The following is a 122,529-nucleotide window of genomic DNA, read 5'->3' as shown; positions in this document are numbered from 1 at the left end:
CCCTAACATGCCGAAAACACCATCATTACCACATACATGTACTCTGTCCTCTTGAAGAATCTGTTCTTTAAATATTTTTTGACCTAAAAATAAAATAAAATCTAGCATTAGCCCCACCGTATGACAGGAATATTTCAGGACAGTTTCAGGTGCTTGAAACAGTGAGTTTGACCCACTTCAGTGTTCAGATGTGTGGATGTAAATGTAATCTGTCTCTTTCTGCACAGCATCTTTCACTCTTTTCTGCTTCTTGCACTCTCCAGCTTATCTTCCATCTCTTTGGCTCCTCTCACTATGAAGTCCAACACCTGGCAGAAATACTTGCATCCACTAGGAGGAGCTTTAACTGGCCTCTGCAAAGTTTTCCTGCATCATAAATGAGTCCAGAGACTGTAGAATTTGACTACAAAGTGCACATAGGTCACAGGAATTAATAATGAAAACATTACTGGATGTATAAGTATATAAATTTGCAAGTGACCAAATGGTACAATAGGCATAATTGAACGTGTAGTTAAAGTTATTGATTAATCAGATGGATTTTCAATTGTGACCTTTTTGGGTACACATAGCTTTAGGTTTTTCTATGTTTGATTACGTTATCTTAAACATTAAAGCAGTAGACATATATATATATATCATTTCCAAAGGGTAAGATGATGTCCTTCTCTGTCCAAACTGTCAGTCAGCACGTCTCATTTCAACAGTCTGAGTTTTCACTGACCCCTCAGAATGCTGAAACCACTTCATCAGACGTCTGACATCACCGTGTGTCTTGAGGCCTCCTGTGAGCGTAAAGGCGCATAGAGCCGGAGCGAATAGAACGGTCTCCAAATACTAACGAACCAAAGGGAGCAGCCTGTGAGTGCGGTAAGAATATATATATTAATAAAATTCTTCTTTTTTTTTTTTTTTTTACACAGTACTGGTACACCGGGTCACTCTCCACGGTTCGCAACGCACCTGGTCCGCGGATTGGTTGATGAAAAAAAGCTGTATGTGGTCAGCTGGAGAGCGCATGTTTAATCAACACTAGTTGAGTGCAGCCATAGTCATGGCTAGCAGAGGAACTTGAAAAACCTTCTGCGTCATTTAAGTCGAACGTATTGGAGCATTTTGGCTTCCCTGTAAAATACAGTGATGGAAGAAAGGTGGTGGACAAAACTCTAACGGTGTGTAGGTACTGTGGTACGAGAAAGCCGTATGAGAGAGGAAATGCATCGAGCATGGCCACCCATATGAAGCGACATCACCTGGATGTGTGACAGGAGCCAAGGCGAAGGCTGCTCTACAACCGCTGATCACTGCGGCATTTAAACGGCCCTTTGCTGCAGAATCCGACCGGGCTAAAGCTGTTACAGAAGCTGTTTGTTGTGTGTTTATAGCTGCAGACATGAGGCCATATTCCGTGGTGCAAAACACGGGGTTTAAACATGCTGAACGTGCTTGAGCCACGCTAGGAGATCCCATACCGCGACACTTCAGTGAGAATCTCTCTCTTTTTTTTTCTTTTTTTTTTGCTGATCCGAAAATTGTTCCGACCTCGAAACGATCCGAACCGTGAGTTTTTTGGTCCGTTGCACCCCTCCCTAAAAGTAGTTTCAGACACTGTATATTTCATGATTAATATGTAGAAAATACATTTGGGTACAACCATTATTAAAATAAGAAGGCACACGTATATTATTGATCTGAAGTACTTTATTCAGACACATTGTTCACATCCTGAGCTGATATGTGTCTGAGATGCTACCTCTCCATTAAATAAGGTGGAGTTCTGTGGCTTCCACATGCAAGTCAACATAAAGAGCTGTTATTGCAGGTTTTCTTATGTTAATGCCTCCAGTTTGTCGGGCATTAACTAGGAGGGCAGATAATCTATCCACGGGATCTCCACTGGCACCCTTGATTGTCTTTAGGCCTCCCGTGGGGCGACAAGAAGGAATCTAATCAGTCCCACTCAAAATAAATACTGTTAATTGAAATCAGGGCAACTCGTTATTAGTAATTTAGCCGTGGAGATAGTTGAGATAGTTGTTAATCTAGTAAGAATCCTAACGCTGTGCACTCCAGTGAAGTGGACTGTATGAATGGAGCCGGAATGGAGAGGTGATGTTTAATCAGATTACTGCTGGGAGAGAGGGAGGACAGGGGGTGGTTTGGTCGGAGGGGGTGTTATAGAGGCAATCTGAGGGGGTAGGTAGAGGCAACAGAGATGCTGACACACACACGTCGCCTGCAGACACACACACACACACACACGTTGCAGAGAGAGAGAAACGCAGATAGACAGTGCAGACAGGCAGCTCGCTGCGTCGAAAAGTTTTGGGTTTAAAACTTTTCTCTGGAAAGTGCAACTAGTCGGTGCAGCTTTCTCCCCCATATCAGGCTCTCATTCAACTCAAACCAAGAGGAAAACGCATCCAGATCAACCCTGACTTTCTATTTTTGGCTCCAGGTGCTGACGCGGCGTGGTTGGACCTGTTGGCTCAATCTGGCAACTTTTGGAACTATTGCGCGCACAAATCCCGCGGAAGGCAGTGCAAAAGAGGAGGAAAACCGTGGAGAATTGAGCCTGGCCGGCAGTGAGAGGATGATGTGACCCTGTGTAAACTTCCACTGACCACCTTCTTCTCTCCCTCAAACACACGTGAAGCGGCGGCGCTGCGTCCAGGAGGCTCAAGTCAACATGACTCTGCCCGGCGGTTTGTCGGATACTTGTCAGCTCATTTTACGTGACCGCACGGAGCCGGAGCTGTGGAAATAGGACTTTTTTTCCCATGCTTTCTGGGGAATAGTTGTTGCAGCACGTTGTGGTGAAGCAGAACCCGGGCAACCCTGCGCAGTTTGGAGAGAGAGAGGGAGCGAGGGGAGCTACGATGCGGGGCACTCTGGGCGCATTCATTCAGTCCTGTCTCCTGCTGCTGGTCCGAGCAGACCAGTGGCGGCTCAAGGACTCGGCCAACTGCGAGTTAAATAGGAAAGTAAGTTATCAAGAGAGTGATTTTAGTGATGAAGTTTGCATACAAATGTAAAGTCAACTGTGCGTTTTATCTGGACATTTGCGTATTTTACTCATCCATGAAGTTTGGTGTCAGTGAAGGAGCCTTGAAATGGCATTTAACTTATTTTTGTCTACATGACATCCTGTTTAACTTCCTACATTAGGGGCAAAATAGTTGGAGCAACTTCTCAGTGCACTTGTCTCACTTTTTGACCTGCTTTTGCATGTGTAAAATCAACTCGATTTCTTCTATACTATCCCGAATGCTGCACTCCCTAAAATCTGGAAATCATTAAAAAATAAGACTCAAAACCCAAATGTATTAAATTTATAGTCATACTTTAATTAATAATGGCATACTAAGTGAATCTATCAACGCTGATTATTATTTTTGTGTAATTTTCAGCACTTGTTTTGTGTATTGACATTGTCTAACATGTCTGTCCTTACATTCTGTGCATCCACATTTGTATGCAAGAAAAAAAGCCTTCACATTCAGGCTTATTCTGTCCATTTCTAATGTATTTAACAAAATGCATCCAAGCACTTGTACAGAAAACCATAAACCTTCTGAATTTCCCCTTAAAATCCCCCTTTTAACAGAAATAAACACGTGAAAGTATAGATTTCTGGTTTTGTTAGACTGTTTTGTGCCTGCACTGATTGCCTTTCAGTCTCTCTTTGGTTAGTTTTGTTTTAACTCGTGTTCCTCGCAGACCGCTCGAGGTCAGATGGAGCAGCAGCAGGAAGGCAGCGGCGCGTAGTCTGACAATCACTGACATGTGTATTGTTTGTTTGGCACTTGGGCTCTAAGTGGCCTGTTAATAAGTCATTATCAGTCTGTTAGCAGTGTGTCTAATAAACAGCCTCCCACAGACAAAGAGGGGGTTGGTGTCAGACAGCAATAGTTGTAATGTAAAGTTAATGATGTGAAACAACTGTAAATTCACCCCTCTGACTCTCTGACATGAGTTTTGTTTCTGACTTGCTGAAATGCTTAGTTAAGACATTTAAATAGAGAAAATAGCAAGTATTTTGATATTTAAGAATCACAAGCTGGTTCTAGCTGCTGAATTTTAAGAATACTGCTTTTCTTTGTTTTTATTGTCATAAACTGAATATCTTTTGCCGAAAACAGACTGAAGATGTCACTTTAGGCCTTGTAAAGTTTCCGACATCTACAAAGCCTTTAATTGACGCCCTTCTAACATCATCTTCATCCTTTCCTCCAGCAAACGGACCTAAACTCCTTCCTGTGGACGATCAAACGCGATCCTCCCTCATATTTCTACGGTACGATCCACGTTCCCTACACTCGTGTTTGGGACTTCATCCCTGAAAACTCCAAGCAGGCCTTCCAGGAGAGCAACATCGTCTACTTCGAGCTGGATCTGACGGACCCTTACACCATCTCAGCCCTCACCAGCTGCCAGCTGCTTCCTCAAGGTGAGAACCTGCAGGACGTCCTCCCCAGAGACATTTACAGGAGACTCAAAAGACACCTGGAGTACGTGAAGCTCATGATGCCCTCCTGGATGACCCCCGATCAGAGGGGGAAGGGACTCTACGCCGACTACCTCTTCAACGCCATCGCCGGGAACTGGGAGAGGAAGCGACCGGTGTGGGTGATGCTGATGGTGAACTCGCTGACCGAGGCAGATATTAAGACTCGAGGGGTGCCGGTGCTGGACCTGTATCTGGCCCAGGAGGCAGAGAGGATGAGGAAGAGGACGGGGGCTGTGGAGAAAGTGGAGGAACAATGCCATCCGCTCAACGGGCTGAACTTCTCCCAGGTGAGTTTTACTAATCGGAGCTCAGGTTGCAGATTTGCCTGTTTGTCCGTCACTTCATCTCAGCAGACTTTGTGTTTCTGCGTGACCCGGACACCTAGAATGTTGTCATGAAATGCGAAATCTAGAATTATGGCTGTGTCAGTGTCTGGCATTCAGATCTCAGTAGAATTTCCTTGCAATCTGCAGCAGAAGGTCCCAACTTTCTCACACGAGTGAAATCATCTGTTTGGACACTGCGGCATTTTGATAATGTCAGATAAAATGGACATCACTTCCTCTAGAGTCGATAAGGGTTTGACTTTTTCTTGATCAGAAATGACAGATGCAACATTTATTGAAAGCTTGATTGGCTTTTATCTGTCATTATTTCTAATAATAGTCATGTGGGTTAGGTTAGATTTTCTGTTTAGTTTTTTGGTGGTTGGTATGATGAAAGTTTGTTTTTTGCTGATCTTTAGGTTAGATTGAGTGAAGTTTAACCTATTATATTGTGCAACCACACTTCAATGATGATGGCAAATGAATCATATGTAAGTATTGGTTGAGTTTTGTGCATGATTCAGGATAACAAAGATACAAAAAGTTTGAAATAGAGAGAGAAATTAAAATTTTCAGGGGAGCTCATGTTGCATTTCATAGCATTTGTAGCCATTGTTGTCTATGTAAGTCCATGTATTGTTGAGATAAACAACAGCGGATACATTTGAAGTGTTGCATCAGGAAACCCCACTGTTTTATTGCTTTATATTGACAGGCATCAGCTGTCTGTTGTGTTGTTGCATTCAGTCTCAGGTTGACTTCCAAAGCTGGACAAGTTTTAGCGATATGTGAAGAATCTAAATTATTGGATGAGCTGTTCTATGTGTTTGCTGGGGGAACAAATGATTTGTCAAACTCCCGCAGAAACTAGAGCTACTTTCTACATCTGCTTTATAATTGTACGTTTTAATGCCAAAGCAGTGGAAGGTTTCCAAAGTGAACTGAGATTTTTTGACAGTGATAGATGCAGTTGGGTAACTTTAGCTAATATAAATCTAAGAAAGGTAAAAGAAGTAAATCTTAGCTAATGTTGGTGGAGATTTTTCCTAAAACTCGATTCCAGTTCATTCAGCAGTCTATCAAGATTCTTCACATTCAACTTTTCACAAGAGGTTGTTTCAAATACTGCACTGACAAAGTACATCATATTCCACGACTGTTACAAGAAGAGCAACTTAACATTTAAATAACAAACATGTTTTATAGCTGGAAACCATAAAAATCTATTGTTTTAGGAGGTTGGCTTTGTTTTGTGAGGAAAAAAGTGGTTTAATGAATGAATGCAGAAGCATGTAATTACACTCAGTGAAGACAGAGAGTGGAGCGCTGGCTTAGTGTTTATCACAGCAGGTAATTGTACGGTTTGTATCTCCACACAGCAGAGACAAGTTGATGGTGACAGGCTGAGTTGGATTCTGTGTTTCCCGTTACGATGTAGATGCATCGCAGCAAAGCAGTTTCCTGAACCCGAGGCTGTCATTGAAATTCACACAGAAAGGTTGCTTATGTTTGAACATGTGACGTGTAGCAGCAGCTTCTCATGAGCTTCCACAGGTTTTAGTCAGGTTTTTACATCTGGGGAAAAAAGAGCACAGCAGTGGTTCCAGAGTGGTGCTGAGTTTAACATGAATCCATATTGGGAGAAATTAAGACACGCACTGCTTTAAATGAATTTGATGGGTTCTAAATGACACCTTTGAACACCTTTGTCACTTTAGTTGGTTGGAACTTGTAACATTTCCATATTTCTTTCAACAATTGCATGCAATTACCTTAATGGAAACACACCCATAAGATCAGTACGATGTAGGATGTTCTCAGGTATTATGAGCAACGGAACAACTTTTATATATTGCCATGTCTACATTCATTACTGTTATGTCTGAACTAAAGAAGGCTAATTAAACTAGAAATATTTTGTATTTCTAGGCCAGAGAAAGGCTTTAGATGCATTGCTGTATCCGTAATTAACCTCCAGACCAGTACATCCAGGTTATATTCAATTCAATTTTATTTATATAGTGCCAATTACAGTTGAAATTGTTCCAAGATGCTTTACAGAACCATAAGACTAAATTCCCAGAGCAGCTTTAAGGTGACGGTGGCAAGAAAAAACTCCCTTTTAACGGGAAGAAACCTTGAGCAGAACCCAGCTCTTTATGTGGGGGACCCATCTGCTGCTGGTCAGCTGGTTGAGAGGGACAGAAGAGGTGGACGGGGTGGGGGACGAGGAAAAGTGTAACACACACTGATATATATGCATGATCAGAGTAAAATAGATGATACATACAAAGTACAAACCAGCACTGAAACTGATTCATAAGTTCACTGTTATGGTGTGCGGCTCTGGCATTAACTATAATGTAGCTGGTAGTAAGATACAAACAATGTGTAGATGAAAATATCAAGTGTCTTGAGGGTGATGGAGAGTAGACTGGTGGAAATGGGCAGCTGGAAGCAGTGGGGTGGAGGAAGGTCAGCATCTGCATCCTACAGTAGACATGATGGAGACTTAAAGGCGCTTTTCTACTAGCACCTGCTCGCCTCAGTTTAGGTAGTTTTCCATTACAATTGAGTACCACTTCATCTTGGGTGGAGTCACAAAACACTCACCGTCGTCAAACATGGTCGCCAATAATGCAGCGGTGGAGTCGAGGCCACTCTCCCTCCTGTTTCTTGCCGGTCGGTGCCCGTAAATGGCGTCCATCTGGCTAAACCACTTCCAACACCTCTGGTTTGACCCACTCCGACCGTTGTGGTCCTTGATGGACCGATTGTCACTTTTGAGGTTTTTCAGCTTGTCGTGACACTGCTTCATTGTCCTGCTGTATCCGTGGGCGGCCATCTGCTCGGACACCTCCTGATAAACTTTCTCATTGCGAGTCACATCGTCCAGCTCCCTCTGTGTTCTTTGGTCCACCACCAACGACACGAAAGTCTCGACATCTTCATTCACCCACAGTACAGGTTTCACGTGTCGTCACTCCCTGTCCAATCGGTGGCCTGCACTCTGTAGACGTTACAATATCGGCTCAGCTCACTTGGAACCCCAGCCGAGTAGGTGCTAAAACGGTACCAGGTACTACGTCCTAATAGAAAACTTCACAAGCTGAGCAGAGTCGAGCTGAGTAGATGCTAGTGAAAAGCGCCACAAGCCAGTTGGTGGGACAGAAACCACAGATCAGAAGCATCAAGCTCTCGGACCAGGGACACTCGGAGTGAGGACGCAGGGAGAAACGGAGTGAAAGCAATGCCATAATGGTATATATAGTAAATGCATAGGTAGTTAGAGAAGGGCTCAGTGCATGGAGGGAGGTCCCCCAGCAGCCTAGGCCTATAGCAGCAGAACTACTTCTGCACTATGACTGCTTCCTTAGTCCGAATGGTTCATCCACGTTGTGCTCCAGATGTCAAATGACGTGCCGCTGCATGATGCACTTGGTAGGTTTAGCCTCAAAACTCTTTATTTTTTTCAGTAAACTCTAATCTGTCCTGCTGTCGAGGCCTCACCTCTCCTTAAATACGATACGTCAGCTCAAGACACTAAGATGTGTAAAACAAATGACAAAGACCAGAGGTATGAATTCAGTTTTTTTTCCCAACAGGGGCCTCTTTCCCCCTTTTTCCCACCGCTCAGTCAAGTGGAGAAAGGTGTGGTGTTAATAATCAGCTGTGCAAACATTCAGCCGCTCGCTTCCCTATGTCCTTTGTTATTAAAGAAAAATGGATCTTAATGACTCAAGTCTGAAATCGCCAGAAAAAAAGAAACCTTGTTCCTCAGACTAGTGCACTTTAGTCCCCCTGTCTGCCTGCCTGCCTGTCTGTCTGTCTGCCCCTCGCTGACCCTTTCAGCATTACAAACACGGCTCAAAGGCAGCAGTCACTATGAAATCATGTTGCATATTATAGAGGAATTTCTGCTAATGCTGCTTGGGAGCTAAAGGGATTACACTTGACCACTTACCCTAACACCCAGAAGCTTAAAGTGTTGTTATTCTAAAGCAGGCCTTGTCGGCCCTTCAGACTGTAAGTCTCTTCATAAAGTCACCTAACAGCACTTTTATTAGCATTCTATAGAGGGAGAATGGGGGACGTCCACAATCCCGGAGTGTATATATAATCAGTCAGATGTAAAATCACTGATGACTTTTGTCATTTGTTTGCACAGCCAGTTAAATAGAAATCATGCTCCCATGGCAGTGTTTATGTCCTGATAAACACATGGAGTGTGAGTAATAGTTAACAATTAGTTTGAGAGCAGATTTTTTTATCTCCGCTCAGTGGAGATGATTATATTAGCTTGTGCTTTTCTCAGATGTAAGAATTTCTTATTTTAATCATTTTGAGTATTTTTGGATGACTTGTTTCTGACGCGCATCCTCTTGTGGTTGTGCAGAAGCAAAGGAAGATGTGTTGTTACACTGCTCAGGTTTCTCTTGTGGCGGACTGCTGGATGTGCTTCGACTGTAATGCCCGAGGCTGCAGCCTGCATGACGTTTCTTTGGCTTCCTTCAAGTATGACCGGCCTCTTTCTAAAGCTTTAACCCAGCAGTTTATTAACCGAAAGAGACTATTAGAGAAGGAGCGCGGGTGGCTGAAATTGGGTTTGTCAACAGATCTGTGAGGAGAATAAACCTCCAGTCATCACAGCTTTCATTGAATTAAGTCCACAAAGCCTCCAGAAGGCCCAACAATGAATTCTGGTGTCCTGAAAACAACCCCTATCCTGACACCGCACCAAAACAGCACACAACTTGGCACTCCATAACTTCCACACTCAGTTTCAATCTAATCAACAGCAGCTCGACAGACGCCTTCGCCCTGCTGGCTTAAAGCAGCCCGCTTAATATTGCAGGAAAGCTTTTTGTGTGTGTGTGTGTTGTTTTTTTTTCACAGTTTTGCCGTGTAGTTGAAAAGGGCAATTCCATTTAAAGTCTTTTAGCTCAACTCAACTGTAAGATGTCCAGATAGAGCGCGATGAGTGAAATACGCGCTTGGTGGAACAATGCTGCCGCCTCAGCTGCAATTCTCGACTGAAAGAGATGTTTAATCAGGCTACGATTGGAGGAGCACATTTATGGTTGGTAATAGTCTCTGTAATGTTTTTGCTGGCCATTTGCATCTGGCGTGAAAACAGATCTTAAAGTTAAATGAAAATAGATCTGAAGTAATGAAAAGTTCTCTCTGCCGTCATACTCGTCCTGCACACAGCTCGGATTTTAAACAGAGCACAAATTGATTTTTCGAGGATTTGTTGCCACTGTTGATACAGACAATCTCCTCTGCAGTGAAACATCTACTGCTGATGCTGCTGATTGGATGAATGCTCCAGTAGCTGGGCCCAATCTTTGTTTCTAATGTCCGCATTGAAAAATCATGGCGGCTCCTCTGGAAATGTGGTGAAATTTTGTCCTGGGAAAGTTTGTTTTTTGGGATTTCTGTGAAGGTTATGAATAATACCTTTGTCTTCTGTGTTGGCCAGGACATGTTTAATCTCAGCAAGGCTTTTTTAGTTGTTAGAATCTGTTGAATCGTCCAACTTCCAGCTGACTGTAGTTGCAGGGTCAGTATATAATTGTGGGACTTTTTGTAACACAGTTGACATTTTTGCTGTTTTCAGGTCTAAACCCAACTATAACCAAACACCACATGGCATTTTCACAGAAAGATTCTTCTAATTATTATATACACAACTGAGTAAAATTGAAAGTTATTTATAAAGATATTGTAGTAAACCTGTTGACATGCCATAAAAAAATCCACACTTGACTCACACACTACTTTATATTAAATAACTCAGAAAGCCTTGGAGTCTTCCAGTCTTTTCTTCAGGAGGAAATGACATCATGTGGAGCAGGAATTAACACACTTCATTGAGGTGTTTTTATAACGGGGAACTTAGTTGAAAGTGATTTCTGGGACACAGATACAACTTATTTTCCATATAAAATTTGATCTATTGGCAAAAAAGCAATATCTGTCATGATTATCTCAACTTAATAAAAAGAACACAATCAAAACAATTTCAGATTATATATTTTATTATTGATTAGCTAATTAGAAGGTTGTTGTTTATTAAATTGGGATGATTATTTAGTTGACATTTAAGTGATATCTAGTCATTTTTTTTATTTAAAAAATGAGACGCAGAATGTCAAATGAGACACAAAATGACAAAACAGAGACAGAAAATGACAAGAACAATATACAAAGTGACAAAACGATACACAAAATGACAAAAACGGGACACGGAATGACAAAACCGATACACAAAACCCGGAGCAGGTCGTGCGATCTGGAATTAACACACTTATTAAGACAGTTATTCATTTGACATCTTAGTGATATCCAATCATTTTTTTTTATTACGTGATTGTTTCCATAATAAATAATTATGACATTTGTAAAGACATGATCATACTGAACATAAAAACATTAGGTTTTTTTTAAACTTTTATTAAAAATGTGTGCAAGATATATCCCATGGACTTCAAAAATCCCTCAAATATATATATTGACCCTGCAGATGGTTTCTAGTTGTTTCTCAGCAAACTGGTTCAAAGTATGAGTCAAATCCATCTGAGGCTGACTTGTGCATATTTGCTCTAAACGGCTCCATTCCTCGGAGAGGGTGGAGGTATAATAATCATTTGAATGTGGATATAATAATGCACATTGTTGAACAATCTCACATCAAAACTCTCATATTGTTGCAATATGAGTTTGGAGAGCTTTGAGCGAGATCAGATGTGTATATCTGCACCACTGCATGGAGTGGCTGTATTTGTCAGATTTGGAAATATTGTTGGACGCAGCCTTGACCTACAAGCAATTCCTCAATGCCTGTGATGACGGATCTCAGATGTCTTTCTTTTGTCTTTGTCACCGTCCCCAAATTAGTCTTCAACACTGTTTTCCCATCTGACAGAACATCAGGTCTGGACATTGTCTGGGGTTGCCCTTGTACCATCAGGTCAGACGAGTTCTCACCACTGGAAATACTTTCGTTGTCGAGGTTTGGCGTCTGCATAGAGCATGCAGGAGACAGGACGTGATGCAAAAAGGATGTTGGTTCTTACTTTGGTCGTAACCAACCTAGTCTGTCTGATAGTTTCACTTAGACGTTTTTGCTGGTGTCTTTCTGCGAAATACCCTTTCTTCTTCCCCCTCTATTTTTTTCCACTGGTTTTCCACATGATAGAAGCATCATCAACGTTCCCATTCGCTCCCTGTGAATTCCCTGGACAATGACCTGCTCTAATTCACATCGGAGTTCATTTCACAATATTAATCAGGCTCTGTCCTATGGAGCTGGCACAGTAATGTCCAACTGAGTGGGATATTTTCACATTCAGCTCCTCCCAGTAATGTCTGAGTCGGTTCAAAGTTGCAGTGTGTGTTTGAAAGCAGCTCGGTATTAGTAAAGCACCACAGAATATTGGTTCTTACCTTTGTGTGACTATATTTCCCAACACATGCATCACTTAATGCATTTAAAAATGTGGCTGGGTTTTTCTTCCAAGTGATGTGTCCATTTTTGCCTGTCAATATAAATTAAGCCCATTTAGCTCATTATTTTCAAACCACAATGAATTATACTTTCTTTTGTCAGATCTCTAATCTGGCTAAGCATGACTGCTCTTATTCTTGCACGGTGCCCCTGGTCTTTTGAAGAGCGGGCTCAGCCTTGCCCATTACACTAAGTGAGCTTGTTGAAGACAACAATAGCCGCATGAAGGCCGGCTTTCTGTGTCGCTGTTGTTGGAAACCCACGGGACATTCCACACCTCAGTGGAGCAGACCTGCTAATGAAAGTGTTGTTTCTTTCCTCCCATCACTGGGGGTAATGGTGCATGGAGAGGTGATGAATGCAGGTCTCAGTGTACGTCTATGAGAACAGAGAAGGAATGTTTGAAGCCCATTTGGTTCATTCATGAGCAGAAGAACAAGGAGAGCTGAGATGCAGACTGAGATCAGTAGAGGGGCCATTAGGGAAAGAAGGCGTGACTCCATCTCCGTTAGAGGTATCATGACGCTACCTCTGTTTGACAACCTCCAAACCTGCAGCTGTGGTGTTTTCCTTCGACTTGGACTGACAGACTGCAGGATCTCACCAAGTGAAATCTAATGAAATCCAAATAAAAGCCACATTGATGACAGCAGAGAAATGCAAGTTTGTCAGAGTGGAAATACAGTTTTCTTTTGTTTTGATGGAACATTTCACTTCTTGCTACACTTTCACTTATCCCATCTCTTCCAACTCTTTTGTGTATCTTTTTCTTCGCCTGGCGAGAAACGTAAGCTATCTGTGAGGAATTCCCCTAACCAAAACCAAACCTAACTTTTACCTTATGTGAGGATGAACATGGAAATGTTAACCTCAGTATCATATCTTCTTGGCTGTCTTTAATTTAGACTCCATCTGTTGCATCCGTTGCTCCCTGTGTCCTCCTCCTTACATAACGCCTACTAGAATTTACTATTTAAAGGTTCAGTTCCAGCGTTTTTAAGACAGCTCCTCAACCTGTGGGTCAAGAAATATTTTCTGCACTCAAGGAGTAAGGTCTGTTCTCAATTACAGCAAAAACGACCGAGTTCTCTTGGTAAAAGCATGTAAACTTTAGCATAAAATAAACCCAAGTACAGTTTGTTCTTGAATCAGCAAATTTGTGGGAAAATGTCTCCTAGCATCATTCAGATCTGGGAGGTCACACAGGAGCAGGCGGCTCACTCCGGATCACAACTCATTGGACGGAACAGACGCTGTCACAAAGCGTGAGCATCTCAGGACTCCCACACCCTGCACTGTCCTGATCGTAATGACCGCTAAGTGTGCTGGTTATGTAAATTCTATTTAAAGTGGAAAATGCACACAGCAGACAGTACAATGGCCATCCTTATTTTCCAGCCCAGCATGGGCAGCGCTTTGGGCAAGCTGCCACTGATTTCCAGAGTTTGCCCACAAAGGAAAATCTTTCTCAATCCCCTGTGTAATGAGATTAGATGGCAAAATGAGAATGATGATGAGGGTGTGTGTGTGTGAGTGAGTATGCTTGTCTACATGAAGAAAAAAAATTAAAACATGCTAAGCGGCTTAGCTTAGTGCAAATGCTGAAAACAGCTTGGGTGGCTTTGTTCTGAGGTAACAGAATTAGCACCAGCAGCACCTCTAAAGCTCTCTAATTAACCTGTTATAGCTTGTTTAATTAATCTGTACAATTATTAGCATGAAGTGTGAAAAGGGCAACTTCTGGTTATAGTAGGGTTGATACGCCAGTGACTATAAAGGCATAACCAGGTTGCAAAAAGATGAAAAGGAACATGAAAGTGACAAAAACTGCACTTCCTCTGATGGCCACTTGGGATGAGTCAATCCCAATAGACCCCCATGTTAAAATGCCAGACTTAACAGCAAAAATAAACATATTTACAGCCTGGTACAAAAACATTTTGGCTCTATAGCTAACTGCTATATTCAGTGAAGCTGTATGAAGGGTTATATTTTATGTGACTCATCTGTTTCAATTATATTAAGTTTTAAAGTTCAAGTGAAGCATAATTAGGGGAGAGACCACTTTGACTGCTAAGATGGCGACGATCAAAACCATCTTCTTCAGGTTCACTTTCTTCAGGTAACTTAAAGGTGAAATAATGGAAGATTGATGCATCCTTATGTACAGTGTATGTACACAAACCCTTGTAAAGCCACATACTGTCATTCACATGCATTGAAAACCCAGCTATAATTAGTAATTGCTGTGTTTGTGAACAATAGATGTGCTATTTGGATGATTTTGTTCCCACTGCACACAACAAGGCAATTGTTTTAGGTTTGCAGCACAAATCTCTCTTAGCAAGAATGCTAATTTGCATATTTTCCAACATGTTCAACTGCTCCTTTAAGAAAAAATGGGCATAGGAAAATAGTTTTGGTCTCTCTCTAAACATGGCTGTGTGGGGGAGAGAACATATGCTTGCATAATACATCTGTATATGCTGTGTATTTATGTATGTGAACTGTTTTCAGTGCACATATGTGGAATGCTCAATTCACATGTATCATGCGTAACATGCTTTTCTATTCAACAATGACAATATTGGGGTCAATATATAATTGAGGAACTTTTGAAGTCCATGGGATATATCTTGCATACATTTTTATTAAAAGTAAAAAAAAAAGTAATGTTTTTTTATGTTCATTATGATCATGTCTTTACAAATTCCATAATTATTTATTATAAAAACAATCACTTATCAAAAATGACTGGATATCACTAAAATGTCAACTAAATAACATCCCAATTTAATAACAACCACCTTCTAATTAGCTAAACAATAATAAAATGAGATTATTCTAAAATGGTTTTAATTGTATTCTTTTTATTAAAGCTGCTGTCCGGAGTTTGAATCGCAGCGTCTCCCAAAACACTGTTGGTCCCTCCCTCTGATTTCGCCCCTTTATTTGTGCACGCGCACAGTACATGAGAGAAGTGCCCGGAGTGCTGCAGCATCTCGCCTGTTTTGCTGTTTTCCCCTCTTCTACATTTAGTACATTTAGTAAATAATAAAGGAATTACGTTAGAATGCTGTATTGAGTCTAACTTGTCCTAATACCAAAATAACATGAATCTGCTAGGACGAACTAGTAAAGTTTCAATATGTGATTACACTCGTGTATCCCTCTCGATGACGTTGTTTATCAAACTTAGTGTATTTACGCGTGTATATGTGTTAGATTGTTTATTTATTTCTATCTAGAGTTCAGAATTGCATGACTCCTCTGACGAAGAGTATGTCCCAGACGCCCCAACATCTTCCTCCAGAGGTCGGGCATCTAAACGAAGCCGTCAGGCGGGCTATGGAGGCCGTGGTCGGGGAGCGAGGCGAGCACCCCGAGCCAAAAAACGTCCTGCAGTCTCTTGGCCTGACAAGCCGTGGGATTGGTAACTTTTCTGGAAGTTGCTGAGCCCTGATGCTCTCTCCTCCACAAGCAAAACAAATGTGCGCGCGGTTGCGTAGTGCGTAGCTCGCCCACCTCTGCATGGGCTTGCTTGCTGTGCGCGTAACCGTTGATTGACAGCATGACAAAGCTGAAGCTCGAACTTGATTGGTCGGCAGCGACCGGCGCTTTTTGGAATAACATGGGGGTCTATGAGAGGAAGGCGGAGCTCAGGAATAAATTTTCATATCGCGTTATACTAACTTTATATTATAGTATCGAACTAGACGAACACATTTAAGCTTTGTTAAAAAATGATACATAAATTGAAAACAAACGGAAACTCCGGACAGCAGCTTTAAGTTCAGATAATCATTACAGATATTTCTTTTTTGGCAATATGTCAAAGTTTATATGGAAAAAAACAAATTGTATCTGTGTCCGAGAAATCTCTTTCTACTAAGTTCTCCATTACAAAAACACCTCTCCAGGAAGTGTGTTAATTCCAGATCACATGACCTGCTCCACATGATGTCATTTCCTCCTGAAGAAAAGACTGGAAGACTCCAAGGCTTTCTGAGTTATTTAATATTAAGTAGTGTGTGAGTCAAGTGTCAACAGGTTTACTACAGTATCTTTAACTGTAACGTTCAATTTCAATTTTACTCAGTTGTTCATATATAATATTTAAAAGAATCTTTGTGTAAAAATGCCATGTGGTGTTTGGTTATCGGCAGCCATTCTGATTTTAGGCCTGAAAGCAGCAAAAATGTCAACTATGTTGCAAAAAGTCCCACGATTATATATTGACCCATTACACAGCAGTAGACAGGAAGCAAATCTGATTAGGTCTCATTTGTCCCACTGTAAAAAAGCGCCGTCCACTGTCCTTTGATTCGACGCAGAAAGGCCTGCAAAGGTGAAATGTATATGTACACTCACATGGTCACACAGCCAGAAAAATGACAAGAACAGCAGTACATCTTAACCTGTAGTTAAATTTATTAAGCTCATTAAGGTTTTCTTTAAGTGGAAGCTGAAAGCTCTGCCAAATAATTGTCTTGGCTTTAAGAGTATTCATTTGTTATCCGGACAGATGATGAATCATGTGGACGTTTTTAAACGACTGATGGAACCGCTATGCCAAGGAAACGTCATCATATGAGCTATTAACGGGAAACATGCAGAGTGCTGTGCATTAAGTTCAATGAGATATTTTATTATGAAATATAGTTCATGCTCTCATAGTTGTCCTGTGACATAAAATCTCTGAGTTGCTCATGTCTTGCAGTGCAGCTGCATATTTAGTCTCATTTATATTGTAGCAAATGAATTGCATTCTTGAGTTTTTGATCTGAAAATAGTTTCCAAAATTATTTATTATTCTGCTTCACTCAACTTTCCATATTTAACTACAGCATTGGGCGTGTTTTCCAGTGTGTATATGCTCATAGAATTACATATATGTGGTTATTATTGTTTGTGTGTGTAAGTGTTTCCATGCACATGTACATTTCTGAACTTGTTTAAAGAGTTCATGTCGGGGTATGAATGTGTAGGCGTGTGTTTATGTGCATATACAGCGTTAAGGTTGAGTTTCCAACGTGTCCTCACAGCTACCTTTCAGTCCACCGGTTTCATGTCACACTGAGGTGCTTGATTTCCTCCACACTGTTGACCAAACAGTCCCATATTAGATGTCTGGCATTTCCTCTGACATTATCTGTCCATCTGTCTGGATACATGACACCGGAGACAAACATGAGGAGCTCCTGTCACTTTCGAAACCTCCCCCTTTTTTCCCCAAAAGCCGTATAGACATAAAATCTGTCAATGAGTCACTGAACAAAGGCACGAGGTAATCAGACTGCAAACAGCACAAATTGGAATGACTTTGGATTGATTGTTATCACTTTTAGAGCAAAAAATTAAATGAGGAGCCATTTTTAGTCTCAAACCAGGTGAGGGGAATGCAAAGCTTTTTCTTTATGAATTGCTGCATTCATTTAAATCCACACAGATGAGAGGTGCACGAGTCCATCCCATGAATTTCTGGTTTTAAAATGATGCTGTTAACCTCTTCACTGATTGTATATTCAAGTGTCCATGATAAAACCAGCCTCTGTTGGTCCCAGCATTTCTGAATAAATTACGTTTTCTTGTAACTCCAAATTATTACGGAGATTCTGTTGTACTTTTTTTTGCCAAAAACTTTATGTATGATCATTAGAAAATCTTGTCATGTTGAGAAAGAATCATTTTACCAATGAGATTTCCATCCCTATGCAAATCCAGCCATTTCCATTGTTTTGTTTTTTAAGTATATTTGATGGAAAGTGGATCGGATGCAGCTCGATGGTGCCAACCGTGTGCCAAGAAAAAGAGCTTAGATCTCTGAAAGTCTATACAGCAACACACTCGCATGGTGTAGAGGTTGACTTCTGGAGACTGCCGCAGGCTTTTCCTGGTTGTGTAACACAAGTATCTGCAGCTCAAATGGGGATTTAATAGCTTGTCTCTCTGACTTAACAGCAGGTCATGAGCGTTTGTGTGCTGCTCGGGAGCCCCATGTTACCAACATGCTGCAGTCACACACACGTTGGATAACTCAGAATGGAACACGTCTGACTTTTGTCGTTTGTCTCATGTTTTTGTCGTTTTGTGTTTCCTTTGTGTCTTGCTTCTGCTTTTTGTCTTTGTCATTTTGTGTCTTGCTTTATTTGTTGTTTTGTGCATCGTTTTTGTCATTTTGTGCTTTTTTTAATCTCGCTTGTGTTGAATACTTTTTGTCATTTTGTTTCTCGCTTTTGTCATTTTTTGTCTCATTTGTGTCATTTATGTAATTTTTGTCTCATTTTTGTCGTTTGCCCATTTTTTTGTCGCTTTGTAACTTTTTTGTCGATTTTTTTTTTTCATCTCTATTTTGTTTTTGTGTCGTTTGTCTAATTTTTTTGTCATTTTTTCTCGGGTTTAAGGAGCAGCTAAGATAGAAAAGAATAAACCTAAAAAAGCAAGCTAATTATCATAGAGGACTGGATCTAACAGCAAGTCACAATCTGCATTTTTCTTCACCTCAGGCAGATGATTTGCCACAAAAAGTCAGAGTTTATCAGCTAGAGTTGAATTATTTGTTGCATAGTAGATATCTTTAGGATGAGGATTTTATTTTGCTCTTAAAATCCGATCCATTTACTAAAGTCAGGGCATTTTTCGGTCAAGTTTATTGTTTTTCATGGCAGGACTTTTGCCGTTTCACGGTCTCACAGCAGGGTATTTGTAATAATAGCTCAGTAACTACTTAAACCTCATCTGGTAATGTGAATTTCTGGCATATCAAAGGTGTGCTATGTTGACGGTGATACAAAAATGTTGGTAGGTCTGACCGAGTAAGATTTCCATTGACACTTTAATGGAAAAGTGACCAGGGTGCTCATTCAGACATAAAGCAAACACATTTGTATGGTTTCAGATGAAATGGAGACGTGTAAGAGGGGCTGTTGTGTTGCTTGTTATTTATTGCTTGTTATATTTTGTCAGTTTTGCCTTTATAGAGGCTTGTTCAGGAACCTAAAGTCAGTAAAATATCATCTTTGCAATTCAGTTAATTCATGCTCCTACACCTCATGTTTGCCTTGATTAAACAAATTTTAGTTTTGATCCCACAGAAAACATTTTCACTGTAAGATCAGCGCCGATTTTCTTCAAACATGCTTCTGTCATGACGTTCACAGTCAATCCTTTGCGCTGCTGCACCATCTGTGAATTGTTTTAATGTGCGTATCAAACACTCAGTCCGTTAAAACAGAGTATTTCTGATTAAATGCAACTTGCAGCATTGCATCAGTTGGCCAGCGAGTCCGAAGTAACACTCAAGTTAAACACAGTTCATTAGGATGAATTAATCACTGCCTTGATCTACTCCCAGGATTAATGTGTAATAAGTCAAATGAGACAAGTAAAAATAACTCTGAATGTAATTACAGATGAAATAACAGATATCTGTGCCGCTGCTTATTTTAGCAGGCAGTTTTCCATCCGCCGTTCCAACATCTGATTATGAAGCCTTGCTGAGGATAAACAACGCATGTAAAAACACTCAAAAAATGTGTTTGTGATTCTAGTATCTTGCAGTGTGCCGTCAGCTTCATTTAAATAAGAAAAGCTCAGCATCTACAAATGCACTAAACGCTCCCATAAATAAAGCTCATGTAAGGTCTACGCAAGAGCCCTGAGAGTCATTACCATGCTAATTTTAATTTGTTTGCCGCCCATCATTCCCTCTATTGTCGTGTAACTACATATTTTTGCAGGCTGAGTGAGGTCAAGGCCCCAGGGTCTTTTTTTTTTTTTTTTTTTACTATGCCAGTACTGAATTAGCATGTGACTGATTAAAAAATAAGGAATGCCATACATTATTTTTGAGGTTATTCATTCTTATATATTAGAAATATACAACCTAAAATAGCGATGACATTGTGTAGCCAAAAATGTCAGAAGTAGTTTATTATGAGCTCTGTACTCTTTCTGTTTTGGGTTAAAAATGTCTTATATTACATCAGAACACTGCAGATTTCAGTTAAGCCTTCATTCCAACAAAAAAAACCCTCCCCATTGTTTTAACATGTCATTACCCAGAGAACACAACTCAAACTGTTTTCATGTAAGGTTCAAACTTCACTTTTTGCCATAAATTATACAGAATTGATACTTTTTTTAAAGCCTAGAACTTGAAAACATTATTTTTTGGGTTTTCAAAATTCCTTCCTAATGAAACCGATTAAACAACATTAGCATTTAGTTGAATAATAACTGTCACTAGTTGTCTTCACACATGCAGCACTGTTACCGTTGGCCCTTAGTTTGAAACTTTTACCATGAAAGGGATCTGAGGTGATATTGTTGGGATACTGTGTCAGCTGCGTTGCCACAAAATTTCCATGCTGTCATGTTATGTGAGATAAGCGTTACAGACATCCGCAGCTTTGGGACACTTTGATTTAACACTCATACTTTCCTGTAATAGTGGATGCGGCTGTAATAGTTTCACTTTGGGATTGGTTACATGGTCTTTTTCATGTGTGATTGGAAACCCAGTGGTTGCATGCTATCATGAATGTGATCGCTCTGAGATAAGAAATGAAGAATGATCCTGTTTACATGCAGCTACACAACAGCTTACTGCGTCTGTTAACGGGGTACAACCACATAAGTTTGTGTTTAATACCTAAAATTCTACACCTGAGGGCTGAATTTCTGTTTTGCTGCATGTAAAGGTATTTAAGTTTGTGTTCTACCGAGCAAAGAGCATCACAAAATCCTAAAAATGCCAAAAAAGTGAAACTTTTTAAAGTTTGGTTTTCAAATGAACATTAACCTTTCGCTGTTTGACATGACATCTCATAAATTGCTCCTGGTGTACTTATGCCTTCTGTGCACTGGCGAGGTTTGTGGCTGGTCTGGATTCAGTCCAGCTACTACTACTACCGCCGCCCAGAGAAAATGAGCCAAACCTGGCTGGACTTCAGCCGAGCAATGCAAGGCCAAAGCTATCCACAAGCTGCAACACAGAGGATTAATAGTTTCTGCTTCTTGTGTCACCTGGAGCTTCCCGAAAGGTTTTTGCGTAGCAGCCACCTTATCGTTTCTGAATAAAATGTCTTTATTTGTAATTGCTACAATGAGACATGATTAATCTTTCTCCTATTTGCTTTTTGGCTTTAATCAAAAGAAATGAAGTATTTACCCACGAACTGAAGGAGCTAAAGGTGATTTCCTACTGATTATGTGCAGTAGATGCTGATAAAATAGAACTTTTTTAGTATAAACCCATAAAGAGTTGACCTACGGTCAGGACCTCATAGGTCTTGAGCTAACATGGCCATAAATCCACTTGTGTCTTTCTGGCTCCAGTCCACATTTTTGTGGTTTCAGTGGAATTTCACAGGTGAGCACCACACAGGAGGGTTTTGTGAGATTTTGCTGTTCTCCAGAGATGTTTTGACCTGACTTAGACTCAGACAGCAAATGTCTTGACGCTGTTGCATATCTTCGCACATCGTGGGAGTATAACGAATAGCTGCCTTAAACATCAAGAAGAATTTCTTCCAGCTGGGTGATGGTTTTCTACCCACCCTGCAAAGTTGCTCTCTGACATTCAAGTCACTGCTCACATGTTACTTGCTCAGTTGTTTTCCTTGTCAATAGAACGACGGGTTGAATCAACAGAAAATGCTCTAAAGATAGTGGTGTTTACAGTCATTTTGAGACGGTGTACACCAATCAAGCATGACATGAAAACCTGCCTAATATTCTGTATCCTCGTGTTGCCAAAATATCTCTAACCAGTTGGGCCATGGCCACAGGACTTCTGGGGATTTCTTACATCCAAATGTTGGCACCAGATCTATTGGATCTTGTGGGTTGTTGGGTACGACCTCCGTGAACCAGACATGTCCTGTGGGTGCTGGATTGGATTGGGAATCGGGGAGTTTGGAGGACAGAACGACACCTTAGGCTCTTAGTCATGCTCCTGAAGCTGTTCCTTAGCAGTTTCTGTGGTGTTGCCGGACATCTCTTGCTGAGGAAAGCTGTTGGCATCAGTTGTGTTGGTCTGTGATAGTCTTCTGGAGCCAGATCTCTACAGCGCCGGACAAAGATCTGGCTGCACCTCATTATTCTGCTATAGGAGTATAGGGGTTTGTTATTCAAGAAATGAATCACTATTGTCTTGGGTGGTGCTAAGCCCAGAATGCAGTGATGATGCCCCTGCAAAATAGTGTCAAATATTGTTTGGCAGCAGACAAGTGACAGGCGAACACTGCCATTAAACTGAAAGAACAAGCAGGCTGGTCTTATTGCTCAATCCAACTCTTTAGCTGGTAGGTTGCTAGGTTGCAGGTTGGCCTTCTTGTTTCCCAGAGTGAAGTTTATTTTGAAAACCGCTGACAGTGGAAGAGGATTAGATTGCCACCTGAAACAGCAGGCTCCTACTTGCCATCTACATTCTGTCTGTCAAACCAGGTCTACAAGTACGTCGAGGTGTGTGGTACATGGCAAATTAAAATCCACAACCCAAGGTTTGCCAGAAAACCATTGGGTTGGAACAAGATGATCAACGATGTCCACTTCACCATCCTGTGGTTTTAATGTTGTGACTGATTGCTGTCTGCAGTCAGCCTGCATTCAACTGAAGCTTAACGCCACAATTCTGCTGAAAAATCCGTTAATTCCAGGGGAACTGCCTCAAAGAAGGATTTATCCCTTTCAGTCCCTTGGACTGTCAGTGTGAATATTCTTTGCAGAGGTCAGCGTTTTTAAACTTTGACTCCATGGACTAATAGAAAGCCAAATTGACAATGCTGACCTACAAGATGACAGACGGAAATTCCAGAGTAAAGGCTAAAAAAACAATTTTAGTTGTTCAAATCACTTTATGGCTAACAAGCTACATTTCCCCCTTCAATAACCCCTTAATAAATGAAAACACATACAGAAAATGAACAAACCTTGGCTGATTATTGAGTTAAATATTTTGCCAGCAGCTTACCATGAATTCTTGACTTGACACATTGAACCCTAGTCAATCATGAACTGAATGATGTGCAAATGGTAATCAATGCTAGGCAGGAGCAGAGACAGACATCCAGCATCAGGAATGATAACAACTGTGGTGCCTGAGGCAGCAGTATAACAAAGATATTGTCAAACTATGCAGGAGAGGGCAGAAAACATCCACTATTAGGCTGCCTCTGAATCATTTTAAGCTCCAGTGAAATTTCAATATTCAAATAGAAAGGAAAATGTTTTGATCTAATTTTCACCTTTGACGGCAGTTGATTTAATTGGGGGGGGTTTAGTGACACGACGTCTGCACACTTTCCCTTTATGTATGCAAAAAAGCAGCAAAAACAGTATTGCCAACTCTAACAGCCTGCATTTGTAGTTTCTAGATAAGATCTTCACAGGGGAACACTCCTTTTGATTAATAGTTGTTGCTACTTGGATGACTGACAGATATTGGTCTGAACACAACTAGAAATGTGATGGTCTGCTGCTCCGACTTGTTCTGAATCCATAAAGGAGAAAAAGGGAGAAATGTTGTATAAACCTGTGGTGTGTGGTTGTTTTTTCGTGTGTGGTGGATTTCTGCCTGCATGTCAGACCATCTCTTGGCCACTTTATGTACGTTTAAATGACTTTTATCTGTGAAGGAATGAGGAGAGTAGCAAATATTGTTTTGAACATCTAAAAGAATCGTGATCTTTTACATTAATTTACATTGTATATGTGAATATATTTAACTGTAATGGGTGAATACTAGGGTTGCAGGTTTTAAACAATTTACTTAGTTGGCCATATTTGTAATAAATAATTGATCAATCATGTTGTCTTGCTTATTATTAGTACGTTTGCTCAGGTTGGGAGTCATTAACTACCACAGAAGTCTCTGTCATGGTGTCCTTGCTAGCTAAACCCTGAAAATGATCTCTGCTTGCCAATTTTAAACTCCCTGTAGTTTGAATGACCATGTACTCAGATCACTACATCGCTAAACAAACTGTAGCTGTCGTCTTCTATACATTAAACGGGTCAATATATAATTGTTGGACTTTTTTGTAACACAGTTGACAGGTATCATAGTTGACATTTTTGCTGTTTTCAGACCTAAAATCAACATGGCCGCCTATAACCAAACACCAAATGGCATTTTTACAGAAAGATTCTTCTAAATATTACACAAACAAGTGAGTAAAACGGCAATAGTCTCCACCTGATGGCGCAACCTGGTACTACAGCTAATTTACAATACTTACAATACTCTGCTGTGTCTTAGTGGTTAATAGATTTGCAGTTGGTTAAATTATTACTGATAAATAACTGATTAATCATTAACATGCCAAGTGAATATAGATTTTAAAGGTGGACACTCTTGCTGGATTCAAATATCAGGCTAAAACAGATTTGACTCCCGATTATTTGATAATTTGATGAAATGCGCTGAATGTCTCAAATCAAAATAAAAATTACGGCTCGAGAATCAGCATTTGCAGTGAAAGAAATGATAATGATGAATCAGTGCTAGTATACTATACATGTTCCTCAACTGCATTTGCATCTGTGTTTGTCTAAGCCGAGGCAAATACACAACAACCCTGACAGAACAGTATGCAAACTATTATATGCACGCACATGTTTAAGCTCTAGTGCGAGCATCCACACACGACAGACTCAACAAATGCAGTAAACAGTATATCAGATTCCCCCCACCAACCAGAGTCACTCACACTTTATAGAGGAAGGTTTTCAGGGTTGCTTTCATCTGAACCCTGTTTGTGTTTTTGGGGGGTTTGTCTGTCTGTGATACCTGAGATCATAAAACCTGTGAGAACTTTACAGCGACACCAATGTTTAGCCTTTCCTCCTCTGAGCTCATTTCACCACCTAGTTTGTCTCCCTCTCTTTTTCTGGCAGTTCTCTTCTTTACTGAGGTTTTTACAACTTTGGCGTTACTTTCATAGGTTTGGACACTCTGCTGGATAGGATAAACTTTTAGCCAGCGTGTCTCCAGGGATGACATTTGTTTTGTCTGGAAAACAAAGACTTTAAAGTTCAATGTATCTAGTACAGAAACATGCCTGATAAGTGAACTGACAATAAATGTATTTGCTGCTTCTCTTACCTCGCTGTGAACTGGATATTTTTGCAGGACAAAACAAGCACACTGCAAGTGTAATGGTCTCTTGTGAAGTTGTGATGTGCTTTTATTTCTGCACTACTTTAACAGTTTACGGACCAGGTAGTCTTTTGTTGTCTATAAGTTTCAGCCTGGCAAATCCTCCGAAGCGCTGCTGACGAGGCAACATTCTGAAAACCTGTTTTCCTGAATACCTTAGCCTTTTATCGGGCAGGTGATCATATTTGGTATCTTCCGCACACATTACATACGGCGTTGCTCCCATCTCTCAGTGAGAAGCGTGTGGTTTCCATCCAGCCAATCGGCAAAGATCACCCGAAATTACAGAGCACTACATTGTGGCATTTGACCAATCAGCAGAGGCCTTGAACGTATCAAACTTTCTCTTTTCTCTGAAGTTGCAAAAAGACAGAGTTGCGGCTCCTTTTCCATATTTGCAGTCGAAACGTCAAAACTAATCATGGTTAGTTTACAGAACTCACATTTTACAGTTGAGTAGTTGTGCTAAGTGATGATGTATACATTTCTTGGAATGTTTTTTTCATTGAATTTGAATTTCAACATGGAAATTTTTTTTTTTTTTTTTTAAATGTCACTAAAGTAAAAAAGTCTCATGCTTTCCAATAACACTAGGGTGGTATTTTGAATTTTAAGTGTTCCAGTGAGCGCTCTTACTTTTTCTTGTATCTCTCTTTGGCTGTTTCTCTTCCCACTCAGTTTCTTCCCCTGAACCAAAATCGGTCAAAAATCTTTTTTTTTCTGTCGTTTGTGTGGCTTTGACGGCTGTTATTCTGTTCATGACAGGACGCTGTTTATGCACGCAGCATCCACAGTGAATGCAGAGGGACACTTCTCTGAACTGCTTGTTGACGGTTTATCAGTCGGTGGTAGTGAAGCCAGGCAAACGTCGGCACAAAACCGCCTCATTTTCCATCTGTCCACCTTTACCTCTTTATCACTTTCTTTTCTTTTCCTTCCTTCCAGGCACGAGTCTCTCTTTCTTCCCGGTGTTTGTCTTGCAGAACTCTTTCACCCTCTGTTTATCTCTTCCAGTCCCTTTGACGGTCTCCTTTACTCATCAGCCAGTAAACAGATCTATTTCTCAGATGGTTTGGATGCTCGCTCCTATTTTCCATTACATTGACTCATTCTGTGATGAGGTGCAGCGTGTGTGCCGGTGATGGCGTTAAAGGTCGAGGCTTTGAATCAGCGTTTTTGTTTAGAAGAAGGGAATTGATGCAAGCTGACTCAGAGTGTTTACATCCATATTAATATGAACAGGCGTGCTGGTGTGTGTGTGTGCGTGGCGTCCTCAGTTTAATTTGCCGGCGGTGCTTTGGTTCTGAGTCCAGAGCAGTAGTTTAAGGGACCTGACGATGGTTGTAAATATGTGGGTTTTTGACTCCAGCTGTGTCTTTTTGTCTGTCTGTCTGACTTCTGCACAGTCAAAAGTTGTAGATTTATTTTGGCCGATGCTATCTGCTGGTTTAGTGTTCAAAACTGAGAACAAAATGATGCTCATCTTCTTCTCTGCGGCTGGAGATTTGGTGTCTGATGAAAGACTGCGCTCCTTTCTGGATCGATGGATTCCGAAAGGATCGATGAAATCTAATTAAAGTGACGTCTTTATTCATGAAATCTTTCCGAATCAAACTAAAAATGATCAGTTTTCAGACCGTGGAGCTCCAAAACACGAACTATTTAGCCAAACTCGTCCTGCCATTGTCGCTTCACCACACAGTTAATCCAATGGGTTTTACATGTTTGCATAGAAATAAGTCGTCTGTACCTTTTGGGAGAGAAAGTGGGAATACAAGTTAAAGAAAAAAGTCTGGTTGAGGAACATTTTGGAAAGAAGAGTAAAACATTTTGGTGAATAAAGCTTAAAAATGGCAAAAAAAAATAGTCATAATAATTCAAGAACAATAACACTTTATTGTAAAATTGATTTTTGGACGCTGCAATGGGAATAAAAGTACTTTTATGTGTTTTGAACGTACACATGTACTGGAAAGAGCCAAGTGTATGGATGCCATACTGTATGTATGTATATGAAATTACCAACTTTACTGAATATTACAACTTTAACAAAATATTAACCCCTTTTTTTTTTTCTCAAAAACCTATTTTTTAACAACACAATTCTTTAAATCTCTGTTTATAGCTCACATTGGCTCCAATACTTTGGAAATGCCGTGCTGTAATTTGTAATCCTTTACGTGAAAGAATGACCAAGTGTTGTCCTCTCTTTTGGACATTGCGTCTTTTTCAAACAATTTCTAAAATGTGTTAGTGTAGGAAATCCACTATTAAGTCTTAAAGAGAGGTCGTAATCGCTTCCTGTCTTTCCATATGACATGTTCCGTTGCACATTTTAAAGCATCGCATCAGGAAAAGTTATTGGAAGCAGCACATTTTTTTAAAACCTCACCGGTTTCATGTAAAAGTTTTTATGTTTCTTTGAGGTAGTTTTTGTGCCTAAAGGATGATGAAAAAGAGTTTCTAAAAAAATTGTTTCTGACATATTGAACATTCAGTTTTGTGTGTTTGCTTCGGTTTTGTTTCTGGCTCCATATTTTGTGACTTTCAAAAATCGCTCCAGATTTGCTTGTGCTTTACATGTGCTTATGCTTTGTGCTGTCCTTTTATTTGGAACCTGCTTTTGTTTTATTTCCCGAGACTTACAGTTAGCGGAATGTGTTTTTGCGAATCTTCGGAAGTGTGAAGGAGATGAAAAGGAAAACTGAGAGAATTAGGTTAATATGGTTGTTGATATTGTGACAGACATCTCCTGTACGTGCTCTACTAAAGACACGCAATGAACGCTGAGCACCAGTTTCCAGGTGGTGATGATTCTCTGGAGCCGTCAGTGGTCGCAACATGGCAACATTTTTTTAATTTTTCTCGCGTGCATGCAGGAAATCTTGATCTAATTTACTCTTTTCTCTCCCTGTTTGCGTGATAACACACACAGCGTGAATTCTCAGATGGTCAGTGTGTGTCCACGCTAAGTGCTCGCAGCTGCATGGGTTTGAATCCCGGCATGAAACAACTTGGCAGTGTTGTTCTTGACTCGTGCTGTCCTGAATTAACAGTGTTCTCTCAGTCGACGGACGCCAACTCGTTGAGATTGATGGCTGTTTTCTTTGCGGCTTGCTGTGTTTTCAGGATCCTCGTGTTGTTTCTCGGCGGGCTGATGGACTATCTGGGCCTGTTTTCTGTGTTCATGAATGAATGTGAGCATGAGGGCAACATAAAGGGAAGGAAGAGACGTGAACAGTGGATTTTGGTGCTTTTCAACTTAAAAACTCTCCGGTTCGGTTGCTGTCAGAACACGTGATGACAGCTGCCACTGTATGTGTGGGGGGGAAATATATGGGCCAGTACATAACTGAGGAACTGTTGAAGTCCATGGGATATATCTTACATGCATTTTTTTTTAAAGTAAAAAAATAAAAAGTTTTTCAGTTTCTTTATGATCATGTCTTTACAAATTCCATCATTTTGTAGCCATTTTCAGTCTGTTTGTGATCATTTTAGATATTTTTGTGGTCATTTTGTGTGTCTCTTGTCATTTTGTCCTTGTATGACTATCTCTCTCACTGAGTCATTTTGTTTTTCTGCGGTCATTTTGAGTATTTTTTTTTTGTCATGTTGTGCGTTTTTGCGGTCATATTGTCTGTTTGTGGTTGTTTTCTGTGTCTTTGTGCACATTTTGTGCATTTTTTTGATCATTTTCAGACTGTTTTGTGGTGATTTTGTGGATTTTTGTGGTCATTTTGTGGATTTTTGTAGCAATTTTCTATCTGTTTTAATTTTAGGCATTTTGTGGTTGTTTTTTGTATCTCTCTGGTCTGGTTTGCAATTTTTTTGTAGTTATTTTGTGTGTCTCTCATCTTTTTGTATCTTTATATGATAATTATGTGTCTCATTGAGTCATTTAGTGTTTTTCTGAGGTCTTTTTGATCTTTTTTGGGGTCATTTTGTGTTTCTTTGGCAGTTTGTGTCTTTCTGTGGTCATTTTTGGTCATTATCAGTCTGTTTGTGATCGTTTTGTCTCTTTTTATGATAATTTCATGTCTCATTGAATCATTTTGTGTTTCTGTGGTTATCTGTGTTATTTTCTAACACAAAATAACTAAGTTACCCGTTACAAAACATCTCTCAAGGAAGTGTGTTAATTCCAGATCACATGACCTGTTCCACATGATGTCATTTCCTCCTGAAGAAAAGACTGGAAGACTCCAAGGCTTTCTGACTTATTTATTATAAAGTAGTCAACAGGTTTACTACAACATCCTTATAAATAAACAATTTCAGTTTTACTTAATTGTAGATATAATATTTAGAGGAATCTTTCTGTGAAAAGATTCTGGTGTTTGATTTTAGGCCCGAAAACAGCAAAAATGTCAACTATGCCACAAAAGTTCCACAATTATATATTGACCCATATGTTTTGAACACTTCTTGAAAACTGAGGAAAAACTATTTGACAGGGAAAAAAAAAGCCCCCCACCCCATTTTAAAAAAAAAAAAGAAAGCAGATAAGATTAAAGAAATGAGGGGAAATGTCAATCAAATATATGACCGTCATATGACTGATCTCAGCTGTCAGTTGTCAGAAAAGACAAAAGAAATCCATTTTTACTTGCCGATATCCGTGATGAGTTGTTGGCATCCAATTAAGTGTCTAATCAGTGAGTCTGTCTGGCTGACAGTTTGTCTCCTGATAGATATGTGCAGATGTCGTTTTATTACCAGCGTGCTGTACAGCTTGTTCAGGGTGTCGTGAAGAGTGGGGGGTTTGAGGTTGACATTTCAATCACCACAATCCCCAATACGCACACACACACACACCACACACACACAGAAACCTCCAGCCATTTGGTTTGAGGCTGATTCCCTGTGACAGCCTAAATATTTGGCTGCGTCCGGGCACCAAGGTAAATGCACCCCGCAAGAATGTTTTTACAAGGCGAGAGAGTGAGAGAGAGAGAGTGAAGGGGTAGAGGGAGAGAGGTAGGTTTTGGACGGAGATAAAGAAAGAGAGAAACACAGAGAACACACCGACAGAAAGGGAAAAAGAAGAAGCGTATTCACAGTTTCATATAAATGCGGTTTGTGCGTCGGCCACCGCTGCAACAAGTGTTCATTTTCACTGTAAGACGGATGTACCCTCCAAATGACAGAAAATGAATCAGGAACAGGTCAAATAAACAATAAGCCTTTTGAATGCAGTCCATATGAAAGACACTAGACATCAGAGTGCACACTAGAATGAACACAGAATACAGAACAAACACAAATAAAGTGACTAATCTGACTCAGTATGAGGATTTAATAGTGACATTGCACGTGGGTTGTGCAGATCTTCTGACCTTGGCCTTTTAAAATAACACTTATCAAGTCAGAAGACACATACAGGGGGTCCTCAGTTTACGACGTCCTCGACCTACAGCGTTTCATCGTTACATTGGAGCTGGTTACATGGAACTAGTTGGTGAACGAAGCAGACAAATACTTCATCACGCTGCGCTATAAGACAGCTTTGTTTACATTTTTCGGTTGTATGCCACCTTGGATTGTGCTACATTTGCTCACTTTTTGTGCTTCATTATGGCTCCCAAGCATAAGTCAGACTCTTCTGATGGTTTGAAGAAAAGGAAAGCCATCTCCATGGACAATAAAATGCTCAAAACATGACGTTTCCAAAGAACTCATAGATATCGAGATGCACGTAACGGCTTTGTTTAATTTTCTGGAGTTCCGGCTTATGGTGAAAATCAAATTATGCTGATCCGTAGGAATGAAACTCTGATGTAAGCCGAGGACCCCCGTAGGGGCTCATACTTTCATCTGACAAGCGTTATTTTCTGTTTTGCAAATTCATCATTTTGGACTGTGTATGAAGCAAAACATGCACTTTGAACAGTGGGGTCGAATGCATGTTGCTAGATATTATATTTATGGCATAATTCCAAAAATACTGAATGGAAGTAATCAATAGTAGTCATCAGTGCTATTATAGAATTTAGAATGTGTCCATTTCCAGTAGAAACTCATGCACATTTTGAGGAGAAAAAAAGTTTGTTTGCGTTCACAGACCTCAGCTGTCAGGCTGAGTTCCTCATGTCAACATCCATTGATTGAACTGTCCCAGATCAAAAGGAATAGGATATATCAATTATTTCCGAGGATGGATTTTCCTTTCAAAAAGAGGGGGGGAAGCAATTTTTGGTCATCATTATTTTCAAAGCTCAGCCTCGGGAGATTTCCCTGCGCGGCTTGGCGTCTTTCTCCTCTTTTTTAAAAAACTTCTTTCTCTTGTTTGAAATCTTGGCCCCGTATTTCCGTTCTATTGTATCATATTGGAAAATTAATAAACCTATCCTCAAAGGTTGGCTTTGAGCTGGGCAGAGGCTGCAGTAATCCACGGTGATGAAGCATTTAAACACGTGCTCACGTAAACACGGGCAGATGCATGTACATACAAACACACCGAGCAGAGAGCTAATCTTGTACAGGTGTACACACACTTCCACCGGACTAACACACACACACACACGCGCGGACATAGTCACAGCGAGGAGGTCATTAGTGACCCGAGGAATGCAGGGGTCATATCTTAAAAGACCTGGCTGATAGAGGGGATGTATAGGATCAAAGCAGAGAGGGATGGAAGGAGAAGGAGGGAGAGAATATACAGGATCAAAGGGGAGAAATGAAATGATGGGAGGATGAATGAGAGTGAGAGTGGAGGTGTAGGCAACTGGGGAGGAAGGTAAGAGAAAATGGGGGAGTTGAAAGAAAGGAATAGAAGGGGGAAAAAAGAGAGAGACGAGGGGGAAGGGGAGAAACAATACAGATAAGTGAAAGGGACAGGTGTGTGTATCTGTGTTTAAATGGTAGGTTTTCAGCCAGAAAGGGAAAGCTTGTGCAGTGGTGAAAGATTTATGCATGTGCCGTGTGTGTGTGCCATGTGTGTGTAGTGCCAATGAATGAATAAAGTCAGTTTTGGCAACCATATTAGCTACACTGTAAAAAAAACCTGTTACAATTACGGTAAAATTACGGCAGCTGTTGTTGCCAGAACGCTACTGTACAATTACAGTAAAACATTTTCTTCATTTAAATTAAAGAAATGTGTTGATTCTGTTGTTTTTACATTTAAAAATGTTTGTTTTACTTGAAAATGTACTTGAAATACCATATAAAATATTTGTATTTATTATAAACATCAGAGCATTTTTCAATTTTCAGCACAACAGTTAGTGTATGTAACATTTAAGATGCGTATTTTTAACTGTAATTTATGCTGTATATGCAAAAATTCTGCTTGTAGCTGTCAGAAATATTAAAGCGTATGTCCGTTATTGACACAAAATGTACTTTTGTGTTATTAACGGACATATGCCTTAATATTTATCAATTTGACCGGTACAAACTGTATTTTTACATGAAATAAATGCAAAAATGTTCCTTGTTCTAATTATCACAGCATGTTTCCATTATCAGGCCAACAATACATACATTTAACTGTAAAAAAAAACTGTATTCTTAACAAGAAATAAATGCAAAAAATTACAGTATTGAATGGTATAATAACTGCAAGAGTAATACATGTATTTTTTTAAGAGAAGCCACAGTTAAATTTGTTAGCTACCAATCTGGTCATCAATTTTTGTTGACTGAGTCTAATTTTTGTTGCACTGTAGGCCTCAGAAGTGGCTCTGAAAAAGTCTGTAGTCTTCTTCTTGTTGTACAGTTGTAGTGAATTCCATCGTTGATCCAGAGTCATGGCCAAACAAGCAGCTGTCAAAACGACTACAGACACTTCTCTAACCACTATTTTATCATACTCCATACCTTAACTTTTGGTGCGTATGATCACTATGGACATAGCAAATGACTTCTGCTTTATAGTATCATCTCAAAGCTTCTTAAGAAGTGCCATGTTAACTGTTTATTGGACCAAATCTAATAGTGTAATGTCGGCAAATGCCCATACTAGTAGCCATAAAAGGTAGAAGAAGAGTAGGATGAAGAAATGAAAGCACCGGATACTGTGGTTTCAGTTTAAGGTGACAAACTGAGCCAGTAAAAGAAATTTGCAGTTTTATTCATTTGCACTCTTTTTTTGGGTCCCTTCCCAGCAGCCAAGGATCAGCTGAGTACCTGCAATTTGTATGAAAATGTCTTCCTTCTCTGTCCGTAAGATAAATTCAACAAAGACGTTACTTCCTGCAGTTCAAAGCAATTGCCATTGAATTTCTGTGTGCTCGTGTGTAAATGTCTGACTACCTGAGGACTCTATCAGGTCTGAGATTCGCTGCTCTGTAGAATCCTGGCAGTGCTGCATCTCCTCCTGAAGGCTCTTGTTTTAGGGCTGACTGCTCCGACTAGCATTTCACTGATAGCATCACTCATGAGTAACTCAGAGTTCATATCTCTGCCTGTTCCTGTCTGCATCTGTCTCCGTCTGTGCTCTCCTCCTCTGAGATTTCATTGATAGCATCAGCACCAAATCTTTTTCTCTCTACCTCTCATTGGTTTTCTTACTGATTTCTGCTAGGAATCATATTCTGCTCTTGTCTCTGTCTCATATTCCTCTCTGTGACAGAAACAGGGGTAGAAAGACGGAGAGCTGCATTACTCTGATAGCATCACGGAGTCAGGAGGAAACAGAACAGCACTTGGAAGTCTTCATTTGTACTTGGGAGCTTTCCAAGACTCGTTGAATTGGCTGCGAGCGCCGTACGTGCACGTGTGTGTCTGAGCTCACGGTTTGTCAACAGTATGGATGAACTGCTTGTTACAACACATGCTTTCCTAATGACACAGAGACACACAATCGGTCAGGAAACAAGGAAAAACGTACAAAGAGCGAGAGAGCCGCGCACACATGCTTCTGTTTACTGTCTTATTAAAACTGACTTGGGAATTAAGTCGCTGAAACACTTTCTAAATCCACTGCCAGCGCTTCCAGTCAGTATAGCTTCAAGTATCCACTGGCTTTACCATACAAGGAGTTTATCTTTGTGTTTACATGTTGTTCACGTTACACCAGATTCACACTGTGACAGGACGAGTATACATTTATATACAGACGGAATGTCTTACTGTCATTGCTGCTGAGATTATATATCTTGAGTTATCTTGTGTCCTTACTTGTTAGGATTAAGGGGATTATGACAGCAAAGCAGACTGTGTTTGAACGCTGCTGCCTCACCGCCCTGCTGTTGAAAGAGGTGTTTCTCTCACATGAGGTCTGCCAAGGAGAGAACCACAGTACATGTGATATTTGTCATTCCCTTGAGATAAGACTGATGAATATGATCCTGAAGTTGGGTATCAAACTGTCCAAGGCACTATTAGCCTATCTTATGATCACTTCTGTCCACACGTGATGATAATGTAAACTATTTAACAAAAAAATAAAGTAAAAAATGTCCCGATAGCTGTGATGAAGATCAGGACTCGACCTCAGGATGACAGTGATGTAACAAATGATTTCACTACAGTTTATGAACGGTGCTGTTTCCATGTCTGGGATAACTTAGATTTATAATTAATGAACTTACTGCAGCTATAAGAAGTGTGTAAATGCACTCAAATGGATCCTGCTGCTGCTTGATGCTACTTTTATTTAATAAACTCAGAGGAAACACTCCAACCAGCAACTGGAAGCAACAGACAACATCATTCATGATTTGAATGCCATTAGGCTGAGCTGCTTGTCTCTACTTCCACTGCGATAAATTTATATTTGTATTGCCTGATGTGTAATTTTAGAGCAAAGTGAATGAGAAGAGTGCTTGGTGATTTTGATGCATATGCTGGGTTTATTGTCATTGTTATGACATGGGCTGCAGAGTGACTTTGTGGTTAGCACTTTCACCTTGCAGTTAGAATCCCCGCCTTCCTGGGATCTTTCTGCATGGAGTTTGCATGTTCTCTCTGTGCATGCATTGGTTTCTCCTGGTTCTCCAGCTTCCTCCCACAGACCAGAAACATGCAGAGGTTAACTGGGGATTCTAAATTGTCCATAGGTGTGAGTGTGACTGTCTGTCTGTAAATGTCTGGGATAGACTCCAGCCCCCTATGACCCTCATGAGGATTAAGCGGTGTATAGAGGATGGATGGATGGATGATTTGTGGATCAATGTTGGTGCAGAAGTGTGGACAAAGTCTTTTCCAAATCACTTCACACAGCTTGAAGTCCCTGTTAATGTGACTGAGTGCCATGTTAACAATGATATGGAAATATTACGAGATGTGACCTGGTAACATTGCAGATGCAGCTTTTTTTTCTAAAAGTAATTTTTCATTCACACAGGAAGCTAATCTGTCCAGTTGCTGTCAGGTAAACGGAAAGGAGTGCAAGTCTAGAAAGGAGCTCAAATTACTCCTGTGTTGTACCTGTGATTCATTTAGAGCACCTGCACCATAGGACAAGGTAACACGTGACTTATTATATGGATCAGTTACAGGAGAGTCACACTATAGAGACTGTACATACAGATGGACGAATCCTCTGTAATGCCACCTACAGGTTTCCTTCAGAGTGGTTTTGAACCTTAGTATGGTGGCTTTGATTCACTTCTTCCAACTCCTGGACCATGTACTGGCTTCTGATCACACTCACCTGTCATTTTAATAACTTCAAGCCCTAATGCAGCTTAAAGTTATATTGAAATTCAGTCAACGTACACTTGTCTGCAAACATGTTTATTTCTGCTGTAAAGTTGGACATTTCAACATGGGGGTCTATGGGGAGTGACTTGCTTTTGGGGGCAGCCTCATGTGGATGTTTGAAGAACTGCAGCTTTTGCCGTTAAGCAGAGCTTTATTTACATGTTACAGCAGCTAGATACAAGTGATGATTAAGTGTAGGCTGCGTTTTCCAGCCTCAAAGTTTGCTGCTTGGATCACATTGCATGATATCGACTACTTTATGACATGAATGCGGTAGCGAAAGATGCCCTTTAACTTCTATTGATGCCACTTCTGGTGCATATTCTTTATCCAGTTGATTTAAATCTGCCTTGTGATGATTTCTGACCCTTGGAAATGAATATTTGTCATGATATTGCAACATTTCTCCAGCGATACTCTAAGAATCTAGCTTGTCACTGTTCTCAACTGAGTCGACTCACTGCGGAGCGCAAGCAGTAAGAGTTTTTTTTTTTTTTCCTGACTGAGCTGCTGAACACTCCACATCTCCACATGTGGGAATCTGACTGTGATGATGTTTGCTCTAGATGTGCTCACCCACCCCACTTCATCTCAACAAGAGGGGCCATTTCCATGACAAAGGACAATTATTGACTTTCATTGGCTCTGCTTGCTTTGATATCAGCGAGGGGTGTGTGTGTGTGTGTGTGTGTGTGTGTGTGTGTGTGTGTGTGTGTGTGTGTGTGTGTGTGTGTGTGTGTGTGTGTGTGTGTGTGTGTGTGTGTGTGTGTGTGTGTGTGTGTGTGTGTGTGTGCAGGAGGGGGGCGGGTTAGGGGACAGCAGTGGAGGCGAAGAAGAAGAAGAAGCAGGGGGAACCTGATGAAAGGAACCGAGTGGGAAAATGCACCCGCTGACCCACAGTGCATTAACAGAAGAGGAGGATCACAGCGGAGAGAAATAAATCATTTGCTAATGTTTTCTTTCATTCAGCTCTCCTCTTTGCTTCGTCCTTTGCATCCTACCTCATGTTCTTGTTCCCTTCCTGGCTGTATCTTTCCCCTTTTTTTGTGTGTTTTTTCACTCCTTCTTTTTATCTGCCTATATATGACTGATCTACGCCCCCTCCTCCCCTCACTCCCACCTCATCCCCCATCCTCCTCCTCCCTTCGCTACCATAATTTAAGGGGCTGAAAGGCATGGCGAGCGGAGAAAGAGAAGAAGAGGGAGCTGAGAAAAAGGGGAGACCCTGCAGATGAGGGCCTTTTCCCTTCACGGACGTGGCACAGATGTGAGGGGTGTTTTTTGTGAAATGAGTCGGGGAGGGGTGGCGATAGGCTAATTTGCGTGGTATAAAGACGGGGCCCTTTTCATATGCAGAGCGCCACTTTGATGCGCGGCCGATGAAAGCTGGAGGGAGCGCCGAGGAGCGGAGAAGAGAGGCTGACGGAGGGGTTCTTTGTCCCCTGACAAGAAGGCATCTGCTCCACGCTGCCCTCCTCTCCTCCTCTCTGCTGCTATACCGCCGCTCCCACAATGGGACAGCCGAGAGGGAAAAGTGTCATCAGAGCACCTTAGAAAACAGGACATGAAAAAAGGAAGAAAAAAAAAAACAGCCGCTTGGGGTTGGTCTGTTGGCGTAGGGGTATGCATATCAATACAGACTGACACCAGATCTGAGACATGCACACTGAATTGCAAAAACATGCAGACATACTATAGACGCATTTCCATAGCTCCACAGCTGACAAAACACATCTTCACATTGACTGATTGTCCCTTTTGAGAAACAAATAAACCATACAAACTTTCCTCTTTCATGGGAATCCAGATCAATGGCCTGCAGGGTGAAAGGTGTGCATGTGTGGCGGTGAGATCAGAGAAAGCGCACTGAGGTGAGCGCCGCTGCTTTCTCTACTCTGTCACAGTCTCGTTGTGCGCACACTGTACCGCATTCAGAGTGTCTATGTGTATCTGTGTGTGCACGCATGCATATGTGTGAGCACGCGGTGCTGATCATAGGCGGCCGGCTCACCAGGGCTCCCTCGCCAAACACTGGCCGATTTCACGCTCGCACAATAGCCGAATCTCTGCAGCAAAGGCGGAGAGGGTGTTGGCAGGGAAAACAGTTCCCTTTGCTTTAGTAGTTAATTCAGTAAATCTTACACATTGATTCACTTAACTACCTACTCCGGCTTTGGATCACATCCGCGTTTTACTTGCATAAAAAGTTTAATGATGTACAGTGTTTTGATTCCTCAAATCTCTACAGTGAAGGTGGAGGAGTTACTAAAACTCAAAGACGTAGAATTCAGGAAATAAGTTCTCAGATTTTGTTCACTTATTTGGGGCCTAAAACTAAATTCGGTGGAATGTGTTTGCTGAATTTTGAGAATATCAAATCTTTTCAGCCCTGGTTTAGTGAATAAAAATAAATGCTTTACCTTGAAGGCCATATTTAGGGTTCAGTGTCTGTAGAGGTGACACTCTATGGGTCAGGAGGCTTGGTGGGGATGCAGACAGAGTGGTTTCCAGCAGAGCATAGTGATTATTATAAGACTTTACTATAAATCAAAATTTGGCAAGGTTATATAAAATTACCAGCTTAACTGTACATATATACTTCCAACTGTACACTCCAGTATGCAACTGAACACATTGCCAAAACACAAACGGTGAAAAATCGTGCACCCTTCACCCTGTAGTTGTCCATCAGCACCCCCAGCCATGGCTTGACGCTCTTCATGACATCCTGAATGAGGTACTTCTCCATTTCTGATCTGTTGTGGAATATCAGGTTGTCCACATGGATGAATCGTCGCACTGCCGAATGGGTCACAAACGGGGCGAAGTACTCATGGTCTTCAAATCACCTAAAGCATGTTTGTGTGTTGACTGGAGGGGAATATATCAACAACTTCTAAATGGATTGCTAGAAAGTCACAGACACTCCATTCATGGTTTCCAGAGGATGACTCATACAAGGTTTTTTTCAGTACTCCTGCTTTAGCCAGGCCAAACCTTGATGACGTATTTCAGCTGCAGCCTCCCAGCAGGAGTTCGCCACAGTGAGCTGCACGGCGGTGGTTCTGCAAGGTAGCAGGTCCAACCACAGCTAGCCCACGACGGTCTCCTCCTTCAACACCTGAACTGCACTGAAAAGTAGAGCAAACTCTGTGTTGGTGAACTCTCTGTGTTGACTCTTCTAGCTTCTACCTGAATGTGTGTGGTTTGACTTTAGTTTCACTGCTGTGTTCCTCTTTGTACACTCAGATACCACTTTTACTAAACTGTTTACTCGTCATCTCCTGATTTTATCAGAGCTGAATTTAGTAGCTGCTGATTTCAGCTAAACCTTTTAGACTGTTGTTGTTTCACAATAAAAGCTTTCCAATGGCATAACTGCAAGATCCAATCTCAGAAATGGAAATGGAGGCAACAATCCTCCTTTGAGTAGTTTCAAACATTACTATTATTCATAAGCATCAAATATATGACTAAATCACCTTATCACATGTCTGTTTTATGGCTTTAATGCATATTCAAGAGCAATTTTGTGGTCTAATTATACTGAGTCAGTCCAACTATGATGTTTCAGAGTTTTGAGAACCTTGTGGTCGTACATCAGGCTAAGAAATAATTGGTCACTGACTGGTTGTCGTTCTCTCCTAGGTGATCTTTGCCCTGAACCAGACATTGTTACAGCAGGAGTCTCTGAGGGCAGGAAGCCTACAGGTTCCATACACCACCGAAGACCTCATCAGGCACTACAACTGTGGAGATCTCAACTCCATCATCTTCAATCATGACACCTCACAGGTTAATACCTCTTAGAGTCTTGTCTTGTCTTATCTTTATCTTCATCTCATCTCTGCAGTTATGTAACTAGTCATTCGGTCTAATAAGAGTCTTTTTGACCCCCTAACCTTATGTTTGTCACACTGACATGACCCCTCGACCTTTTACCTTCACCCCTGACCTTCTGAACACCCTCACCCTCCCCTTCTCCCACATCCTCCTCTTCTCCCTTGTCTACCAATGTCTCTGTACTGTTGCCGAGTTAGTTCTTCTGTTCTTCCATCAACATCTTTGCCTTGTCTTTTCCAAGCAATTTCAGTAAACCTCCGTCAGTCCAAATCGTGTTTTCGCTGTTCTTTTGGCTACATTTTGTCAGTTGTGTGGTGGGAAGTGTAATGTGGAAATTAAAATGATTCGGTGTTTTCATTTACACAATCTGAATCAAAGTCTTTGAAATGACACAAATCAAGAACTCTCCTTTTCTTTTTCACCCCTGCAACTACAGGTCCCCAACTTCAATAATGTGACGCTGCCACCCAACGAGCAGGTGACGGCCCAGGAAATAGACAGCTACTTCCGACAGGAGCTCATCTACAAGAGAAATGAGAGGATGGGCAAGAGGGTCAAGGCGCTGCTGGAGGAACACCCCGAAAAGAGCTTCTTCTTTGCCTTTGGAGCAGGTTGGTGTTCGATCATTAACGTAGCGTCACGTTTTTCTAGCATTTCAGATCAAAATGTCAGACAACTTCATCAAAGTACTCAACAAGATTACTTTTGGCCATACAACAAAATGACTTACATTCCTGTCTTTTTTTGAAAAACACTTGTGCAAAGAAGGTAGAAGCCGTCTTAGGTGTGAGCAGCTTCACAAACAATGAGAAACCAAAGACGACTTAGGAAAGACGGGACAGAAATCCCAACTGATCGGGAAACTCAGCGGTTAGTCTTCTTATTCTGGTGTTGCTAACCAGCTGATCTATGGCTTCACTCATCCACAGCTGGTGGTCTTTATCAGCTCTCAGAGCAAATACTTGGAGTTGCTCAATAAAAAGATCATTTTATCAATGCAGGACTGACCAGAAATAGACTTGTGGCCTATTTGAGTCACTCAGAAATGTCAGTGTGATGCTTTGAATTCCTCTGTAACTATGCAGTAACCTCATAAGAATCACACAGCTGATAAGAGACCTGCCTTAAAACAGGGAGGATGAAAACAAAAGATAACACCAAGATGTATCTGTGTTTGTGTGTTTACTGTGTATTGCAGTATATTTATGCGTCTCAGTTGGGCAGCCTTTGTCCTAATGGTTTCATTTGGCCTCTTGTTGTTCAATCAAAGCATTAGTCACGCCTAATAAAGGAGACAAGGCTATTTTATGATCATTTACTCGGGCTGGTTTTCGGTTGAGATGATTCCTTCTCACACAGGAGACTGCTACATTTATCTAACATCATGGATTTAACATGGCGTGTTTCGTACACTCATACAAAGCCAAAGAAATCAAGTATAGCTGGTGTTTGCGTGAGTGTAGAAGGGTAAAGCCTGTGTAGGATTCTTATTCAAGAGAACCTGTCAGTTATCTATCGAAAAAACGCCCGTTTACACATGCCTTCATTGTAGCAGTGTCCACATTACCATCTAATTAAAATGTACCACAGCTAAATGCTTGAGTTAAAATGCCCATTTTGCATGTTATGAAGTAAAATGGACTTTTAAGTTGAGTCACTGAAACTATCAGAAGTTCAGCAAAGTTTACGACGTGTTTCAAGTGAAGCACGGATAACAAAACAATCAGTTTCACCAAAGGCTGACTTTGAAAAGACAGAGTTTAGCGGCATCCGTTTCTTCTGTCAGATGTTCCTAATAATGACATCGGCAGAGAGAACCAGATTGTTCGTCGGTCCAAGTAGAAGCTTTGACCAGAGAGAGAGAAACTTTTGCAGTCTGTTGGTCTCCAAGCTGGCAGGAAACAGCTGAGGAAAAGCAGACACACATACACACACACACACACACACACACACACACACACACACACACTAAAGCCCTAACAAGGAGTACATTTCACGGCGCGTCCCTGAGGAGATGACTTTACAAGCGCTTGGTCTCTGAAGGTGTGTGTGTCTTTGTGTGTGTGTGTGTGTGTGTGTGTGTGTGATGGTGAGTGAAAGTGATACCACCAATCAGCCCAGGAGCAACTAGTCTTAGACATACGGAGGGCAGGTAGGGTCGACGTGTACAAGGAAGGGGATCACACATGCACACAAAAGACACACACACACATGTATGCACGCATAAATGCACACAAAAGACACACACATATATGGACGCACACACGGCCAGACGTCGTACTCAAAACCGATGTGGGTAAAATGTGTCCTTAATTATCCCTGGAGGGGTCAGAGGACACACATACACACACACACACACACACACACACACACACACACACACACACACACACACACACACACACACACACACGCTAACTCACTACAATGGAGCCCATTATGTCAGCACGCTCAGCTCTCCTGCTACCATCAGCTGTGAGTCCAGTCTTATCAGCGATCATCTCATGTTCTCATTGTCTGTTATTGTTCTGCATTTTCAAACTAATAATTCACTAAAATGTAATTGTTGCCGCAGCCTTAATCGGGGGAGAAATACCTGTGGTTTTTTTTTACCCTTAAATCATAAAGCCGCACGCTTTAGATAATCCACAATCACCTGAAAGTCATCCGGTCTATGAACTAAACTGGATTCAGAGGAATTAGAGTCGCTGGTTGTGAAATCGCGGTGACATATTTAACATATTTCTCTGCCCTAAGTAATGATCCCATTAGGTCGCAGGCCTGTGCAGATTCCTGACCGATGCTATGTGGAAAAATTGTTGAGGGTTTTCATTTTTTTTTGCCTTCGGTAAGGTTTATTGCCACAACAAGTTAACAAAACAGTTTGTACAGAATAATTTATTCCCTTTCAAATTGAATGGTTGGACACCCGACTGCGCTTGGCCAAAGGAGGCTGAAGATATAACAAAAGATACGTTTGTTGAAGCCTAACCCATGCTTTTATGTCAGTATTGAAGGCAGTAAACAAGGTAAATGTTGTAAATGTCTATGCCACAATGACTATGATGCTCTTAAGCAAAAAAACACTCATCAATCTATGATGTCATATGAGGCAGAAATGGATCAATATATAACTGAGGGACTTTTGAAGTCCATGGGATATATCTTGCATACATTTTTATTTTTTAAAAAAAGCATGTTTTTTATGTTAATTATAAACATGTCCTTACAAAATCCATAATTATTTATTATAGAAACAATCCCTTATTGAGAAAAAAATAACTGGATATCACTAAAATGTCAACTACTTTACAAAAAGTCCTGCAATTATATATTGACCTATCCAGAATGACATGAAAATGATCCATAATTACAGAAAATTAGTCCAGAATAATATGAAATTTGTTCGAAACGAATCAAAACTTGTCCAAAATGACTCAAATTGTCTGGGTCAGTATATAATTGAGGGACTTTTGAATACCATGGGATATATCTTGCATACATTTTTATTAAAATATAAAAAACTCATGTTTTTATGTTCATTATGATCACGTCTTTACAAATCCCATAATCATTTATTATCAACACAATCATTTATTAATAAAAAAAATGACTGGATATCACTAAAATGTTAACTAAATAAACATCCAAATTGAACAACCACCTTCTAATGAGCTAAACAACAATAAAATGATCTGATTCAGAAATAGTTTGGATTGTGTTCTTTTTATTAAGTTGACATAATCATGACAGATATTTCGTTTTTGGCAATATATAAACTTTTATATGGAAAACAACAAATTGTATCTGTGTCTGAGACATCACAAGTCCCGCAATTTTATATATATTGACCTAAAAGATCTAAAATCATCATTTAAATTTGCTGAATATGACAGTAATATGGTATAGTCATGCAAAAGCAACTGAAAAATGGATAAATGTGCCGTTTTCATTGTCATCTGTGTCTATGGGGAGAAATATTAGCGATTTTTTTTTTTTTCTGGGGGGGGGTGGAGAAGTTGGAAATTGTTTATGGAGAAAGCATTAACGGTCAACAACCGCACGCTGCCAAACCAGAGCTAACATTTTCTAACCCCTAAATAATTTCTCATGTGTTTATAGCAAACACACACACACACACACACAACTTTATACCAAGCAAGACAGATTTTGCCCCAAACCATGTGCCAGTTGTCAAGATGAATTTACACCTTGATACCAGAGCGAGTGGAAGAGGATTAGCACGTTACAGGATGTGAGTACACAGGCTGAATAGAAGATGTCGCAGTGCAAATTAAATCAAGCGAGTAAACATTTGGTTTGATACCTGAGACTGTGGAAGTATGTTTTCATCAACAAAGAAGCAGATAGCTAGATGACAAATGGGATGAAAGAAAAAAAACATGAAACTGAACTCAATTTGGTCCTAATATTAGCAAGAAGCTCATTTCTTTTGCCAGCGAGTGACATGTCCAACAAGAGATTTAGCAGAAATCAAGAATATCTTCTAAACACAGGACTTGTTCCTGCCACTGAATATGCTTTGGCTGAACTTCTTAAACCTGGGTGGAGACAACATCCTGCCAAACTGAACTTGAACAGAGCTCTGGGGATTGAGTTTCAGTCAGACATGTCTGTGAAAGAATGGCTGACTGAGAAATTGTTCAATTACTTGTCATAATAATAAGAGGGCAGTGAGTCATTTGTAAAATAGTAAAATCTCTGGCATCACAATAAGAAAATAGAAAATGTTAGGAGATCCTTCTGCAAGGCTGGAACAATAACACCGGAGGAACCGCTCGAGACGTCTTTCGGCGAAATCGTGGATTCAATTAGTCAGAAAAACAGGAAAATGTGAACTCCTTTTGAACATTTCGATTCTCTGGTTGGGTCCAGACTCAACAGAATGCAGCCTGGGACCAATTTTTTTGCCCTTGCTGTTGGAGGAACTTCGTTTTTTCAGCGGTCTGGTCAGAATACTGGTCAGGACGGCAACAGTCAAACAAACAGTCGTGGTCACTGGTCAGAACTTCAGCCCCGCAGGAACACACACATGTTTCTCTGTTTCATTCTGCACACTTGTTCAGTCATTCTTCACATTTTGTCGTCTTGAGGTCTCTTTTTTTTCTTTAATTCATCATATTGTCTTGAGAAAACTGCATTTTCAGGATAAACAGAAAGACTGGGAGATGCTTGTAGCAACGTTACATTCACGACCACCCGGTAGATCAGGGGTGTCCAACATGAGGCCCGTGGGCCAAAAGTGGTCCTCCAGAGGGTCCAATCCGGCCCTCAAAGTGTAAAAATTTCAGAGAAAACATTAACTGCAATTTATAAATTTATAAACTACAAATTTAAAATAATTTCTAGATCATGACAAATTGTTTTGATCCTACAGTAAAATACTAGATTGTTCATTGTTTTTTTTGTCTAATTGTGTATCATTTTTCTAATATTTTGTCTTGTTTTTGTAATTTTTTGTCTGACTTATTTGTCTCATGTTTTGTCATTTTCTCATTTTTGTCATTTTCTGTTTCCTTTGTTTCTTGCTTGTGTTTTTTGTCTCATTTTTGTTATTTTGTCTTTTGCTTTATTCATTGTTTTGTGTATCGTTTTTGTCATTTTGTTTCATGCGTTTGTCATTTTTGTCTTGTTTGTCCATTTTTTGTCATTTTATAACTTTTTTGTCTATTTTTGTGTCTTTCGTTGTGTTTTGTGTTTTCACATTTTTGTCATTTTGTTTTTAGCTTTTGTCATTTTTTGTCTCATTTTTGTAATATTTTGTTTTAATATTTTTGTGAACAATTTTCAGTCTGTTCATGATGTTTTCTTTTACTGGTCCGGCCCATTTGAGATCAAACTGGGATGAATCTGGCCGCTGCATGAAAATGAGTTTGACACCCCTGCAGTAGATGGAGGATAATTTGTAGAAAGAAAAACTTTGCATGCATCTGCAGCTCAAACTTTATCACGTCGTGTTTCTTTTTGGCACTAAATAAAGCAAAAACAGATTTATTTTGGTAACAGAAATACTACACTCAATCTTTACTGACATCTGCATCCAAAGAATTGTCAATAAAAAGGTTTTGCTTGTTGTTTTTTTGGGCAGCTTGACTCTAAACTTTGCTTACTGGCCGGAGGAGTATTTTTGACAGATAACATTTGCCAGTTCTTACACTCTGTCAGGAGGCATTTGAATCTCAGCAGGCTCAGATAGAACATAAAGCAGTCGAGTCGTATCCATCATACTGGAAATATGACGGTTTTTCCACTTTTCCTGCGCGTAACTAAACCGCTGTCCCCGTTTTTGGGTATTAGGGTATTGTCATGCCTCGCTGTGCTTTGCAGTACTGTAAGTAAATACCTCCTAGAAATTTGTCTTTTCCCCTCCATGTGTTTGTCTGAACTACCACACCCATCACTCACCATAAATGATGATGTTGAAAAAGCGCCATATGTTCAGACAGGCATATGGAAGCGGTTATTGCTGCGCTCCATAGGTACAGTAACCCAATCCATGTATACAATCTGAACCCTTGTTCCCTTTATAATCTCTGCCATACCCTGGCACTCTTGACTTGAATAAAATGATGTGTTTACATATCGCTGAAGGCTGAGGGCTCCGTTTTCTGCCGGCTCTTAAAACTTTTTTTTTCTTTCCCTTACCAGACTGAACTTGAATGCGTCCATGTTTCGGGGTCTCGGCCCGAAGCTGCTTAGCACACCATGATTCTCCCTCAAACTCCGCTCCAAAACCACAAATTTAAATATTTGCGGCAGTGTAATTGCCAGTGTGGTTGACAGGCTCTAACGGTTACTGTACTTTGAAATGTTTGACTCTTTTCACAGACAATTAAGGTTTGCCTTTGGATCTCTTCGCTATTTAGCTTGGTAGGACCCTCGCTGAAGTGAATACCCCTCGGTTAGTGAGCTGTTTAGTGCGGTGGGTAGCCTGTAATAAATGGATGTCTTGGCCCGTGAGCTGCGGCTCATGACAGAGGTTGACATGAACTCATAACTCACACTGAGCACCTTGACATGTCAGTGTGTGGGTAGCTGTTGGTACTGGAGCGGGGAAATGGTCACTTAATGCACAGTGCTGTGATATGAGCACAGAATACTGGCAGCCTTGATAATGGTACAGAAGGAGCATTACTTAATGGAAATTTGCTGCTTTTTATTTGTTTCAAATCCGAAAATAAGAGCATAGAAGTGAAACAAAACTCAACAGCAGCAGTTTTTCGTGTCTTCTGCATCTTGCCGTGCATCTCTGGGAACCTCAGGAACCACAAAAATGAGCGTTTATCCGTATTCTGCTCTGAATGTATTTTCTGCTGCCATAGATTAAAAAAAACAAATGCAATAAATGGGAGGAATTAGTGACCACTGTGAAATATGCAGAAAGATACAAAACAAACCCATTTAGCTTTCAAACTGTGCCTAATTTCTGCAAACTTTCAAAGCCACAGACCTTTAATTTGACTTTAGTGGACATCTAAAAGTTTCCAAAGACACCAAATATGCATGAAAGTGTCTGAAATAAAGCACAAAGCATAATCTTCATGTTTTACATTGGACTGAACAGTGCAGCTTTGAAGACTAGAGTCCTGGACTTGAATATTTCCCTCAGTATAAACATTGTGTGGCTGTAATGAGGAGTTGGAACAAACTAATGCGGAATATACATTAAATGATACAGCTGGAATTTTAACCATATTTAGGAAACAGTTAAGACAATTTATATATCTCATATAATTGTATATAAACGCAGCTTTAACTTCCCCCGTGTGTGTAACATATAAAGCTCAGAGCTGACTGACTGGACGTTCAGATTCGGTTATAAATCTTTAAACCTTCCACCTACCTGCTGGTCCAACACTACATCACTGCAGCGCCTTTTTTCCTCCCCCTTCTTCCCCAGATGGTGTGAAAGTCAAAAATGTGGTGCTTTTTCACAGCACCTCACACTCATAAACAGCCAGTTTACAACTGTTTGGGGTAGTCGCTGACACGAGTACACTCATGTCGTCCAGCACCATTAAAATCCAGAGCAGACCTACCACACAGCGGGCAGGAGAGCGGGCCGGCAGGGGCGACCCGTCTGCCAGGGCTGGATTAAAGCCCAGATTGCAGTTTGAATGACACCTTTATGCTACAAGTTTTATTAAAAAAAGATTTCTTAGTTCTTAATAGTGCAGCTTTTAAGACTTTTTTTTCTGCTGGAATAGAGAACATGCTGCTGCTCTTATTACTCCATCAAGGAATTGCGGAGTTCAACGATCGATGCATGTTTGTCCGTCCGTCTCTCTGTCTGTCTGTTAGCAACTTTATTCAAAAACAGACTAACAGATTTGGATGAAATTTTCAAGGAAGGTCAGAAATAACACAAGTACAAAGTGAATAGATGTGGACAGTGATGCAGCTTGTAGTCTGGATCCATGGATTTGTTAAAGATTTCTGTATCATTGTGAGATAACGGCACGGCGTCACTGTAAAGGCGCGTGTCCACTAGATCCGGCAGTTTCATTCATTATCTATGTGAAACGCACCGCGTTGCATGCTGGTCTGGTTCTGGTGAGTTTCTAGCTGTGATCCGGTGCGTCTCTCCGGAGCTCATTTTCATAAAGCAGACTCAGCTTCTACTTTATGCAAATTATATACTGCATGCCAAGGTTCACAAAACTTTCATCAAACATCTAAACTAGTCGTTGGTGAGCTATAACCAGGACAGATTCAGCTACTGCACAGGTTATTTCTCACCTCAAATGCTTTCAGAAATACTTTTGGCTGAACTGTTTTTGTAATAAAAGAGGAAGTTTGCGTCTGAGCCGCCATGTTAGTCCGGCTTGAAATCCAAGAGCAGACAGCTCCCGAGTCGATACAGTTGTCCAGTCAGAGGCAGAATAGTTGGAGAAGAAGGTCGGCAGGAGTTGAACACCTGCTACTGGCCTCAAGTACACGCTCACCAAGCGGTTGATTTTCAGATGTGGCGTGTTTACATGTGGGGAGAAACCAGGGACGGCTGGTATAAATGGGCTAACAGGGCTAAGCCCTCCCAAGCTAACACAAAAAAGATGAGAAAATTATTTTTCAAATAACTTACAACAGATTGCTTTAAGTTTTGGTGAAAACAAAGGTAGCAACAGCACCAATCAGTCAAAAGAAAAACATAGTATATCTCTAAATGGGTTTATTTTTTACAGCCCCAGCAGATACGGTCCGCTTTCATTCATTTCGTTCTTGTAAGTGATTGACAGGTGTCATGTCCCGCCCCTGTGATTTACTGATCATTTGGGCTAACTTCGGTCAGCCCACAGGCCTTTGACGCAGCGAGAAAAGGTTAAGCTATGGCGGGCGTTAGCATGAACGAGGTGGATTATTTGCTTTCATGTCCATTTTCCTCAATGTCTTTGGAGGAAAACTTGGAAGTTAAGAGACTGGGATCACATCAGCTGTCGATGTGAGCTTCTTTTCAAATAAGGTAGGCCCATGGTGGCCTGTTAAAGGACTGTGACACCTTGTTTTTGCTGAGGTTATCTGTTGAACTGAAGGCGTGTTTTGCACTACATGTCGCCAAACAGTTGTAAAAAGACAGCTGCAGCAGGCTATCTGTGGGCAGTCCTTGCAGTTGGAACCCATTTTGTAGTGGTGTGTGTGAATGAGAGTGTTGATGTAGAGCACTAAAAAACTATAGTGTACCTGTAATTGATGTAACTGTGTGTATCATAGGTGATGTTGCTTTTGCAGCCGTGTTAACCATTTAATCGGTATTATGCATTTGTTAGCCCACCCAACAAATTTCACCACCAGCCGCCAATGGGAAAAACACATCTAGTGGAAACATAGCATTACTATGACTGCAAATGAGCGCTACGTCAGCTACCTGCTGACAATCACATGACTGTGATCCGACTACAAATCTTCAGTTCCAGGTGTTAATCCTGCATATTGGAGAGTGTTAGTTGTGTGTTTTTGTGGCACATTTTGGTGCATTATTTCACCAAATTACCTGCAAAATTCTTCTGAAACCGTTCTGGACTTAACTGGACTTATCAATGGTAAATGATAGAAGGAACAAGTGATTTAATTGTGGAGGCGTTTCTGAGTCCCATCAATTCCTGCCATTCACTACATATTTAGGTCATGTGATTCAGTACCGGTACATAACGTACACATGCATAACACACGCCTGTGCCCAGCACACGGTCATTTTGTTTGTGGGTACATCTATATTAAAGAGAGAGATTACAAACTGGTGATTTTAAAAAAGGGATCTTTGAGGATGTGTGATGAGAGAGTAGAGCGTTTCTCTGGGTACTAAAGCCAATAATACAAAATAACTACAAAACAAGACAATATTGACCAAAACATGACTGTTTCTAGAGAGAAAAGAAGTGGATGTTTGAGAGAGGAATGTCTGTAATCATAATTAGTATGTTTACAATCCTAAATACAACCCAGATAAACTTGAAAAACATGTTGTTTTTTTTCTGGTAGGATGGAGCATCTGCAATATATCCTCCTTCTTAAAGGATGATAAAAGGAAGATAAACCTGTCAGCCCCTCCGGATAACTAAACGCCTGTTAAGCTGCCGAGTGAAAAGCGCCTAAATATATACATTTTGTTGCGCTCGTCCGCTCAAAGGCCTCCCTACATGAAAGACATATTTCATACAGGCCACACTTCTCTCTCAGTTGCAGCAGCTTGTCACAACAGCTTGCTGTGATTTATTGAAAGAGTTGAACTCCTTACCCCTGACCCCATTCAAACCCAGCAGTATTTCCTTATCCACCTGGAACAGGCTCTTTACGTGCCTGCTCCAGGGCTGTTTTCATTTGGACCAGTAATATCTCGCTCCTCTATGAAAGGGAAAGGAAAATTATATCTTTTAGCGAGCGAGCAGCAGTGCATCTATTGATGATTTTGAGTGGGAATTGTTGTGAAGGACCTGTCCCTTCTCATTTTGGAGGCTAAAACATAAAGGAGAGCAACACGCCGCCCGGAGGGGATGAAGATATGAGGAGACAGAGGAAAACATGACTTGTGTGATTTGCGGCTTCCACTCTTTCTCTCTCTGTGGAGTTATTGAATACTTTTTTGTTTGGCTGGAGCAGGGAGTTTCCTGGTTCGCTGTATGAATGAGCCTGTGTTGCTCCGTCACACAAGCAGAGAAGAGTTGGGGATTTCATGGAGTGTTGGTTTTTACGTGTTTTTTTTTTTAGGTTGCTAGACTCCAATTAGCTTCATATTTATACATCCAGAGCTTCTATTTAGCATTATGTTTAGACTGTTAGAAGTTTCTGAGCTTATGTACATTAACAGATATGGATGTTTATGGACCATATACACTGCCCGGCCAAAAAAGTAGTCAGACTGCCTTTAGCTTTGAGTACTCATTCGCTGTGGCATCTTCTCAGTAAGCTTATGCAACATCACAGCATTTATTTCTGTCCAGAGATATATTCATTTTTTCACCAAGATCTTATATTGATGATGGGAGAGTTGGACGGCTGCACAAAGTCTTCTCCAGAACATCCCAAAGATTCTCAACGGTGCTGAGGTCTGGATTCTGTGGAGGACAATCCATCTCATGCTCCCTGATCCACTCATTCTCAGTGTGAGCCCCATGAATCCTGGCATCGTCGTCTTGGAACATGTCCATGCCCTCAGGGATGAAAAACTCCACTGATGTAAAGACCTGGGGCCTCATTTATAAAGCTTGCGTACGCACAAAACAGGGCTAGAAAGTGGCGTATGCCACTTTCTACGCAAAGGTTGTGATTTATAAAAACAAACTTGGCGTGAGAATGTGCGCACCGGTGCGCCAACCTTGATTCTTGATGCTTTCTTACGCACAAAACAGGGCGTAAATCACAAACTTTGCGTAGAAAGTGGCGTACGCTGTGGACGTTGTGATTTCTAAAACAAACTTGGCGTGAGAATGTGCGCACCGGTGCGCCAACTTTGATGCTTGCTTAAGCACATTTTGGAGACAGAGGGAACGGCAGTGCCGGAGGGTGAAGTGGCGAATTGAAACCAGATTGATCTCAAACCTTTATTGTTATCACATATTAGACTTGTAGAGCCGGATAATCATAAACCCTCATTGTTGTAGATATTCATATAGTGCGCCATTCGGCCAACGACTGTATTTGCAGAACTATGTTCATATATCAACAGGGGCGGATTGAACGTTATTTCATTCGGTCGTTTGACCGAAGGGCCGGTATCTGGGGCCGGTGCGGTGATCTTTATTAAATAATTTTGTTTACTGATCACCCGGCACCTGTATGGCTCATCCATCTGTAGGGGTGGTCTCCGACCCAGTGGCCCGAGTTCGATTCCTGTCCGCGGCACTTTTATGCATGTCTTCCCCAGACTCTTCTCCCCATTTCCTGTCACTCTTCACTGCAACTATCACAGTAAAAAGGCAAAAAAAAAGTAAAGAATTTTGTTTGTTTATCCATATGCGGCCGAATGGGATGAGCGTCCAACCATTAATCAGCCCTGTACAGGCACACATGCTTCACACCACAACCCCCGAGTGAAGATGAATTTGTCTATGTGAACCGAAAAAATGTACATTCAATCAGTTTACAAATTATTTGTACATCGGACGTGATCATAACAAATTTAGTGGCAGGGTGGCCTGGGTCAACACATGATTCATTCATCCTGACGCACAGCAGTGAAGACTGCCGGCCGGCGCTGCGTGAAATGCCGTGGATCAGCAGCTTATTTATATACAGATACATTCATGAGTTACTTTGCATTGACCATTCATGGTAAAATGTGGGTGTGTTGTGGGCGGAATGTGAGGTGGATCCACCTGTGCAATCTTCCAGCTGGTGTGTGATTTATCAAGAAATTGCATGCAGCTGTGCTTACGCACAGTTTTATAAATCAGGGGTGAAGGGCATACGCCCTTTTCGTATTTTCGGCGTACGCAAACTTTAGTATGGATCCTACGCAATGTTTTATAAATGAGGCCCCTGGTCATTCAGTATATTCAGGTATCAGCTGACCTCATTCTTTGGGAACATAAAGTTGTTGAACCTGACCAACCCCAGATCATAACCCTAACCCCCACAGGCTGGTAGGCACTAGACATGATGAGTTCATCACTTCATCTGCCTCTCTTCTTACCCTGATGCCCCCATCACTGTGGAACAGGGTAAATCTGGACTCGTCAGACCACATGACCGACCACATTGGACGGTTCTTAACCTGACTTTAGTAGTTTCAGAAATCTCCTTAGTTGTTTTCTTTGCTTGATGCAGGCCAATAATTTGACCCTTCTAAGACACAGTAACATCCTTTCCATGACCACAGGATATGTCTTCCAATACGGTGAAATGAGAAAAATGAGAAGCTCCTCACTGCATCAGCTAGGGTTAAAGAAGTTGTTGCAGATGAAACATTCATCACTGCAGTAATTATCCAATGGAAGACTGTTACCCATTTGCTCAGTTAAATCCAGATGGTGACTAGATTTTGGCCAGGCAGTATGAGAAGAAAAGCATTTATTTTTTCCAATGCAGATAACATTCAGTGAAGGCTAAATCCAGTCTAGACATTGTTAATGTGATAAATGACTATTCTAGCTGGAAACTTTTAATAAAATATCTCCATAGGGGTACAGAGGAACATTTCCAGCAACCATCACTCCTGTGTTCTAATGCTACATTGTGTTAGCTAATGCTGTTGAAAGGCTCGTTGATGATTAGAAAACCCTTGAGCAGTTATCTTAGAACATGGATAAAAGTGTGAGTTTTCATGGAACACATGAAATTGCCTGGGTGACCCCAAACTTTTGAACGATAGTGTACATTTTTATAGTGTCTTGTGAATGTTACTAGTCAGCAAGATCATTTGCAGACAACACGGTCACTACTAGCAAGCAAAAAAGGCTTGTTTTTATGTTAATGTCAGGCTAAACTGAAAGGGAATTTTTATTTTTAGTCATCCACACATAGCTAATACATTTATCTGTAGGTGTTTTTATATTTGTGAACACGTTTTAAGAGTTTTGCCCTCAAATTTAAATGGTAAGAATATAAAGGAAACAGAAAGCTTTGTAAAATTGTGTGTTGCCATTCCTGTATTATCAGTGCAGCCATATCAAAACAGTCTTCTGAATTCAACACAAAAGGGTTTTAAATTAACTCGCGCTGAAATTACTGCTGCGGCTTCGTAACTCCTGTTTGACATCGCAAAAGGGTCTGGAGCGAAAGAGAGATTGCAATCAGAAAAAAAACAATTTTCTGTTTTTGTTGAGGCTGTTTCAGATGTTTTAGTTGCTGCAGATTTAAAAACTGGCCATGTTTCACTGTGATGCCGAAGTATTTGCAGGAAAAGGCACGAGGCCTAGAAAATAAGCCCTGAGTCCTCTGAGCAGCCCGGTCTGACTAACCGGGTAGTGAAGTTTAGAGAAGAGAGAGACTGGACATGAAGCAGCGTAAACAGATGGGTAATAGACAGAGAGAGATAAAAATGATGTTATAGTAACAACATCTGGCAGCAAAATGAGTTGACAGTGCAGTACAGAGCGACAGCATGACAGCCAAAAACAAAGCCTGTGAGGTTTTACAGAAGTCGATCTGCTCTTAGTTCTAATTCAGACCTAATTCACTGATGATGTGCAGGCCTCGCTGGACAACTACAAGATCTCTCGCAGATAACTCAAACTAAATGGGCACAAAATTGTACTCTAAGCCACATGGTTTAGATAGAAGCACTGTGAGAAAACATCTAAAGGAAAAACTGTTGTGGAATGCTTTCTAAAAAGTTCGAGGGCGTCTGACTGCCCTTCGGTATCCTTCTTCTGGACTGAGGCAGTTGAAAGGCTCAGCAGAGGCTCGCAGCGGGATCCACAGCTCGCAGAGGTCCGTTTGTTTTTTCATAGAGGAAGTGGTTTTGAGGCCAGAGCATGCAAACTGCAGAAATACATTCTGGAAGATATGGATGAAAATAAAAATAGAGTCAGAACCTGAGGAATGGTGGCGACTGAATTTGAAGAAAGATCGTGTTTAGACTTTCAGTGGTTTATTTTTGATCTAAAGTGTAATCTGACTGGTCGGGCCATTTCAAAGACAATCTCCATTTCTGATTACAGTTAATATTTGTCTCAGCTTTCAGGTTTTTGGTCCTCGGTCTTTAGAATAATGGTAATCCAACGCTGAAAAAAGTGTTTGGTCTGTAACTGTCTGATGTTTGTTACAGATTATATGAAGGGTTTGGAAGCAGAGTGGTCTGACCCACTTTCTATAGTTTTCAAGAAAAATGGGTTCAAAGTTTTGTTTTTTCAAGAATGGTCTAACATTCCACTGTAACGCTGTATTTGGGTTGTGGGTTAGACAACTTTACTACTAAAATCCAGACCATAAAATATTAAGAAAAGAAAGAAATGATATAAAATTCAGTTTGGGGTTTTGGGGGTTGGGTGGATTAGACCACTCTGCTTCTAAGCCCCTCATTTTATGTCTGTTCTCATATCCAGGTGTAAAACTGTATTATTTGAACTTAAATAGATGATACTATCCAATAGACTCAAGCAAACAAAAGAAAAAAATGTGAATTACAGATGTTTGTCAGATTACTTTATCGTTATTCATGGTGGACATTTAAACTAAATATTAGCTATATTATTTGGACTTAAAAATAATCCAATAAATCTTTCTGTAGTCATCTTAAAACCACTCAAATGTGTCTTTAAAACCACTTGCAGGGTTCGGACACCCAGATTGGTTAAACAGATTCATGACATGAGTTTGCACAGCATTGAAGAACTAAGAGCAGCACCTGTGTTTCTTTTAGGAATCCCCACAATGATACATCTGCTATGTGACAATAGTACATTTATGTGCTGTGACCAAATTGCAGAAGAAAAATTATCCTCCTTTCCTCGTGTTTATTTCCTCACAGTGCATACAGTCAACATTTATATAACGTTTGCATGTTAAAAATGTCAAGTATGTTCACTGGAACATGCAGAGAAAAGAAGGTACAGATTGTGGATCAGTGATAGATGCTGCATGATCACAGTTCATGCATGATCCTCACAGTTTGGTACGCCGATGAAGCGCAGATTAAATGCAATGTTTAACCTCCATAGGGTGGAATTTTTCCTGCTGCTCTTAAAGTAATGAAAAGAGCATGTGAGTACAGTCCTCCACCCTAGTTGTTCTAGTAGTTTATGCATAATCTTGCTTACAGAAAAACAGACAGATGTACAAACAACACTGACAATGTAGCGACGCCCTGTTGAGGAATAATTGCCAAAATTGCTTCAAAGTTGCAGTGACAAAATACAATGCAAAAAAACTGCAAGTCATGCAAGAATGTAGCATGTTTTATACAGCTGTAGCAGGTGAATTTCCCTGTAATGGTCAAGCAAATTTTGACGCAAAAAAAAAAAGAAATATCAAATACTTACACAGAGAAGAAGCTGGAAATAAACTCACTTGTTTGCCAAGTGCTAAGAGACTTTGAGGGAGATGAAACAAACAAAAATGTGGCTGTTTACAAAAGAAGAATAGAGGGAAGTCTTCAGGAGTTCTTTTTAAGTTGTAATTATTCTTTCATGTCATGTTTGATGCTGGCCACGAGTGAAGACGATGAAAGAAGCAGAAACGGCTGATCAGTCATGTGAGTTAGATGTTTTCTGTGCCATAGTTTAAATAAAAAAGCTGATTCCATTCCCTGTCATGTACATTAACTATTTTTAAAACCACTTTAAGTTTTGCAAAATTAGGATTTCTTTTGCTGTTTAATGTGGTAATTGAAAATGTGCATAAAAAGACACAGTGGAAACATGGCTAGTTCCAGTCATGGCAGTTTTTTTCTTTGTGATCTGTTGCACCTGTGTTAAACTGGACGTAAGTGCTGGAAAGTAATTAAGTCCATTTGCTCATGTGGTATACGTAAGTGCAGTCTTCAGAGGCTTTACTTAACGTCTACTAAATTCCAGAGTGAAGGCGGACAGGTAGAGGAGCACAGTGCCACCTTACACCTCCTAAACTGCTTCTAAAATCTGCTTTGACTCTCGTTTACAGTAATATTCTCTGGGACTGTGGCGGGGACATTCAGAGCTGGCAGCGCTCTGGTTTACTGTGTCAGAACTGCTCACTTTTACAGAATTTTCTATCTTTGATCACATTTTTTTCCCTCTTTTTTTTTCTAATTCGACCACAGTGAACGAGCTGGTGTGTCTTCAAGTGCCATAATTTCTTGGCAGCGAAGAGCAAAAGTGAGGACTGAGTGCGGAGACTATTGCAGCCTGACAGATGTAATCCCTAACACGGCTCCAAAGTGCCGTGTGCCACCACAAATTTTCAGTGAGGGTTTATTTAAAAAACAACCTCACACCACAGACCTCTTATGCGCCCTGTTTTTCATTTCTTCTCAGCAGAAATTCAAAGCTGGAGCTGCTCAGCATGATCTCGAGGAACCTCTTGCAGACACTTGAGCGGCTCTCGCGGTAATTATAAACATAAAATGAAGTGCAGAGCAAGACAAAGTGCTTCGAATGCGAGCACGCCGAATGATCCGTCTCTTTCAGCTGCAGCGATTATATATTTTACATGTAATTTTATTCATTAAGGCTCTCTGGAAGCTAAACAAACCACCTCCTGCTGCATTCCACCAAATACCAAGCGTAATAAATTTCACTTAAATGCCTTTAAAAGGGCACATCCCTCTTAAATATTTGTCTGGGGCAGCGACATCGATACTTTGAGGGAATAACTTGGTGAAATGTCCTGATGTTAAAATTACAGATGAGGTGGAAGTGACGGAAACCACGGCTCACATTTCCACTGCGAACATGCAGAATTTCTGTCTTTTCGATCTAATGTCTTCAGAATTTACATTTCCCACACTCTGTTTTCCTAGTTTGGCTTCAGATAAAGAGATTCCTGCGAGCCAAACTGAGTCACCGCTTCAACCAGCCTCATCTCCGCTTCTATTCCATAGCAGACTTCACGTCAGGTCAAAATACAGTCTGCGTAGTGTCTCTTCTAAAACCGAAGGCCTTACAGGATGCTCTAATCCTCAACTATGACTGTCTGGCATCTGTTGCCTTTTCGCCTTTTGTCTCTTCTTGTTTCAAATTCAGCGTTTGACATCAGCACCTTCTCGTTCTGCTCTTCTGTCTCCGCTTCTGTCCTGAATTGTCCTTCTTTCTGTCTGCGTCTTTTGTCTCGTCGGTTGTTGTTTGCAGCTCCCTCAACAGCCCGCGTCTGTTTAGAAAATGGTGATCGGTATCAATTTTACAATAAAGTAGTGACCTATTGAATTCAGTCTCCTCGTGAACCGGGCGTCTCACTATGCCTGAGAGGAACAGAATGAAAAATGTTTTGGTGTCGGTGGAGATGTTAGCATTCTTTGGCCAGACTAAAGAAAGCTTCATGGCTCAGAACGAGGGAGAATACGTGCGATCGGTTCTGTTTTTGTGTGATCAGACCCGCTTGTCTTTTACATTCTCACAGCTTTATACTATCACTGGCATCTTACTTTCAAAACTACATACATCCTGAGGGAATTCAAACAAAGAAAGACCCAGTTGTTGGTAAAAGTTGGTAAGTTTATCTCAGTGGTTTCACTCTTAAACCTGGTCTCCTCAGTCTTATGCACATGGAATGGGCTAAATCAAGTGTAGTTTTGTTTTTTTCCCCCCCAAGAGATCAAACCGATTTGAGCTCAAATTTGATATTCTGCACATTTAGACTACTTTGCTCCAATCTCAGTGTGAGATTTTCTTTTCTTCTCTGGACCAAAGCTCCATTTGTGGGCTTGTATACAGACTCATTTAACCAAACAGATCTTGGGTTTGGCTACCGACTTGCTCCCCTATGCTATTATATTACGAGTATCCTTATCCTGCAGGGGGTTTGGATCAAAATCACAACATATATTTGCAACATCTCACTAAATTGATTCCAGGCGAAAATGTTCACTTTTGAAAGGATTTTTTTCCCCGTGGTCCATCCAGTGGTAAAGAATCTTGGTGCCTGTGAGGATACATATTATGTTAAGATTAAGAGCTCCTCAACACCACAAGTTGGCTGCGTTACATGAGTTATGAAAGTTTCACTTAAGTAAAACACGTTATAAATAAAACTGCTGCTGTGCAGTAATCAAATTGTGGTTAAGATTTCTTTATAGTAAACTCATTTACTTCTTGTCGCCTCTAATAGCCACAATGAAGGTGTGACTGTGGAGCAGCCAGTGTGTTTCTATTGGCCAGTTTGAGTCAGGCTGCAGTCAGTATATAGGACAATATACAACTGCATTACTCTATGTATCATAGTTGACATTTTTGCTGTTTTAGGCCTAAAATCAACATGGCCGCCTATAACCAAACGCCACGTGGCATTTTTACAGAAAGATTCTTCTAAATATTATAAATAGAACTGAGTGAAATTGAAAGTTATTTACTACTTTATATTAAATAAGTCAGAAAGCCTTGGAGTCTTCCAGTCTTTTCTCCGGGAGGAAATGACATCATGTGGAGCAGGTCATGTGATCTGGAATTAACACACTTCCTGGAGAGGTGTTTTTGTAACGGGGAACTTAGTTGGAAGTGATTTAATTTGTTATTTTTCATATAGAATTTGTTATATTGCCAAAAAAGAAATATCTTTCATGATTATCTCAACTTAATAAAAAGAACACAATGAAGAAATTTTTAATCAGCTAATTTTATTATTGTTTAGCTAATTTGACGGTGGAGTTTGCATGTTCTCCCTGTGCATGCGTGGGTTTTCTCCGGGTGCTCCGGCTTCCTCCCACAGTCCAAAAACATGCTGAGGTTAATTGGTTACTCTAAATTGTCCGTAGGTGTGAATGTGAGTGTGATTGTGTGTCTGTATATGTAGCCCTGTGACAGACTGGTGACCTGTCCAGGGTGTCCCCTGCCTTCGCTCGAGTCAGCTGGGATAGACTCCAGCACCCCCCATGACCCTAGTGAGGATAAAGCGGTGTATAGAGAATGGATGGATGGATAATTAGAAGGTGGTTGTTATTAAATTGGTACGGTTATTTAGTTGACATTTTAGTGATATCCAGGCATTTTTTGTTAATGTGATTGTGATTGTTTCCGTAATGAATAATGATGGAATTTTTCAAGACATGATCATAATGAACATAAAAATATTTTTTTTTCACTTTTAATAAAAATGTATGCAAGATATATCCCATGGACTTCAAAAATCCCTCATTATTTTAGCTAATTAGAAGGTGGTTGTTATTAAATTCAGACGGTTATTTAGTTGACATTTTAGTGATATCCAGTTATTTGTTATTAATAAGTGATTGTTTCTATAATAAGTAATTATGGAATTTGTAAAGACATGATCATAATGAGCATAAAATAAACATAATGGACTTCAAAAGTCCCTCAATTATATATTGACCCATGTAATGATGTTGCCAAGGAGTGTTTGTGTCGATGTTCATGTCTTTGGATGAATCCTACTGACTTTTATTTCCTCTGATGAAACCAGCAGGTTGGCAATTTTGATTTTGTTGAAATATTTCCATACACTGACGATGGATTGTCCCAAAAATTGTTCATCCTACATCGAGTTAGCAGACTTTTCATTTACACTTTTTTAGGTTTGACTATGGAATCCATGGCATTTAAATTATGTCATTTAGTGACATTATCAAGCTAAAATGATTTTTTCTTTATCCGTCAACCTCAGCTGTGCTTTGTGTTTCCTACAGAATGATAGAATGCTAACATGCTAAGCTAAGATGGTAAACTTGATTAGCTAAACATCAGAATGTTTTGTCACTGTACGCTGAAATGCATCTCATTCAAAGCAATATTGCCAGCTGTCCTGCTCTGTTGTCCAAGTTTTAGCGGCTTTTGTCATTTAGTTGTTTTTTATAAAGCGACCTAGCAAACAAATATAGCAACTTAGAGCTCGCTGCTGAAGCCAGTATCTAAGAGTGGATGTTTTCTCATGAGGTTTTCTGGACCACAAGTGTGGAGAAGAGCAGACGCATGTTCAGTATTATCAGTCAGGAAGAAAAATGAACAAACTGTGATTGCCAATTTGGAGACCTAACAACAATAATGTTTTACCAGGAAAATCCATTACCCTTTTTTTTTTTAAGTTCAGAGTGATTTGCGGCAAATATTTCTGTGACTAGTCTCACAAGCGAGTTGAGTCTAGATCCTTTCTATACATACAAAAGCATACATGCACCATAAAAACGACAGAAATTTAGATTACAATAAGCGCTAATAATAGTCAGCTGGTGTTAAGTAACTTTAACCATTCATTATTAGTATCTTGTATCTATGGAAATAGTTTTTTCACAGATATGCAAATTAGCGCATAATGTGATCCTGCATACTTTTTTCCAGACTTTGAGCAGCCTTCAGCTCCTGGGAAAAAAGTTGGCAGCACTGTTGAGTTGTGGCTCACAGAAGTGCTTGCATGTGCCCTGTGCAGTCATAGTCTGGTATCCATAAAATAAAAAATATTAACCGTGAAGCCACCTTTGAAATCAGCGAAACAAGCAGTAATACAGTGTCTTCAGTTGTGTACTACACACACTTATTATCTATGATGCTGGTAGAACCTATTACCAGTCCTGTGTAATCATTTGAAGCTAGCTTTACAGTATTCAATCATATTGTTTCTGCTTTGAGGTAATTCCCAAGCGTGTCCTGCTCTTTTCAAACAAATTGCAGTCGACTGATAATAGATGAGGATTAAATTTGAAACAGGGAGGAATTGTTTGTCCATCAAGGACACACTGTCAAACTCTATGACTAAACCAGGGATGAGAGAAAGTGCAACGTAAGCAGAGGCTGTATTTCCAGACACTCGATATGTGTGTTAATATAGAGCTGGCATTGTTTGAAAAACACCAGGATGGCTGTGTGATTTTATGCCAGCGGATAACCAGTCATTTTCCTGTTATGTGTCTTTGACGCGACTGTCACTTTTATGGATGGCTGAGTCTCCTTGACAGCTGAAGACACTGAGGTTTTACTCGACTGTTAGCAGCTCGGTGAGCCAACACGGAGATTTTCCAGTAAACTCTTTGGCTGGTTAGTACTTCCGATGTCCTAGAAATGTCAGATCACGAAATTCACTCTATTATTCAGCTTTGACAATAGCTCGAGCATCTAAACTCCCTCTTTTTCTTGCACCCTCTATATCTCAATGTGCTATGATCTATGCGCAACTCATGCCCCTAAAACCGCTGTAGTGTCAGATATCCGCGCAAGAATAGAGACACTTAAGAAACGGCCAGATGTAAGGTATGTTCAAGCCAAAAGATTGTGGCTTTCTGACAGGAACGGAAACAAACAAAAACACTGGAAGTCAAACGCTCAAGGAGACACCGGACACTTTGTTGTCATCGCCTTCAATAGTAAAAGCCTTCATTCGGCACTCGCTGGTGGTGATTATGGGCTGCCAGGTCCAGCTGACTAGCAGGGAACATGTGTACATAAACAGCAAGAAAAGGCAGCATGGGGCAGAACGGCCTCAGCGCTGCCTATAGCGTTTGTTTATCCAACGTGCTGTAATGTTATGAGAACTGCCGCTCGGGCCCTGGTTACAAGTTGTAATGTAAATATTGATGTGTATGGAAAAGGAACACTATTTAAGGCTTACCATATGTTCTAATAATTTGAGCCGCTGATTGTGGAGGCTGGATGTCTTTTTAAGGAGGAGCACCGCCGTGGTTCCTCTGACTGAATGCAGGTGTGTTTTTTTTTCTTGTTTCTTTGTTCGAGTGACTGTTTCAGGAAAAAAAAAGTGTGTATTTCATGTTTAGTACTAGTGACTTTTATTAAAAATGTATGGAAGATATACCCCATGGACTTCAAAAGTCCCTCAGTTATGTATTGATGATGCAAGAAAAAGAAAAAAAAGCTGCATCCTTTGGCTTGACAGAGGAGAATTAATAAAAGATTCATTATTTATTATATCAAACGTGCTTTTATGTCATTTATAAGGTACACGCCACAACTACAAATGTATATCCATTAAATTCCCTTCTTTATTATATATAATTATAACAAAAACACTGTCCTTGAAAAATATCCAGTCAACTAAAAAACAATTCTGTTTATCATATGGTGTCATAATACTAACTTAAAGCATTTGATTTCTTCAGGGAAATGAAGACATGGTTGAATTTTCTACAAAAACCAGCAGTAATTTGAGCAATATGTCACATACATCATTTGTCCATATCCTCTATATTTACATAAAGAAATGTTTCCTGATTCGATGCCCATATTTGACACAAAGCGACTTGGGTAGATTCAGATTAAGGAAGTGGTTTGGGTTAAATACACACGTGGACGAAATTGTTGGTACCCCTCAGTTAAAGAAGGAAAAACCCACAATTCTCACTGAAATCACTTGAAACTCACAAAAGTAACAATAAATAAAAATTTATTGAAAATTAAATAATCAAAAACAGCCATTACTTTTGAATTGTTGATTAACATAATTATTTAAAAAAACAAACTAATGAAACAGGCCTGGACAAAAATGATGGTACCTCTATAAAAGATTGAAAACTATTTGACCAGAGTGACATGATTAACTCAGGTGTGTCATTTAATTGACATCACAGGTGTTTCCAAACTCATAATCAGTCAGTCTGCCTATTTAAAGGGAGACAAGTAGTCACCCTGCTGTTTGGTGAAAAGGTGTGTACCACACTGAACATGGACAACAGAAAGCGAAGGAGAGAATTGTCCCAGGACATCCGAAAAAAAATGATAGACAAACATCTTAAAGGTAAAGGCTATAAGACCATCTCTAAACAGCTTGAAGTTCCTGTGACAACAGTGGCTCATATTATTCAGAAGTTCAAGACCCACGGGACAGTAGCCAACCTCCCTGGACGTGGCCGCAAGAGGAAAATTGATGACAAATTGAAGAGACGGATCGTTCGAATTATATCCAAAGAGCCCAGAGCAACCTCCAAAGAAATTAAAGGTGAACTCCAAGGCCAAGGTACATCCGTGTCAGATCGCACCATTCGTCGTTGTTTGAGCCAAAGTGGACTTCATGGGAGACGACCAAGGAGGACACCACTGCTGAAAAAAACTCATAAAAAAGCCAGACTGGAATTTGCAAAAATGCATGTTGACAAGCCACAAAGCTTCTGGGAGAATGTCCTTTGGACAGATGAGACCAAACTGGAGCTTTTTGGTAAGGCACATCAACTCTATGTTCATAGACTCAAAAACCAAGCATACGAAGAAAAGAACACTGTCCCTACGGTGAAACATGGAGGAGGCTCAGTAATGTTTTGGGGCTGCTTTGCTGCATCTGGCACAGGGTGTCTTGAAAGTGTGCAAGGTACGATGAAATCTGAAGACTATCAAGGCATTCTGGAGAGAAATGTGCTGCCTAGTGTCAGAAAGCTTGGTCTCAGTCGCAGGTCATGGGTCTTCCAACAGGACAACGATCCAAAACACACAGCCAAAAACACCCAAGAATGGCTGAGAGAAAAGCGTTGGACTATTCTAAAGTGGCCTTCTATGAGCCCAGATCTGAATCCCATTGAACATATGTGGAAGGAGCTGAAACATGCCATTTGGAGAAGACACCCATCAAACCTGAGACAACTGGAGCTGTTTGCTCATGAGGAGTGGGCCAAAATACCTGTTGACAGCTGCAGAACGCTCATTGACAAATACAGAAATCGTTTAATTGCAGTGATTGCCTCAAAAGGTTGTGCAACAAAATATTAAGTTATGGGTACCATCATTTTTGTCCAGCCCTATTTCATTAGTTTGTTTTTTTAAATAATTATGTTAATCAACAATTCAAAAGTGATGGCTGATTTTGATTATTTAATTTTCAATAAATTTTTATTTATTGTTACTTTTGTGAGTTTCAAGTGATTTCAGTGAGAATTGTGGGTTTTTCCTTCTTTAACTGAGGGGTACCAACAATTTTGTCCACGTGTGTAGGTACCTAAAAACAGAAACAGGGAAGGCAGTCCTCCATGTCAAAGTCTATGGTCTTGTTGACCCATCCATCCACCCTGACCTCCACCTTTGTCAAGCTGTAACTTCCCACTTTTTGTCTAACAACTAAAGCTAGCAAAGCAGTTTGTCATTTGATGGTATACATATTTTGTTTTCACTGGCTAATCCTGCCATTCTTCATGTGTCTTGAATTGAAGCATTTTACAGGGGATTTAACCAAAAACAGTAAATTTCTTCTTTAAAATCAATCTTTTGTTATGAGGTTCAGCAACACACCTGACAGTCCTGGGCACACCTTTACCTTCTCACTCCAACTTCTTTGCGGTGATCCACTTTCTGGACTTGGCAAACCTAATCCAGATAGCAACTTTGGCCAAGCAAACAACTAGTCAATCAACTGGACTCAGGGTTGTACACAGCAGGTTTCAACAGGATGCTTTTTTAAAGTGACATTATGCTGTTCCGTATTTTCTGTCCTACATCCTGCACATAATGTTACAGTGTTCATTGTAAACATGGCCAAAGTTTCAGATAATTATGTAAATGAATGTAAAAAATACGTCAATCCCTGCGAGCCAAAAGCTCCAGCTTGGTCTCCAACATCTCAGATTGTAGCGTTTCGAATTCCAGCGTCTTGTTTCCAACATCTTTTTCTACTTTTCTATTTTCCTGACACTGCCATGTGTTCCACAAAATCCAGCTACAAAGTACACATTCTCCCAAAACTGTCAAAGTGACGAGTATTAAAAGCATTATTGGGCTCCAGCGTACGAATAACTGATAGTGATTAAAAACGATGCTGAAGAGTTTTGCATGGTGATAGCAGAGACATTTTGTTTATGTTACCATTTCAGCACACATATGCCTACTAACATCAGAGTATATCAAACTTTTTTTTAAAATGTTGCATCTGATTTGAAGAGTTTATCCTCTGTTGTGCCACATAATAATGGATACTAATGGATTTAGACAACTACTGGGCACTGCAAAGAGACAGAAAAGCATAGTTTGTTTTCAGTAGTGGCTCAACTGACGGCTGTGTAGAGATAAATTAATATTTTTTTAACTTAATATGTCCCCTTTAACCAAAGCTTCTTGTGTTGCATTTCATTCTTTGTTGTGGACTGTCACATCACAGAAAAATGAATAACACATATTGAAAAAGAACGTTTTTATAACCATGACATGAGCTAATCTGTGACCCTCCAGCTCAGTGGCTCATTCATGTCTGAATGTCGCTGCGTGTATGGAGTTAGCCGTGAATGAGAGCTTTCAGGTCTGTCCCAGGTCTTTATCTTTACCATCTCCTCTCTCTCAGTGCCACTAAAAAGACATACAGTGAACATATTGTGCTTTGGCTTACATATTTTGGCCCATTTCTTAGATTTAAAATGTATGAAATTGCCTTAAATAAATAATCAGTGGAAATACATGTCAGATGTCACACATGTTACTCCAGAAGTGTGCTTCTAAAACCATGGGCTGGGCCGCAACATGGTCTCTTTCTAGTGGGAGCCTATAAATAAATAGGACTGCTGCTGCTCATGGAGGAAACCTAAGGCAACACTCAAGTGACAGATTTGGGGCCTTAGGGCAAAAAACTGTTGCAACCGCTTGATAAAAATGATTACAATTCATGGCACAAAGTAGGAAAATTTAAAACTTTTAAACAACATTTTCCTTTCTTTATAGGACACAAAGATCTGTTTTATTTTGATTTGCCTGGAGACAATCAAGAAGAAGAAAAACTAAGTGTTCAGCGATGCCGTGCGAGGAAAACATCTGCTAAACCAGCATGGCACAAGCTGAGTTAATACAGGACAGAGGGATGCCGTAATGCTCATGCCAGCTCCACATTTGCAGTTTTACAACCATCCTGTGTGTTTTCTTTGTAGTAAAATGATTGGAGTAGTAAATATGGATGCAGTGTTGATGGGTAAAGGTCCCGGTGATCTAAAAATGTCCCCTCTGACCTACAACTTAACATCAAAGTATAAGGTTCCAGGGGTTCATCGGAGTTTTCTAATCATTAAACGTTCTCAGTGTTTTGTTTCCTCATCTTAGATTTTGGCTGCACTGATGGAGCTTGGAAATACATCAAAACTCCATCAGGTCTCTCCAGTGTTTGACAAATAGGATCTCAGCCTGTTTACATTCAAATATCTCACAATACACTGTAAAAAATGTTTGTACACTTTACGGTGAAAAGCTGTCAAACCATGACGGTAAAAATCTGTAAACTTTAAAACGACTTGATGCAGTTTATTTAACACCGAATCACCATGGATATGTTAATCAAGAGAAAAGTGTGTTGTTTTTTTTTAGATTTTAGATTTTACAAAAAATACATTTCCTGAAAAAATGCTGGAATATGTGGAACGATACTATAAGTTTTGCATTTATTTATCGAAAAGAATACAGTTTTTCCAAGTTTAACGTACATCGTTGTACTGGTAATGGAAACATGCTGCAATATTTATAATAAATAACATTTCTACATTTATTACATGTAAAAAATACAGTTTTGACAGTCTGGTCAAATTGATGTACTTTGGTGTTAATAATGGACATTATGACAGTTTTAACCGCAATTTTTGCTAAAAAATACATTTATTTAATGTAACTGTTGTGCTGATAATGGAAAAATGCTGTAGTATTTACAATAAGTTACACAAACTTCATTTTCTATTGTATTTTGATATAAATTTTCTTATTTTAAAGTTTAAAACTTTTTTACAGTAAAATATGAAAAGAAGCACGTTTTTTAACACTAAAATCAACAATATCAATATATTTCTTTACCATAAATGAAGAAAATGTTTTACAGTAATTTTACGGTGGTGACCATAGCTGCCAGAATTTTACCGTAAAAACAATTTTTTTTGTGCCATGATTACTACAGTTGTAGAAGAAGGTTCATCCCTCTTAAACCTGGAGGACAATGAGAGAAAATGAAGTAAAATGCTATTGTTATATTATAATTAATGTGAGTTATTAAAGCTATGCAGAAGTTCGTGTCAGTTGCCAAAGGCTACATCATACATGAGGCCTAATTTCAGAAAAAAAGCTTCTCCAACATCATTTTTCTGCTCTTACTTTCTACCTCTTTCCGGAACATCAATTATTTTTAATCAAAAAATGTAATGTAATGCTTGAACTTTAGGCTCAAAATTTCATCAAGCAGACGAAGGAAAACAAAAGTTCCTCTAAAGAAAGAGTACATTTGAGATATATACATACCTAACATAGATGCATACTGTAAGACTAGCACCATTTATATGGTTTTCTGTTTTATTACTTGAGGATACACCAAGGTGGAAAGTATATGAAGAGAAACAAAAACTGCTTTAAGCTAGAATTTGCATTTTTATATCACAGCTTTAGCCTTAAACGTTTATTATTTTAAGCACAGATGTGTCACTTTTCAGCTCATATTTAATTTTTTTGTGAAGTTTTTGAGGTGTGCCATGGGGTTTTCAAAAAAGAACTAGTTTTTAGTCCCAAGAATTTAATGCACTGCTTTTTTCACCTCTTCAAACACACACTTGGTCCCCACACAAAACACTCTGGCCTTTGGGGACGTGTCAGAATTGATGGCTTACCTCCTTAGCATTTGTGTGCGTATATGTATTTGTGTGTGTGTGTCCCTTTGAAGTTTTGAAGTCCGCCCACCTCTCTGTGGCCCGACATTGTGCTGAACAGCTCCATTTGTCCCACCTTAATCCCCTGATGTAAACCTGCATAAATCACCCCGAGTTGTTTCTAAACGTGAGCAAACTGGGAAAACTCTGACTGGGTCTCCCATGTTTCGTTCTGGTTTCCAACTCTTTTGGGGCTTCTGGATATTTTGCTGAACAACCTGTATCGGTAATGACGACTGCTTAGAGTATAAGTATTAGTCTTTTGCAAGTCAAGTATGGCTGTTCTGTCATAGGTATGGGCAAAAAGAGTGTTTTTTATTTATTTAAACTCACCAGAAACAGAACATCTGACCTCCAGCCTCAGAATGACAGCTTCAGAGGGCCGTGAAAGACACTTTAAAGGTCCACCGAACTTGATTGTTGCAACCAAGCCGACAAAATTCACCACCAAAAGATACTAAACCCTGTCACTAACTGATGCAGATTCTGCACTTTTCCCTCCGCAGACCTCGTCCCTGTTCCCGTTGCATATTGTGACATTGTTCGGACCAACTCTGGAGTCACGGGGCAGCATCACGGCACCCTCAGTGCATGCAGGCTAACCTCTCTCTATCGGTGGCTCTGGGCCAGATTAAAGTGCCGGGGCTCATTGTTTACACAGCTCTGTGGTGCCACGGCTGAGCAGCCCCAAACAATGGGCCCCTGCTCCCCTTTGTCGGAGTGAGAGGAAGAATGGAGACCTCTTGACATGGCAACCTGAAGCCTCAATGCCCCCACTTCACCTAGCTGAGAGGGTCACAGCGAGAAACTGGAGGAAAGAAGGGGAGCGGAGGGGAAGTTGGAGATAAGGAAGGAGGAGAGTGGAGGGATGGAAATGCAAGAGGAAGAAAGAAGGGGTGGATAGAGATGAAAAGAAATTTTAAAAGATGTAAAGAAGTGGAAAAAAAACACTCTAGATGTGTGGAGGATGCAGCGAAAGTGAGAAGAACATCTGATGACAAGAAAAGGAGCATGAACTCATAAATTTGTAATTTTTCCCAGTCTTCTGTGTGTTTTCTGGCACATTTCCACCCTTCAGCCATTGCTTTTAAAGTAAATTAGCATTATTTCTTTTTAATTTTATTTAATTTAATCGCTTCTTGTGCAGTTCTTCAAGAAAAAGTCCCAAACAGTCAAAATAAACTTATAAATGTGCCACTATTATTCACACGATGACCTCCAGTCTTGTCTTCAGTGTGTGCAAAGAAGGGGAGGAGAGGGGAAGTTAGAGATGAGGAAGGAGGGATGAAAATGAAAGTGCAAGAAAGGAGGTAGAATATAAGGAGGTGCATAGAAACATAAAGAAATGGGAAAAAATACTCTCAAAGCTTGGATGATGCAGACAAAGTGATGACAAGAAAAGGAATATTAACTCAAAATTTCATACTTTTTCCCGGTCTTCTACATGTTCTCTGACACATTTCCACCCTTCAGCATTTGCTATTAAAGTAAATTAGCATTATTTCCAACTATTTCTTCATAATTTCATCTTTCAGACATCTGTATCTTCACTCTTCTTGTGCAGTTCTCCAAGAAAAAGTCCCAAACAGTCAAAATATACTTAAAAATCCACCACTAGAATTCGTACAATGACCTCCAGTCGTGTCTTCAGGGTGTGCATTTCCAATATAACAGAAAAAAATGATGTGAACATTGTGAAACGATGCCCCCCTGCCCGGGTTCTGCATGTGTGTTTGTCATTGTAAGCTGTTGCTACATCGCATTCCCGCTTAGTCTCATAGGACCTGATTATACTTTTTCCTGTAATCTTCTGAAAAGAGCGCAGTTTAGGGGGATATTAAATGTCTTGTTTCCATTAGCGTGCAAAAGTGAGAGTCATCGCTTTTCTCTTTTTTTCTTTTTCTTCCTTTTTTCCTCCTTCTCGCTCGCAGGTCACTTTCTTGGCAACAATACGGTCATTGATGTGCTCCGTCGCCAGGGATACGAGGTGGAGCACACCCCTGCTGGGCAGCCCATAAACAGGTAAATTCAGCGCTAAAAGCCCCTTAAACACACAAACACACTCCGTCCGGTGACATGTTTAATGGCATATGCGAGAAACACAAGCAGAGAAAATCATTGCAATTTCTCCTCAAAACGGTGTTCTTTTTTCCTCAGAATTTCACATTCAAGCAACATGTTCATTTAAGGCTTCAGACCTGCAGAACTTGGCAAAAATATTATCTTCTTGTACAATGAGTGCAGTGCCACATGACCACCTTGTCAGTTAGAGGCGATAAGCATTTGCAGAAATGAGGATCCTGTATTTTCTTTGGGGTGTTTGCATGTTTTTTTAGGCTTTAGTGCCCGTAAATCTGACAAATTCCCCATCGGCCACCTATGAAGTGGTGTTGAAAAGGCCAACTTAAGCGGGGCTCATACCTCCTGCTGTGAAGCATGTAGTGCAGTCTAGCATGGCACGCTGCGGGTGGCTATCTCGGTTTAAGATCTGTGCTCTTGTTCCTGTGTGAGAGTGAATGAAGGAGCAAATCTACTTTCACACACAAAAACCCTGAGTTTGATGCAGGATTATGAACCTGCGTCTGACTCATTCTACCTGAAGCTGTGACTGTATGTCCATTCACAATGCTGTTTATATCGCTAAGCCCTTCTTACAGGTGAGTTTCTTCTGTTTATGAGCATTATGAGTTCATGCCAAGTTACTGTTGGAACAGAAACAGACTCAGAAATAGTTTCTACGCAAATGCCATTTATGCACTAAACTCAGGACACATTAAACAATTCCAGTGTTTAACGGGTTTTATTGGATGGTTTTACGATTGTTTTTGTATTGATGGTCTACATGTTTTGTTTTTGCTCGTTTTTTATGCCATTTATTTGATTTATTATGCACTTTAAGGCCCGCACTTTCAATTTTGTTGTTCTCATACAATGGTAATAAAGACATTCTGATTCTGATCACTCCACCAAGGAACACGGCAAAGTTATGCGACGATACGTTTGTCCGTCCGTCTGTTATTCCGTCTGTGCCCAACATTGCTCAAAAACAGACCAACGCATTTGGATGAAATTTTCAGGAAAGGTTAGAAATGACACAAGGACCAAGTGATTAGATTTTGGCAGTGATGCAGGTTATAGTCTGGATCCACGGATTTGTGAAAGATCTCTGTGTAATTGCGAGATAGCGTCATGGCGTCACTGTAACCATGACAACAAGTGAACACTACGTCAGCTGCCTGCTGATGATCACATAATTGAGATCCTGCTACAAATCCACCACTGTAGACTTATCGGGACTTACCTGTTGGAAATGATATATGCCCGCGACATATTTAGGTCAAGCAATTCAGTATCCGTACGTAACGTACACATGCAGAACACACGTCTGTGCTCAGTGCAAGGTCATTTTATTTGTAGGTTCATCTATACTAAATGGACACATTCTACACTGCCCATGATTTCTGATTATCACTAATTAATAAACAAATGCTACATTTCTAAAAAAAATAAAATGCTGCATTTCTGACAATGGGAGAATGAACTTCCTTGGAGGAGTACTGTCCTCTCTGAGTGCTTTTCTGGTTGTTTAGTATGAAGGGAAGTGGGTGTGTTAAGGTGTTTGCACGTATGGTGATTTTTAAAGATAGTTATCGACCTCATTAGAGACGGCCAGCAGCTCATCACAAGCCAGAGTGTTTTTAATCAGAAAGATGAGTTTTGGTTTGTCTCTCATACTTCCCATTCCGGATCTTTAATTTGTTTTTCCAGAGAATCTCGGATATGTTCTCTATTAGGACGTCTATTGCTTCTTGGATCGTCCGCTGCATCTTGTTCTTACATTGCAAGAATTCTTCTTCTCCTCAGTGTCCTCCCCTCCTTTCCTTTCCTTAGGCTTTATTCTGTCATGTCTGAGTAAAATTTAAGGAGACGAAAACTCCAGTGGCATGTATGCTTCCACCAGGTCACGTTCAGAATGGAATACTCAACGCAAACCATAGAACACAATTACTCGTCAGCAGCTGTAAGCAGGCAGGATATTGTAACAGAGAATTTGGCAGCTTGGTCCTTAATGAAGGTAATTGTGAAGAGGCTCAGAGAGAAGAAGAAGCCAAAATATATGAAAACATTCACAGAAACCACTTCAGCATTATTCATTTTGCTGTTATTAAAGCTACAACAGACAGTAGAAAACAAAATGAAGTAAAAATCATGAGAATTTGATGTAATTTCCTCCTGAACAAAAGACTGGCAAGACTTCAAGGCTTTCTGAATCATTTAATATAAAGTAGTGTGTGAGTCAAGTGTGGATTTATGGCATGTCAACAGGTTTACTACAATATCTTTATAAATAACTTTCAATTTCAATATTACTCAATTGTACATATCTTTCTATAAAAATGTCATGTGGTGTCTGGTTATAGGCGGCCATGTTGATTTTAGGCCTGAAAACAGCAAAAATGTCAACTACATTACAAAAAGTCCCGCAGTTATATACTGACCTTTATAGTGTTACATCCCACATACTGTAGCAAAAACACATCATCTACCTCTTCCTTCTAAAGTATCTTATCACCCTGTTCCATGTCCTCCAGGAGATCATCATCCAGACCTGCCTCTCCAGAATCAGACGACCACCTCGATGAGTCCCGTCTGCTGGAGCCTTTCCTCCACGAGCTCCCCCACAAAGAGGAGGACCAGGGCCGTCCTCTGGAGGAGGATCTCTTACCCCATATGCTTCTGCCACCAGACAGCCTGGAGCTACTGGAGAAAGCAGAGAGGAAAATGCTGAAGAAAAAGAGGAGGAACAAGCAGAAGAAACAGCGGCACCGGCATTTTAACGACCTGTGGGTTCGCATTGAGGAGAGGTAAGGAGACAGAAACGAGGGTGGAAGGATAAGAGTCCTGTCCTGTCAGCAGAGACATGAGATGAAAGGTCAGGAAGGAAAGGGAAGAGTGTAATAGTAAAAGCTCAGAGAGGATGTGAGAGGGGAAATAGGAAATGTGTAATGCAGACTCGCCTATAGAATAAAACTGACACTTCCTGGTGTGTTGCCGCAGGCTCAAACAGTCACTAAATCACATCACCATCCTCTGCACACACACACAGCTCAGCTCAGTGAGTCCAGGCTAGCTGCTATGAGTATCTTTAGATGTGAAAACAGCTACCTGGGAATTCCTCCTAAGTACCCGGCTTTGGTCTCTCAGTAGCTCCAGGCAGGGACTAACCGGACAACAAAACAAGCTCACCTTTCAGACAGAAAGAAAAAGCAGGAGCCCTCTGCACAAGGTGTGGTCCGCCGTGTTGAAACTCCTCTCAGCCTGTTGAAATGGTAAAAATTAGCTTTCACGGATGTGCACAAGCAGAATGGTTAACATGAGCCTCCGTCCATCCATCATGTGCCACCGCCGCCTATCCAGTTCACAGTTAGAGGCGATCAGAGTGCATTAGCGAGAAGCTGCGGTTCATTTCAGACGCGTTTATTCACACCTATGGGCCATTTAGAGTCTCTAATTTCATCTGACTTGCAGAAATTTGTATTGTAGGAGAAAATCAGAGCAATTAAAGGAAATAAAGAATAAGGAGAACATGTAAACCTGACACAGAAGGCCCTAAAGACCTCGTTGCTATGAAAAGCTATACCTTCTTTATCGTTGTCTGTTGAGGAAAATGAAATGAACTGCATAATAAATGTCCTGATACAGTTCACATTTGAATGGTAGAAATTTACTCTGCAATAGAAAACATTTTAATATTTTTAACGGTAGCAAATTTTGAAACAGTTTTTATATTACACAAATGATCTTAGAATCTGCTTTTTTAATTTTATTGATATTTTTGTGTATTTGAAAAATGTGGGGAAAATTCTGATAATTTCTCTATTCTTGACAGTATGTGAACCCACACTTATTCATTAAATATATGAAAGGTTTCATTTGATTTATGTTTCAATAAGAATCAAAATCTCCTTTTCTGATGGTAATATGTGTTATTATATAAACTTCCATAAAAAAAAAACTCATATGATGCTTGAATGCACGTGTCTAATCTGCGATCTAATCCTGGACAAGTTGCCACTTTATCAAGAAAAAACAGGCAGAGAATTATACTGACACCAGTTCACAGTTTAAATCCTCATCTGCATGTCTGAGGACTGCAGGAGAAAACTGCAGCACCCAGAGGAAAAGTCCTGCGAACATGGAAACTCCGCATAGCGCTAATCACCGAGTGGATTTAAGCCAATGTAAAGAGAATTTAAAGCTACACGTATTAACAGAGTGAAGAAAAGTAACATCAACGCGGGAAGAAAATGAAAATGGATCCACGGTAGAAGTCCAGCCACTAATTTTAGACCAAGATGTGCAGACATCTCAGAAACGCGAGCTTTTAGTGAAATGACGTGTAACAGTAGCATTTATGTTCCTGTGTAAACGGCCGAGGTCTCCGCCTTCATAATGTTCATACAATCTGCTCACAAGCTCCGTGGGTCACATAAATTAAAAGCCGAGGAGAGCTGATTTCAGTGTGCTCTATGGAGAAAAAAAGAAAAAGAGGAAAAACTGGGCAGCTGGGTCCCCCCAAAAATACTGTAAAGCAATGATCTCATAATAAACAGTCATTTTTCTTAATTAACACCATTTTCTACGGTCACTATATAATTGCAGACTTTTTTGTATCATAGTTTACAGGTATCATAGTTGATATTTTGACTGTTTTCAGGCCTAAAACCAACATGGCCGCATATAACCAAACACCACATGGCATTTTAGAGAAAGATTCTTATAAATATTCTATATACAATTGAGTAAAATTGAAATTGAAAGTCATTAATAAAGATATTGTAGTAAACTTGTTGACTACTTTATATTAAATAACTCAGAAAGCCTTGGAGTCTGGCCAGTCTTTTCTTCAGGAGGAAATGACATCATGTGGAGCAGGTCATGTGATCTGGAATTAACACACTTCCTGGAGAGGTGTTTTTGGAACGGGGAACTTAGTGGAAAGTCATTTCTGGGACACAGATACAATTTATTATTTTCCATATAAAATTTCATATATTGGCAAAAAAGAGACATCTGTCATGATTACCTCAACTTAATAAAAAGAACACAATCAAAACGATATCAGAATAAGTTCATTTTATTATTGTTTAGCTAATTAGAAGGTGGCTGTTATAAATTGTGACAGTTATTTAGTTGACATTTTAGTGATATCCAGTCATTTTTTTTAATTAATAAGTGATTGTTTCCATAAACAATAATGAGGCATGATCATAATGAACATAAAAAAACCTTAGTTTTTTTCACTTTTAATAAAATGTATGCAAGATATATCCAATGGACTTCAAAAGTCTCAATTATATATTGACCCTATTACACTTTTTGTAAACTTGTTGATATTTAATGTTGCTGTGGTGTGTCACTTCTTGTTGCTCCAGTAGCATTTATGGATTTATCTTGGCTTATATGCACAATGGAAAATGAGCCGTTAGCTGCAGTCGCTAGATACTCTGGACCAACCATTTCTGTTAGCCGTCGTCCTGGTAATCAGCTGCTGCCGAGCCGGACTATGCTCATTATGTCAAGATAGCGTTTCATCCGCCCAGGGAATTCGTCTGTCTCTCAAGAGCAGATCTGAAATACTTGGTGGAGATAGCATTTTTAGCAACACCATCTCCACCATCTCATTAACGCTGCTGACAGAAGGATCATTTTCAAGTCCCTGAAGTCATTGATTTGTGGTCTGCTGCTTAAAACGCTTGAGTGAGAAGGTGTGAACAGGCACTGGGGGGAAATTAAAGCAGAAAGGAGGAAAAAGCACAAACTAAAAGAAATGAAATAAGGGAAATGTGCCTGGTTAGTGTTCATTGTTTGCTGTTTAACAGCCCTGATCTTACATTAAGAGGTTGAAAGACCAAATCTAATTGTTGGCTGTTAAGTTTTTGCATAATTTAAAGCTGTCCAAAACTCTGGCCTTCAGCATGTTGGAATGTCATGGGAACGTGTTTTTCCATGTACAGTATGCACTATTCCAAATTAGCATCGGGAAAAAAATTCCAACCGAGTAGCGTCTGTTCTTCACAGGAACAGAGGAGGTTTGTGAGCGTTTGTGTACGTTATGTCTGCAGAAATGTTTTCTCTCTTTCTGCAGGACCCTGTGTTCCAAACGGAAAGGAAACAGACTGTTTGTGTACGCGTGTTACCGAGTGTACTCGCTGCACGCCTTTGTATATTTTAATGTCTGAGAAGGTGGCAGTAACAGAAAAGCAAGGCGGCCTAAAGAGCAGGAGTGACTGCAGCGCCACAGTCGTCTGTTGTGTTTGATGCGTGGCCACACTGGCGGCGTGTCACACCTGGTTTCCTGACACCTCCTCAGGCCCTCAAATCTAAATAAACCAGCTTTTTGCAACAATTCAAAGCTATTGCATATTTGAAAACCGACCGACTTTAACAGTTTAGAGAAACTTTAAGGAAACAAATCTCACTCGTAGGTTTCCCTTAAATCTGTTTCCTGCTTGGTCTAAAAATGGAAAAATATGGAACAAATAAAGCTGAGAGCTGAAGCCAAGATTGGAACGTCCATTACATCCATTGAGATTAATTAGAAAGTGTGATAGAAAACTTACTGACCAAAGAGTGTTTATTCTGTTAACAAGCTTCTGTTCCATTCTGGATGCGATTGTTTCTGTTTTGGCAGCAAAAAAAAAATCCAGTCTTTCAACATTTGTTTGAGTCAGTTAGGAAACTGCTTGGTAGAGTTTGCTGCTGGCATCCACTGTTTGTGCCTCTTTGTGTGGCGGTTTTCTCGTCCATTACGGATTCTAAAACAGCATATTTTGGCCATATTGGCACTTTACTCTCCAACTGTGTCATTTCGTCAGCCAAGGAAATTACAGCCCACCGTAATCCTGTTTAGAACCGGTCTGCAGACAAAGAAATTTGAGGCCAGACCTTTAAATTATCAGAGGTATTTGAATCTCTTTCTTAACAAGACATTATACAGTAAAATGAGACTATCTTGCCTGGCTTTAACAGAGAGAAAACCTCATTTGATTGCTAGTATTTAGGGAATAAAGGAAAGTCGAATGGAGAAGAGACCAAAAAGCTAAAGAGTAGTAATCAGAATATCATGCAGGGAAAGAAGAATAAGTGAAAACCAGAGAAAGAACAGGCAGATTGGTTGTTGGTTTACAGCCATGAGCTGATCAATGAGCTTCACATCCAGGAGTTTCCTCGGAGAACGCTCCCTTTGTAGCTTTCATGCTCGTTAATATTTCCATTGTTTACTTCCTGCAGTCTGCATATTTTCTCTGGCACTTGTGGACAATGCGGTGATGGAGAGCGAGCCCCGCTCTTCTACTGATTATGCCGTGATTTCTTTCTTTTTCAATCCCAATGGCACAGTGCAGATATGGAACAAAAAAAGCTTTGTGCTTCAGGAAATTAAGGAAAAAGACTGGAAATAATAAGGCTGGTGTAACTCCAGAACACGGGGAGGTTTCTGAGTTTAGACACTTATTACACAAAGCCCTGTTTGGACCGCGGCGAGATGTTTTTTTGGAAACATAAAATTGCAAACGAGGAGCCAGCAGCTGCATTAAGATTACAGTCGGCATATTGTAATGCTCACAACGTGCGTGAGTGGCTCCGTGAAGAGTAAATCTGGAGTGTTTTTCTGTAACATTTAGAGTGAAAAATGAAACATGGAGAATGGAAGAATGTAAGCAGGAGTGAAACTGAACGTCAGGGCCGAGTGGGTGTGGGTTCATTACGTTGGATTGACAGCGGGCTGGCAGCGTAAGCAAACAACCCATCAGCTGTCAACACGTTGGGACACAAACGCTGCTAAATCTGGATAGTTTGAGTCGGTGGCGTCACTTTTTAAAGCTGAGGAACATGAAAAAATACCCAGGATCCTCCTCTGTAAAGCCTGACCCATCAAAAACTAGACAGAATATTCAATTTTTTTGGATCTGAGATGTTTATTTTCCGTTTTTCATAAAATCCAAAAGAAAATTTTTGCCATATAATTCCGTTTATGATCTATTTTTTGTATCAAATTTGATCCATTGGGTGGTTTTGACAACTTTTCTGCTCACAACAATCTAAAACTAAACTCCACTTGCTCCAGTTTACTAATTAGCATTGAGTGAGCTGACACACTTTATAATAAAAAATAAAATTAAAAGACAGAACAAAACAACAAACTGCAGGGAGCTTAGAATCTGCTCCTCCTCATCTTCTAACTGCTCCATGTGTTGCCATCCAGTTTCTTGTTGAGGGCATTTTCAATTTACGTTTTTTTCTCTCTTCTTCCTCTAGTCTTTGACATCTACAAACAGGTCATTGTAGTTTAGTGATTATGATTTCAGAGGATGCATTTGAAGATGACATAAATGAATTTAATAAATTAAACAGTGTGTTTTTGTATTTTCGTAGGTATAATGTAGATTCCATTACGAAAACGTTACATGACATTTCAGAAAAAAAAGCACGTTATAAACCTGGAGTATCAAATTTGATGCAGACATTTTAACCTGTTAAAGTACGCGGCCCGCGGGCGGGCCGTTTTTATATCGGTATACGCTTTTTTTTAAAATAGAAGGACACTGCAAACACGATTATACAAACACTATACACACATAGAAAGCTGAGATTCTCATGAATCCGCCGGTATAAACCACTTTCAGATGTGATTACCACAGCGGGTAATATAAACACATTTGTCCAACAAACAACAAGTCATGTAAACGTGCACAGCTCACCTGTCGACACAGTTTGGACGCTCGTTTCTGGTCATAAAAGAAGATAATCCACAAAAACCGGCCAGAACCCAAGCTTAGCCATCCAGAGGAAACAATCCAGTATAATACTTTGGCCAAAACATGTCTCGAAATAGGTAAAAAATCCAGAAAACGATCGGCTCCGTGCGCGTGCACGCGGCGCGTGGTGGCGCTGTGCGTTTCATATTCAGTGCATTTTTGTAATATAAGTTTATCAAACATGCTCGTATTTCCTTTGTTCGGGATTCAAAATGGATACTGGAGGCTTTTCTTCCGCTTCAAACCGAACTTCAACCAATCAGGTGACTCGTTTCCGCCTACTACGGCGAGACAGCCAACCGTGGCCGAGTCTGACAGATATGGATTACATCACTTGATTGACTTATTTCTCAGCAAATCACATCGGAGGAAACGTTAGATTGACAGGCCTGGTAGCCAATGAGCTTGCTGAATGGCTTGAATATAAATCCCGCCTCTGCCAGCGGCTTTATATGATATTTCATTCGTGAGCTCCGGGCTCCACCTGCTGTTTCTCTGTATTCCTCTCAATCTGTGTGTGTGATCGACACTGAAGCCTATCTGAAGTGATTTTTTGAGTTCTTTATGAGTTTTTGGAGTGAAAATAATGTGAAAATGAAGTAATACCATTGTGTAGAGGGTGTGTACAGGGTATACAGAGGCTGTCCAACATTGACAGGGGCGGGGCATATCAGTACAAATACATGTGTGAAACACTCATTTCTTGTAGTATTGCTCTGAAATTTTGACCTGAACTATGTAAGACCCCAGGCTTTTGCAATATTGTGTCTTCAAGCTCTTACAGTGCTGCCACACTGATTTTCAGGTGTTTTATTAGGGAAAAAATGTAGGCGAGAAAAAAATTCATCCTAATTCAGTGTGTGCCAACATGAAATACTCTGTGCCAGTAGCACCTAGAGTAATTCTGACTGCACTCGGTGAAAATTCAGGTTGTCTGCTTTCAAATGAGACCCCAACCATGCATGTACTCCAAACAGTTCAAGAACAGCATTCAATTTACTTTCTGTACATCTCAGTAGAAATTTCGGGCGGAAATTGCCTGTACTTTTCACCAACCAATTGAAATATAAAACAATGAATTGCTTTCAGTGCAGAAAATACTTATTTTCAAAAATGAGTAACAATTTAATGCTATTTTTAACGTTATTCCTTGAAAATTAGCAACGATTTCCCTGAATAACATGAGTAGCCATTTTCAAAAGGGGCAAAATACGACTTCAGCTGCATGTAGTGGAATGATGATCCACAAGGGGGCAGAATACATGTTTTGGGTTATATACAACATGTTTATAAGGAAACTATTTATCATGTTGATGAGATAGAGGTCCCAGAAACTCATGTATCAAACATGATACAAATGTTGCAAACTAAACCCTGAACTAAAATCAACTTTTTGTTTCTTTACAGTGACGAGCTGCAGAAGATACCTCATTTAATCTGATTTGTCTTGTTTTTTTTCCCCCATAGTGCGATGGTCCAGTCCCCACCTCCTCCTCTGGTTCGCATCATCAACGGCTACATCACCGTGCAGCCGCCTCACCGAGTCCACAACCACCATCACACACACTCGGCATCACCCTCCTCCTCCTCAGCATCACCTCCAGTCATGCTCCTCTGTACGCTGCTCACAGCCATCCCACCGACATGGACCGTGCTCCGCTAGCAGAGCCCAGCAGCCTCGATGAGTCTAAACTCGAACATTTGGCGGTTTTGCTTAAAATGCTAAAGTGCATTTTAAGACTCAGTGGAGCACGGAGTAAATGATGTCAGGTAGCTCTGATCTTTGAATCTGATGCTAATTCGTGCTAATAGAGCATTTTTCTTACAATCTGAGGCCTTGATGAGCACGAAAGTTAATGTAAAAGAGGTTTTTTTTTTGAACAGACATGTTTGGTTTTGGTTATTTTACACACAGAACAGGATCTAGCGCACAAAAACAGCAAAAAAAGTGAAATTTTCAGTAAGAAGAAGTTTTATCGGACATCTTAGAGGTCACACAACACGTAGAAACTCACTATTCATCATTAAGTGACTGTTCAGCGCACAAAAAGCCGAATATCATTAAAACCATCACTGAATATCAACTGAAACCACATGTGCTGTGTGTGTGTGTGTGTGTGTGTGTGTGTGTGTGTGTGTGTGTGTGTGTGTGTGTGTGTGTGTGTGTGTGTGTGTGTGTGTGTGTGTGTGTGTGTGTGTGTGTGTGTGTGTGTGTGTGTGTGTGTGTGTGTGTGCGTGTGCGTGACAAACCAAGTCTATCAGCTCTTAAACCCCGCTGGACTCAAAGTGTTCCTTTGTCTGATCTTAATTTATTCTTCCATCTTAGAAGAATTTGCGGGGGGGTAAATTGTACATATTGTTTCTAAATATTATAGATGTATTTTAGAATTATTAAAAAAAAAAAGATAAAAATGAAAAATATTGGAAAGCTTTGTTGCTTGTTGTTTATATAAATATATGAATAGATATGCAGTATATTTTTGGAAAGAAAATCAGGAACTAACCACCATAGTCTTTCGTGCCATGTGTCTCACTGAGATGATTTTGTGTTTTGCGAGGGACAGATGATTGTGTTGTACTTTTTGTGTATCAGTGTTATCACCCGCTTTGCTGTGTTCTGTGTGAAAGGATTCCTGTTGATGTGTGTGTGTGCTGTTTCACATGCAGCTCATTTGTTTTAATTTATTTAACTACTGTAGTTTTGCTTTAGGCCATATGAAACATTCCCAATGGCTTTTTTATATGCTTTTTTTGTCACCATGATGTCCAAATGTGCGTTATTTGTCATTTTTCAGACGGTTTTAAGTATAATTTCAAATGCATATGATGGTAATAATAATAATATTTGTGTTATGAATACATAAAGCTGTCGACGCAGATAGACCACATGCAGCTGAGCGCTTTAGGTCTTTCACATTTCTTTTGTGGCATGAGGTGATTGTAATAGCATTACCATGGCAACAATAAAATATTTATCTAGATTAAATCTTGATTGGTTTGTGGCTAATTTTTTAATGGATTCTTTGATTTAATGCTAATTTTTAGTTACAAAGTGAAACAGTGAGAGGCCAGAGAGTGCCATGATGATGATAATTGTGATTATTATTAGCAGGATGATTGTAAGATGAGATACTGCTTTATTCATTCCACAGCAGGGAATTTGGCAGTTTCACAAAAGCAAAGGGCAAAAATGTAGGGACATTAGTTTAAGAAAATAAACATAAAAAATCCACAGGAAATATACGTAAGTGCACAATATAATAAGAAAATCACTGAGAGAGTGCAGTACTCCTCCAAGGCTGTTCATTCCCCCATATGGCATTGTCAGAAATGCAGCATTTTTTTTTTATTAGTTATTGATGATCATAAATCTCGGCAACATAGAATGCGTTTAATACAGATGTACCCACAAAAAATGACCTTGCACCGAGCACAGGTGTGTGTTCTGCATGTGTACAGGATACAGAATCACGTGGCCTAAATATGTTGCGGGCGGTGGGAATTGATGGGACTCGGAAACACCCCCACAATTTAATACATTGTTCCTTGTATGATTTCCAATGAATAAGTCCTGATAAGTCTACAGCATGGATTTGTTGTAGGATTGCAATTAAGGATAATCAAATAAGGAAAGGAAATCTTTAACAAATCTCTGAATCCACACTAAAAGCTGCATCAATGCCAAAATCTGATCACTTGGTCCTTGTGTCATTTCTGACCTTCCCTGAAAATTGTATCCAAATCCGTTTGTCAGTTTTTGAGTGAAGTCCACAGACATATTCACAGATGGACAAACATACTCCGATCATTACATAACTCCACTGCATTCCTTGGCAAAGTAATAATCTTGTCGCCTTTTACCACTGGATTATTCCAAATCAAATCATCAGGGACCTTCTGCTCTACAATCTCTGATTTGCTTGAAACTTTTTAAAATCAACTGTTCAAAATAGATTTTTACCAGGATTTCTCAAAATAATTTTTAAGATCTTTTGTCTTTTTTTTAAAAAAATTGCCTGTTATTTCAGCACTTTTTTCACCTCACATTTAATTTCAGGCTATATTTGAAAAACTATATCTCAAGAACTATCAAAGACAGAAGCCTGAAATCTTTTTTTGAGTTTTTAGTCATCTTCACATTAACTTAGAATCTGAAATATTGGACATATTGATCAAATAATCTACAATTATTGGTGAGTTGAGGTTCCCCTTGGAGCACACTTTACCTACCATAAACGATCATTTTCTGACTATCAACTAGTGATATTTTCTGAACCATATGTAGTCGCAAGACAAACATATAGGATGCTTTTTAATGTCAAATACTTAGTCAAGAAAAGAAATTTATTGAACTTTCATATCTGATCGGGCAGGTATGACAAATTGTCCCGCAATAATAGATTTTTTGATAGATAGCCTCATCCAGGTGGAGTTGTGTAGTTTTAAAATGGTTCTTATAAAATAAAGATTTTTATCTATTTATTTCTGTATTTTTACTGTGGACATATTGTTAATTTTGCCCCACAGTGACTTTAAAGCTACTATAATCACTTTGGGTCACTGCAGGCAGCTGTTCAGTATAAAAAGCTCGTATAAACACTTTTTATTTTACCTGCCCATCAATAAACAGCTAATAAACTGCTGATGAGCATAGCGGGGCAGTTAGCTGCCAAACTGTGGAGATTTTTGTGTTTTTTTCCGTGAATACCAAAGTCAGAAATAACTGAACTTCTCCTTCATCAGGTGGGTATGCAGCCTTTTAGGGTAATTATAAATCAAAGGCAGGTTTAATCCTGGTGTCACAGCGGTGTGACTGTGTTCTGGCTAAGTGGAACAGAAGAGTGGGTGGGTATACGCCAGCACACGTACACATGCTGCCCGATGCCCTCAGCAGGGTTCATGTCATGTTTATGTTAGCGTGCAGCGATAAGGCGGCTATTAGAGGCCGTTTGATGTGTGCATGTGGTCTGCAGCAAACCAGGCAGCTGCTCTGCAAACGTCGCCGCATCAGGACACAAACAGGAAACAGGAGCCAGCGGGTTTTTCAGATCTACAGGAAATGAGAGTTAATTGATTTGTTATATCAACAGGAAAAGAAAGCTAATTGACTTGTTAGACTGTGCTTTGATTTAGGAGTGGCTGTGTGCTGGATGTGCACGAGCAATGTTAAGGCAAGAATCACAATGAAAAAGGTTTATATAGGCAGGTATGATTTTCAATACATGAAAATCAGCTTAACAGGCAAGTATGAATTGCATCTGTACCCTCAAAATTTAAATTAAGTGATTTTTTTTGTTCAGTTTACTTCTTTTGTTTACTCCAGTAAGAGAGGAAACTATTTGCCCCACAGTCAAGTAGGAGTTTGATGGTGAAAGTTTCCATGTTCAAAGGTGGATTTCTTCACTTGATCACCACAGAATGCTCATATTCAACACCGTCTGCATTTAGATTTTTACTCTGCAAATTATTCAGGCCTACTTCTGACACTGTGATTAATCAGGTAGCATTTGACACCTGGGTCAGTTTGTGTATCAGATTTTGCTTATCTGTTATTTGCAACCCAAAACTAAGTTGCATCCATTCATTATCTACACACCGCTTAATCCTCGGGCAATTTAGAATTGCAAGTTAGCCTCAGCGTGTCTTTGGACTGTTGCAGGAAGTCAGAGAGCCCAGCGACAACCCATGAAGGCACAGGGAGAACATGCAAACTCTACTAGGAAACATCACAGGCCAATATTTTTGACTGAGTTTTGAGACCTAGGAATTTTTATAATTTCCCCTCCAGAATCCAGCAATAAAATTCCCATAGCTATGAAATTTGGTAAGAACATAGACAAATTTGCTACCAGTGCATCAGTTTTTCATCATTGCTTTGTCAAAAATCACTCCTGTGTTCTAATGCTACATTGTGTTAGCTAATGGTGTTGAAAGGCTCACTGATGATCAGAAAACACATGTGCAGTTCTGTTAGCACATGGAGGAAAGTGTGAGTTTTTATGGAAACATGAAATTGTGTGGGTGACTCCAAACTTTTGAACAAACTTTCAGGAAACAAATAACGACCTTATTTGAAAATTTGGAACTTTTTTGCTATTCTAAAAGCACAGTAATTGAAAATGTGGTCTCTACTGGAACCATTCAATCATCTGGATTTGCTGGAAACTACTTTGCCTGAGTTCACACCAAATTTCACGGCTCTGGAGGTTATATTTCTGGAAATATTCAACCCATGAAATTGATTATGAAATAGAAATATAGAATTCTCAAAATTCTGCCAGAAAATTTTACAGAAATTAGTTTTGGGTCAAATAACGAATAACAAAGAAGTAAACCCTGAACGAAATCTGAGATAATGCAGCAACATTTCCCTTGAATTCTGTCTGATTTGACACAGACTTACCCTTTTCTCTCCTCAACAAACTCAACCCCACACTGTGGCTGCTGACACACCTGAACCCCGTTACCTTTCTTTGCATGTTTTAGGAAAACGTGGACGGGAAAAGCAGACTGAAGCTAGAACTGCTCATAAGCTTTAAAGTCCCATCATGTTAAAAGCAGCATGTGACTCTAAGTGGCGTGTCTCCGCTGCTCCGTGTAACACAAAACTTCTCAAAACAGCAGCGCTTGTAAGTCACTCAGTCATTCCACAAAAGAACAAACAAACAGAGGTGCAGGTCACTCCTCTAATTGCCTTCTGCTGAGTGCTTTTGCTGACAGACGTTCCAGCTCATTTACTGTTAGGAACACTGGAGAAAGGATGGTGCGAATTTCATGAGTCAACCTGAATAACGTGGCTCTAAACGCAGAAATCAGCGGCCATCAGCTGACAGTTACTTTGATTTGAACTAATCGTTGTCTGAAAGTATAGATTTTATTGCTCTTTTCACTTTTCACCTCCCAAGTGCCAGCAAACATGACAGACATGAATCAGCTGGTAGATATTATTTCACCAGCTCTCCTTCAAAGTAAAAAATGTGAATGGAAAATTGTATTTTTTTTTCTCTTGAAAAAAAATGTATTTCTTTACACTTGCGCAGTTATTTAAAGAAATAAAAATGCAAATTAATACAACATTTGTTGCATTCATTTCTCAAACGAATGCATTTTTTCACAGTTACATGTACATGTTGTTGTGCTGATTGTATTCTTGTCCAAATTACAGCTTGTATCGGTCAAGCTGATGTATTTTTGTGTGAATAACGACATATGCTTTAATATTTATGACTGCTAGAAATACATATATTTCATGTTAAATACACAAACTGTTGTGCTGATAATGGAAAAATGCTGTAATATTCATAATAAGCCTCAGAAACTTCATTTTATATAGTATCTTCATCGAAATTTTTAAGTTTTTAAAGGTTAAAACACTTTTTTGCAGTAAAATATGTAATGAAGAACATTTCAACAGTGTCAATACATTTCTGTACCATAAATGAAGAAAATGTTTTACTGTCATTCTTTATTATTTTTATGAGAGTGCCAAATAAATCTATAAAAGAATGAGCAAATAAAAGTGGAAATATAAAGACAAAAAAATAAAAATGAAAATAAATAATATTTGCTATCTAAAGAAATATTAATCAAGTAGAAACATAAAGACCAATAAATAAAATTATTTTAAAAATAAGAATAAATGTACTTATGACTAAAATAAAAAAATAAATAATGGTGCTATATAATGCAATACTAATCAAAAAATGAATCCATAAAAGAAAAGCCTAATGAAAGAAGACATATAAAGGCAAATACATCAGAAATGCGCTCAACCATTGCTTTTAAAGCGATATTAAATGCTGCTTTAAAAGCTCTTTTTTTTTAAATTATTTTAATTATTTGTCTTTATATTTCTACCTTTTTAATCATTTTTTCATGGATTAATTTGTTGCTAAATATTTCTTCAAATAGCAATATTATTTAATTTTTATTTTATTTATTCGTCTTTATATTTCCACTTTTATTTGCTTATTCTTTGATATATTTATTTTTTAATTTGGCACTCTCACTTCTCCATACACAGCTGCCAGAATTTTACCGTAAAAACAAGTGTTTGTTCTTTTCATGCAACTCTTTCTATCCACATGAAATCACACAAAACTCACCCACAAAGTGTTGCCTGTTTGCCTGTTCTGATGGGTAAATATGAGAAATTTGTTCCATCATTTCCACAGGATCCGTAACCGAACCAGCATGGGGGGACTTTTTGCCCTCATTATACCCTCATTTATCACAACATGAAAAAAATATGTCCTCTCAACAGACATCTACTCCTTAAAACACAATCAATTAAGAAAACGGGCCTTATGAAAACACACCACACCGGACTGGAGGTGGAGGTTGCCAGATTGGACGAAGCGAAACCTGCAGGAATTGAAAGCAGATGTCCGAGCAGACGTCTGTTTCCTGTAAAGCGGAAAACTAGTGGTAAAAATCAAGAAATAGCAGCTAATTTAGGTGACTTGATAGAAAAATATAAAAGTTATGCAGCTTAAATCTTCAATATAGATATCTGATCCTTTGTAGGAAAAAAAAACAGAAAACAGAGCTGGTGAACTGTAGAGTGACTGATTTTGTTTTCTTTGATAATTTAGGCTATATGACATGATTTCTTTGTTTTCATGTCAACAGTGCAGCAATGCATCCAAAACACACATTATTCTGCTGCTCAGTTCTCAAACTAAACATGTTGCCTTTTATCTGAGGCCTGGAAAAAAAATTCTGCCATGAAAAAGGTTCCTCGCCTAAAACATAACTCGCTCTATGATGCTCTGTATTGCAGCTTGTATTAGATAGAAAGATAGATAGATTAAAGCTTTATTAATTCCAGAGCGGGGCAATTTACAGTGTACAGCAGCAAATAGAACATTTGAATGAAAAAAAGAGTGCAGCACACAATGCACACAGTGCACATATATAAATAAAAATATTTTCTTCAGAAGAAGAAATACAAGCGTTTTAATCAAACACATTGCTCGGATCCAGGTTAATCAGGCTCTCTGACATTTTTATTACAAGGACATGGACGCTAATTTCCCCACATTTTTACCAGTCGCTTTAAAGCTACACAGATCCAGGCCTTCCATGGATTTCACGGCACGAGGTCAAATCACTTTCCCATTGTGAAAACAAGCACAGCGTGTTATTGTTTATCAGATGTCGCTCTGCTCCATCCCTCACAGTCCTGCACAAATAATCCAATGTGTAGAGAAAGTCTCAGTGTGACTATTATCACGGCATCAGTCTCAGAGCCACCGCCATGTGTTAACTGAGAGCCGCCGTAATAAGTGCTCTGTTGACTGAGTCCTTACTATATTTACACAGTAAATCTCCTCGGGGTTATAAATAATATTTTAACAGTGAAGGTTAAAGCTTGGAGCAATGGGAACTCATATTGTAAACAGCAGGACGTGTCTACACTGAAGAACACTCTTTTCTTCGATTGTCTGTCAACAAAATGAGGAATTATGTGTGTTTTGCCACCGCTTCTGTTCCTGCTCTCTCCTTATTCATGTCTTCTGCTTCTTTAGCTCCTTAGTTTACTCTGTGTAGCCGTTACTGTGCATCTTATATCCCTGTTTCTGGGCCAACAGAAGGTTTCGTTGGAGATGAACTGAACGTTTTCATGCTTGTCTCTTCCGTGTGAAACTTCACGTAGAAATACTCCGAACTTAAGGAAACCATTAGTCTCAGCCAGTTCAAAGTATTTTGTATGGACAATGGAAGATGCACACCAGTATACTGGAAATATTCAACATCTGTTTTTCCTCCCTTTGTTTCTTTCCACTGCACTTTTCCATTAAACCTTTTCTTCTGAATGAGTACTACTGTAGTAATAAGGTACACCTGTCTTTAAGGCAGTCCTTTTAAAACCCACCTGCTTGTGCTGGATTTCAATTTTCTACCATCACCTGCAGTATTTATGAATCATGAACATGTTTTCTATTCACAGTGGAGACAGCCTACATTGCAATGACCTAATAGACTGTTCAGGGTAAAATATAAGCCATGAATGTTGGGTCCTTGAGCATGTAAAGCAGCTTTCTATTGTTATTAGTGTTTTTGCTCTCACAGGAAATGTTGGTGGATTAAGGTTCAAAGAGGGTAGAACTTTCAAATTGTGTGAAGAATTTAAGCTTTAAATGAGACCTTAGAATCCTAAAATTAATATTTCTATCAAACAAATAACACTTATTAATAAAAAGAGATTGTTGTCTCTCAGAAATCTGTAATCCTTTTCATTACCTGTACACTTTTTTATTACTTAAATCTAAAAGAAATGCATTCTTGACATTTCTGTGTCAGCCTTTTTTTTAACATTTAAAATCAATATTTCAGTTCAGTAGGAATTGTAGAGCAAAACATTGTTTATGTGTCTCAGTGTCTCCCAGGGTCTGTCTGCCTGTGATTGTCAGCTTATAAACAAATGAAGCGTTTCTGTGCAGGAGCTGCACCACAGGGTGTCACTCAGCTACAGCTTCAGTCAATAGATCCCATTCAGAGAAGCCATTTTTCTGAGGAGTGCTGTGGATAGAAGGAAGCCCACACTGGGAGCTCCAACTCAGAGTCATGACACACACACACATTTACTCACAGAACACAAGCACAAACTCACAAATCATACCACGGTGGTACATATTTACAGCAGCATCACAGATATGTGTGTGTGTACGGGCACATAAACACACACACACACACACACACACACATGCACGCTAACCAAGTTCAATTGGTCCCCGAACAGGATCTGAGCGTGTTTGGTTGATATCAATTTTCACTCTCAACATACTGTGACTCTCAGATTAAAAGTTACTCCGCTCAGAGGTTCTCAGATTTAGCTTCAAGAATGTGTGCACAGGGTCAGCATAGTCACAAAGGTTATCAGAAATCAAAATACAAGGATGCTTACAATCTATTTCTTGCCCAGGAGACCAATTACGACATTTTTGTGACATTGTGGACAACATACTAAACTATGATATTTTGGTGACATTTTGGAGTGAATACTAAACTGTGACATTTTTTTAATGATTTTGGACGACAAACTAAATTATGACGTTTTTGTCATATTTTGGACGACATACTAAACTATTACGTTGTGGGGACATTTTGGACGACAGACTAAACTATCACGTTTTTGTGATATTTTGGACTGCATACTAAACTATGACATTTTTTAATGATTTTGGAAGAAAGACTAAACTATGGCATTTTGTCATATTTTGGACAACATACTAAATTATGATATTTTGGTCATATTTTGAACGACATACTTTACTTTATATAACAAAAACGTCATAGTTTAGTATGTCGTGCAAAATATGACAAAAACGTCATAGTTTAGTATGTCGTGCAAAATATGACAAAAACGTCATAGTTTAGTATGTCGTCAAAGGTGTCTGGAGCACCTGTTTAGCTCAGTGGGTTAAGCAGGTGAACCATGTATAGGGGCTGGTCTCTGACACGGCAGCCCGGGTTTGATCCCCCTTTGCTGTGTGTCTTCCCCCATTTTCTGTCTCTCTCTCACTTCGTTTACCCAAGAAAAGGCAACGAAAAAAAAGGGTCCTAATTTAGTATGTTGTCCAAAATATGACAAACACGTCATACTTTAGTATGTCGTCCAAAATATGACAAAAACATCGTTGTTTAGTATGTTGTCCAAAATATGACAAAAACGTCATAGTTTAACATGTCGTCCAAAAATATGACAAAAACATCATAGTTTAGTATGTCGTCCAAAATATGACAAAAATGTCATAGTTTAGTATGTTGTCAAAAATGTCTGGGGTGCCTGTTTAGCTCAATGGATTAAGCAGGTTAACCATGTGTAGGGGTTGGTATCTGACATGGTGGCCCAGGTTCAATTCCTGCTCATTGCCATTTGTTGCATGTCTTTCCCTGTCTCTTTCTCACTTCGTCTTGCCAAAAAAAGGCAACGAAAATAAAGCATCCTGATCTAGTATGATGTTGAAAATAGAACAAAAACATCATGATTTAGTATGTTGTCCAAAATATTACAAAAATGTCATAGTTTAGTATTTCGTCTAAAACATGACAAGAACGTCATAGTTTACTACGTTGTCAAAAATGTCACTAAAACGTCATAGTTTTGTATGTCATCCAAAATATGACAACAACGTCATACTATAATATGTCGTCCAAAATATGACAAAAACGTCATTGTTTCGTATGTCACCCAAAATATGACAAAAAAGTCATATCTTAACATGTCGTCAAAAATGTCACAAAAACATCATAGTTTAGTATGTCGTCCAAAAATATGACAAAAACGTCATAGTTTCGTATGTCGTGCAAAATATGACAAAAACATCATAGTTTAGTATGTTGTCAAAGGCGTCTGGGGCGCCTGTTTAGCTCAATGGGTTAAGCAGGTGAACCACGTATAGGGGCTGGTCTCTGACACGGTGGCCCGGGTTCAATTCCCCTTTGCTGCGTGTCTTCCCCCATTTTCTGTCTCTCTCTCACTTCGTTTACCCAAGAAAAGGCAACGAAAATAAAGGGTCCTAATTTAGTATGTTGTCCAAAATATGACAAAAACGTCATAGTTTAGTAAGTTGTCAAAAACATCTGGGGCACCTGTTTAGCTCAATGGGTTAAGCAAGTGAGCCATGTATAGGTGCTGGTCTCTGATACAGTGGCCCAGGTTTGATTCCTGATTGTGGCCCTTTGCTGCATGTTTTCCCCCATTTCCTGTCTCTCTCTCACTTAGTTTATCCAACAAAGCCAAGAAAAGGCAACGAAAAAAAGTGTCCTAGTTTAGCATGATGTCGAAAATATGACAAAAACGTCATAGTTTAGCACGGTGTCCAAAATATGACAAAAATGTCATAGTTTAGTATGTCGTGCTAAATATGACATAAACGTCATAGTTTAGTATGTCGTCCAAAATATGACAAAAACGTCATAGTTTAACATGTCGTCCAAAAATATGACAAAAACATCATAGTTTAGTATGTCGTCCAAAAGCTGCAAAAATGTCATAGTTTAGTATGTTGTCAAAAATGTCTGGGGTGCCTGTTTAGCTCAATGGATTAAGCAGGTTAACCATGTGTAGGTGTAGGTGTAGGGGTTGGTCTCTGACATGGTGGCCCAGGTTCAATTCCCACTCACAGCCATTTGTTGCATGTCTTTCCCTGTCTCTTTCTCACTTCGTCTTGCCAAAAAAAGGCAACGAAAATAAAGCGTCCTAATGAAGTATGATGTTGAAAATAGAACAAAAACATCATAATTTAGTATGTTGTCCAAAATATTACAAAAATGTCATAGTTTAGTATGTTGTCAAAAACGTCTGGGGCGCCTGTTTAGTTCAATGGATTAAGCAGGTGAACCACGTATAGGGGCTGGTCTCTGACGTGGCGGCCCGGGTTCTATTCCCCTTTGCTGCGTGTCTTCCCCCATTTCCTGTCTCTCTCTCACTTTGTTTACCCAAGAAAAGGCAATGAAAAAAACTCTCTTAGTTTAGTATGATGTTGAAAATACGACAAAAACGTCATAGTTTAGTATGTCGTCCAAAATATGACAAAAACGTCATAGTTTAGTATGTCGTCCAAAATACGTCAAAAACATCATTGTTTAGTATGTCGTCCAAAATATGACAAAAACGTCATAGTTTAGCATGTCGTCCAAAATATGACAAAAACGTCATAGTTTAGTATGTCGTCCAAAATATGACAAAAACGTCATAGTTTAGCATGTCGTCCAAAATACGACAAAAACGTCATAGTTTAGTATGTCGTCCAAAATATGACAAAAACGTCATAGTTTAGCATGTCGTCCAAAATATGACAAAAACGTCATAGTTTAGCATGTCGTCCAAAATATGAAAAAAAAAACATAATTTAGTATGTTATCCAAAATATGACAAAAACATCACAGTTTAGTATGTCATCCAAAATATGACAAAAACATCATACTTTAGTATGTCGTGCAAAATATGACAAAAACATCATAGTTTAGTATGTCGGCCAAAATCTGAAAAAATGTCATAGTTTAGTATGTTGTCAAAAATGTCTGGGGCGCCTGTTTAGCTCAATGGATTAAGCAGGTTAACCATGTGTAGGGGTTGGTCTCCAATGTGGTGGCCCAGCTTCAATTCCTGCTCATGGCCATTTGTTGCATGTCTTCCCCTGTCTCTTTCTTACTTCGTCTTGCCAAAAAAAGGCAACGAAAATAAAGTGTCCTAGTTTAGTATGATGTTGAAAATATGACAAAAACGTCATAGTTTAGTATGTCGTCCAAACTACGACAAAAACGTCATAGTTTAGACTGTCATTCAAAATATGACAAAAATGTCATAGTTTAACATGTCGTCAAAAATGTCACAAAAACATGATAGTTTAGTATGTCGTCCAAAATATGACAAAAACGTCATAGTTGAGTATGTCGTCCAAAATATGACAAAAACGTCATCGTTTAGCATGTTGTCAAAAATGTCATAGTTTAGAATGTCATCCAAAATATGACAAAAATGTCATAGTTTAACATGTCGTCAAAAATGTCACAAAAACATCATAGTTTAGTATGTCGTCCAAAATATGACAAAAACATCATACTTTAGTATGTCATCCAAAATATGACAAAAACGTCATAGTTTAGTATGTCGTCCAAAATCTGAAAAAATGTCATAGTTTAGTATGTTGTCAAAAATATCTGGGGCGCCTGTTTAGCTCAATGGATTAAGCAGGTAAACCATGTGTAGGTGTAGGTGTAGGTGTAGGGGTTGGTCTCCAGTGTGGTGGCCCAGGTTCAATTCCTGCTCATGGCCATTTGTTGCATGTCTTCCCCCATCTCCTGTCTCTTTCTTACTTCGTCTCGCCAAAAAAAGGCAACGAAAATAAAGTGCCCTAGTTTAGTATGATGTTGAAAATATGACAAAAACTTCATAGTTTAGTATGTCGTCCAAACTACGACAAAAACGTCATAGTTTAGAATGTCATCCAAAATATGACAAAAATGTCATAGTTTAACATGTCGTCAAAAATATCACAAAAACATCATACTTTAGTATGTCATCCAAAATATGACATAAACTTCATAGTTTAGTATGTCATCCAAAATATGACATAAACTTCATAGTTTAGTATGTGGTCCAAAATCTGAAAAAATGTCATAGTTTAGTATGTTGTCACAAATGTCACAAAAATGTCATAGTTTAGTATGATGTCGATAATATGACAAGCACATCATGATTTAGTATGTCATCCAAAAATATGACAAAAACATCACAGTTTAGTATGTCTTCCAAAATATGACAAAAACCTCATAGTATGTCATATTTTGGATGACATACAAAACTGTGACGTTTTTGTCATATTTTGGACAACATACTAAATTATGATGTTTTTGTCATATTTTCAACATCATACTGAACTAGGACACTTTGTTTTCATTGCCTTTTCTCGGTTTTGTTGGATAGACAGGAAATGGGGAAAGACATGCAGCAAAGGGCAACAAGTGGGAATCAAACCCGGGCTGCTGCGTCAGAGACCAACCCCTATACATGGTTCATCTACTTAACCCATTGAGCTAAACAGGAGCCCCAGACATTTTTGACAACATACTAAATTATCACGCTTTTTTTTCAGATTTTGGACGACATACTAAAGTGTGATGTTGTTGTCATATTTTGGACGACATAGTTTGGTGAATCCAGGGGGAAACAGAGAGAAGGTGAGGCAGGTTATTTGGTTGTTTGTTAGTGACATTTTTGACAACGCAGTAAACTATGAAGTTTTTGTCATATTTTGGACGACATACTAAATTATGATGTTTTTGTCATATTTTGGGCAACATACTAAACAATGACATTTTTGTGACATTTTTGACGACATACCAAACTACGATGTTTTTGTGACATGTTTCACAACATATTTACCTTTGACGTTCTTGTCATATTTGGAAGGATATACTAAGGTATGACATTTTTGTGACATTTTTGATGACATTCTAAACAATGACATTTTTGTCATATTTTGGACAACAGACTAAATTATGATGTTTTTGTCATATTATTGACATCATTTTTTTCAGAGTTTGGACGACATTCTAAACTATGACGTTTTTGGTCACATTTTGGACGACATACTAAACTATGACGTTTTTGTCACATTTTGGACGACATACTAAACTATGACGTTTTTGTCACGTTTTGGACAACATACTAAACTATGACGTTTTTGTCACATTTTGGACGACATACTAAACTATGAAATTTTTGTCATATTTTGGACAACATACTAAACTATGACGTTTTTGGTCACATTTTGGACGACATACTAAACTATGACATTTTTGGTCACATTTTGGATGACATACTAAACTATGACTTTTTTGTCACATTTTGGACGACATACTAAACTATGAAGTTTTTGTCATATTTTGGATGACATGCTAAACTATGATGTTTTAGTGACATTTTTGACATTGTCGTAAACTATGACATTTTTGTCATGTTTTGGACAACATACTAAACTATGACATTTTTTCACATATTTTTGACAACATACTAATTTATGACGTTTTTGTCATATTTTGGACAACGTACTAAATTTTGATGTTTTTGTCATTTTATCGACATCATACTAATCTATGACATTTTTGTGACATTTTTGACAACATACTAAATAAACTGTGACATTTTTGTTACATTTTTGACGACATACTAAACTATGACATTTTTGTCATATTTTGGACGACATACTAAACTACGATGTTTTTGTGACATGTTTCACAACATACTTACCTTTGACGTTTTTTGTCATATTTGGAAGGATCTACTAAGGTATGACATTTTTGTGACATTTTTGATGACATTCTAAACAATGACATTTTTGTCATATTTTGGACGACATACTAAATTATGATGTTTTTGTCATATTTTGGACAACATACTAAACAATGACGTTTTTGTCACATTTTGAACGACATGCTAAGCTATGACTTTCTGGTCACATTTTGGACGACATACTAAACTATGACGTTTTTGGTGACATTTTGGACGACATACTAAACTATGAAGTTTTTGTCATATTATTGACATCATTTTTTTCAGAGTTTGGACGACATTCTAAACTATGACGTTTTTGGTCACATTTTGGACGACATACTAAACTATGACGTTTTTGTAACATTTTGGACAACATACTAAACTGTGACGTTTTTGTCAAATTTTGGACAACATACTAAACTATGACGTTTTTGTCACATTTTGGACGACATACTAAACTATGACGTTTTTGTCACGTTTTGGACAACATACTAAACTATGACGTTTTTGTCACATTTTGGACGACATACTAAACTGTGAAGTTTTTGTCATATTTTGGACAACATACTAAACTATGACATTTTTGATCACATTTTGGACGACATACTAAACTATGAAGCTTTTGTCATATTATCGACATCATCCTAAACTATGTCGTTTTTGTGACATTTTTGACAACATACTAAACAATGACATTTTTTTCAGATTTTGGACGACATACTAAAGTGTGATGTTTTTGTTGAATTTTGCACGACATTCCAAACTATGACATTTTTGTTACATTTTTGACGACATACTAAACTATGAAGTTTTTGTCATATTTTGGACAACATGCTATAAAGTATGATGTTTTAGTGACATTTTTGACCACTTAGTAAACTATGACATTTTTGTCATGTTTTGGATGACATACTAACTGATGACATTTTTGTGACATTTTTGACAACATACCAAACTATGACATTTTTTTCAGATTTTGGACGACATACTAAAGTATCTCGTTTTTGTCATATTTTGGACGACATACTAAACTATGACGTTTTTGTCATATTTTGCAGGATATACTAAACTATGACATTTTTGTGACATTTTTGACGACATAGTAAACTATGACGTTTTTGTCATATTTTGGACGATATACTAAACTATGACATTTTTGTCATATTTTGGACGACATACTCAACTATGACCATTTTGTGACAATTTTGGATGCCATACTAAACTATGACATTTTTGTGACATTTTTGACGACATGCTAAACTATGGCGTTTTTGTCATATTTTGGACGACATACTAAACCATGATGGTTTTGTAACATTTTGGACGACATACTAAAATATTCCTTTTTATTCACATTTTTGTCAACATACTAAACTATGGCGTTTGTGTCCTATTTTGGACGACCTACTAAACTTTGGCATTTTTGTCATATTTTGGATGACATACTAAACTATGACGTTTTTGTTACATTTTGGATGACATACGAAATTATGATGTTTTTGTCATGTTTTGGAAGCCATTCTAAACTTTGACCTCATATCAATTTCATGTCCTACATAGAGTACTGAAGTGCATTCATAGAGTTTTCCAGAAACCTCTGCGGAATTGTCTTTTTTGTGTGGTCCTTGTCATTGTCATTGTCTCGTCGGAAGGTGAACCCTTCGTCTAGCCTGAGGTCTTTAACACTTTGGAGTCAGTTTTTATTAAGGATATCACTATACTTTTCTCAATAAACCTTCCCTTCAACCCTGACTAGTCTCCCTGTCCCTGCATTAAAAAACACTCCCAAGGCATAATGATACTGCCACCACCATGCTTTACCATTGAAATTTGGCACTGGTGATCAATGATATTCTCCAAGCATGATGCTTAGATTTGAGGCCAACAGTTCAATTGAGCTTTCATTGGACCAGATAAACTTGTTTCTCATTGTCTGGGAACCCTTAGGCACTCTCTTTCAAACTCTCAAAGGTCAAAAGGTCAAAGGTTCTTTATTGTCATATCATTCCACGTTTGCACATGAAACAATACGAAATTAGACCCTGGTCCCAGTTTCAGCCATAAGACAATATAAAAACATTTTCATAAAAGACAATATAAGTTTAAAGAGACACACTCAAATATAGAAATCTACAACATAAATATATGTGCAATGAACCATCAGTTAGTGCAATATTTAGTAGATAAATAAATAAAGAGCCTAGTGCAGTGTGTGTATGAATGTGTGTGCCTGTATGTGTGTGTGCGTGTGTATGCTTGTGTGTGTATGTGGGGATGTGTGCATCAATGTGTGTTTGCGTGGAGAGGTGGTGATGGTACGAAAACAGAGTCTACAGAGACCTGTTCAACAGCCTGACAGCTTCGAGGAAGAAGCTGTTTCTTAGTCACATTCTGAAGTGTAATTTGTGTGAGTTTCTTAGATGAGAGGCTTACGTCTGACCCAGAGCGATGGAGTGCTGTAGATAATGGTTGTACTTTCAGAAGTTTCTCCAATCTCTAGACAGGATCTCTCGAGCTCAGCCAGAGTGACCACTATGTCACCTATCAAGACCCTTTTCCTTATTGCTCAGCTTAATCAGGCAGCCAGTTCCAGGAACAGTTCTGATGGTCCACACTTCTTCACTGTAGGAATTATGGAGGCCACTGTGCTCTTGGAAACCTCATGTAGCAGGAATTTAATGATCTTCCTCAGATCTGTGCCTCAACACAACCCTGTCTTGGAGCTCTGCAGACAGTCCCTTTGACCTCATAACTTGGTTTTTGCTCTTGTTAGCTTTGAAATCTTCTATATTCAGATGTATGCGGCATGTGTGATAAAATGAATTTACCACACGTGGACCCCAATCAAGGTGTAGAAACATCTCATAGATGATCAGGAGAAATGAGACACCTGAGTTGACTTTCAAGCGTTAACGCAAAGTGTCTGAATATCAATGCGAAGATGATGTTTCAGTTATTCATTTCTGGGAAATTTGAAAAGATGAATCTAACATGTCATATTTAGTTTCTCATTAGATTAATAAGAACAAAATCAATCTGAATGATTTTAGAGTGGGACTGCAACATAATGGGGGGGAGTAAAATGGGTTTGAATACACTCTCATCTTTCATTATTGCTGTTTGTAACAAGTGAATATATGAGAGAGGGTCTAAGCTGAGGACATGCCCTTTTTTGATGTTAATCTGCAGTAGAATTGTGTGCAATGCCGCCATCTGCCTGTGAACCGAGGTACCGTGTTTCAGTTAATGTGCAACTCTCTATCAGACCTCCAAACACAAATAGGTTTTAGATGGAGAAAGAACAGAAACCTAAAAAATGTGATATTCAGAATAAATTTTGGCACAGAAAATAAAACCTGCATTGGAAAAGAACATAGTGGATATAAATCCAAAGATAAACTTCCACTGCAGGAAGCAATGTACTCATCAAATACAATAAATAAGACATGCCAAACAGAGACAACCACTCTATCAGCATAAAAAAAGACTTATCTGAAGATTGTGTTGCAAAACAGCAGAATTTAAAACTATAGACGTCAAAATTAAATAAGATAATGAGATTACAAGGTCACCCTATGGAAGATTTTTTTTAAATTAAATGCCAAATTTTGTCTTCAGCACCCACATTCGCTTTGACTGTTCAGTTTTTCTGCCTCTACACTCTGAGATAAGTAACTTTTAAACGGACACTTGATAAGATTGATCCAGAATTTACTCGGCTCATATTTTACAGTGAGATTAAGACCCCACATGGTGAAGAATAATGGTGACAGAATAATAAAGTTAAATGGGTCAGTGAACTCGACTGCCTGCCAGCTATCACAAAGAATGCTATTTCGGTGCTCTTTGTAGAGTTAATTCACATTTCTTCATTTCACGGCCCACTATGTTGTTAATTTTGCAGTGTGTTTCATCTTTATTGTCCCCACAAGTGTGAATTAGCTTTAAAGCAGTTGTTACAAACAAATGAATGAAGGAAAGAAAGAAAAGAAAAGGACAAGCAAATGACAACATTAACACAAACGTTAGACTTTGCTGACCCCTCACTGGGGAAAATGGTCCGAGTATTTTTCTGGTAATTCGATTTTCCGTTCTGAAACGGGTATTGAAAAACAAAAAGCAAGTGGTTATTTGATTTTCGTTTAACAATACAAAAATAAAACTGAAATACAAGGCGTTTTAAGCATTTTTAAAATTTCGTATATCCCTTTTTGATCATGAAAAGGAAAAACACATTGCATTTCAATTTTATTTGTTGTATTTCAAAATGAAAATCAAATAACCACTGTTTTTTGGTTTTTAATACATGTTTCAGAATGGAAAATCCAATTGCCAGAAAGATACACGGACCGAAAATACACATCAATACTATTACTGATAATCAAATGGGTCAGTATGTCACAGTTCCGTTCCTCTGCCCTGTCTGTCTAGTTGTCTGTCTGTCTAGTTGTCTCCCATCCGCTTCTCTACCCTGTCTTTCCCCTGCAGCTCGGTGCCTGAGTGGAGTCTAGCTTCTCCAGCTGACTCCACTCAGGCAATCAACTATCTCCATGGCTCCCGGGCAGCTGACAATCATCATGCTAACGACTCACCTCTACAATAAGTACCGGCTCAGCCTTCCACTCCCTGCCAGAGTATTGAACCTGAAACCATGCAGTTCGGTTTGCTCTCTTGCCTTGAACGTTTTCTGTTTGAGTTTCTGCTTGATTCTGACCTTGTTTTTCTCCTGCCTTCACGCAGCCAGCTGTCCGGGAACCCCACTCCTGCCTGGTCCCCCACTCTTGCCTGGAACCCCCACTCCTGCCTGGAACTCCCACTCCCGCCTGGATTCCCCACTCCTGCCTGGATTCCCCACTCCTGCCTGGATTCCCCACTCCTGCCTGGACCCCCCCACTCCTGCCTGGACCCCCCCACTCCTGCCTGGACCCCCCCACTCCTGCCTGGACCCCCCCACTCCTGCCTGGACCCCCCACTCCTGCCTGGACCCCCACTCCTGCCTGGACCTCCACTCTCGCCTGGACCCCCACTCCTGCCCAGAACCCCCCGCTCCTACACCCTGGCTTTCCCCATCCGCCAATATTCATTCCCTCCAATAAATCATTCTACATCTCCTCTGGTCTTGGCTGTGTGGCTCTCTGCTCGGGTCCACCAGCTCAGATCCGTGACAGAATACTCTGGCCAAACATGGACCCGGAGAACTCACCGCCAAGGCCGGACCAGCCCACTCCATTCGACTTCAGACAATTTCACCAAACCTTCCGTCTGCTTACAACAAACTATCAGAAGATGAGCTCTCAACTCACCGTTTTAGCCAGCCAGATATCCCAGGAAGCCCCCAACCCGACCCGGATAATTCAATACAGCCAAGCCCTACAAGATGTTGCCGCCACAAAGGCACAATTAAACCACTTCGTCGCCCTGCTCAACCAAGTTTGCTCGTCTCCAGCCCAGCCCGAACCATTTTCCCTTCCACCAGTGCCATCAGTCCCGGACCCAGCCGTCATCCAGACCCTAACCCAAGGCACACCCGTGGACATCTTCTCCTCCTGCGAGGAGCATAGCATTTTTTTCAATGTGCTGTATGAGTTGTGGGAGAAGTGGAGGGAAGATCCCCAAGACTCACACATAATCTTGGGCCGCAGGCTAGCAGGCCAGCGACCCGGATTAGTCGACTATTTACCGGCTTACCTTCGTGAATTCTTGGGTGCTCCGCTGACTGACCCGCCTGCTGACTCCCCTGGTTCTCTGCTGCCCATGGAACCACCTGTCAAGCGGCCTGGCCGTCAAAGACGCAAAGCCAGGAGGCACCATGACCCCCCCAGCTCCTGCTCAGGCCCCGGAGGAGTTCCCGGTCCCGCCTCCAGTCCCCGCGGAGGTCGGCGACGCTCCGCCTCCAGTCCCCGCGGAGGTCGGCGACGCTCCGCCTCCAGTCCCCGCGGAGGTCGGCGACGCTCCGCCTCCAGTCCCCGCGGAGGTCGGCGACGCTCCGCCTCCAGTCCCCGCGGAGGTCGGCGACGCTCCGCCTCCAGTCCCCGCGGAGGTCGACGACGCCCCGCCTCCAGTCCCCGGGACCTCAGCGGCCTTAGAAGGGCATAAGGCCTTCCCTGAGCCCCTTAGGAGGCTCTGCGCCTTCCCTCCAGCTCCGCCCCCGGAGGGGCCCCTGGATCCTGCGCCGCCCCCGGAGGGGCCCCTGGATCCTGCGCCGCCCCCGGAGGGGCCCCTGGATCCTGCGCCGCCCCCGGAGGGGCCCCTGGATCCTGCGCCGCCCCCGGAGGGGCCCCTGGATCCTGCGCCGCCCCTGCTCCCTGGGGAGGCCGTCGACGCCCCGCCTCCGCTCCCTGAGGAGGCCGTCGACGCCCCGCCCCCGGAGGACCCACCGGACCCGGCTCCGCCCCCGGAGGACCCACCGGACCCGGCTCCGCCTCCAACCCAGTTGTTTGTCCGGCCCCCGGGCCGTCCGCCGGAGCGGCCCCGCCAGTCTGTCTGGCCCCCGGGCCGTCCGCCTCCGCTCCCTGAGGAGGCCGTCGACGCCCCGCCTCCGCTCCCTGAGGAGGCCGTCGACGCCCCGCCTCCGCTCCCTGAGGAGGCCGTCGACGCCCCGCCTCCGCTCCCTGAGGAGGCCGTCGACGCCCCGCATCCGCTCCCTGGAGCCTCGGCAGCGTTGGAGGGGCCTAGGGTCTCCCCCAAGTCCATGAAGAGGCCTTGCGCCTCCCACCCGGCTCCGCCCCCGGAGGACCCACCGGACCCGGCTCCGCCCCCGGAGGACCCACCGGACCCGGCTCCGCCCCGGAGGACCCACCGGACCCGGCTCCGCCCCGGAGGACCCACCGGACCCGGCTCCGCCCCCGGAGGACCCACCGGACCCGGCTCCGCCAGTCTGTCCGGCCCCGGGCCGTCCGCCGGACCCGGCTCCGCCAGTCTGTCCGGCCCCCGGGCCGTCCGCCGGACCCGGCTCCGCCAGTCTGTCCGGCCCCCGGGCCGTCCGCCGGACCCGGCTCCGCCAGTCTGTCCGGCCCCCGGGCCGTCCGCCGGAGCGGCCCCGCCTGTCTGTCCGGACCCCAGGCCGTTCTCAGAGGAGGACCCACCGGCGAGTCCGGCTTCGGCCGGCCCCGCCTCCAGGCGTCCCTCTGAAACGTGCCCTCCGCCCTGTTCAATCTCAACTCGTCCCGCCTTCAGGCCGTCCCCCAGAACGGGTCCTCCGGCTTGCCCTGCCTCGACCAGTCCAGTCCACGAAGTGGATCCATAGGCCGGTCCGGTCTCGACCTGTCCCGCCTTCGGACCGTCCCCCGAAACGGACCCTCCGGCTTGTCCAGCCTCGACCGGGCCGCCCACCGGAACGAACTCTCTGTCCTGTCCATCCCCGGCCAGTCCGGCCCACAGTCCGTCCTCCGGAGCGGATCCTCAGGCCCACTCATCCCCAGCCAGTCCAACCTACGGTCCGCCCGCCGGAACGGAACCTCCGCCTACCGGAACGGACTCACCGGCCCACTCATCCCCAGCCAGTCCAGCCTATGGTCCGTCCTCCGGAGCGGACCCTCCGCCCTGTCCATTCCCCGTCCAGTCCAGTCCTGCTCGCAGTTCGGTTCAGCCCGGCCCAGTCCTGTCCCTAGCTGCGCTCAGTCCAGCCCGGCCCAGTCCTGTCCCTAGCTGCGCTCAGTCCAGCCCGGCCCAGTCCTGTCCCTAGCTGCGCTCAGTCCAGCCCGGCCCAGTCCTGTCCCTAGCTGCGCTCAGTCCAGCCCGGCCCAGTCCTGTCCCTAGCTGCGCTCAGTCCAGCCCGGCCCAGTCCTGTCCCTAGCTGCGCTCAGTCCAGCCCGGCCCAGTCCCTCAGTCCAGCCCTTTCCTGTCCTTCACTCCAGTCCTTTCCTGTCCTTCACTCCAGTCCTTTCCTGTCCTTCACTCCAGTCCTTTCCTGTCCTGTCCTTCACTCCAGTCCTTCCCTGTCCTGTCCTTCACTCCAGTCCTTCCCTGTCCTGTCCTTCACTCCAGTCCTTCCCTGTCCTGTCCTTCACTCCAGTCCTTCCCTGTCCTGTCCTTCACTCCAGTCCTTCCCTGTCCTGTCCTTCACTCCAGTCCAGTCCTTCACTCCAGTCCTTCCCTGTCCTGTCCTTCCCTGTCCTTCAGCCCTGTCCTCAGTTCCGTTCAGTTCAGCCCAGTCTTAGTTCATTCCCTCTCCCGTTCTCCCTTCCTGTCTGTTCCCCTCGTTTTTTCTGCCCTTCCTGTCCTTTTGGTTCCTTCCGCTCTGTCTGGTCCCTGTGTCTGTCTACTCCCTGGTTGCCCCAGTAGGCCCCTCTTTGGTTGGGTCCATGGGGCGCCGGGAGGCGCCCGTTGAGGGGGGGGTACTGTCACAGTTCCGTTCCTCTGCCCTGTCTGTCTAGTTGTCTCCCATCCGCTTCTCTACCGTCTTTCCCCTGCAGCTCGGTGCCTGAGTGGAGTCTGGCTTCTCCAGCTGACTCCACTCAGGCAATCAACTATCTCCATGGCTCCCGGGCAGCTGACAATCATCATGCTAACGACTCACCTCTACAATAAGTACCGGCTCAGCCTTCCACTCCCTGCCAGAGTATTGAACCTGAAACCATGCAGTTCGGTTTGCTCTCTTGCCTTGAACGTTTTCTGTTTGAGTTTCTGCTTGATTCTGACCTTGTTTTTCTCCTGCCTTCACGCAGCCAGCTGTCTGGGAACCCCACTCTTGCCTGGACCCCCCACTCTTGCCTGGACCCCCCACTCTTGCCTGGACCCCCCACTCTTGCCTGGACCCCCCACTCTTGCCTGGACCCCCCACTCTTGCCCGGACCCCCCACTCTTGCCCAGAACCCCCCACTCTTGCCCAGAACCCCCCACTCTTGCCCAGAACCCCCCACTCTTGCCCAGAACCCCCCGCTCCTACACCCTGGCTTTCCCCATCCGCCAATATTCATTCCCTCCAATAAATCATTCTACATCTCCTCTGGTCTTGGATGTGTGGCTCTCTGCTCGGGTCCACCAGCTCAGATCTGTGACACAGTAGATAATTGAGGGACTTTTCAAGTCAATGGGATACATCTTGCATACAAGTTTTTTATATTCATTATGATCATGTCTTTACAAATTCCATAATTATTTATTATGGAAATAATCACTTATTAATAAAAAATGACTGGATATCACTAAAATGCCAACTAAATAATCATCCCAATTTAATAACAACCACCTTCTAATTAGCTAAACAAAAACAAAATGAGCTGATTCAAAAATAGTTTTCATTGTGTTCTTTTTATTGAGTTGAGATAATCATGACAGATGTTTCTTTTTTAGCAATATATCAAATTTTATATAGATTCTCTGTGTCCCAGAAATCCATTTCCACTAAGTTCCCCGTTCCAAAAACACCTCTCCAGGAAGTGTGTTAATTCAGATCACATGACCTGCTCCACATGATGTCATTTCCTCCTGAAGAAAAGACTGGAAGACTCCAAGGATTTCTGACTTATTTAATATAAAGTAGTGTGTGAGTCAAGTGTGGATTTATCGCATGTCAACAGGTTTACTACAATACCTTTAAAAATAAATTTCAATTTAATTTTACTCAATTGTATATATAATATTTAGCAGTATAGTTCTCTAAAAATCCCATGTCATGTTTGGTTATAGGCGGCCATGTTGGTTTCAGGCCTGAAAACAGCAAAAATGTCAACTATGATACAAAAAGTCTCGCAATTATATATTGATCCAAATATGAAAACAATACTTGTATATACAGCAACTAAAAATGAATGAATAACGAATAAAAATAAAACTATTTAAACTTTAAGCTAAGATAAAGCAAAAAACAGTGAAGAGGTAAACAATAAATTCAATAACTCGGAAAGAAAAAGTGTTCACCCAGAGGTCAAAAGGCCTCGGAGCTCAGCAGAGTCACACTGAAGCACAGAGACAAACGTGTTGTTTTTCACAGCTCTGGGGAAAGAAAAAAAAACAACCACCACAGGGTAACATCTGAAATTTTGTTTTGGAGGGGTGGAAAAACAGTGTCAGCAAGACGAGCTTTGGCTTTCTTCCCACCGTGCCTGCTGTTCAAACAGACAGACAGTAAATCGGAAACATCAGCTGCACACTTCTCACTGTAAAAATAAACTTGAGCACCTGTCAATGTGGAATTTGCACACTTTTCTTTTCTATGCAGCAGATAGGATGCTGACCCTTTTATGACAAAACTTGAAGGCGTGTCAAAACTGAAGTAGAAGAAGGTAAGTAAACAGTGCTTAGAACAGACACACGTGTAATTGGCTCCCATGTCTGCACTTAGACGTCTACTGTGTTTATGCCAATGCACATTTATCTGGGATTTAAAACCTGACAGGCTGCATTGACATTGACAGATTTGCTCTTTTCATGCGCCATATTTATGCCACATATAGTTTGAACACATAAAGGTCTGCACATATATAAATAAACACAGTAACAAAAGCTCTATCTGTACTCTACATTTTTCAGATCTGCTTCAGACAATAAAAGTCCTGGAGCTCCAACTACAAAGCAAATTCAGCTTTTTCTGGCTCTCTTGGGGATATCTGGGTTCACAGAGCCGAACATTGACTGGTTCTGGATGAGCTGCATCCCAAAGTTGGTTATGATAGGCTATTCCTCTGGGTGAAATGTAAGCAATATGTTCACAAAGAAGCAGAAACTGTAGAAATAATTTACGGTAAGGCTAAGGATATAAATATTTGAAGGAATTAGTCAGTCGGCTATTTTTTCTTTTAACCCATAAGAACCCAGACCCATTTTTCCTTAAAGGACTTAATGAGTTAAGGTCAGACATGAAACTTTACAGGAAGACACTGTGGCACTCAAAGTGTTTGTGACACTGGTGTCACCGTGGGTTCTTATGGGTTAAATAAATGATAAACTTTTGCTAATATAAGATGCTCTAGAAGCAGAGAGGACAGACGACAACTGAGATATTTAACAGCTTGGGTTATTTTTCTATTTAAGGGTTTGATTTTTCTATTTCCAGTATCATCACAAAGACTCTTCATGTCACTCTGAAGTGCTGTGATAAAACAGGAGTGCCACTGTTAGAAATCCTGTTGGGAATAAAAGAGTCTTTGTGCAATTATAGAGCAGCTATTATTGTCATTAGAGTGTGATAAACAATCTCTTCATTCGTTAGAAGCTTTGTTTTGAAACCAGAGTGATGTGTGGAAAGTCTCAACAGTCAACCAATGAGACTGATTAAAAAAATATAGATTGCTTTGCCACCCAGTAGGCCCACCGCCTGCAGGGCTGGAAATCGGGATCAGGTACTATGTCCACCGGGCAGTAGGTAAGAGCGGGCCCACTGGTGGCCTAGAGTAGTTCTGCGAAGGAAGTGGAGTTCAAGTATCTCTGGATCTTGTTCACGAGTGATGGGAAAATGGAGCAAGAGATGGACAGGCGGATTGGTGTAGTAAACAGAGTGTGAGATCTCCCCATATTTAACATGTCAGAACGCACAGAATCATCATTTATGTTATTAGTTACATCTTTAGTTTTCATGCTTTGGAAATGTCTCATTAGAAAAGGGCTGAACATGTTGTGAAAGAACAAAACGCAATGAAGAAAAGACTTTAACCACCAGTTTGTACAATCTCAGGACATAGTCCAAAGTTCAGCTTTCTATTATAATACTTTGAGGAAGGGGTGTCAAACAAGCGGCCCGCGGGCCAAAAGTGGTCCTCCAGAGGGTCCAATCCGGCCCTCACAGTGCAAAAATTACAGAGAAGACATTAACTGCAGCTTGTAAATTTGTAAAAGTGTAAATTTAACATAATTTCTAGATCATGACAAGCTGTTTTGATCTTAAAGTAAAATGCGAGATTGCTCATTGTTATTTTGTCATTTTGTGTCTCATTTTTGTAATGTTTTGTCTTGTTTTTGTTATTTTTTTTGCTGACTTTTCTCGTTATTCTCATGCTTTTGTCGTTTTGTTTCTCATTTTTGTCGTTTTCTGTTTCCTTTTTGTCTCGCTTGTGTTATTTGTCTCATATTTGTTATTTTGTGTTTTGCTTTATGCATTGTTTTGTGTATCGTTTTTGTCGTTTTGTTCCAGACATTTGTTGTTTTTGTCTGAATTGTCCAATTTTTTATCGCTTTGTACACTTTTTGTCTAATTTTTGGTCTTTCTTGTTTTGTTTTGTGTTGTTTGTCTAGTTTTTTTGTTGCCATTTTTTGTCTATTTTTGTAATATTTTGTCTTGTTTTTGTCTTTTTAAAAGTAAAATATTCTGTAGTTCAGTTCCAGATACCTGTGACTAAATGTTTTGTGCCTTTTTGTAGATAAACTGTGATCTGTAAGTTGTAATGTGTAAATGATAAACTGAGGCATAATGCTGTTGAAATTCAATTTATTTTTGTTCATAATGTTTGCTTTTCCTGCTCCGGTCCACTTGAGATCAAATCGGGCTGAGTGTGGCTCCTGAACTAAAATGAGTTTGACAGCCCTGCTTTAAGGTACAATTCTATAGATTTAATACTGCCAGAGGAGCTCTGCAGGCTGATTATAATACTTCAACCTTAGAGAGAGATGCCCCTGAAAGATTAGAGGCTGCAGAAAACAATTTACACCAGATAAATAAGCATGCACATCAGATAATGCACGAGGAACTGTTGAATTACAACCTTAAATTGATTATTAAAACACGTCCGATAAGGAGCTGTGGTCTTGTTTCTGATGCTCCTGTGCGATGGGAGCTCTGCTGTGTTTTCACTAAATTGGATTGAAATTACCACCATAGGACTGAGTGATAAAGAAGAGATTCAGGTGTGTTTTCTATTTTATTTGGCTTATCTTAAGAGCTTGTCTTTGTAATGTGAAGCACATCGGACTGATTCTATGCTATACGCAAATACAATTTATTGACTTGTAGGTCTATTTATGGTCTTTTTCTCCTGCTCCAGTGGATCGCTCTACCAGAATCATTAAATTTTCATCTTTTCTTTAAAGAGAGCACTGAAGACATTTTACTCTGGGCAGCAGAAACTCTTTGCTATTCAGTGAAATCCCCAGTACATTTCTGTATAGTGTGAAATTAGGTACAAATTTCAAGAAAATTACTTTAACCTTGGGTGAGAACACAGTTTAAGTGAAAAGTCCACAGAGATATTGTGTTTATCAAGAACAAACCACGCCGTATCCGCTGGTAGAAAGTGCCCACTCCCCATTCTTTATGTTCTTATTTGGGGTCCTGATTGGAATTGATGAGGACAAGTTAACTCGACTGTGGCATTAAGACTCATTGTCCTCGTTCACAGACGGATTCACATGAACACTCTGCTCTCCATAAGAGAGGTAATTCATTCAGAATCCAAACATAGAGAAGATAAATGCATGACTGTGTCATCTGCAGTGGTTTGTTTGCCCAAAAACTCAACCGAGGAGGTGGCGAATTATTTTGAATTATTTGACTTTCCTGTCCTGTAATTCACTATTTGTATTCATCTCCCTAACCTGAATTCATTTAGCCTGATGCATAACTGGAAAAAAACATAAACAACACGGGGATTTTGATATAAAATTTTCAGTAATTTGCAGCCTTCAAGATGCAGACGGCCGCCACATACAAAATGTGTGTTCATCTATGGATGGATGCCTAAAATACATCATTAGCTTGGTCCTGTTGGAAAAACATAAGAAATATCAGAGTCTGTTTTACTTTTACTTCCCAATTTTTTAAATGTTAATATATCTGTCGCGTGTGTTCTCTCCCATTAGGTCTGAGGTGTCAAACTCATTTTAGTTCAGGTTCCACATTCAGTCTAATTCAATCTCAAGTGGGCCGGACCAAAAAAAGAAAACATTATAAACAAACTGAAATTTAAGAAAAATAAATTCAATTTCAACAAAATTATGCCACAGCTTATCATTTACACATTAAAACTTCCAGATCACAGTTTTCTTACAAAGACGCAAAACATTTAGTCACAGCTATCTGGAATGATTGTATTTTGTATTTTACTTTTTAAAAAAAAGACAAAAAAACGACAAAAACAAGACAAATTATTACAGAAATGAGACAAAAAAACGGCAAAAGCTTGAAACCAAATGACAAAAAAATGTGACAAACGACACAAAACACAACAAAAAAGACAAAAAATTAGACAAAAAGCTACAAAGTCCCCCAAAAAATGGACAAACTAGACCAAAAATTACAAATGCACGAAACAAAACAACAAAAATGATACACAAAACAATGAATAAAGCAAAACACAAAATGGCAAATATGAGACAAAAAACACAAGCAAGACAAAAAGAAACAGAAAACGAGAAACAAAACGACAAAAACATGAGACAAATGAAAAAAGTCAGACAAGAAAAGACAAAGAACAACAAAAACAAGACAAAATGTTACAAAAAATGAGACACAAAATGACACAAGAACAATGAGTAATCTAGTATTTTACTTTATGATCAAAACAACTTGTCATGATCTAGAAATTACTTTAAATTTACAGTTTTACAAATTTATAATCTGCAGTTAATGTCTTCTCTGTAATTTTTACACTTTGAGGGCCGGATTGGACCCTCTGGAAGGCCAATTTTGGCCCCCGGGCCGCATGTTTGACACCTCTGCATTATGTTGTTTTGTCCATCCCATCATTAGCTACACTTACTTGGCCGGCACTAAAACGGCCCTTCAAAGGAACGTAACCTCATGCCCTTCCCATCCCTCATACCTTCTAGCAGCCTTTCCCACTGATGACGCAGGGCTGCTTTGAAATGAGTATCTATTAAAACACCATTATAAAAAATAGGGAGTGATGTTGTCCCTGACAGGGGTTTATTGGAAAGTAAATGTAAGCTCCCACATGTGGTACACCTCATTAACCCAGTGATTATTTACAGCCCTGCAGCACCGAGGCAAGAGCAGAGACTGAGGCCTCGCTCGTCTAAACGGTGTCTCAGCTGATGAGAGTCAGTCTGCTCCTACTCATACCTGTGCTTTTAAGGCTCTGCCACTAATGACCCTTATTGATCCCTGCAGAATGGCAAAACAGAACGCAATCAGCCAGAGGAGAGCGCTGCTGGAAAACAGGAGTGTATCACAAAAGAATGATGAGAGCTGGAATCCGAGAGGAGGCTTGGCAGGTTGGTGGCTGGAGTTGTGAGCGACAGGTGAGCTGGACGGCTGGATGTTGAAAGCTGGAGGACGTGAGCGTGGTGTCCGACGAGGGTGAGTGGTTGGCTCCTGGCTGAAGGAGCTGAGCCGGATCCAAAGCAGGCAGCTGGAGAGGACTGAGGGGAACCTGAGGCACCAGGTTGGACCGGTTATAAAAATGACATAAAAGCAGAGACGAGGCACACATAAAAACGGTGAGCAACCTGGCGAGAGATGAAATGAAGAGTTGAAGCACTGCGGTGGCTGGATTCATGGATGAATATCAGAAGAGCAGCAGGATCGCCAGCAGCGAGAAGCATGTGGCGATGCCCGGAAAGTGCACAGACAGAAAGAAATCTCAGAAATCTTTTTTCTAATTTAATCCTCCTCCATTCCTCTGTTCTCCCTCCTCCAGTCTCTGACCTGGAAATCAGTCTCAGCAAACCATCTTGAAGGTCTCACTTCCTAAAATGCATCTTGAGGACCGAGGAGGGTTAAAGTAGGAGCTATGAGTGAGTGTATCCTCATTGTAACCTGGCTTATATAACAGGTGTGTAACAGTGAAATATAGTCGTATTTGTATCGTACTCTATTATGTGTCTGTCTCTTTCACACATCATATGTGTGTTTTTAATAAAAATATGTACATTATCATTATTTTTTGCCGTGCGGTGAATTGAATTATAAGTAAATATAAACTGTATGTTGTCCTGAATGTCTGAGATAAAACACACAGATGATGCAGCTATGTCACATCATATTTAACTGATGTCCCTTCAAAATAAGAGCTCAGATAAACACCTTTCGCCGAGACTCTTCTCTCCTCGTGTCTCTTCTTTGCCTCCTTCGTTCACATCTCTGTTAGGAAGGACTAGGATGCTAGGAGAGGAGGTGAGGAAAGTAACTGAGGATGTGCAAAAAATGAGAAAAGTGAGGACAAATGAAGCGCCTGCAAGAAACACAAAGAGGAGAGGAAAACAAAAGAAACATGAGAAACGGGGATGATGCACAGGCAGGGCTGTGGCAGAAGAAGTATTTTCACTGTCTGGTTCAAAGGACATGTTACATTTGACTGAAATCTCTTCAAAATAAGAGCTCAAAAGAAAGCAAAACTCATGTCTATTCTTTGTCTCCTCAATTCTCATCTGTTAGGAAGGACTACGACGCTAGGAGAGGAGGTGAGGAAAGAGGGCAAATAAAAAACCTACAAGAAACACAAAGAAGAGGGAAAAACAAAAGAAACATAAGAAACTGGGAAGATGCACGGCCAGGACTGTAGCAGAAGAAATATTTTTACTTTCTGCTTCAGAGCACATTTGGAACATCCCCAAAACAAACACTGGTGGGATTATGGTATCATTACAAATTAAGGCTTTAAATTTTTAAGAAGGCAGGTACCTGGATTTCTGTACCTACAGGAAGGATTAACAACACTATGGCTGATCTTCAGCCCAATAATGCTGCCATAAAAAGATAATAATTCTTCATGCCCCCGCCTTTGTGTGTGGAGCGAGAGAGCATCATAAATCCATTCACAGCTCATCACGTCTAATTTCCTTCCATATACGGCCATCAAACTCAAGCTATCGTGTGCAAAAGTTGCATGAAAAGAATTTGAGAAAACAGTAGGACTAATGCAGAAGTAAAGCTTTTAATATACATAAGGGCAAAAATGGTTCCAAAAAATAGCTTTTTAATTCACACACAAATCAGCATCGTAGTTAAACCACAGCTCTCTTTATGTTTCGACCACCTAGACATAAGCACATGAGTACTACTAGAGCTGGCTGTCCCATTTTCAAGAATACCAATCACCTTTTCTCTACTTTAAAACTAGGAACCATAGAAAAAGTTTCTAAACCTCTTGGAGCAGAACATCAGAAGAAGAAGCCTCTGTTCCTTGGGATGTTCTGCTACAGATACAGTTATTTAATGGCATGTGTTTCCCCTAAAGTCTTGTTTCTTCTCTTAAATGTCACGAGTGTGACATGAATGTGATGAACTGATCATTAGTTTCTTATAGTGTAGGCTGCATTTAGCTCACAAATTTAACTTTTACATCTAACCTGTTCATTTCAAGTTTGAACCTTAGGGTTCCTGTAGAGTGATTTTGAAGTTCATTTTGGTGGCTCCAGTCATTCTCAACTCCCCGTAAATGGAAAAATAATTAATGAAGAGATAGAGCTACACCCATAATTATGCATAATTTTAAGCCTTAATACATTTGAACAGGTGAGTTGTAGATATAAAATTCCTTCCATACAGATGTCACAAATGGGGGAATTAGCTATAGTCACCAAAATGTTTACTTGTACTAATCTGTAAACATGTTAATTTCTGCTGTAAAGTGACACCTTTTAATATGGGCATCCATGGGGATTGACTTGCTTTTGGAGCAGCCTCAAGTGGACATTTGAGGAACTGCAGTTTTCACACTAAACTGTATTTGCATGTACAGACACGCGTGAGGCTTATTTTCTGGGTTGCTGCTTCCTTATGTTGCTGCTTGGATCACACTGCATGATATCAACTACTTTATCACATGTATGCCACAGCAAAGGATGCCCTCGAAATAAAACTTTAGCACATGGCTAGTTGTGGGGATTGAGCTGCTTTTGGAGCCAACCATTTCTGCTTGATGTAGCACCTTGGCACCCTGAGGTTTTCGTAAATCTACATACCAATACTCAGCATTCTGTTGGAAGGTCACAGTTAGAAACACAAATACACTGACATAATAAAAAAAAAAACAACCTCAAAGCAAAGCATAAAATAGGAAATTTCGGACTTTCTGAAAATCACTTGTCAGTCAAATTGGTCAATGTCGTATGGTTAGGGTTAGGGTTGATTTGTCGATTCTTTAAGAAAAAGGAAGGTTTAGCCTGGTAATGAATGTGTTAAATACAACATGAAGGAGTTTACATGTATGTAATTCTGAGGACTTTTTGGCAAATGGAACAATCTTTGTTCATATCCACAACCTCCCCATCTTGGTATCAAAGGAAATAAATGATCACTCGGATAAGGTGCATTAGGTCTAATTTTAGTCACATTTGCAACACTTCAGACAAATAACCATTAAGCATGCTACATTTCACCAAATGTGCATTATGATATGATGGGATACATTAACAAAGCACTTGTCTGCAGTTAATGTTTTCCAAGTTTACCCTTCATAGTCCTTCAGTGGAACACAACACTGTTCATTAAACTGTCCGTCATTCCAGCAAACTGCCTTTTTTCCACGACTTTGATTGTGGAGTCGGAAGCACAACGTGGCGGAGAATACAACCTGTCACACACGAACCCGGTGTTAAAAGCTCTGCAGTATAACCTCTCCAAGGACATTTCAGCTCTTCCCTTTGGGATGAATCCATCACCTGTTTTTTCTGAAAGACACATGGCAGTGCTACCAGCCCCCTCTGAAATTCCTAACCATTCTTTTTCCACCTCTCAAATGTTAGCGTGAAGGCTTTTCCAAGTTCCCCGTCTCCTCACCTCGGGTTCTTTCCGTGCAACTGGAGATAACATTATTGAGTACAAAGCACCTGGGACCGGCTCCTCACCCTGCCAAGATCTATTTCAAGTTAGAGGCTGTGAAAAAGTAGTGAAAGATGTCTGTGAAATGGAACTGTGAAATAGCTCTCAGCACCCCGAAAACACCTACAAATATAGGGGTTTCCTACTGAATAGTCTCATGGAATCGGATTTATTTACGAAACCGCTGGAGTTTTGTGACGGAATAGAAAAAAGTTAGTCTGTAAATCAGTTGAGAATTGAAAGTGAAACTTATCTTTAGGTGTGTAAGACCTCGATCTCTGAATTCAAGGTAATTTGAAGTGGAAAAAAAAGGTGAATTATCGTCACCTATACCCTGAGATGCTACAAACAAAAGCATCAGTAAATTGTCACATTGCCCCAAGCCTTCAGAATGGTGCAAGAGGGTAAATTAACAGTCTGGATGTTTACCTGCCTGTCAGACTTTGTCCTGTTGAGGCAGCAATTAAAAGGAAGCATGTACTGACTCACTGAGCCTTGACATCACTGAAATAGACGAGCATTCTCCATGAAGCCAAACCTCGTTCCACTCATCTTTTTTTTACGTCTCTCTGAATGAGGCTGAATGCATTCAGTCGCTCTGAAGTGTTTTTCAGCTCCCTAAATGTGACTGTTAACATTAAATGCTGCTATAGATTCTCGATACCTTTTGTGATGCAGAAAAAAGCGCATGTTTTTACGGCAACGCTCCTCTCTGAAGGGCTCTTCATTCTGCTTATTCACACAACTTTCCACTAAAAGCTTATAAAACAAGTGTGGAGGCTTTCATTAAGCAAAGCTGACACTGTGCGGTTTCCTCTCTTAAGCTGCTCTACACTGGAAGTAGCTCATGATGGCGTCTTTGCATTGTTGTATCTCGTGTTCAACCAGCAGCGAGCACGCTGTTTTCTCTTTGCTCTGGGTTTGGTTTCAGAAGGACGGAGAAGGAACACACTCCAAGTCCAGTTTGCAGTGAACAGATCCCATTGTGTTTTCATGGAAATCCAAATACCGTGTTGAGGGAAATTTTCATCTAAATGCAGCATGGCAATTTAAAAAGTTCCGACTGAGAGATAGCTTCCAAAACAAACCCAGAGCAGGACTGCAAATAGAGAAATGAGGAGATGTGACCTATCCTGGACTGACTTGTGTTCCAAATAAACAACAAAAAAAACCATTAAATATTGGAGCCAGAAAAATATATTTGCAAAATAAAGGATTCTTTTTTTCTGGCATCTACAGAGGAATTTCTCTGCTCTTGTACAAAGACTGGACTGACAAGGTTAATGTCTGATATGTGGGACTAATTTGATTAGCAGCAGACCAATAAGATCATTGAAAAAGTTTTAAGTGTAGAAAATGAGAGATTCCTAAAATGAATTAATCTCATTTTTATGGATTAAACCTCATGTTCTGCTCATTTTACAACAGGAGGACGGTGACCTTTTGCCCTTATTTTGACAGATTGACTCCGTCTGGAGACTTAAACTTGCTTGGGGGATAATTTTTAGAAGACGGAGGCGAAAACCTTTGTACTTTTGTTCCGACCTGAAAATCTCATTAAAAAGCAATGCCGCGCTAACTATGAAATGTTCAGCTCTTGTTGGACGGCTTATATGCCAACAAGAAAAAAAGAAAAGAAAAAGAGCCAAGGATAATCCAATCAATCAAAAGGAATCATTTTTAATAGCTTAATCATTTGCTGCATATCCACGCGGGCTTAACCGCATGGCAGGATTGATCCTTTATTAGAGCTGATCTGGCCTGCGGGGTGAAGTGACTGAGCCTGGTGCTGCAGCTCAAGGCTCCTCTGGTATTCAAGAGTGAGGCTCAGATAACTGACACTGACAAGGAAAAGCTGGAGCAGATGAACCTCATCGACTCCTGGAGGCATCACTGATCACGGCCGTGACAGCGCTGGAGAGGGAGGACGGAGCTGCACATGTGGAAGTGCATGTCAGAGCTGATGCAAACAGGTGAGGCCATCCAGAATTCATGATCACTTAGAAGACTCTATAGAAGGCTGCAGTGATCCGTGACCCTTTTTTATTCATATCTTTTTACCAGCGAGGCATAAGCTCGGGGTGTCAAATGTGCAGCTCACGGGCCAAAAGTGGTCCTCCAGAGGGTCCAATCCCTCAAAGTGTAAAAATTCCAGAGAAGACATTAACTGCAGATTGTAAATGAGTAAAACTATAAATATAAACCAATTTCTAGACCATTACAAGTTGTTTTGATCACAAAGTAAAATACTAGTTTGTTCATTGTTTTTCTGTCATTTTGTATCTCATTTCTGTAATATTTTGTCTTCTTTTTGTTGCTTCTTTTGGTCTTACTGTTGTCATTTGTCTCATGTTTTTGTCATTTTGTGTTTCCTTTTGTCTCGCCTTGGATTTTTTTTTGTCTAGCTTTTGTCATTTTGTGTTTCGCTTCATTCATTGTTTTGTGTGTCGTTGTAGTCATTTTGTTTCTTGCATTTGTCATTTTTTGTCTTGTTTGTCCATGTTTTTGTCATTTTGTAACTTCTTAGTCTGTTTTTTGGCTCTTTTTTGTTGTGTTTTGCGTCACTTGCCCCATATTTTTGTCATTTTGTTTCTCGTTTTTGTCATTTTGTGTTTCCTTATTGTCTCACTTGGATTTTTTTGTCTTTTCTTTTGCCATATTGTGTTTCGCTTTGTTCAGAGTTTTGAGCATTGTTGTTTTTGTTTTTTTTTTGTCTTGGAGTGTTGCTTGTCTGTTTTTTTTTTCTTGTTTTGTCTATTGCTTTTGTCATTTTTGTTTCTCATTTGTGTCATATATCTAATTTTTTCTCTCATTTTCTCACTCCCATTTTTTATGGCTTTGTGACTTTTTTGTCAATTCTTTTGTCTCTTTTTTGTTTTGTTTCATGTCATGTCATCATTTTGTTTCCTGCTTCTGTCATTTTGTGTCTCATTTTTGTAATATCTTGTCTTGTTTTTGCTGTTTTTGGTCTTTTCCCTACATGTTAACATTTTTGAACTTAAAGAGAGGAAAAATTTGGAGTTATGATTAACTGTAGGTTATTATGCTGTGATTTTACTGGTCCGGTCCACTTGAGATTAAATTGGGCTGAATGTGGAACCTGAACTAAAATGAGTTACACACTCCTGGGATAAGGGGTGAGAAATGAGTCTCTCAGCATGGAAGTAACTTTGGGAAGTGTCTACTTGCTGAAATATCTGAACACTAGATGGCAGTTTGACACAGAGGAGCATTGTTTTCTTTAAGCCTTGTAGCGGAGCAGAAATGCATTCAGCAACAATCACTGTAATTGTTGCTGTTTGCTGATTGAAGCTGTGTTTAGGTTGTGATTGTTCTGAGCTTTGTTTGATTTCCTGATGTCTGCAAAGGATGTTAAACTTGTTTGTGAAGTTGGAAAATGAGCAACAAAGCTTACATTTTAGAGGTTGTGACAGAGTTTTTAAGTTTTACCTCACATCAGTTTAGATTTAATCAATAAGAACTGCAACCCAGCTGTCCTAAAATACAAGAAAAAGGAAACAAAGGAGGTTAATTTTGAGGATTCACAGCTTTTTCATTTATCTAATCCATATAGGGGGATAGTGAATGTCTGTTGCAAGCACATGTTAGCAATTGTTTCTCTTTAAATAGACTCCCACAAACTGCCTGACTTGCAAAATCATATTTATTTGTGAGACATTCATCAGACATTTCTCCTTATTTTGCAGAATGCCCTCTATACGTTTAGGATTAGGCTTAAAAGTTTCCTTTGTGATTACAGTCAGGTAAACTCTAAACCAGGCTCTAACCGCTGGGGAATTTCCCATGATGCACTGAGCACCTCTTCTTTTTCTCTCCACACAATTATATATCATGATTGAACATCACTTCATTTTCTCTGCAGTCGTTTGTGTTTTGTCCTCCCTGCAGCTATATCTGGCTGTGGAGCTGCTCTGCACTGACTGGCCTCACCATCCTCTGCAGTGTTTATGATTCTGGGTTTATCCGATTTCTCTCTGCTATCTCGTGTTCTCTCACCTTTAACCTCACCTTGACCTGTCGAGGCAGACAGCTAACCCTCCCTGAGCCTGGTTCTGCTGGAAATTTATCAGTTTCTCCCTTTTTTTTTTTAACTTTTCCAGCAGCAAAGGGAACTTTTCCTACTTTTCCCAAACAGCTTTGACAAAAAGAGTCATTCCGATTTTGTTGGGTTTCTCTCTATTATTTTCTTCACCTTACTATGTGAAGAGTTGACATATGCTGTGAAATGCCGCGATATAGAAGAAACTAAATTTAATTGAACTGAAACTTTTGGATATTTTAGGTGCTTTCTTACACACCTGCCTCATTACACAGATGTGCAAAGAGTTTCTATTCCTTAAAGCATCATTACATATATCTTTAATTCCTATATGCATACGAAAACTTCGATGTCATGCATTACTACCACAGCCAACGATGACTTTTTTGATGATGTAAAAAGTCTGCTGTATTATTCTGACAAATGAGCACTCAAATAGCAGATCTGATATTAGCTGATAATGCGACAAATCTGGTATTTGTCTGCACTGTAAAGTCCTGTTGTGTAGGATTAGATGTTGATATCCCTTCTCATACATGAGACACCTAAGACTGTGGGATGGTCCAGAGAGTGAGGACATCCTCTGGGTTCCTGTTTCGCTGATAGGCCCAAGACACCTCCAGACAGGGCCGGCCCTAGGACTTTGGTGGCCCTAAGCAAGATTTTTTTTGTGGCCCCAAAACATGCACAGGGCAACTACCAAATCACGTGCACAGCTTGTAATTGGGTTAAAACACACATGCACATGATTAACAGCATTAACAGATTTATGTTTTATTGGAATAAAGACAGGGACAAAATGCGAATCACACACTTATTGTGGTGTGGCCCCCTCTAGTGGATGTGGCTATAAACAACGGCATAGAGTGTTTATGCCAGTGGCCAGCCCTGCCTCCAGAGGGTTCAGCAGTGAGTCCCAGCGTCCCAGGTTCACGCTCTAGATGCCATCTACTCACTTGAAGGCCCAGGTGGAGTCCTGGATCTTCATCCAGAGCCATGGAGAGGTCCTTGATTGCCTGTTGGTAGGATGTCCTGCATGTTCCAATCTCCTGGAGAAGCCTGGATGTCGAGGTGACTAGGAATCCTCTGCAGCCTACTTCCACTGGTCGGATCCTCACCTTCAAGCCTCGCTCTTTTGCATCAGCAGTGAGCTCCATATACCTCAGCTTCTTGCACTCATAGACCTCCTCTACTGAGTTCTCCCAGGGCACTGTTGAGCTAGATGATGTAGATGTGTCTAAGCAAAGCTGACCATAGCACTAAGTCTGGTTGCAGGTTGGTGGATGCGATCTCAGGTGGGAAGCGCAGATTTTGGTCCAAGTCTACCAGCATCCTCCAATCGCAAACCCTTCTACACTGCCCCAGATCTGGTCTTGAGTTGGCGAGACAGACTTACCCTCCCTGATGGATGTTGTTTCTTACCATCGGGTCGATGTGGGTGGGAGGGATAATCACCATACCTTTTTGCCAAAATATAAATAAATATTGTAAAGTTTGGTTTTTGGAGATAAAAACAAGAATTACCATTAACACAAGGCTGCAACTGCTGTGAATTAGATGAACAGTTTTCATGAAGCACTGTTAAGAATATTTTTCATTAGTTTCCAAAATATATTCAATAGACTTCCATTTGTCACACACCGCTGCCTTTGAATAAATGCTCCACAGAAACGCCGCCTGCATTATTCTTTATCCTTTATTGTTTTAGTATGCATTATTTAATGTTAAACAGATCTCACTTCTGGAGAAATAAAGACTACAGACAAATGTTTATTCATGGAATTATGTCTGCAATCCTTAGTAGTGTTTGCATATTATAAAAGAGGAAAATGTTGTAATTTACAGAGTTAGGAGGAATACTGATTACAGTGGCACCGCTGTATAAAAACAGATTGTTTTTGGAAAATATTAGAGTGCTATTTAGTAATTAGCTGTTTAAGGGTTTTAGGCAGTGGTAACCAAAAGTGCTAGTATCCTGTTGTTATTTTGAATTTGTTACATGTGAGGCTGCTTTTAAGCCTAAGAGCAGTTAGAGCAGGGGTGTCAAACATGCGGCCCGTGGGGGAAAAAAAGGCCAGTCAGAGGTTCTAATTTGTCCCCAAAGTTTAAACTTTACAGAGAAAACATTAACTGCAGATTGTAAATCAGTAAAAATCTGATTTTAAAATAATTTCTAGACCATGACAAGTTGTTTTGAGCATAAAGTAAAATACTAGATTTCTCATTGTTCTTTTGTCATTTTGTGCATAATTTTTTGACTATTTTGTCTTGACTTTTGTCTGATTTTTGTCGTTTGTCTTGTGTTTATCGTTTTGTGTTTCCGTCTTGTCTTGCTTGTGTTTTGTCTACTGTTTTGTCGTTTTGTTTCTCACTTGTGTTAACTGTGGTCTCGTTTGTCTCAGTTGTGTCATTTTTAAATTTTTTGTTTGTCCATTTTTTGTGCTTTGTAGCTTTTTTGTCAAATTTTCAGTCTCTTTTTTTTTTTTACTTTGTTTGGTGTTGTTTGTCTCCTTTTTTGTTGTTTTTTTGTCTCATTTTAGTCATTTTGAGTCTCATTTTTGTAATAGTTTGTCTTGTTTTTGTTGTGTTTTTGTCTTTTTTTGTCAGACTTTTGTCATTTTGACCATAAAGTAAGACACAATATCATTAATGTCCAGATGACTAAGTGTTGTGTTCCTTTGTAGACACTCTGTGATCTGGAAGTTGTAATGTGTAAATGACAAATTGAGGCATAATGTTGCTGAAATTGAATTTTTTCATCTTAAGAATTTTCAGGTTGTTCATGATGTTTTGTAGAAAGATAATTATTTAAACGTGGACATTTTCAAAACTGACTTTGTGTGCTAAAACAAAGTAAAAAAAATTGAGTTGTGGTTATTTATCGGTTAGTATGCTGTGATTTTACTGCTCTGGCCCACTTGATCAAATTGGGGTGAAAGTGAATCTGAACTAAAATGAGTTTAACACCCTTGAATTAGAGAACTGTGGTTAAATCAACCTGTTGGACACTTCCACAGTCTAATCCTCCTTCTCTGCCTCCGCTGAGATTCCACCTCCCACACTTCTGTGCTTTGTGTACGTACCCTGTTGTCATTTCCTCAAGTTTTTATTACATCCAGTGCACACAGCAGACCAAAAGTGGCAGCTTCATTTCATTTTTCAAATCCCCAGTAACCCACCATTGTTCCTGTCCTGACTCTGGGTTTCCTCAGCCAGCTGGAGTTTAATAAAGTGGACTGATATAGATTCGCATACAGTGTAAGCTAAAATAGCAACGATCTGGACCACAAGAGCGGTTTAAACCGGCCAAAAACAGAATAAGTTTGGTTGATTTTTGCACTTTAGTGGTACAAATTTTCAAACAGAATTGCAATTAGCCGAACAGACAGGAACCAAATTACACAGTCAAACTGGAGGCTGAAGCAGCTGCCCACTTTGCCAGGTGGGTAATCAAGCTTTAGTGATGTCTTTAGGGATATTTCACCGGGCACAGTGACCACGAACACATTTGGTACAAAGTACAACAAACCTGTGATTTGATGCTTTTTGGCTGAAGCCGGCACCACATGCAATACAT

The 122,529-nt window shown here is 40.3% G+C and overlaps 1 protein-coding gene across 1 annotated transcript; it reads left to right on the top strand.

The window, feature by feature from the left end:
• The first annotated feature begins 2,202 nt into the window (after positions 1-2,202).
• Positions 2,203-82,443, top strand: trabd2a (TraB domain containing 2A). The gene is made up of 7 exons (XM_022208069.2): positions 2,203-2,984; positions 4,237-4,797; positions 39,813-39,959; positions 40,444-40,618; positions 70,563-70,653; positions 73,224-73,496; positions 80,919-82,443. Exons 1-7 carry the CDS (start codon positions 2,880-2,882, stop codon positions 81,112-81,114), a joined length of 1,548 nt encoding a protein of 515 aa, XP_022063761.2. The 5' UTR covers positions 2,203-2,879; the 3' UTR covers positions 81,115-82,443.
• Positions 82,444-122,529: the final 40,086 nt, after the last annotated feature.

The sequence above is a fragment of the Acanthochromis polyacanthus genome, chromosome 18 (genome assembly GCF_021347895.1).
Source record: "Acanthochromis polyacanthus isolate Apoly-LR-REF ecotype Palm Island chromosome 18, KAUST_Apoly_ChrSc, whole genome shotgun sequence".
NCBI lineage: Eukaryota > Metazoa > Chordata > Actinopteri > Pomacentridae > Acanthochromis > Acanthochromis polyacanthus.
The sequence above is the reverse complement of the archived record's forward strand: the minus strand, read 5'-3'. Positions and strand labels throughout refer to the sequence as shown.

Excerpts from the sequence above, each read along its gene's own strand:
- trabd2a (XM_022208069.2), top strand. The coding sequence starts at position 2,880 with ATGCGGGGCACTCTGGGCGCATTCATTCAGTCCTGTCTCCTGCTGCTG. Across the intron at positions 39,960-40,443 it reads TCAATCATGACACCTCACAG|GTCCCCAACTTCAATAATGT; the intron begins GTTAATACCTCT and ends CTGCAACTACAG. Across the intron at positions 70,654-73,223 it reads GCTGGGCAGCCCATAAACAG|GAGATCATCATCCAGACCTG; the intron begins GTAAATTCAGCG and ends CATGTCCTCCAG.